Source organism: Cimex lectularius, unplaced genomic scaffold, assembly GCF_000648675.2.
Source record: "Cimex lectularius strain Harlan isolate CLEC.00 unplaced genomic scaffold, Clec_2.1 scaffold248, whole genome shotgun sequence".
NCBI classification, from domain to species: Eukaryota; Metazoa; Arthropoda; class Insecta; order Hemiptera; family Cimicidae; genus Cimex; species Cimex lectularius.
In genome coordinates, this window is record NW_019392778.1 from 544,890 (window position 1) to 685,058 (window position 140,169).

General features: G+C 38.8%; 5 protein-coding genes across 10 annotated transcripts; 4 read left to right on the plus strand and 1 right to left on the minus strand.

Annotated features, from left to right (window-relative positions):
* The first annotated feature begins 2,116 nt into the window (after nt 1-2,116).
* On the plus strand, nt 2,117-81,178 carry LOC106670745 (polypyrimidine tract-binding protein 1). 4 transcript variants are annotated; one of them, XM_024227713.1, is made up of 18 exons: nt 2,122-2,251; nt 16,562-16,815; nt 43,003-43,041; nt 54,933-55,022; nt 60,672-60,818; nt 68,382-68,528; nt 72,446-72,583; nt 74,921-74,972; nt 75,050-75,108; nt 75,171-75,405; nt 75,463-75,549; nt 75,660-75,799; nt 78,079-78,112; nt 79,914-80,006; nt 80,077-80,293; nt 80,357-80,434; nt 80,509-80,572; nt 80,978-81,178. In XM_024227713.1, exons 2-18 carry the CDS (start codon nt 16,717-16,719, stop codon nt 81,059-81,061), a joined length of 1,803 nt encoding a protein of 600 aa, XP_024083481.1. In that variant the 5' UTR covers nt 2,122-2,251; nt 16,562-16,716; the 3' UTR covers nt 81,062-81,178. The 4 variants fall into 4 exon arrangements, with proteins under 4 accessions (XP_024083479.1, XP_024083480.1, XP_024083481.1 ...); XM_024227714.1 differs by having other exon boundaries at nt 2,125-2,251; nt 75,672-75,799; XM_024227711.1 differs by having other exon boundaries at nt 2,117-2,251; nt 75,171-75,549.
* Nucleotides 81,179-89,991: 8,813 nt separating this feature from the next.
* On the plus strand, nt 89,992-107,174 carry LOC106670789 (glutamate receptor-interacting protein 2-like). The gene is made up of 13 exons (XM_014401380.2): nt 89,992-90,194; nt 102,068-102,178; nt 102,403-102,547; nt 102,611-102,907; nt 102,965-103,122; nt 103,353-103,608; nt 103,672-103,877; nt 105,747-105,935; nt 106,002-106,097; nt 106,151-106,210; nt 106,270-106,685; nt 106,749-106,871; nt 106,930-107,174. Exons 1-13 carry the CDS (start codon nt 90,119-90,121, stop codon nt 107,002-107,004), a joined length of 2,208 nt encoding a protein of 735 aa, XP_014256866.1. The 5' UTR covers nt 89,992-90,118; the 3' UTR covers nt 107,005-107,174.
* A 1,624-nt stretch (nt 107,175-108,798) lies between these two features.
* Nucleotides 108,799-114,921, plus strand: LOC106670790 (ATPase family AAA domain-containing protein 3). The gene is made up of 7 exons (XM_014401381.2): nt 108,799-109,306; nt 111,111-111,419; nt 111,494-111,965; nt 112,030-112,132; nt 113,571-113,818; nt 113,881-114,462; nt 114,521-114,921. Exons 1-6 carry the CDS (start codon nt 109,099-109,101, stop codon nt 114,452-114,454), a joined length of 1,914 nt encoding a protein of 637 aa, XP_014256867.1. The 5' UTR covers nt 108,799-109,098; the 3' UTR covers nt 114,455-114,462; nt 114,521-114,921.
* Nucleotides 114,922-116,358: 1,437 nt separating this feature from the next.
* LOC106670881 lies at nt 116,359-121,709 on the plus strand. 2 transcript variants are annotated; one of them, XM_014401542.2, is made up of 11 exons: nt 116,359-116,839; nt 116,979-117,245; nt 117,307-117,510; nt 117,573-117,754; nt 119,295-119,744; nt 119,802-119,900; nt 119,968-120,262; nt 120,312-120,500; nt 120,562-120,686; nt 120,898-120,996; nt 121,062-121,709. In XM_014401542.2, the coding sequence occupies exons 1-11, from the start codon at nt 116,647-116,649 to the stop codon at nt 121,185-121,187; spliced, it is 2,229 nt and encodes a 742-aa protein (XP_014257028.1). In that variant the 5' UTR covers nt 116,359-116,646; the 3' UTR covers nt 121,188-121,709. The 2 variants fall into 2 exon arrangements, with proteins under 2 accessions (XP_014257028.1, XP_014257030.1); XM_014401544.2 differs by having other exon boundaries at nt 116,360-116,839; nt 120,318-120,500.
* Nucleotides 121,710-124,580: 2,871 nt separating this feature from the next.
* Nucleotides 124,581-138,221, minus strand: LOC106670874. 2 transcript variants are annotated; one of them, XM_024227708.1, is made up of 17 exons: nt 137,000-138,221; nt 135,489-135,632; nt 135,347-135,417; nt 134,870-135,121; nt 134,579-134,803; nt 130,225-130,379; nt 129,079-129,183; nt 128,865-129,021; nt 128,657-128,806; nt 128,518-128,595; nt 127,634-128,209; nt 127,014-127,575; nt 126,875-126,942; nt 126,677-126,817; nt 126,482-126,625; nt 126,144-126,425; nt 124,581-126,085 (listed from the first exon to the last, which is right to left on the minus strand). In XM_024227708.1, the coding sequence occupies exons 1-17, from the start codon at nt 137,309-137,311 to the stop codon at nt 125,737-125,739; spliced, it is 3,771 nt and encodes a 1,256-aa protein (XP_024083476.1). In that variant the 5' UTR covers nt 137,312-138,221; the 3' UTR covers nt 124,581-125,736. The 2 variants fall into 2 exon arrangements, with proteins under 2 accessions (XP_024083476.1, XP_024083475.1); XM_024227707.1 differs by having other exon boundaries at nt 126,875-126,945.
* Nucleotides 138,222-140,169: the final 1,948 nt, after the last annotated feature.

Here is a 140,169-nt window from a genome sequence, read left to right on the forward strand (position 1 = left end):
TGGTGTGGGGAGGGTGGAAAACATCCCTTAGATGTTTTAATTTCCTGGCACCCATGGGGTATGTATCTGCAAGGAAGATCAACCCTCTGATACCAACGTCGACCCCCTCCCTCGAAGGGAAAAAATAATTACCAACACCGTACTTTTTCCCTTTTTTATTTTATTTTATTTTTTTGACATGACACTTTGTGTTCAAAAATAAGCCTAATTGGCGTCCTCAACGTGAAAAACAACCCCTGGAAATATAGACGGGAAAAATTCCATATGGATTTTCCCTTCGCCCCTAATCTCTGTTTATAAGGGAGTGGGTTAACAAAAATAACACATCAACATCATTATAAATACATCCTATTATATCCATGTATTTCATAAAAAAGTACCAAACAGTGTTTTTTTCAAAAAAACCACCCCCTGGGTAATTTTTAATTAGCTCACGTTTTTCAGGGAAAAAATCCCATAATGTAATAATAAATAAGGCCGAAAAAAAAGCTTTTCAAACGGTTAAAATCGTACGGTACGTCGGTACGTCAATAACAGCCGATATTAAACGGAAATCCCGAGGGTGGTTTTAATTTCAACAACCCCCTCCTCCTCAAATAGGGAAGTATTTCGGGAAAAACCTTGGAAGATTGAATGAAATTTTTTGAAAAATTGAAAAAACATCTGTCTGGATTTGACAATTATAAACAATTTTTGCAAGCAAATTTCAAAGAAATATCAAGAAAATCCTTGGACTTTCAAGTCCTGAATCAATCGCAAAACGAAAGAAAAACAGTTTATTGCTATATTTTCGTATAACAAGTCGAGCAAACGTCGAGATATTCCAAGAGAAAGAACTTGAAAAAAAAGAAAAAAAAAAGTTGTGCTTAGACTTTTCATATAAACAGGGGATTTCTAATCCTGTACTTTCAGATCAACAACCTATCCCAGAATGAAAGAAGAAGAGTTTATGGCTTTCTTATAAAAATCTCGAGCAAAGTCGAGATATTGCAAGAGAAAAAGCATTAAAAAAACAGTTCTGCTTAGACTTTTGCATATAAACAGCGGGTTTCTAATTGAAATGAAATACTGGGACATTCAGGACCTGAGTCAATCCCAAAATGAAAGAACAGTTTATTGCTATATTTTCTTATAAACATCTCGAGCAAAATCAAGATATTACAAGAGAAAAAGCATTAAAAAAATAGTTGTGCTTAGACTTTTTCATATAAACAGGTGATTTCTAAGAAATATCATGAAATCCTTGGACTTTCAGGTCATCAACGTATCCCAGAATGAAAGAAGAACAGTTTATTGCTATATTTTCTTATGAGCATCTCGAGCAAAGCCGAGATATTACAAGAGAAAAAACATGAAAAAACAGTTCTGCTTAGACTTTTTTATATAAACAGGAGATTTCTAAGCCATGTCATCAAATGCTTGGATTTTTCAGGACCTGAGCCAATCCCAAAATGGAAAGAGTTTATTGCTATATTTTCTTACAAACATCTCGAGCAAAAGTCGAGATATTACAAGAGAAAGAGCTTGGAGAAAAAAAAAGTTGTGCTTAGATTTTTCATTTAAACAGAGGATTTCTAAGAAATGTCAGCAAATACTTTCAGGACCTGAGTCAATCCCAAAATGAAAGAAGAACAGTTTATTGCTATATTTTCGTATGAGCATCTCAAGCAAAGCCGGAGATATTACAAGAGAAAAAACATGAAAAAACAGTTCTGCTTAGTCTTTTTTATATAAACAGGGGATTTCTAAGACATGTCAGCAAATACTTGGACTTCAGGACCTGAGCCAATCCCAAAATGGGAAGAGTTTATTGCTATATTTTCTTATGAACATCTCGAGTAAGGTTGAGATATTACAAGAGACCAGTTGAAAAGTCTTGAGGAAGCCCGCTCGGGTTCGCGGTATGTTCCTGCCAAGTCCGTCAAGTCCCTTAAGTCCGACCCCCAGATGTCTGCCCCAGTGAGCTATTTCCGAACTTCGACCGGCTTAGAAACGTTGGGGTGCCTCGGCAAAAAAAAGGGGGATGCTTCGTGACCGGAGGGTGCCGTCGGAGGGCCTTCGGTAGAACCGGCAACGCCGTGGCCACCGGGCCTGGAAGGTGGGGAAGAAGGCCGCCCGGGAAGGGTGGAGGACCCACGACGATACGGCTCAGTCGACATTTTTACCTTATGTGCGCCGTTGGTTGTACAGGCGAGAAGTTCAAAATACAAAAGACCAAAGGACATTGAGACCCGGAGGAACGGGATACGACGTAAGTACGATTTTGACTTAGGTGGAGGGGATCTTCTTTTCACAACGGCGTGGCGTCGTTCCGTTTCGCTTTGTTCACTCCATCCACACTCCCAAGCGTCCATGAAGCCATGCTTCCATAAACAGACCCGCCATCCCTCCAAACAAACCCAAATAATATTTCATAAAATTAATAACTCTTGCTAAACTAATTCTCCCATGTTCCGTCGGATTTTGCTTCTATCAGACCCATTCAACCGGTTTTATCGATTTTTTTTTTATTACAGATTGTTATATTTAGAGAACAATAAAACCAACGGCATGAACTGACAGTTGTCGATAATAAAATACGTTATCGTCATGGAACATCCTGGAAATTAATACAGGATTTTTTTGTAGGATTACCTCATGATTTTAGCCTTGAAGTGGATGAGCAAACACGAGGAAAAACTCTTCTTTGACTCTGGTGTGTACCAATTTGAAAGTCCCAGGATCTCTTAGATTTTGTTAGAAATCCTCTGCCTAATGGAAAAGTCCAAAAAGTACGATATTTGTTCAGGCTTGTCTCTTGTAATATTTCCACTTTGGCTGAGAAGTTTATAAGAAAATGTAGACAAAAAACCATCTTATTTCATGTGGGATTGTTTCAGTACCTGAAAGCCCAAAGATTTCCTGATCTCTTAGAAATATCAGTAGATTATATGAAAAAGTCTAAGCAGAACTGTTTTTACAGGCTTTTTCTCTTGGAATATCTTGCGATTGCTCGAGTTGTTTGTAAGAAAATACAGCAACAAACTTCTTTTTTCATTTTGGAATTGATCAGGGACCTGAAAGTCCAAGGATTTCCTGGAATTTCTTATAAATCTGCTTTTTATATGAAAAAGTCTAAGCAAAACTTTGTTCAGGATTTTTATCTTGTAACATCTCGACTTTGCTCGAGATGTTTATAAGAAAATCTAGCAATAAAATGTTCTTTCGCTCTGGGATAGGTTGATGACCTGTAAGTCCCGGGATTTCCTGGAATTTCTTAAAAATTCTCTGTTTATATGAATAAGTTTAACCAGAACTGTTTTTTTCAGGTCTTTTTTCTTTGCATATTTCGATTTTGCTCTTGAAGTTAATAAGAAAATGCAAGAAAAAAGTTCTTATTTCATTCTGGGATAGTTTGATGACCTAAAAGTTTCAGAATTACCTGGAATTTGCCAGAAATCCATTATTTATATAGAAAAAATCTGGCAGGACTGTTTTCTCAACCTTCTTCTCTTGAAATATTTCGTCTCTCTCCAAAAGTTTATAAAACAAAGATAGGAAAATATTTCTTCTTGCGTTTTGGCATTGTTTCACCGCCTGAAAATTGAATAATTTCCTGTAATTTCTTAGAAATCTGCTGTTTATATGAAACAGTAGCATAACTTTTTTCAGGCTTTTTCTCATGGAATAATACCTCGACTTTTCTCTCCGAAATCAAAAGTAAATAGAGGAAAAAAATTCTTCTTTCATTCTGGGATAGGTTCATGACCTGAAAGTCCCAGGATTTCCTGGAATTTCTTAGAAATACACTGTTTATATGAAAAAGTCTTAAGTTGAAGTGTTTTTTCGGGCTCTTTTTTGTTGGAATATCTCGACTTTTTCTTGAAGTTTAAAAGAAAATATAGGAAAAAAATTTCTTATTTCATTCTGGGATAGGTTGATGACCTGAAAGTCCCGGGATTCTTTTGAATTTCTTAGAAATCCGCTGTTTATATGAAAAAGTCTAAGCAGAACTGTTTTTTCTCATGGAATATCTCGCCTTTGCTTGAGTTGTTTATAAGAAAATATAGTAATATTTTGTTTAGTAATAAAATATAAACAATAAAAATATAAAGTAATAATATTTTCTTTAGTAAGAAAATATAGTAATATTTTCGAAAGTCTTAGGATTTCATGTAATTTCTTAGAAATCCACTGTTTATACGAAAAGGTCTTCTCGTAGGACGATATATTTTCAGTCCCCCTTCTATTTCCTCTTCATGTTTGATATTTTGTCCATGAAGTTTCTGAGAAATCTTGATCAATATCAGCCCATCTCATCTGAATCCTGCCTGATAAGAACGAAGCCAGACGGGGCGTATTCCATTTGGTACTTGTTCACGTCATATTCAGAGTAAAAAAAAAAATTCACCATTGTCTCTTATTGTTATCGAGTTCCGCAAGCAACAGGGCACCCGCAGGTGTCAAAACGTTAATTGAAAAAAATGTAAATAAATGTAAACTTCCTGGGGGCATATTCATCCGACAAAGGACCACGTTCAAGGTCCGAGAGACGGTGGGGGTCCGGACGGCGTCGCTCTTTCCGGACTGGAATTAAAACGGTACTGGCCAAAGGCAATCCATGTTATTTAACCCCAGGGTCCCAGGTAGAAGTAGGCGTCATAGTGTTAACGGGTCCTTTTAAAATTAACAACCCCCCTTGGGCCGCATAGTCTAGCTCTTTTTGGTATAGATAACAAAATACAAATTGGCAAAATTTATCTTTGGTTTTTTCCTCGGCCTTTTTGACCCGGAGGAGGATAAAGGCCGTTGACTTTTGAAATTCACGCGAGACTGGGCGCGCCATTGTCAAAATAAGCTGTCTGTTTTTCTTTATTTTTTTCTCTCTCTACCGAATGTTTGCAGATATACCTGTTTGTTTTTGCCAATTCTACCACGTTATGGTTTCGCCTTATTTATCTTATCCCTAACGCTAAAAGTAAACAAAATTGGCAAAAGACACCTTATCCACTTGACTTTCAACTGCTACTTTAACAGCTAGACAATTTGATTTTTCGTTTTTTCCCTTTTATTACTTTGTTCTGCTTTTCTTGCTTTCTATGTGCCTCTCTTTTAATTCAGACTTTTGTGATTAGTGTCCAGATTGATCTTGGCTTCATTGCTTATATTTTAATTATATTTTAATGTATGTTCAGTTACAACTTTCCAGCTTGAGCTGTATGGTTCCGTCAGTTTTTGAACATTTACTTTGCTTTAAAGCTTGTGTTTTCTTCGGTATTATCTTAGTTTTTGAATCTTAAGCTTTATCTTATTGTGCTTCTTTCTGCTTGTGTTTCTGACCTTTACAGATTGTATTTGTGGTTTCCCTCACTGGTATAAAATCTTGTGCCTGTGGCTTTTTTGCCCTTTAAAGCTATTATTTGAGGGGTTTTCATGGTTTTTATGGCTTTTTTTCTCTCCCTGACGTTTACACTCCAATTAATGTTTTTTTAGTGGCTGTTAGCATTTTGTTTTGAGGTGTGTAGGAACTCCCCCCCCCACCTTTACACCATGTTGTGTTTTTTCTGGCTTTTACAGCTTGTATTTGTGGGCTTTTCCTGGTCTTTACAGCTAGTGCGGTTTTTTTTTTTTTAAATTTTGCTTTAGAAATTTTATTTGAGCGGTTTCGCCTATTTGCAACCAGCATTTGTGGGCGTTTTCTAGTATCCTTTACGTCTGGTATTTGTGGCTTTTTTTTCTGGCCTTTATAGCTCTTATTTGTGTTTTTCCCCTTGGCTTTACAGTTAGTATTTGCGTCCCCCCGGACCTTTACAGCTATTATTTTGGGATTTTTTAATGGCCTTTGCAGCTTGTTTTTCAAAGCTTTTCTATGGTTTTACAATTTACAGTTAAATCGTCAGAAATGCTTTTTTCCTGGCATTTACAGCTCGTATTTGTGGGGGGGGGTGAATTTTCTTGACTTTACAATTTGCATTTGAGGGGATTTTCTCCTGCCTTTCAGCTATTATTTGTGGGCTTTTTTTCGTGACAACGAATATGCAGCTTCCTGACTTTACAGCAAATCCCCCAATTTTTTTTTTTTTTTTTTTTTTTTTTTTTTTAAGGGTTTACAACTTGTATTTGTCGGGTTTTACCTTCGACTGTACAGCTATTATTTGTGGGCTTTTTTCTCTTTACAACTAGAATTTATTTTTTATTTTCTCACTACTTTACAACATCTATTTGAGGGGATACGCAAATTTACAACTTGCCATTGTGGGTTTTTCCACAAATTATATTTGTGGGTTTCCACATCCTTTACAGCTGTTATTTGTTTGTTTTATTCTGGCCTTTCCTGATTTTACAGTTTGTATTTGTGGGTTTTCCCCTGACCTTTACATTATCTATTTGAGGTCGCTTATCTGTCCTTTACATCTGTCATATGGGGAGTTTTCAGCCGTATCTTGAATTTATAGTTTATATTTTAGGGCATTTAATAACCTTTTTCCCCGTGGGGCTGATTTCTTTTCGTCATTCACGCTCTCTGGGTCCGTCTGTCCTCGCTCGTTTCCCCGTCCGGAGGCAAGATTCCTATCTTTCGCCTTGCGCGCGTTTCGAGCGTCGTTTCTCCTGTGGCTCAAAACCGGACGTCTTATCTGTCCATCTTGAAATCATTTCAAGGAGGTTAATTATTTCTTTTTTTTTGGTATCCTTTTGTTCTTTTGAGTTTGGGGGCGGGGAGGGCTTGTTAAAAGAAGAACCGCCAAAGGACAATACTGTACAACCAACCCTCCACAATATCCATTCCCTGCCCGTTTTCCATTCTCTAATCATTCTCTTCCATCGGACACGCCCGACGGAATTAAATTGGCAATTTGTAAAATTCCACTGATTCGACCCCGCGGACCCACTGCCAACTCTCCATCGTTGACAGATTTATAATTAGTCGGTTTGGCTTCCCCTCAAACGGTCCTAGCGAAGCGAAAATGGACACTTTTGTCATGAACGCCTTCCTCTCTAATTTTAACCATTTTAATAAACACGGCCGCTGAACGTGGACCGGCTGTGACGTTCGGCACGAGTCCTAACTAATCTCACAGCTGCCACCCCCCCACCCTCCAAAAAAAAGGGATTATTCATAGGTACTGGGTTAAACGATCGGAAATGGATGACAGATATGATTTGGCATTGAAATTTAACAGTTTATTTTATTGGTTGGCTTATCAAGTGGTCATGGGACTAACAAATTCACCGTCATACCTTACCAGCTTACACAAGTTGACCGTGAGTCCGATAACTCATAAGTTGGAAGTCGAACCTGTCTTCAAGCCTTATGAACTTGTCAATTAAAGGTTAGACCTGATGAGGTTACAAGTTGACTTGTTGGCCTGACGTACTTTCGAATATATCGTCAGGCCGGATGATTTTTCAAAATGGCAAGCAAAGCTGAAAATCTTTTAAGTGGAGGTCAAACCTGATGAGGTTACATGTTGATTTGTTGGCGTGATATACTTTCGAATATACCGTCAGACCTGATGATTTTTCAAAATGGTAATCAAAACTGAAGATCCCTCAAATGGAGGTCAGACCCACATCAGGTTACAAGTTGACTTGTTAGCCTGGCTACGTTCGAATATACCGTCAGGCCTGATGATTTTTCAACAAGGCCATCAAAACTGAAGACCAAATGGACGTCTGACGTGATGAGTTTACAAGTTGATTTGTTGGCCTGACATTGTTTCGAATATACCGTCAGACCTGATGATTTTTCAAAATGGCCATCAAAACTGAAGACCCCTCAAATGGAGGTCAGTCCTGATGAGGTTGGATGTCAGACCGGATGAGGTTACAAGTTGACTTGTTAGCCTGACGTACTTTCGAATATACCGTCAGGCCTGATGATTTTTCAACAAGGCCATCAAAACTGAAAACCAATTGGACGTCTGACGTGATGAGTTTACAAGTTGATTTGTTGGTCTGACATTGTTTCGAATATACCGTCAGGTGATTATTCGGAGATCGTGAAACACCACACATTTATACCATCAGGCTTGACGATTTTTCAAAAAGACCATCACAACTGGCCTCAATGGACCAGTTCTAATCTCTCAAATGGACGTCAGACCTGACGAGGTTACAAGTTGACTTGTTGATCTGACATACTTTCGAATATACTGTCAGGCCTGATAATTTGTCAAAATGGCCATCAAAACGTCAAGGACGTCAGACATGATGAATTGTTGAACGTAAGACCCAAAGAACTTATTGATGAGCTTAAAACTAGATTTTGAGACTTGATGGACTCTTGAAGCCGACTGTCAGACCTGACGTTTTTACAAAGTGACCTTACAGATATGCGTAACCTATATAAAGATTGATTACTAAGGTGAGGAATTTTATCCGAATATTATTTCATTAAGTTGATCAACATTGGATTTGCCAATGTTCCCCTGACGAAAGGCAAACAGAGTGAAAGTTTCTTTTCTTTTTCTTTTCTTAATTTGCGCATAGTGTACATACTTAAGTCTCAACGTGACATAGATGCGAGGCGCGTTACATCATGTCAAATGAGACTGCGTGTTTTTTGAGCACAAGAGGCCGAAGTAATATCGGCGGTGGGTAAAGCGTTAAGAAAAATATCGTCGAGGCCTTGAATCGGTCGTCATCGCTGACTAATAGAAACGCCGTCTTCTTATTTTTCCATTATGATTTTTGTGCTTATTTCTTCGGTCAAGTCCTGCTTCCGCCAGCCGAGCCGACGGTCAACGACTCGTCAACCGACTCTACGTTTCTGTTGTTGTTGAGTTTTCTTCCTTCCATGAGCTACCGAGTCAAAAATTCATTGGAAAGAAAATGAAGTTTGAGGGGAACCCATCTACAGACTCAATGACAGTTGAACTCGTGTCGTCTGTCAAACGTGAAACTACACTCAAATCTGACTGGCCTGATGGAATTTCGAATTGACAGTCGGGTTTACTGTCAGTCAGGTTACGGCCAATTTGAAAGTACATCACGTTCTGAAAGGCAACTTTTAAACTCATCGGATCTCATTGTCAGTTCATATCCCCCCACATTTGAAATCCCATATTCGAAAGTTCGTCAGGTATAATATGACATCTTGTAAGCCCATCTGACCTGACAGCCAGGTTGAAAGTCGATTTAAATGACCACTAGGTTTGACGGTCATTTTGAAAAACCTGGCCTGACTCAATTTGAAAGACCATCAGGTCAGTCAGATTTGAGTGTAGTTTCACGTTTGACGTCACCTTGAGGTTTCATCAGATGTGACAACCATTTGGAACGACCATCAGGTCTTTTCTGACTGTCAATTCATATGCTCATCAGGTCTGACGGTCAATTCGAAAGCATCAGGTCTGACTGCCAATTTGAATCGCTATCAGGTCAGGTCTGACAGTCGACATGAAGTTTTGTCAGATTTGACAACCATTTGGAACGACCATCAGGTCTTTTCCGACCGTCAATTTGAAAGACCATCAGGTCAGATCTGACAGTCACCTTGAGGTTTCATCAGATGTGACAACCATTTGGGACGACCATCAGGTCTTTTCTGACCGTCCGTTCATATGCTCATCAGGTCTGACGGTTAGTTCGAAAGAGCATCAGGTCTGACTGCCAATTTGAAAGCTATCAGGTCAGGTCTGACAGTCGACATGAAGTTTTGCCAGATTGGACAACCATTTGGAACGACCATCAGGTCTTTTCTGACCGTCAATTTGAAAGTGCATCAAGGTCTGACGGTCAATTTGAAAGGTCATCAGGTCAGGTCTTTTCTGACCGTCAATTCATATGCTCATCAGGTCTGACGGTCAATTCGAAAGAGCATCAGGTCTGACTGCCAATTCGAATCGCTATCAGGTCAGGTCTGACAGTCGACATGAAGTTTTGTCCGATTGGACAACCATTTGGAATGACCATCAGGTCTTTTCTGATTGTCAATTGATTGCTCATCAGGTCTGACGTCAATTCGAAAGAGGATCAGGTCTGACTGCCAATTTGCATCGCTATCAGGTCAGGTCTGACAGTCGACATGAAGTTTTGTCAGATTGGACAACCATTTGGAACGACCATCAGGTCTTTTCTGACCGTTAATTCGAAAGTGCATCAAGGTCTGACGGTCAATTTGAAAGGCCATCAGGTCAGTCTGACAGTCAACTTGAGGTTTCATCAGATTTGACAACCATTTGGAACGACCATCAGGTCTTTTCTGACTGTCAATTTGAAAGGTCAGCAGGTCAGGTCTGACAGTCAACTTGAGGTTTCATCAGATGTGACAACCATTTGGAACGACCACGGGGCCTTTTCTGACTGTCAATTCATATGCTCATCAGGTCTGACGGTCAATTCGAAAGAGCATCAGGGTTGACTCTCAATTTGAAAGACCGTCAGAGCTGAAGTCGACTTGAAGTTTCATCAGATTTTTTGACAACCATTTGGAATGACCATCAGGTTTGTCCGTCAATTCTTCTTAGGTCTGACGGTCAATTCCAAAGATCTTTCAGATCTGACGGTTCAAATCGTAAGTTTTTTCGGGTCTGACGTAAATTCTTACAAGTTTATAAAATCTGATGGTCAGTTCGAAAGACCTTCACACCTGATGTTCAATTCGAAAGGCCTTTCAGACTGATTGTCAATTCGAAGGACCATCAGAACTGACGGTCAACTTACTTTTTATCAGAACTGATAATCAGCATGTAAGCTTGTCAGAGCTGATGAGTTTACAAGTTGACTGTCTCTGACTTGATGAACATTGGTATTTACCCACACATTTGCTGAGCTGATTTTGGTAAGCTTGCGATAGTGCGGATCCTACTGTTGAAATAGTGATAGCGAACCTTCTCTCGGTGGAACTCAACCATATGAATATCGCTGCAATTTATATTATGTACGTCCTTCTGTTGGTAAGATTCCGACGGACATGTTGATTGTCATCTGTGATGATGTCGAGACTTAAAACGTAAGCCGAACAATATGCACGTTTTGACACAATGGGATTTCCGAGAAGCTGCAGACTCGAAATAGGAATCGTCGTATTTCAAAGTCGTGATTTTCAGAATGCGCCGAGCATAAATCGATAGATTTTATGTGCTCGCGCCTCCACCCATCGACACACGCACGCACGACGAGGGACAAAGAGCCGGAGAGTAGTCGGGTTTCACATGCTCCGATACAAGAACAATGGGGGGGGGTTTATTAACTGTCGAGAGTTTTGAAGAATTTCGGGTTGTCTGACTGGCTCGAAGAAAGCCCGGAGTGGCGGGGAAGGGTTGAGAAGAGAAGGACGAGCATGATTGTGATCCCATGATCCATTGATACCACAAAATTGTCCTTGCCTTCTGAGATCCGCCGGCGTTGCCAAATTTGTTTCTCTTTCAAGCCGTACATTGACTTGAAAACAAAAGGAGGAGAATTTCGGAAACGGGACGGAGTCGTAAAAATGCCAGAGGAAACGGCAAACCCGCCGAGTCGGTGGCCTCAATCGTCCTTCGATTCTGAACGCGTCCAGGTGCCCGCTTAAAAAAACAGCCTCAAAGTTTTATTTACCATACACTATCATATCATCCTAATTGCAATATAAGTAACTACATGCAGACCACAAAATACGCACGAACTGTTGTAATTATGACATCAGAGAGACAATTTGAAACTAAATAAAAACTGTTGGCAGTCCACATGTAACCTCGTCAAATCTCAGTCAGTTCTGAAGTCGGTTTGAAAGCTCGTCACGTCTGACGGTCAGTTTGAAAGCACGTCAGGTCTGACGACCGGTTTGAAAGCTCATCAGATCTGACGGCCAGTTTGAAAGCTCGTCAGGTCTGACGGTCAGTTTGAAATCTCGTCAGGTCTGACGGTCAGTTTAAAAGCTCGTCACGTCTGACGGTCAGTTTGAAAGCTCGTCACGTCTGACGTTGAGCTTGAATGTTCATCATATCTGGCGGTAAATTTGAAAGCTCCTCAGATCTGGTACTTCAACTTATAAGCTCGTGACTGCTATTTTGAAATTTTTTGAGGTTTAACAGTTAACTTAGACGTTCAACCATTTCACGTATTTAATAGGAAAGTGCTTCCCGTCGGAGATCGCGACAGCCGATTGACAAATTATTTGACTTTAAAAAATCCCAATAAGTCTCAGGGTCAGTTCGAAAGTCCATAAAGGTTGTAGCAAGGGAAGGTTGGTCATCCATCATTCTGGTCATATTTCTTTTGGTCTTATCTTCAGCAGAAGGTCGTCAACAGTTCCCGTCATACTTTTGTGATTGAAGTAGAATTTACAGTGTTGTCATTCCCAGGAGATGGGAACACGTTAGGAATTTCCATTTCCTTTCTTTTCCGATTTATTTATCGACTATTCGGAGCGTATCATTTCTAAGAGAGACCGTTTCCGGTCACATGCAGTCCCGGTGGGTGTCCTCCTACGCATAATAATCCACGCGACCTCAGCCCGCCCTTCGGTGCGAAGATGAAACGTGCCTCGGCCGAGACCCCGAGGACGACGGAAAGTCGTCGGTTCAGGGCGACTTCGCTCGAGAAGAAGCCGGCCGAGGAAGAGGAGGAGGGGCGAATGGATGCCAAGGTCCGAGATGACGGAATGGAGGAGGAAGAGGGAACAGGAGAGCTGTAAGACGAGAAAGCAAAAAGAGGCAACCGGACGTTGACCCCCCTCGCGGGGGCTAGGTGCAAAACCGCCTGGGACGATAAAACGTTCCGTAGATTTTCCCACCCGGGTCGATAACCAATCGGCTTGCGAGCGCCCCGGTGTATTTGCTGTTGAAAGTATCTGTCCGAGAGATAATCACGACGATGTAACTCGAGCAATCCAGTTATTTCATCCGGCCAAACATTTATTTTTCCCTCTTCCTCCCACGGGAGCGAGAGCGGTAGAGGATTAAGGGGCGGATTAACCTCAACCCCCAACCCCCCAACCCCCTTTTCAGAATCATCATCCAGGCTTGAGCATTAAAATTAAATTCCTACATGGAGACGCGGTTTTCTTAGGCGGAGCTTGTACTTAACTACTTCCGCCCTTGCCTTTGAATTGTAATCGAATTGATCCAGTCGGACTGAAGATGGATCTCTCTGAAATGATATAACGCTGTCCTTTTAAACGTAATTTTTTGCAATGTTTATCGTCATTTATAAAAACACGACACCGTTCGTGTTTAGCATTCAACCCACAGGGGAATTCATGGAATTTGTTTTCAGATCAGACATCCTACAAATGTTATTCATAGGGTTTGTTATCAGATTTGGAGAACCCAGAAAATTATTCATGGCCTTTTGTCGTCAGATCTGATACCAACAAAGGTATTCGTGGGGTTTGTTTATCTGTGTCCCCACAAGGTTGTTTTTGCACTTGTCATATTTGAAGACCCATAAATGTACTTATGGGTTTTGTGGTCTGATTTGGGGACTCCACAAAGGAATTTATGGGCTTTGTTTTCAGATTTGGAGACCCTGCAAGTTATTCATGGCCTTTGTCGTTAGATCTGATGCCAACAAAGGTATTCGTGGGTTTTGTTTATCTGTGCCCCACAAAGTTGTTCTTAGACTTGTCAAATTTGAAGACTCATAATGTACTTATGGGCTTTGTGGTCTGAATTGGGGACTCCACAAAGGAATTCAGGGGCTTTGTTATCAGATTTGGAGAACCCAGAAAATTATTCATGGCCTTTTGTCTTTAAATCTGATACCAACAAAGGTATTCGTGGGTTTTGTTTATCTGTTCCCCACAAAGTTGTTCTTAGACTTAATTGTCAAATTTGAAGACCCATAAATGTACTTATGAGCTTTGTGGTCTGATTTGGGGACTCCACAAAGGAATTCATGGGCTTTGCTTTCAGATTTGGAAACCCACAAAGTTATTGATGGCCTTTTGTCGTTAGATTTGATACCAACAAAGGTATTCATGGATTTAGTTTATCTGTGTCCCCACAAAGTTGTTCTTGGACTTATTTTAGATTTGAAGACCCCTCAATGGTATTCGTGGGCTTTGCTTTCAAATTTGGAAACCCACAAAGTTATTGATGGCCTTTTGTCGTTAGATTTGATACCAACAAAGGTATTCATGGGTTTAGTTTATCTGTGTCCCCACAAAATTGTTCTTGGACTTAATTCATGTGATTTGTCATCAGATTTGAAGACCCCACAAAGATATTCGTGGGAGTTTTTAGTCAGATTTCAGACCCATAAGTTTTTTGCGTGTGTCGCATTTGAAAAACCAACAAATAGATTTATGGGCTTTATTGGTAAATTTGACGACCCAGTACATTAATAAATTTGACGACCACTAAGAGATTTTTTGGATTTGCTGAGATCTAATTCTAACAATGTAGAAAAAGGTTTTTGTTTGATTTAATGACCCACAAATGAATTCTTGGGGCTTATTGTCAGATTCGATGAACAACAAATAAGAAAAGGTCTTTGTTAGCATATGCGACAACCTACAATTTCTTGTCATTGTTGTAAGATTCAATCCTTGCTGTGATTTTTCATTGTTACGTTGTCTGGGTGGTCGCCAGATCTTGTTTATTTTCTTTCACTCAATCACCATCTACTGTTGAACGTCAAACCTGACGTATAAGTAGTACTTTGTTGAACTCATGCGTCTGAGAAGAAGGCGCTTCCTGCACTCCAACCTGTCAGATCGGAAGATCTCAAGAGCGATAATTGTTAATTGTGCTGGGTCCGCCCGTCCTCGCTTCTCCTCCTGCCCGTCCGAAGACCGGTTTCCGTCGGTCACAGAGTCCGTCGACCCGCGAACATTTCGGACATCATGGTGGGGCGGCGGTGCGCGCTCCTGTCCCTCTCTCGCTCAGGGTCTCACGTCGTGAGGCAACGGGTAAAAGTCAAGGCCCGGAAACCGTCTCGTCGTGGACCCGCGCGGCTTCGCTCGTTTTCGAGGCGAAGGTCGAGGAGACCATCGCGGGATGACATCAGCCCCGAGGTGTTCGACCTTGTAATCATTCCTCAGACAGCCGTCGATTTTTATCCGATTTCAGTTGCATAATTCACGTTTCGCCAAATTCGGAGGAGCGCAATCAACTTTTTCTCTCCTCTCCTCCTACCCACTGCGTACTCATTTTGAAAACAAAAAGCCGAAGAATTAACGACTACCTCGAGATTGGGATCGCACTATCACGGCCATCCTTCACAACTCCTCCCGGCTGCAAATATTTACATTCAGGCATTTTCACCTTTTCAAGGCTGGACTCCTTTTCCTTCTTTCATCTCATCTTTTTTTCAAACTGACATCACACATCCTATTCGCCGTGTGGGCAAAAATGACCCAACGTTCAACGTAGTGGCTATTGTCAAACGTTTTATGAAGGCTCGTTTTTTATAAAGCATTATATCTGACAATCTTCCTACTGTAGTTTTTTTTTTTTTTTTTTGTAAAAATGTCAGATCTGACAAAGCCCTAAAAGGCTCCTGTTAACAATCTTCCTGAGAGTTTCTGACGATTTTATTTGACATTGTCAGATCCGACAGCCTCCATGACAACTTCGAACTGTCATACCTGACAACTTTGAACTGTCATATCTGACAACTTTCATGACAATTTCGAACTGTCATATCCGACAACCTTCATGACAACTTCAAACTGTCATATCTGACAACCTTCATGACAACTTCAAACTGTCATATCTGACAACCTTCATGACAACTTCAAACTGTCATATTTGACTAACTTCATGAGATCTTCATAAGGGTTTTTAGTTTGTCACCTCTAACAACCTTTGTGAGGTCCTCGAAGATTGCTCGTAAAATTGTCATATCTGACAACTTTCATGACAATTTCGAACTGTCATACCTGACAACCTTCATGACAATTTCAGTGGCTTGAAAAGCCAGAGAGGACAACGTTCCTAAAGTTTTTAAACTGACAGATCTGACAACCTTTGAGAGTCCTGGAAGATTGCTTGTAAAATTGTCATATCTGACAGCCTCCATGAAACTTCGAACTGTCATACCTGACAACTTCGAACTGTCATATCTGACAACTTTCATAACAATTTCCTACTGTCATATCCGACAACCTTCATGGCAACTTCAAACTGTCATATCTGACAACCTTCATGACAACTTCAAACTGTCATATTTGACTAACTTCATGACATCTTCATAAGGGTTTTTAGTTTGTCACCTCTAACAACCTTTGTGAGGTCCTCGAAGATTGCTCGTAAAATTGTCATATCGGACAGCCTCCATGACAACTTCGAACTGTCATATCTGACAACTTTCATGACAACTTCGAACTGTCATATCTGACAAATTTCATGACAATTTCTGTGGCTTGAAAAGCCAGATAGGACAAACTTCCTAAAGTTTTTAAACTGACAGATATGACAACCTTTGAGAGTCCTGGAAGATTGCTTGTAAAATTGTCAGATCTGACAACCTTTGAGAGATCCTCGAGGATTGCTCGTAAAATTGTCAGATCTGACAACCTTCGTGACATCTTCATGATTTTGATCAATATAAAAACCTTCGTAGCTTCTTTTTTCCCTCAGACCTATTAGTTGTAGAAATGGCTGAAATAGGAATTGTTTTATTAACATTTTCTCCCCTTTTTTTATGTTCACAGGTAAGAGCGATTCGAACACGTTGAGTAGCCGGGGAAAATCTTTGCCAACCTAATTCGCAAACACAAATCCGACCCCGGAAAAAAAATTTAACCCACCCCCTCTTCACGCCACAAAACCGAGTAGTTTGTCGAGAAAGGAGGAATTTTTCGAGAGCATGAAACGACCCCTGGCGCTGATTTTGCCACCCGCCACAGCACCCCAAGCCGTTCTCAACCCTCTCGCCGCCGAAGCGATGTACGATCTCAAATTCGAGGTAAGTCCACTAAAAAAATCTTTCGAAACAAAACCCCAGGGTTTTGTTTGTTTATTTTTACTTTGACCGGTTGTCGCTGCTCCAGGGAGAAGCGCGACCCGGCGGACCGGGTTTAAACATGCCAAGGTCTTTGCAAAACGGGCAAAATTAATAAAACTAAAAAAAAGGATTGTGTAATTTGCATGCGATACGGTGACATCACCCTCGTTGCGACACGACTATTTTAAGTTTCAACGGCCGCCTCGAGGGGACTTAGTGAGGCCTCCGTCCGATAAGCGCAAGTCCAACGAAGTCCCTTCCCCGTCACAATTAGCAATAATAAAAATTGACCGCGTGATGTTCCACAGGCACGTCAGATCCTAGATAGGAACAGGCTTCCGTGACCTAAACCCTTTTGGATAATAACACCCTCATCCCCCCCCAACAAAAAAAAAAAAACCCAATCCACTACCTACTAATTGCTAATTGAACACTCACTACGTTAATACAAAAAAAATGGAAATAATAGTCCACTTTAATAAAGAATTTGCCTGAGCCTGAGAAAATTTAAACAAATTACCCAACCCAAAAAAAACCTTATTTGTTGTTGTTTGTTGTTTGTTGACGATGGGCTCCGAACTCGAGGCGTTCAAACACAAACAAACCGGGGAGGAACAAACAGACCGGCTTACGTCCAGAGGAAAAGGAACAAATTGGACGCTTCTATATTTACAGATTTCTCTCTTTTGACTATCACGAATTTTCCCCCTTGCGTGTGCTCTTATCTGCAAGTATGGATGGACACGGGACTTTCGAGATAGATCGAATGGGCAGGGGTCGGAATGTAGTCTAGACGTGATGTGGGTGGGGGGAGAGAGAGAGAGAGAGAGAGAGAGAGAGAGAGAGATGATTAAAATGTATGTGAAGTACGTATGAGATAGATCGAGAGAAAAAGAGAGATGTAGACAAAGAAGTGGAGATTGTTACTTGAAGAATTGCAAGTTTGTTATTGGTGTTAGATATTGATATGAAGAAAGAGAGATGGGTGATTTGTGGAGATTGATGTAAAGGATTGGGTTAGATTGATATGCAGAAAGCAGGAGAGATTGGGTGATATTTGGAGAGATATTTGAAGATATGCAAGTAGGGGAATAACGTAGGAGATTGATATAAAGACGGGTGAGAGAGTGATTTGTTGAGATTGATATGTGAAATAATAAAAATAGGTGATTGATTGTAGAAATTGTTAAAATGAAGAAAGAAGGCGAGAGAGGGTGATTACTGGAGATTGGTATTTGAAGAAATACTTTCATTGTCTGATGATAGAGGTTGATATGAAGAGAAAACAAATAGTGATGGTGGAGAATGATAAGAAAGAAGGAAGGAGAGAGTGGTTGATTTACGGTGATTAATACAGAAAATCAAAATAGGAGAGATTGATAAGAAGAGGTAGGTAAATGAGATTTATAGTGGCGATTGATACGAAGAAAGATGAAGAGTATGATTTGTAGAGATTGAAATGAAGAGGTGGGTGAGATTCAACGTGAAGATTAATCTGAAGAAAGTGATTTGTAAAGATTGATATGAAGAGATTAGTGAGTGATATTTAAGGTGGTGATTGATATGAAGAAAGAGGAAGAATGTGATTTGTAGAGATTGATATGCAGAGGTTGGTGAGTGAGATTTAAGGTGGTGATTGATATGAAGAAAGAGGAAGAATGTGATTTGTAGAGATTGATATGAAGAGGTGAGTGAGATTTAAGGTGGTGATTGATACGACGAAAGAAGGAGTGAGTGCGATTGTAGAGATTGATATGAAGAGGTTGGTGAGTGAGTTTTAAGGTTGAGTTTGATTTGGAAAAAGAAAAGTGTATATTATTGTGATTGGTGTAAAGAAGTGAATGAGATTGATGGTAGAGATTGATATTTAAAGAAAGTAATGAGAATTGAAGGAAGAAAGGAATCGAGGTTGACTAGAAATTTGTATTTGACATGAAATGTCGCAGTGATTGATGATAGCGATTGATACGAACACGGTGACTAATATGAAAAATTGTTACAAACCAATCTTGACCAATTTACGAACCGATGCAGGACTTTTTCATTTCGCGGCGTAGATCAACAATGACTTGACGGATGATTGATCGATTGATTTCGCGGGTCTGATTTATCAGTCGTGTTTATTCTTTTTTTTTTCTCGTCATTGATGTAAAAGGTCGTCCCACCGGTGGGCCTGTTGCTGCACAAATCAACAGGTCGTATCGATCAGCGACCTGTTGGAAGTTGGTTGGGGGGGGGGGTTGAGAAAAAGGGCAACAAGTCCTGGAGAAGGTCCGCGCGTTCTCGCTTCTTATTTTACCCCGTCGGATCCCCGTGTTTAAAACCGGAAATCGGGTAAACACGATGGAAGATTTAAGAATGTAAACAGATAGATCCCCGACGGGTTCGTTTCTAATTCGGTGGTGCCCCTCCTTTTTCCAGAGGGGGCTTTTTGTAAACAGGCTGCCTTAAGGCGAAAGGGAAAAAAAAGGAAAAATTCAGATTCAGAAGAAAAATCTATCAGGGGTAGAAAAACGACAAAGGGGTGAGAGAGAAAAAAAATATTTTCCTCCTGCCACCATGCGTTTATATTTTACAACGGTAAAAAAAAGAAAATTTAATTATAAAAAAAATAAAACACCCTAGAAAGGCCAGAAATCCTATTTTCCCTATAAAAAAAATTCAGTTTTAATTTCCTCGATCAATTTATCGTAGAAATTTTCCCGGACTTTGTCCTAAGTCCCATTAGGCTTATTGGGTACGTGGGTGGGGTGTTGAGAGTCACGCCAGCCGGAAAACGCAACGCCTTCCCTCTCCAGCGTCGTGCTCCGGTGGGGCGCGCGGTCCGCCCAGTCTCGCACTGTCCGCCGTGCTGTAACACTCGATGCGTCCACTATGATACACAAGGTTGGTGTTCTTTCTTAGATCCATTAGAAAGTTGTTTTAAAGGGGTTGAAAAGCTTTGAATAAATTTTATTCAATAAAAGGGGGGGGGAAGAAGGACAAATAGGATTTAAAAAAAAGAATAAAATAAAATAAAAAAGCGTTGGGACAAAAGATTACAAGGTACAAAGTGTCTCCAGGCCCCATACATATGCAGAGGGTTGTTTTGCCACCCCTTCCGCCACAACGGGGCCAACTTTTGTCAAAAGTTTCATTTCACGTTTCATTTAATGGAGGGGGCGCGCGCGCGGGTGCCGTCGGGGCTCATTTGAAATTGAAATGGCCCGACGGACCCAAACGAGGTTCCAGGGGCGGGAATCGTCGCTCAGGGCCGGGCAATTAAAAGTTTCTGATTTCTGCAAACTCCATCAACCCCCCCGCCATAGGACTGTCGTCAAATCCTTCTTTTTCTTTTCTATGCTTTTTCCCTCCAGAAGAGAAAAGCCCACGGCGATGGTTGCCGAGGTGGAGACCTTCCTGCTGGACGGTAGAAGACAAGAAAGACAATTCAACCCATGCATAAAGATGGAATATCAACAAATTAGCATAAAAGCTTCCATTTTTCTGCCTTGTTTTATTTCTTTCTATGTGCTTTAGTTTGTGCGTAACGCTCGTCGTGTCGAACTTGGAGCAAAGATGAGGTTAGTAGAGTTAAGCTAAGGCAAGTGAGGTAATAGTGATGATACCTCTCGCAACACATTTGTGGAGACAGATTTGAAAAAATAATTTAGACATACATTGATAGTGGTGATTGATATGAATAAAGAATGAGATAGGTGATTTGTGGAGATTGATATTTGAAGAAAAATACGTCGAGATTGATGGGGACACTTATTGAAGAAAGGAGAATGATTTGTGGGTATTGATACTTGAAGAAATAAAAGTAGTGATTGACTGTGGATATTGATATGAGATAAGAAAAAGTAGTGGCTTTGTGGAGATTGATATGAATAAAGCATTAGGCGAGGGGGAGGTTGTGGAGATGGATATTTGAAGAAATACAATTAGTGTTTGTTAGTGGAGATAGATATGAAGAAAGAAGGAGAATTTGTGGAGATTGATATGAATAAAGCATTAGACGAGAGTGGTTTGTCGAGATTAATATTTGAAGAAATACAAGTNCGAGGGTGGTTTGTGGAGATTGATGTTGGAAGAAATAAAAGTAATGATTTTTAGTGGGGATCGATGTGAAGAAAGAATGGCGGAGTGGTTTGTGCATATTTTTATATAAAAATTAATTATGGGACATGGATTTTTGGAGATTAATATGAAGAGGTAGGTGAGTTAGATTGACGATGGACTTTGATATGAAGAAATAGAGAGATTGATTTGTAGGGATTGATATTTATATTTTTTTATATACCGAAGTAGTGATAGCCTGTGGAGATTGATATGAAGAACTAGTTGAGTGAAATTGAAGATGGAGTTTGATATGAAGAAAAAGAGTGATTTGTAGAGAGTGATATTTACATATTTTTATATACCGAAGTAGGGATAGCCTGTGGAGATCGATATGAAGAACGAGGTGAGTGAGATTGAAGATGGAGATTGATTGAAGGAAAAGAGTGATTTGAGTGATTTTCTCACGATATCTGAATAACTATTGATATTTATGTAGTTTTGATATATCAATAGGCTTTGGAGGTTAATATGAAGAATAGGTGAGTGAGATCGAAGATGGAGGAGATTAATATGAAGAAAGAGATTGATATTTATGTATTTTTAGTTATCGAGGTAGTGATAGGCTGTGGAGATTGATATCAATAAATACATACAGATTGACTTTGGAGATTGATCAGAAGAAATGTTAAAGATTGATTGTGGAGATTGATGTGAAGAAAGAAGGGGAAGATCATTGGTGGATATTGGGATGGAAAAATAAACGAGTGAGATTGATGATAGTGATCGATGTGAAGATAGAAGAGATTGGTGGACGAGAAGGATATAGAGAAGTAGGAAAGATTTATGGTGAAAATTCTCACTTTATTTTTTTTTCCAATCCTATAAATCGCTCTCCCGTTCTCATAAAACTCCATCATTGCAATAACCCACTTCTTTGTATCAATCTCCACAAGTCACCCCTCTAATTTTTTTTCTTCACAACCACCTCAGCCTTAATTTTATCTTTCATACTTCTTCATTTCAATGTTAATCAGTCCTACTTAGCAGTTTCATTCCCATCTAACTTCTCTTTCTCAACTGGGAGCTTTTAAATATAAAATGTCAAGTCTTTAGACAAAATGGTCTCCTGTTGATGATGAGGTGCTGCCTAACGACGAATAGAACCTGTATTTTTTTGTCAGGGTGTATTTTGTGGAGTTCCGGGGGTAAAATTGGCCAGAAAACTTTTACCCTTATCGAGCTGACGAGCAGTCAAGATTGGCCGTATCAACGGAAACCTGTGCGCTTTGTCTTACGATTTGGGGAGTTTCCTTGTAGAAGCTGAGTTTCCTGGTTGAGAAAATCCGTTTAAGTCTTTGTAAATATTTTTTTTACATAATCTAATTGAAATCTGGCGTTTGTCGGTTGTCGACTCGTCATCGGGCGTTTCGTGTGGGCGTAGCGCGATAACCGGGGCGATAAAGGGGCCGAATTTCCTGTGTCGCCGAGTCCCCTGGCAAATCCGAGTTCCACCGGCTGGAAAAGATGAAAAATTCAACCCTCTCGACACAAACGGAATCCAGACGACAGAAATCCGTTGAATAAGTGAAGACGACGGGACGACGGGATAAGGACCGCGGACAGGGACGCACGGCCCCTTCATCATTCACGAGGCCCTACAAAGGGCCCCCCTTGTTCCACGGGCCCTCCGGGGCTCAAAGAGCGGAAAAGAGCACACACACACAAACTCACACGCACGGCATAATCTCCCGTTAATTCTCCTCTGCCTCGCTTATTCCAGACATGCATACTTTAAAAGTTTACTTTTTACCTCACTCTTTTCTCTCTTTTTCTATTTATTTTTTAACAAAAAATGTTACAACCAACTTTTCCTCAAAGTGCATAAAAAGCAGATTGACTAAGTAGATTGATAAGAAGAAATAAATAATATAAATTGTTGGTGGAGATTGACTTGAAATGAACTTCCCTCCTCCGATTATTGGGACATGGTAATATTGTGTAGAAAAAATTGACGGTTGACGTTAATTTGATAAAATAAAGAGGGACCTATTTTTGGTGATTGATAGGCAACCATTAAGTGGTGGGAGATATTGATGGTTGAGATTGATAGGAAATCAAATAAATAATAGAGATTGATCGTTGAGATTGGTATGAAACAAAACAGAAAGAGAGAATGATTTGTGGTGATTGATAGGAAGTATGGGAGATTGGTGGTGGTGATTGTTAGGGCAAAAAAATAGTAGAGACTGATCGTTGAGATTGGTAGGGAACAAAAGAGGGAGGGAGGGAGGGAGAGAGAGAGAGATTTGTGGTGATTGATAAGAAGTACGGGAGAGTACCAAGGTGGTTGGTGGTGGAGATTGATAGGGGAAAATGAGAGAGTTATTTGGCATGGCGGTTGAGATTGATAGGCAAACAATTAAATAGGAGAAATTAATATGAAGAAATGCTGTAAAAGTGCTTTGTGGAAACTGATAAGCAGATATTAATTACGAGATTGATAGTGGGAGCTATATTTGGTGATTGATAGGCAACGATTAAGTGGGAAATTTTGATGGTTGAGATTGATAGGCAAACAAATAAATATTAGAGACTGATAGTTGAGATTGGTAGGAAACAAAAAAGAAAGAGAGAATCATTTGTGGTGATTGATAGGAAGTGTGGGACGTTAGTGGTGGAGATTGATTGAGAAAGAAAGAAGAGAGAATTATTTGTGGAGATTGATAGGCAAACACTATCTAAATAGGATAGATTAATATGAAGAAATAAGGCGAACATGTTCTGTGGAAACTGATAAGCAGATATTAATAAAGAGATTGATGGTGGAGATCGATACTGGAAAAAGGTAGGTGACAATGATTTGCGGAGATTGATAGGTAAACATTAATTAGGAGAGATTGATGGTGGTGATTGATGGGCAATCAAATAAATAGGAGGGATTGATCGTTGAGATTGGTATAGGAAAAAAGAAGGAGAGAGTGATTTGTGGAGATTGATAGGCAAACATTAATTAAGAGACTGACGTGGAGAGTTTAAAGAAACAATTTGTGGAGATGGATTTGTAGATAATGAAGTATGTGGGGGGTGATTGATATTGATGTTAGGAGACTGATTAGTTGGTGGAGTTTTATACAATTATATCGATTTGAGATGAGAAACTGGTAGGTGGTCATATTGTAGTTCTTAAACGGTTTTATTTTGGTCGTGCCAGATGCTCGGGTCGGTATCAGATCCTGCGAAACGTTGCGCACCGCTGCGTCAACAGGTGACCGTTTCTTTCCAAACTAGATTTAGATTAACGACCAGTGTTTGGACGAGGACCAGATGGATTCAGACGATGCCCCCCCCCTCCGAGACGTCAGATCAGAAACCAATCTCAACAGACGTCGGAGGAGGAGGGGAATGGAAAAACTGTTTAAGCGCTTTAAATAACCGCGGGATCCGCCGCCCCTCGCCCTTTCTGACACAGTGGGGGCCGTAATGGATTGTGTACATCCACCAAGAGACGGTTATGAAATGGAAATAAAGAGGGACGTCACTCAGGATTAAAGGAAGGGACGGGAATCCTTCCTTATTCTATCGCCGGCTGGATGACGTCTGCCCTTCCGTCCCGCGGGGCATGTCGCGGATACACGGCCGATATTAAAAACGACTGACGTGGATCCGAGTACCGCGGTTACTGACATTTTTCGGCTCACCTAGACCCACGGCTTCGATTGTAAAAAGAAAAAACACAAAACACGTTGTTGAACGTCAAAACATGTTATAATAGTTTTTTTTCTAGGTGGGGAGCTTTTTCGGCCATTTTTCTCCAGTGCTTCTATAAATTTCAAGCTCGGAGAAAGCTCGAATTGACGAAAAAGATTTGCGTTTACAGTAGAATCAATGGTAGCCAATCTAGCGGTCATGGGTGTTGAAGTTTGAAATAGAAAGAACTTTAATTTTAATTATTTTTCTAACGTTTCTCCAATTTTTAAATCCGCACTAACCTCAAGTCGACAAGAAAAGTAAGTGCAAAGGAAAAGGTTCCTGCCTAACGAGCTTTTAACATTCAGGGTTTAAGTCGATACAAATGCCACATTGTCCCTTTTTTAAATGCTTCTTCGAGTGTAAAGCTTGAAAAAAGCTTAGGTTACCAAGAAAGTTTACTTCATAGGATAGAAAGTGCTGTGGCCATTACATAGTTGAAAGCTTTTAGGTTTTTAACATGATGTGAGACCTGCTATGAAACACTGTTTACTTCTTAGTAATGCTTCTTATAATTTTCAGACCAGAGAAAGCTCAACTCGTCAAAACAGCTTTGTAAGTACATAAGAAAATCTCCTAATAGTAGTTCAGGGTTTCAGTTGGTTAAGTACCGAGAGAGAGAGAGAGAGAGAGAGAGAGAGAGAGAGAGAGAGAGAGAGAGAGAGAGAGAGAGAGAGAGAGAGTGTGGGAAAGAGAGAAAGAGAGCTTTTTGATTGTTAGCAATGTTTCTTTAATTTTTAAGCAAGAAAAAGCTCAGATTAGCAAATCTTCTTTATATATGTGCTTTTAGGTTGGTTATACAGTTAAAGCTTTTAGGTTTTTGACGTGCAGTGAGCTTTCTTATCCAACTCTGTTTACTTTATCCTATGCTACTTTCATTTTTAAGCTCGAATAGAGCTCAGATAAGGAAAAAAGCATTTTTTACGATCCAAAGTGCTGTAGACATTCTTTAGTTAGAGCTTTTAGTTTTTGAATTGTTGTGAGCTGTTTTTGTCAAACGGTGCTTACTTTTTTCCTCTGCTTCTTCAATTTTTATGGTCGAATAAACCTCATTTTAGCAGAAAAGCATTCCTCATAGAATAAAAACTGCTGTGGCTACTGTTTAGTTGGAGCTTTTTGCATTTTGAAGTTCTAGGAGCTTTTCTAAGGCAGACTGTTTATTTTTTTCTACTGCGTCTTTAATTTTTAGGATGGTTAGGGATTTTTAAGCTCGAATAAAGCTAAGGTTGGAAAAAAATCTTTCCTCTTACGATAGATTGTCCTGTTGCCATTCTCCAGTTATTTTAGCTTTTTAAACTGCTGAGAGTTTTTCTATGCATTTATCTTTGACTTTTTACAAGCTTCTTCATTTTTGAAGCCCGAAGGAACCTCGGTGCTGAAAAAAGCTTCGAAATCGCACTGTGCACAGCAGCTATACTGTACTTCAAGGTATTCGGTGTTTTTCAAGTTGAAGTTTGTTTTCTCCTTTCAACTTTTAAACCCGAGTAACTTTTAAAACGAACCTGTTGCTTTTTTAATCAAGCATTTAGCGCTTCTGACGGCAATCAGGCTTTGTGTAAGTTTTGCACCACGTGCCCCAGAAACTTTTAAGAAAATTATTTTCCAAGGATTGTCCGTCCTGGTGGGTGGGGGTGGAAGTCTATTATGAAGTTTTAAAAGTCCCCGGCCGTCGGTTTTCAACCGAAAACGGCGTAATGCCGAAAGGACGAAGGATATCTCCGGTTTTCGAAGGGTGCTTCAGGGGGATTTCAAGTCCAAATGCGAGGGGCGATACAAGTAATTAAGTTGTTTTAGGAGTTTGCGACTCCGGGGGTTGTTGCGTTAGGTGGGAGGGGGCGGGAATTAATTAAATTTCCCTAACTATATCCTTGGAACGCGTGGGAAAGGTGGAGTTTGCTGTTCTCCGACGGCGGGGGCGGGAGCTTTTGCTTCGAACCGTCGAGAAAAGGGGTTCCTTCAACCGACCCTCCGACGGAACGTAACGATCCGTTTCTCGAAAATGCGACTGAAGCAAGCAACAGGTAAAAACAGGCGTATGACCGACCTCAATCTGATAGATGATAGATAGATAAACCATGGCGCGTGGATAACTTGGCCTTTAACCCTTTAAAAGTCTTACGTTGAAAAGAAAGAAGCGCCATTGAAAACCAACAGCTCATGGCTAGAAAAGCCAAAAATCATGCGTGACCCTAATCGGACATATGACTTCGGATCTATTTATGTAAAACACCAAACTTTTTCTTCAAGCCCAGCCTACTTTTTTATTTTACAATAAAGAAGCATAACAGACAATCTGCAGGCCATGGCCGGGAAAGCCAAAAATCATATGTGACCCATATCTGACATATGACTTCCGCTCCATTTATGTAAAACACAAACTTTTTCTTCAAGCCCAGCCTACTTTTTTTATTTTAAAATAAAGAAGCCCTATAGAAAAAAAAAACAGGTCATGGCTGGAAAAGCCAAATACCATATGTGGCCCTAACCTGACTTAACTTCTGCTCCATCCATGTAAGATATCCAACTTTTTCTTACATGACTTCTTATGCATCCATATACTTTTTCTTCTAAGCCTCCTTTTGTTATCTGAAATAGAGAAGTAGAAGAATAATTTCATCATTTAGCATATCAGGCCTCGATCTAAAGTGCCAATTGTGCGCTGTATTTTCGTAAATTGCTTAACTTTTTCTTCAATGCCAGTCTACTTTTCTTATTTAAAATGATGAAGCACAGAGTAATTTCAGCAGTTGATTGTTTCGAAATCAGTTAGCATATGTGATGGCCTTGATCTCCACTATGACTATGCTGTATCCATTTAAAGTAGACAATTTTTTCTTTAGGTTTAGCCTACTTCACTGATCTAAATTGAAGAAGAATAGGTTATTATCAGTAGCAAATGTCTTATTCTATTGAGGTCAGTTATTTTTTTATTTATTTATAGAAATCTATAGTATAATCCCAAGGTGTCTATTGTGAATGAATTTGGAAGGGGCTTCACGTATTGAGCCTCCCCCTGAACTTCGTTATAATCGCCGAAGTTCATGAAATAAACATCCTTTTTCAGTCAAAACTGTGCAGTGTGTTTACGAAATGCAGATACAACTCGGCCCGGCCGCCACCCTTTTTAACAAACGGAAGACAAAGGGTCAGGAAACGAATAGAATACTGGATTGTTCAGCCAACCTCCGGCGTTGTCGGCCGGGGGGGGGGCAGCTAATATACCTGTAATAACACGACCCTTTGTATTGTACGGGGGCGGCGCGGCGTTCCTTGTGATAATATTTTCACACCGGGGAGGGGGGCAGGCTTTTGTTTTAACAAATGCTCGGACCGGGTCACAGACGGCTGCCGGAAGAATAACACGCGGCTGAATTTCAAACTCGGCTGAGGGTGGAACGAAAAAAACAGGGGGTGGGATTACTGCTTGACCCGTAGGACTTGATGCTTAAATACATACAAAACTGCTACTGTTAATTTTTTTCCAACGCAGTGTCCAAAATTCTTAAGTAAGTACAGGTAGTCTACATAATACAACTTAAGCCCAGCGCTGCTAACATCACTTCCAACGGTTGGCTGATAGAGTTCTCCGATGCTTCTTTATTTATCAAACATGTACTTAAAAAGAAGCAAAGATAAACTTGGAAACTTCGTAAAATCGTTTGTTAATCCATGCTTCAGATTTGGGGTCATCTCTTATTAGGCCTTCTCCACCAATTTCCCTTTGTAAGTTTTATGTTTTTTTCTTTTCCCATAAGGGGATTAACAAAGACAAAGATAAACATCGATTATCGAGGAAAGTCGTTGGATAAACTGTACTTCAGAATCCTGATCACCTCTGACTATGACTTTTCCATCAGTTTCCGTTGTAAGTTTGGAATGCTTCTTTATTCACTCTATGCGGACTTTGTTTAAGTCGAAAAATTAAATCAGCAATTTTCAAAAGACACTGGATAAGTCAAGTGTCATATTTGGGCCATATATGATTACGGCTTATTCAGTTGTGTTTTGTTGAAGTACTCCGATGCTTGTTTATTCACTCGAGACGAACTTTGTTTAAATCGAAAAATTAAGTCGGGTACCTTCAACAGTCACTTGAAAATCAGAAAGTTAGATTTGGTCCATATGAGATATTTTAGTATGTACCGATTGGATTTTTATTTTTTTCTCATCTCAACAACAAATAAAGATTAACTGGATAATCCCTTGTGATGTGGTAAATCACTATGATGCCGGGCTTTTTTGAGTAAGTTTACTTTCCCATGGTGTGTTTTTGTTAATGATTTTTTTTTCTTGCCTTTTCCTGTTCTTTTTAACTTTAATAATAAAGTTTACAAGATATTAACTTATTCAAGATCTCTCTCTAATCAAGTTTAGCCAGTTGTGGGGAGGGGAGGCGGTTTAGGATGAAAAGGGAGTTTTCATTTCCCCTCCACCTCCCTCCAATCCACCTTTAATTTTCTAATTAAGGAAAGATTATCCGCAATCGATAAACGGCTTTCTACGGCGAACCACCTGCTCTTTATAAGAAACAATATCGCATTATGGCCCTAATACCCTTCCGGGGTGAGCTTTAAGGCCGGCCAATTGGAAAATATTTTTTTCCTATATGAAAGTATGTAAGCTTTTATTTTAAAAAAAATTGGATCTTTATATGGTTCATTTAGTGTTTTCTAATTTGTAAACTGTCAGGGCGCCTCGGAAGCCCGCTGATTACTCTCGTGATATGCGTTTTAATAAGAGACAATAGAAACTGGCTTTGGTTGGGACGGGTGCAATCAGTAAAGTTGGTCGTTTTGTCCTAAAACACTCCTTTTGAGGGATAATTGTCTGGAAGACAACTTGCCGGGGGAAACTTGGTTGTCTTGTCCGACTTTGTAAAATTAACGTAGACCCGTGAAAACTGGTTTCGTTTGGCGGGCTGGCGTGAATAGGCCCTTAACGTTTACCACCGTTGCACTTGAATCGGACTTGATCGTCTTTACATTGTAAATTTAGACTATATGGACTATATGGCCTTGTTTTCCAGCAATCTTGCTTGAAGTTGCAATGGATTTTTTTAGATAAACTACTTGTAAAAGATATTTATTTAAAGAAGCATTGCTCAGAAATGGTAGAAAATCATTGATGGAACTGCTGTCATCCATGTAAATCTCGGCTATACGGCCATGTTATCCCGGAACGTCGAGTTTGATAGTTTCTCATGGACTAATTTTTTTAAAGCTCTTGTCTAAAAGCTTTAAATGAAGAAGCATTGCTCAGAAATAGTATAAAATCAATGATGAAACTGCTGTGAGCCATGCAAATGTAGAGTATGTATCCATTTTGCCTAGGAACGTCGAGTTTGATAGTTTCTCATGGACTCATTTTTTTAAACCTCTTGTCTAAAAGCTTTAAAGAAGAAGCATTGCTCAGAAATAGTAGAAAATCAATGATGATACTGCTGTCAGCCATGCAAATCTAGAATATGTACATTTTGCACAGGAACGTCGAATTTGATAGTTTCTCATGGATTAATTTTTTTAAACCTCTTGTCTAAAAGCTTTAAATGAAGAAGCATTGCTGAGAAATAGTAGAAAATCGTTGATGGAACTGCTGTCAGCCAATAAATCTCGACTATATGGCCATGTTATCGGGGAACGTCGCGGTTATTACTATCTTGTTTTGTTTAATTTTATATGAACTCCTTTCTTAAGGACTTAAATAAGCATTGCTCAGAAATAATGAAAAATCTCCGAACTCCTGGCATCCATGTAAATCTTGATGTGTCCATATAGTCCTGAAACGTCCTTTTTGAATTTACTATATTTTAAACTAAATCCTTTGTTAAAGGTGTTCATTTTAAGAAGCATGTCTCAGAAATAGTATAAAATCCAGAGTGAAACTGCTTGCAATCATGTAAATGGCCCATCGAGTTGATAACATCCAGGAAAAGTCATGTTTCATAGTTTATAATTTATTATTTGTAAACTTTTGCCATTGTACATTTAAAGTTTGAATACTGAACTTGACGTGAAGTTCTTGGTTAAGTCCGTTTCCAAACTTAATCATCCTTCCCCTATCCAAAGGAAAATTAGTAAGTCGAAAACCAATGCGGGCGCGTTTTCTTGAAAGGGCCCTAAGTCCCTCGGAATCGAGGCTGTGCCTAACGAGAATTAAGCCGGGGATAAGTCCCCGTTGAAAGAAGCCCCCCCTCGCACATAGCCCAGAGATGAGAAAAATCCCCGATTTCAATTCGGTTCACAACGAAATACATTATCCAACGGGTTAAAACAGGCGGAAAAGGAGTTGAAACGTCCACATGCCAGTGGTATAAAACGCTGCCGTTGGGATATTTCAAGAGGGTTTATTCACCGGATTAACACCCCTCCCTCAGTGAGAGCTTTATTTAAAGAGCCATTGCTTCTTAAAAGAAATGTTTCGAAAATCCAAAGTGAAATAGATTGCAGCCAAGTCGGGTGGGTCATTTTCAACCTACGTTTATGTTTATCAGTTTGCTATAGAATATTTTTTAAATCCTTCTTGTTCAAAAGCTTTCAAATAAACAAGTATTACTCAAGTATAGCAGAAAGTCCAGGAAAAAACTGCTGACAACATGTAAATGTAGAATATACGGCCAAGAAGTCTAGCGATTTTTTATCTAATGGCTATCAAAAGATGTGTTTTCACAAAACCTTTGTCTAAGATGTTTATTTAAAGAAGCATTGTTCAGATATAGAAAAAAACGTCTCTGCGTGAACTGCTTGCATCGATGTTTTCTAGACTATGTGGCCTGTGTCCAGCAACATCGTGATAGTTTCAAAGTATATTTTTTCTTAAATAAGCTTCTTGCCCAAGAAGTACATTTAAAAAAGCATTTCTCAGAAAAAAAATCCGCCATTAAACTACTTGCGACCTAGTAAGTGTAGGCTTTATGGTCTTATAGTACAGGTACCACAAATTTGAAAGTTTTGAAAAAAAAATATATATATATATAAAATCTTGTCCAAAATTGTTATTTAAAAAAGCATTGCTAAGTAATAGGATAAAATCTCCGATGGAACTGAGTTCATCCTTGCAAACCCAGACTGTATGGCCTTGTTGTGCAGCAACATGTCTGCAAGTTATCAAATGTTTTTTATCTTGTAGACCTCTTATTCAGGATCATTTTTTAAGGAAGCATTGGTCGGATATAGAAAAAACATCTCCGCTGGAACTGCTTGCATCCATGTAATTCTACACTGTGTGGTCTGTTGTCCATCAACATGTGCCCGATAGTTTTCAAAGGATTATTTTCTTCTGTACTTCTTATACAGGATCATTTTTTGATGAAGCATTGCTCAAAAATCGTAAAAAGTTCACGGTAAATCCGCTTGCGACCATGCAAATCTAGATTATAACGTAAGCTTAAACTTATAACTTCGTCCAGTGGTGTCCGGTATCTAATGGATAGTTGTTTTTTTTTGGAAATCCTTGTCAGAGGAGTTTATTTGAAGAATAATTGATCAGAAATTGTAAAATACTCTGCATCCTGCCAGTGAGAAAATATAAACTATATGACCATATAGTACAGGTATCTCGTGACTGAATATTTTGAAAATATTTTTGTTTTTATAAATCTCTTGTCCAAGATGAATACTTAAAGAAGCATTGCTCAGAAATTGCATGAAATCGTTAGTATAACAGCTTTTATGCTTTTAAAATGTGGCATATATAGCACTGTTATGTTGTAGCGCATAGCTTTGTCCCATGACATTTTTACTTATATTTTTTTGTTTCGTCTAGGTTGTATGTAAGAAGTATATAAAAAAAATCAAGCCCTTTACATAATCAAAGGGGTTTCTTAATCCGATTAGCATTGTCTTCCCTGTCTCTGAGGGGGCCCAGGATGAAACCGTCCGTAGTCCGTCTTCCCAGATGCCATCTCGTAAACCCTGAAGAGGCACCTTGTTTTGTAATGAATTATTCAAAATGTTTAATTATTTAGGGTCTCTCTACTTCGAAAACCCACCCCCAACCCCTTTCCTTCTCTGTAAACTTATCGCCTCGTGGGCCGCACTTAAGCCCCTGGGGAACATCAAACTTGACGTTGAGAGCCGGTCGTAAACTGGATCCTGAGCCATATCATCTTCCGCCCGTTGGACTTCGCTTCTTACACGCCGGGACGGTTCGAGAAAGTACCGACAGCTTGGAAAAGTTAGCATAAATTGATTTTTTTTTTTTTTTAATACCAACATAACGACCTTCTCGCGTGTCCTCGTATGTCATTTTTAATCTGCGATCGCACATATTTTCCCAGAAAAATATCGAATGTTGACTGCCGGGACAATGGCAACCCGTTGATGACTCGTTCGATGAATCGACAATGAAGGATAAACGCGATGACCCCGAGGAGCGCCTGGTCTGGTTTATATTTAGCCGACTTAAATCCCTGAAAATGGGATCGATAAGAACACGATTCAGCCGGCCAGGTAGAGGGAAAGAAAATAAACTGCTCGGAAGATGAACGAAACAGGAGACTGAGATGATTCTAATACGGGGTAGGTTAAAGAACGGTTACCCTTCTTAAGGGTAGCTGATATGGGTTATAAGAAAGAAGTCTAACATATCAAGCAATCAACCTAACCTTTCAAAAACAAAACTATTTTTATACACGCCAAGCTGTGATTAATAAACCTTCGGAATGTGCAAAGGCATCAGGTTGTGCAGAATTGTTCTTCCTCGATATGACGGACGGCATACGCTTCTCAATCTGTCCTGCAAATATTCCGTCCTTTAAACCGGAAAAAACTATTAAAAACATACGGTTGGCAAACCTGCAGAAAGGCATTAGGTGCTGCAGAGCTGTTCTCCGAATATTGGCTTCTCAATCTGTCTCAAAGTACCAACCGAATTTCTTTTAAAAGGCCTTTATACCTAGCCTTGCTATCACAACAACAGATGACTGTAGTTTCTGCAGAACTTCATCTAGATTTTCTGCAGGCCCTTGACCTCCGAGGATCTTCCAACCTATTTAATTTCCTCTTCCTATGCACACATTGGCCAAAACTACCTGTAATTTCAGTTTGCTTAGAAAGCACCAAATTGCTAAAGCTTTTGCAAAAACTTCAGCCAAACTTTCTGCAGGTCCAAAGTTCTTCCAGGCAAGATAAAACTTGTTCTTCTAAATACATTGCTCAAAACGACCTGTGTTCTCAGCTTTGCTTTCAAATCCCCAATTAACCTTAGTTTCTGAAAAACCTCTGACCCACTTTCTGCAAACTAACCTCCAATGTTCTATTTTGATAAACCCTTTTTCATGTGTAGGTTTGGTCAAAACGTCCTCCATCCACAACCTTGGATGCGAAATCCTAAATAACCTTATTTTCTGCAGAACGTCAGCTAGACTTTCTGCAGGTTCCAACGTTCTACCCACCACGATAAACCCACTCCTGTACACTTTTGGTCAAAATGACCTGTATCCTCAAACTTGCATCCAAAACTCTACATAACCTGCAGAACGTCAGCCAGACTTTCTGCAGGCATACGACCTCCAAGATCTTTTCAACTGCGATAAACCCTCTTCGTCTGTATACTTAGGGTCAAAACGTCCTCTATCCACAACCTTTGTGGCAAAACCCTAAATGGCTTTAGTTTATGCAGAACTTCAAGCTAGATTCTCTGCAGGTGGCAACGTTCTTCCAACCACTATAAACCCTCTTCTGTATACTTTTGGTCAAGACGTCCTGTATCCACAACTTTGGTGCAAAACCCCGGATCATCTTAGTTTCTGCAGAACCTTTCTGCAGGCACATGACTTCGAAAGTTATTCCAATCTAGATAAACCTTCTTCTGTTTACCTAGGCCAAAACGACCTTAAACCCCCAACCAGGCTTAGAATACCCAAATAACTTTCATTTTCTGCAGAACCTCAGCCACGTTTTGTCAGGGCTCTGAGATTCTTCCGACCGATTTCTCAATCGTACTCAAATTAAACCGGTGATCTTCATCCGTTCAATCAAGCCGCCCCTCGTCCTCCTGGGCGAAAAACGTCCGTACCGAGTGAAACCCCGTCTCACCGTCCGCCCTTCGCTCGGGGTCCGCCCGGCTTCGCACTCCTCCTCACCTTCCTCCACGGGCGCACCCCCTCCACAGGTGATTCCCTCGGCGTTCCCTTCCACTTGTTGTCCTCTCTCGGGCGCAGCCCCGACTGCGCAAATCCACCTCCTCCAGAGCCCGGCCGACGTCCTCCCGTCAGTCCACAGTCAGCGTTTGACTCCGGCTCTCCAAACGCCTCTCTCTTTGACAATCCTTTTTTATTTTTCACACACTTGTATATTTAGAAGGGAAAAAATATATATAACTCTATATAATTATAAGGAAAAAATCTTAATAATAAAACAAACAACTAACTCATTCTTCGACAATCAAAGTCTTTCTCTTAGTCTTTAAGTGAATTATATTTAGGAAAGGATAAAACTATTTCTCGTACTTCTTTATTAAATAAAAAAAATTATATATATTAGAAATAAATAATTTATATCGACAAATGACAGCTTTAAAGTTATAAATGAGAAACAATCTTTCAAATGTCAATTCTCCTGTGATTTCCACTCTCTATCTCGATAGACTAGCACCTTTTAGGCCTGTTAAGTGACTTTTCTTTTCTCTTTTCTCAAAGTGAGCAGTTCGAAAACAAAACAAAACAATTTAAATAAATAAAACAAGGACAGAACAAAAGACAAGACCGGTCTCTCGACTCCAGTTGCCAAAATTGCGTATTATCAGATTTTAGTTTCCGGGGCCGGGCCTTGCTGTTGCCTATTCCCAACGCCGCTCTACACCCAGGCCATGGTAAGTCCAAAAACACCCCCAAAAAAAATCAAAAGCACGAACCCCAAAAGTAAAAAAACCCGCACGCACCCCCAACGCACCAAATTTGCCCTAAGCCACTTTTTTTAAAAACTGCACACTTTAGCTAGTTTTGGCCCAGGTATGGACTTAAGATCTTTAAATTTTAACAGCTTCAGGTTAATTAAAAAAAAAATTTTTTTCTTAGAATCAAGAGCTGCATGGGGCGAGTTTTTAATGTTTTCCCTTCGTTACGCTTTTGTTAGATTCCGGGGGTGGTTTTTTTCCTCTTTAAAGGGCTGGAAATGCCGAAGGACTGGCAGAATCTTGGGTTTTGGCATGGCTTTCTGTTTTCGAAAGGGTTTTTCCGTTGTGGAACTATTTTATTTCAACTGTTTTCTCATGTAGTCGATCGTAAAAGCTTTTTTTAAAAGAGCCGAGTCAAATTTAACGCTAAATTATCCATGAAACCGTGTTAGAAATGTCGAGGAACAGGCTGAAACTTGGGTTTTGGTCGGGCTTTCTGTTTTCAAAAGCGTTTATTCGTTCGGAACTTCATTATTTCAACTTTTTTTTAATGTTCTCAATCGTAAAAGCTTTTTTTAAAAGAGCCAAGTCAAGTTTAACGCTGAATTATCCAAGAAATCGTGGTAGAAATACGTAGGAACTGGCAGAATCTTGGGTTTTGGCATGCCTTTCTGTTTTCGAAAGGGTTTTTCTTTTGTGGAACGTTTTTATTTAAAATGGTTTTTCATGTACTCGATCGTAAAAGCTTTTTTTAAAAGAGCCAAGTCAAATTGAACGCTGGATTATCCAAGAAACCGTGGTAGAAACGCCGAGGAACTGCCAGAATCTTGGGTTTTGGCCAGGCTTACTGTTTTCAAAAGCGTTTATTCGTTCGGAACTTCATTATTTCAACTTTTTTTTAATGTTCTCAATCGTAATAGCTTTTTTTAAAAGAGCCAAGTCAAATTTAACGCTGAATTATCCTTGAAACCATGGGAGAAATGCCCAGGAACTGGCAGAATCTTGGGTTTTGGCATGACTTTCTGTTTTCGAAAGCGTTTTTCTCTTTTGTAACTTTATTTTCTCGACTTTTTTTTAAAGTTCTCGATCTTAAAAGTTTCTTTTGCCAAAGACAAGTTAAATTAAACGCTCTGTCAGTGGTAGAAATGTCGTGGAACTGCCCGTATTTAAGGTTTTTGTGACTTTTCCGCAATTTTCGTGTTTTTTCTCCCGCGGAAATTTATTATATCGCTCATTCTCTAGATATTCTTAGTGGTAAAAGCTTTTATAGCAGAGCCAAGTTGAATTTAACTCTAAATTGTCCAAGGAACAAAGGCAGAAATGTCGAGGAACTTCCATAATAATACGTTTCTGCGCGTTTTCAGTTCTTTGGTGTTTCTTTCCTTCTGAGCATTTTTATTTCACCTTTTTTCTGCATATTCTCAGTCGTAGCTACTCGTGTAAATGTGCTAAGTCCAGTTTAAGGCCAAATCGTTAAAGAAACCCTGACGTAATAGTCGGAAAACAGCCAGAATTGGATAGTTTTGGACGTCTTTCGCAATGTTTCGGTGTTTTTTCTCCTCCGGAATTTTATTATTTTACCAGTTTTCAGCATCATTATCAGTCCTAAACGCTTTTACAATATATGCAAGTTAAATTTAACGTTACACTGTCCCAGAAACCGAGTTTGAAATGGCGAGAAACTCGGAATTGAAGGTTTCTGCTCGTTTTCAGCTGTTCTTTGGGGTTTATTTCCTTCTTTAAACTTTTATTTAATTTGTTTTCTGCATATTATCAGTCGTAAACGCTTGTATAACACATCTGAGTGCAATATAAGGCTGAATTGTTGAAGAAATCCAGTCGAATTGGTCGAAAACAGTCAGAATTGGAATGTTTCGGATGTGTTCTGCGTGTCTTTGGCGTTTTTCTACTTTAGAAGTTTATTATTTCGCCAGATTTCTTCGTTTTCTCATTTAAAACCGCATTTATAACAGAACTGAGCCAAATCTGCTCTAAATTGTCCAAGAAACCAAGGTTGAATTGTTCAAAAACTGCCCGAATTGAAGTTTTTCTGCTCTTCTTTGACCGTTATTCTTACTTTCTGCATATTGTCATTTTGAAACGCCTTTAGAGAGCTAAATCAAATTGAAGGCTAAATTGTTGGAGAAACAGTCAGAAATTACGACAAACCGCCAGAACTGGACGCTTTCTAGAGTTTTCTGATCTTCTTTGGTGCTTTTATTTTTACTATTTTTTTTATGTAAGTTTTGGAACCTTTCTTGCTTCCTGTATGAAAATTGGCATATTTGACCAAATGTTCAATGAAATCTGACACATAATCTCAAAGAAATACACGTTGGAAAAAACTTTTAAACGTTACAAAACGTTGGAAAATGCAAATTTCTCCTACTGTCTGGCCTTTTTCAAGCGTTTTCCCACTTCCAAATTTCTATATTTTACCTAATCCAAAACCCTTATATAAAAACGCTACTGAAATGGCAATTTTGTATGTTGACAAAACAAAGTTGAAAGGAAAACGTTGGAAAAGTTTAAAAAATTGGCGATATTCATAATTTAATTTTGTACGATGGATCTAGGCTATTTTCCTAATTAAAACCTCCATATTTGCCAAGATTCTCCATCCTAAACTATTGTTTAACAGAGCATGGTAAAATTAAAATTGAAATACCCCCCAAAAAAACCTTTTGGAAAAAAATCAAAACGCTAAGAAATTGTATAATTTTAAAATTTTACGCGCTTTCCAGGCGGCTTTCTCCTTCAAAATCTCAACATTTAGCCAGATTCTCCGACCTCTACATTAGATAAATTAACAAGGTTTAAAATGTTCTTTAAATCCGAAAGAAAACGCATTATGAAATGTTAAAAACACCAAGAAAGCTCATGAATTCAGGTTGTTTACAGCTCGTGACCTTTTTACACGATGTCCTCCATCGACATCTTCAAAATTGGCCAAAAACTCCGTGTTTTACGGTTGTTCAATAATGCAGGGATGAAATATCCTTTAAATACTGGGAAGAAACCTAGTAGGAAAAGTTCTGATCGCCACGAAATTGCTTAAATTTAAAGTCAATACGGTTTACCGCCCATTCTAGGCTGTTAGCTCCGTTAAAATCTCATAATTTCAACTTGATTCGCCTCTTTCTATTTTTGTTCGATGGATTCAATTCAACTTGATTTAAAGTACCACTGGAAATCCGGTTTGAAAAGCTCACACTGCCCTGGAATGCAGAGATTCGTGATTTTTACAGTTTATGGTCTTTCTAGGCTGTCCTCTGTAGGAAAATCTTCAAATTATGGAAGATTATCCTTCCTTTTTTTTCCCCAATAGAGCAGGGTTCAATTTGACTTAAAGTACAAAAGAAATGCTGGTTTGAAACGCTGAAAACCGCCCAGAGCTTAGATTTATACATTTGATGGCCTTCCTACCCTGTTTTCCCCGTCAAAGTTACCAAATCTGGTCACATTCTTTATACTCAACAATTGGTCAATAAAGCAGGGTTCAATTTGGCCTAAAATAGCAAAGATAAGCAAGTTGAAAAAGCTAAAACACCAGGAAAACTCCTCGGGGATTGAGGATTTTTATAATTTACGGCTATTTTGGGCTTTTCCTCCAACAATATCTCCAAATTTTCGCCAGATTTACCTTTTTCTTTGATTTCTCAATAAAGCTATATTCAATTTGACTTAAAATACCGATGAAAACCCGATTGGAAAAGCTCAAACGTTTAGAAAGTGTCTAGATTGAGCTCTTTACTGTTTATGGCCTATCTAGACTATTTTTTCCAATAAAACCACCACATTTGGCTGGCTTCTCCATCCCCTAGGATTGTTTAATTAAGCAGGTTTGAAGTTAGCTTAAAATAACAAATAAAACCCAGTTGAAAAAGCTCAAAACCCCAAGAAATCGCATAAATTTAAAATTCATAAGGTTTATCGCCCAGTCTAGCCGGTTTTCGCCGTCGAAATTCCAATATATGACCAGATCCTTCGTCTTCTAAGATAGTTTAGTAAAACAGGGTTAAAATATGTTTTGGGTACAGGAGAAAAATCAGTTAGAAAGCTAAAAACACCAAGAAAGCTCAGGTTTTTTTTTACAGTTTGTGGCCTTGCTGGGCCGTTTCCTTAATCTAAATCTCCAAATTTGGCCAGATTCTCCAGCCTGTCCTTTTGTTCAATGAAGCAGTTCAATTTGGCTTAAAATCCTCGTGAAAGCCGAGGTGGAAAAGCTCAAACCGCCAGAAAGTGGAGAGATTGAAGATTTTTACGGTTTACGCATTTTGTAGGTAGTTTCCTTCATCGAATTCTCAAAATTTGGCCAGATTATCCAGCCTGTTCTTTTGTTCGATGAAGCTGGTTCAATTTGGCTCAAATTCCTCATGAAAACAAAGTTGGAAAAGCTCAAACCGCCCAGAAAGTGGAGAGATTGAAGATTTTTACGGTTTACGCATTTTCTAGGTTGTTTCTTTAATCTAAATCTCAAAATTTGGCCAGATTATGCAGCCTGTTCTTTTGTTCAATGAAGCTGGTTCAATTTGGCTCAAATTCCTCTTGAAAACAAAGTTGGAAAAAGCTCAAACCGCCCAGAAAGTGGAGAGATTGAAGATTTTTTAAAGAATTTTTTAAGGTGTTTTATTCATCAAAATATCCAAATTTGCCTAAATTCTCCATCCTGTACTTTTGTTTAATAAAGCAGGATTCAGTTTGGCTTAAAATATCAAAGAAAACCCTTTGAAAAAAAGGCGAAAAACCTCTTGGAAACTCTGGAAATCTTCCTCCTTATACTCAAAAAATGTCATTTTTGACCCGGACCGCGTTTTTCACCCCTGGATAAGGCCCATATTTTTATTTTTTTGTTAAACTGTATAATCAAATTTTGGATAGCACCTCCTTCATCCCCCTGCGCAGGTGTTATTTCGTTAATTGGTCGTTACCTTCAGATTTATCGCCCCGTCGCACATGTCAATATCGATTACTTTTTTGTATATTTTTATGTTTATTTAATATGTTACTTTTTATATGTATAAAAAAACGAAAATCCTCCCTTGGAGCCAATTAAGAAAGCCACCCCGTTGAGGCGGTTGTTTGCACCCCCTCCAATCCTACCCCGGATTCTGTTTGACATAGCCGTGATCTCCCGGCGTAAATATTGGCCCCGTGGCACCCTGTATATCTCGGTAAACCCAGGATGTTGAAACCACGGCCGGATGGGCCGGAAAATCGCCTCGTTGCTATTGAACCTCTTCTTCCCCCCCTGAGAACAAGCAACCCTTAATAGAAAACGACGAATAAGATTCTGGGTCCTCTTAGTCTCGCCCTTCGGTCACGTTGTTGTTCCCAGCCCGGAGTTGTTGTTTTTCCCCCGTGTCCAGGGCCGGCGCGTGAGAATAGAATCGAAATTACAGGGTACCGCGCGCTTGGTTCTGTACCGGCAATCCCAGGTTCAAGGACTCGCTCTTCCTTTCTCTACGCCGGCCCAAGGATCCAGGAAAGGCAGTGGCCGTACAACTCAGTTTACATCCCAACCCTTTTCTTCTTTAATTGATCCCCAGCAGATGGGAATCGCAACAAACCCATTCCATCTTTAGAAAAAAAAACCTTGGAAACAACTGATAACCAAGTTTTACTCCTTTAATATCAACTCTTTTTCCCTCTGTTTTTCTTTCTTTTAATTTTTCACCCGGACTACTTGAAATTGGTACCGCCGCGGCCTCCCGGACCCCATCCAGAGATCAATTGTAAATAATTAATTAATAAAACCGGTCCGAGTCTTCTTCCTTATTCCCCAGGAGCCGGGACGTGAATTTTTATTCGCCTCTTATTTTTAAAAGAGAGCCCTTGTAAAAGTTTCAAACCGAGGGGTGGTTTAATTTTAATCGGAGGCCCGGACCCCTCCCTTTTCGTGTCTCAGACGCGGTTAACTATTCAACAAAGGGGAATGATCATCCGGACTTGAAGAATGAAATGTGGTTCACGAGAGAGCTGTGCGATAGAAGTGATAACTGTGCATTTAAGAGAGAGGGCGATAAAGAGTGGCGGAGGCGGGGAAGACATATGCCTGGGAAGGTTGGAGTGATATTGGGAAGAAAGGACGGATAAAACTATAAAAAGATAGTTGGGAGGATGGCTAGTAATATGTACAGATAGAATGGTTGGATAATGGATGTATAGTATGATGGATCATGATTGGATTCATGGATGGAAGAAGTTTAGATGAATGTATGAATGATAGTACGAATGGATGGGTAAGATTCATGGAAGGATGAATGAATAGAAGGACAAATAGATAAGAGGAGATGGAATGGATATCTATTCACACCAAATCTTATGTTAGAATGATAGGTGAATAGATGTTGGCTTAATGATTGTTGAATGCATAGAAGAAAGGATATAGGAATGGATTGCACGATTAATCGATGGATGGGTTGGTAGTGTGATGAATGGAAGAAAGGATAGGACAATAGTAGGATGGATGGAGGGACGTACGTTTTGACGTATGTATGGACAAATTATTGAATGGAAGCTGCATCCATGGATTGAGAGATGGATGGATGGAAGGAACGAATGTAGAAAGACGGTTGGAGTAACATGGACGGATGGATGGAGGGGCGTACGTTTGGACGTATGTATGGCCAAATTATTGAACGGAAGGCTTGCTGCGTTCAAGGATTGAGAGATGGATGGATGAAAGGAACGAATGTAGAAAGAAGGTAGGTACTAATATGGAAGGAAGGATGGTTGGCTGGATGGAGGGACGTACGGTTAGATTTGTGGAGGGACATACGTTTGGATTTATTTATGGTCAAATTATTGAACGGAAGGCTTGTTGTGTTGCATCCATGGATTGAGAGATGGATGGGTGAAAGGATGGTTGGTGGTATAATGGATGGATGGATGGTAGGATGAAAGGAGGGACGTAAGTTTGGACGTTATGTATGGACAAATTATTGAATGGAAGCTGCATCCATCGATTGAGAGATGAATGGATGAAAGGAACGAATGTAGAAAGATGGTTGGTAGTAACACGGATGGTTGGATGGATGGAGGGGCGTACGTTTGGACGTATGTATGGACAAATTATTGAATGGAAGGCTTGCTGCATTCATGGATTGAGAGATGGATGGATGAAAGGATGGTTGGTGGCATAATGGATGGATGGATGGATGGTAGGTTGGGAGGAGAGACGTACGTTTGGACGTTATGTATGGACAAATTATTGAAGAAGCTGCATCCATGGATTGAGAGATGGATGGGTGAAAGGAACGAATGTGGAAAGATGGTTGGTAGTAACATGGATGGTTGGATGGTAGGATGGAAGGAAAAATAGTTACCGACATGTCAAATCTTTAAACAGGTTGTTTAATGGAGGGTGGAAAGTTGAGAAAGGTCATACCAGATAACTGGGAAAGAGTGTCTAAGGTGTGCGGGTATTTTTACCGTGTTTCGGTCTTTTTTCATAACTCAACCATTTATCAAATGTTTTTCTATATTATTTTGATTGTAATAATTTTTTTCCTTTTTTGCCAGGTAAGATCTGAAATGGTGGAACCAATTGGAAAACGATGGGTGAGTCTGTGTCAATTGGTCTTTTATGTTTTATTCTTATCTTTGAGATATTAAGTTTTAAGCTGAATTTGTTTCTTATCACCTATACGATTTTTTTAAATATTTTCCCCCTCGGTCATGAGATTGTGTTAAGTTAAAAGTTATGAAAATGTGCGTTCCCTGGGCTGGATCCTTCTTCTGCTCTTTAATTGGCGATTACGCGGCGAGACGAGGCGGAACGCGTATCTGACGCAGGATCTCCACCCGAGGAGGAAGGCCAACGTCCTGGCCGGACGAGAGCCCGAAGAGGATCCGCTTAAAAAAATGCTACGACGATGAACCAAGTTTTAGAGACGATAAAAACAAACCTGTCCACAAAGGCAAACAATATCAGAGATGTAGAAACAAATCAAGCAAACCAACCGATCTCAAATTTGGAGAAATGATCCATAAGCGGAAGTCATAATCTCAGAGATGGAAAGGATTCATAAACAAGGGAACCAAATCTCAGACATTCATAAGCCAAGGATACACATTTTCAGCTAAAGGAAAATATATATCAAGCAATCTCAGAGATATATAAAAATATATTAAGGTAACAAATCAATCTCAAATGGAAAATAAAACTATAAAGTGGATGAAACAATATCAGACATGCAGAGAAACATCCACAAGCCTTTGGACCAATCTCAGGGGTGGAGAAAAAGTTCATAAGCGAAGGAACCGATCTCTGAGAAGTAGAAACAAATCCAAAAGCCATTGAAATATTCTCAGATATGCAGGAAAAAGTTCGTAAGCCAAGGAACCAATCTTTAAGACGCAGAAAAAGTCCACTAGCTTTTGGAACAATCTCAGAGATGGAGGAAAAATTTCATAAGCCAAGGAACCTATCTCTGAGTTGCATAAAAAAAATCCGAAAGCGATTGAAACGATCTCAGAGATGGATAAAAAGTTTATAACCCAAGGAAGTGATCTCTGAGATGCAAAAAATCCAAAAGTTATTGAATCAACCTCTCAGATGGTGAAAAAAGTTCATAAGCCAAGGAACCAATCGGTGAGATGCAAAAAAAATCCGAAAGCTATTGAGACAATCTCAGAGGTGAATAAAAAGTTAGCAAGCCAAGGAACCTATCTCTGAGAGGCAGAAAAAAATCCGAAAGCCATTGAAACAATCTCAAAGGTGGATAAAAAGTTCATAACCCAAGGAAGTAATCTCTGAGGTGCAAATAAAATCCAAAAGTTATTGAAACAATCTCAGAATGGAGAAAAAAATCCCAAGCCTTTGAACCAATCTCAGAGGTGGGTAAAAAGTTCATAACCCAAGGAAGTAATCTCTGAGGTACAAATAAAATCCAAAAGTTATTGAAACAATCTCAGAGATGGAGAAAAAAAATTCACAAGCCTTTGAACCAATCTCTGAGATGCAGAAAAAAATTCAAAAGCCATTGAAACAATCTCAGAGGTGGGTAAAAAGTTCATAACCCAAGGAAGTAAGCTCTGTGATGCAGAAAAACATCCAAAAGCCAATGAAATAATCTCAGAGATGGAGAAAAAATTCACCAGCCTTTGAACAAATCAGAGATGGAGATAAAGTTCAGAAGAAAATATTCCAAACAAAGAAACCAATCTCATGGATGGGGAAATGACTACTCTTGCAGGCGCCGTGGATCAAATATTGATATCTCAGAGGCAAGAGATGTAAATAAAGAATTTGAATTCCAAAACAATAAAGAGTAGGAAAAGTTGGAAAAATCAAACAATGATTACAAAAGACAGTGAGAAATAAAATGGAATTTTTGATTTTTTTATTGTTTGAAAATTGGTCTTCTTTATGGGGTAGTTTGTAGGGTAAAAAAGAAATAAAACAAGAGAGAGGGATGTGGATGTAAATAATCAAACAGGTGAAATCATAAAAAAGAGGGTTGAAAAAGAATCATAAACACTGCCATCGTTCGGGGGATGGGGTGTAAAGACAAAACGAATTATGGCCGGAGGTATCGTGGTGTGGGGAGGTGATCCTAGGAGCCGTGGGTCCGCCGCGTTTCGCTCCGATCCGGCGGACAGGTGGCCGCTGCGGGGGGCGGTCGGAGAATAGGTGGGAGAGCCGGCTTGTTATTGATTGTACCCTGGACCCCCGACGTTAACCCCTCTTCAACAGCGCACCGTGTAACAGGCCGAGGCACCCCCGATCCCGAAATAATGAAGGGAATAATTCCCCAGTATAAACTGGGATTCGGTTTTGAAACGGCCCCAGGGCCCCTATTGACCTTTGCCCCTCCGCCCCCCGACTGCGGTTATTGGCCCATTGGCTCATTTGCATCGCCACCGTCCCAATCCTATAAACGTCCATGTACGTCTATTTTCCTATTTGAACCTTCATAACAGCTCCAATGGACGTCGATTATATTAACTGAACGCATAATCGTGTCAAATCGGAGCTTTTTGGTTAATCCAATAACACTCAACCCTTATAAACTCAATTTTCAATTCAAAACAATTGTCCCATTATCAAACAAATACTGTGATTAAAACCTTACAAAGTATATTTTAAAAACGTTTTACACTTTAAAGTAGGTTTTATTGGGGTTATCCGTAGTAAATCCGTTAAAATAAGTTCTACAGTGACCGTGCTATCTAAAAAGTACAGGTTTAAAAAAAGGTTTTACTGGGGGTATATAGAAATATTAGTACGTTTTTCTATGGTTATCTGGATTTGTATACTTGAAAATAGGTTATACGGTGGTTATCCTGAAAAAGATAGCAGCTTTTTTTTTTTAATTTTTTTTAAGCCAAGAAATAAGTTTCAAACGTGTTATTTGGAGTTTCAAAAAAAGTTTAAATTTAGTCTATAACAAGAAAGGTAATAGGTCAAGGTTATACAACGGTTATCCGCCAAAGAAATTACTTTTACGCAGGACCTGTTTGAAATGGAAAAGCTTTAAACTTTTTATTTGTTCTTTCAAAAAAGTTGTAAATTACTCGAAAAAACACGTGGAGGTTATACAACGGTTATTCTCCAAACAATAAATTTTAATTTGATCCGGTTCAAAACCGAAATTTTAAGGTTTAAACTGTATATCTTAGAGAGGTTGTTCGATTTCAAGTGGGTTTTACTAGGGTTATCAGGATTTCTATAATTTTAAAATAGGTTATACGGTTATCCTCAAAAAGATGGCAGCTTTTCGTTGGATTTGTTAGCCAAGATGGAAGTTTCAAACTGGTTATTTGGAGTTTCAAAAAACGTTGAAATTTAGTGTATGAAAAGAACGATAATTGGGGGAGTTTATACAACGATTATCCGCCAAATAAATTACCTTTACGTAGGACCTGTTTGAATTGGAAACTACAATCTTATGTAGGTTATACGGTGGTCATCTCCAACAAAGTTTCTGGTAGCTTTTTTTGGATTTGTCAGTGAAGAAATAAGTTGCAAACTGGTTATTTGGAGTTTCAAAAAAAGTTGAAATTTAATTTATACCAGCAAAGGTGATAGGTGAAGGTTACACAACGGTTATCCGCCAAATAAGAAGATTCTGTTTAAAACGTAAATCTTAAATTTAAAAAGTACATTTTATATTTAATTCAAAATAGGTCATACTAAGGTAGAAAAGTCATAATTACAAACTAAAGATATTTTATTGATAGCCACCGCAAAACCTCCCTTTTATTTTATTACACAAACCCACATAAATTCTGTGTATAATTCAGTCTCTATAGCCTAGCATACTCTTACAACTACCAAACAATACGACTCCAAATTTAAACGATGTTTTCTTGATTGTAAAACCTCCCTTTAGGTGTATTTTACCTCGTATTCGACTCCGTATACATTTTGGCCTGGATTTTTTTTTTTTTTTTTTTTTTTTAAAGTAAAACCTGCTATTGTTTTTAGAAATAGTCCTGATTAACTAAAGATGATTGAAGCACAACCATTGTGTAACCTCCCACTTTTTTATTACATAAACTCATATAGATTATATTTTTTGTCTTGATGGCCTAGGCAAAGCCTACTCTAAACCTAGCATGGCATGGCTAAACTAAGTGTTCGTGGATAACCATTGTAAAAACTACCTTTTGATTTTTAACCCTAAAAGTACATATATAAATTCTGTATACATTTTTGTCCTTTTGTCAAGATAACCTAATCAAAGCATATTTCGAATTTTATTTTATTTATTTATTTTTTATGTTATTATGTAAAATTAAATGTATTTGATGGTTAACCATTGTAAATCCAGATAAACCTAGACATAACCTACTTTTAAAAATTCTAACCACTTAACGACTAGAGCTTTTAGAAAAGGGCTCAATTAATATACTTGATGTATTTGAAACAATTGTAAAGCCTATATGCCTTTTTTGAAGCTAATTAAACATATTGCATGGGTAACCACTCTGAAACCCGACTTTTAAAATATGTCTATGGGTTTTCTTGCCAGATTAACTTGCTGTGCAATTGACTGTGGGTAATGGATCGTTTAAAATTCTTGTCTTTTATCTCGTCTTTTTTTACATTGACTTAATCGAAGGTTTATATCTTTTTTTAGTTATTGTATATGTATATTTTTAGATATTGAAACTGGTCTTATGGATGTACCTGTTTTCTAGCGGGTTTTTTTAATCCTTTATAGATCTTTTGAAGGCTTTATATATTTTTTTTGTATTTTCTACTGGATCAACCTTGAATGAGTTCACCGTTCACCTTCTCGGCGATGTTTCGGATGGTAGGGATCCTTGGCAGGGTGCACTCACCTCACGTTTTCCCACCCCCTCCTCGAAGCTCAACATTCAACCGTACAATTCCCAGTCCGACCTTCTTCGGCACTGTTTTATGAACAACAGTTTCACACGTCAGCCGTTCGAAAAAGGGTGAAAATATACGTCTGGGTGGGTTGTCGTGACTTAAAAAGCACGGGGGAGGTTTTACGGTTACCCGCCAAGGACTTTACTCGTTACTTGTGTCCTTCTTCGAAAGCAATGGCTGTATTATATTTGGGGAAGGTGGGTTTCGTCTTTAAAAGTAGGCCATGGCTTGGTTTACCTAGTCAGAAAATGAAAAAAAAAAGGAAGGTTTTATAACGGTTATCCACGAAAACCTATTTGAAAGTAGTGCCTTCGCTAAATTTCAAAATAGGCTTTTACAACGGTAGACAAAAATGTGTACAACATTTATACGGAGTTATGACTGTAAAGCCAAAGGAAGGTTTTACTATGGTTGTCTACGTACTTCATGTTGACCAGTTTTAAAACGGCTCTTGGCTTGACCTAACAAAACCGAGTTTAAAGAGTTTATATATTCTAAAACGAAGGAGAGGTTTTACAACGGTTATCCACGAAAACCTATTTGAAAGTTGTGCCTTGGCTAATTTTAAAAATAGGCTTTGCTAACGGTGAAAAAAAAGTGCACAACATTTATACGGGATTATGGCTGTAAAGCCAAAGGAAGGTTTTCCTATGGTTATGGTACGTACTTTTAGGTTAAGCCAAGACAGTACCTTTTAAAAAGTAGTCAGCATTAATAATTTTTAAAAGGCACTGTCTTGGCTTAACCTAAAAACTATTTTTAGGGTTTACACGAGTTTATTCTAAAACGAACGGGAGGATTTACAATTGTTATCCACGAAAACCTATTTGAAAGTTGTCCCTTGCCTAATTTTTAAAATTTTACTAAATGATAGTATATTAGCCCAAGTAAAATTTGTTTTTTAGACTGAAATCGTCTTATAGAAAATACACTTTTTTCCATAATTCAGTCAAAACTTAAGCCGTCTATTTCTGGGATAACCAGTGTATAACCTTCGTCCATTTACTGAATGATAGGCTAGCCATAGTAAATCCTACTTTTCAGCCTAAAACCCTCTTCTAGAAAGTACAGTACACTTGATCGACGAGATCAAGTCAAACCTTAACGTTTATTGGGGGAATAACCATTATATAACCTCAGAGCTTTCTCTCGAACAATACGGCATCCTACATAAAACCTGACATTTCAGCCAGAAAGCTTGTGTAAAAAGTCTACTTTTTTGTCCTGATAATTGAGTCAAAACATAAACAAAGTATTTTTGGAATAGCCGGTGCATAAACCCAACAGAGTTGGTTGGGAGGAAAAAAGGGGGCGGCGGTTAAAACATATCAATTTTATCCCGCCGGCGAGGGTGGCGGGAAATCATCCCCTCGGGAGCGGCCGACTTATCCGGATCCCAATTCCCCGGATTTATGGAAGGAAACAAACCGGAGATTCAATTATCACTGCTGATGGTGAGGAGGTGATAAGGTAAAAAGCGATGCCTTTATGACAAAACACCTTCCCCCGGGGGACGGGGGTGGCTCGAAATCGTTTTAAAGTCGTTGTACTCAACCCAAATAGATCCATTGGCCAAACGGCAGAGAGTATTGCCCGAACCATTAGACGTCATACCTCAGCTAGAACTTTTCTGGCTAACCAGTGTGTAACCTCCATCAATATCCCGAGTTTTCTAATAACCTTAGTTACACCTTTTAGACTGGAAATCTTTCTGGAAACAACTTTTTGACTAGACGAATCAGTTAAATCGTAGTGCATATTTTGCATAAACCTACTTTCATGTTTCTTTTGGGATAACCACAATAAAACCTTTTTTTATAGTGAAACCCTTGTAGAAAGTACACTTTTTTGACAAGATAATTCAGACAAAACCTACAGCGTATTTTGGGATAGCCGGTATATAATCTAAACCTACTTCCATGTTTCTTTTGGGATACCCACAATAAAACCAGTTTTTTATAGTGAAATCCTTGTAGAAAGTACACCTTTTTGACGAGATAATTCTGAACTAAACTTTATTTTTAGAGATAACTAAGGCAAAATCTAACGTATATTAAGGATGACCAGTACATAACCAATGATGGTCCCGTGGCTTATCTTTTTTAACCACTGGTACAGTGTCGTCTGGCATAGTTTCCTTCTACAATATCCATGGGGTCCGTTAGCACCTCTACCTCAAAAATCGATCCCCTTTTTCGTCCCCTTGGTTGTCGGCTACGGTCGAGATGCAAATGAAGATCTCCAGGGGTTGGAAAATTAGCTGCAAACTCTCCTCTGGGGCGGACGCCGCTAACTGAGTTTACACTCTGCTCGAGGGTTCGTCAGTTGTACCATGTTTTTATGAAAAATCACCTGTTGATGCCGTTGCGACCCTTGCAATTTAATAAACAGTCGGTGGTTTTACAACATTTCAACTGATTTACCCGCGGGAGTGATTGACGAGGGACGGAACAATGGAAGTTTCCGGTTGCTTGGTCCGGGGGCGGGAGGGGCGAAAGAGGAGATAGCGGGGTCGAGTTTTGCCAACCCCGACTGGAAAAGCCCGACCAGGAATCCTCTCGGGCATTCGTACCGTGAAGTTTCCACGGCGTCATAACTTTCGACGATTGTCGACGTGGGAGGGGGTTGCTAATTAGACTCTTGATGTTAAGCCGTCCGACTGAAGCCTCGGGGGTCCGCTCGTTCTCGCCGGATCGATAACTCCCACCTGGAGGAGAGAGTAGAAACGGATTCCGCCGGATACTTTTAGCCCTGTTTACATCTGGGACGTTCCTCGATGTGTCAACAAAAGGGAGAGGAAAACCTTTTAACCGCGACCACGGTAGATAAATTCAAAGGATCGATTATATTTGACCTCTTGTACCTTTTTCCCCCTTTTACCTCGAGGTACACAAGGTGTAACAACGGAGACCTATTTATAGACCTAATCTATAATACCTCCACTCACCCCTCCCCCGGCATATGACATCAATTCTTTCCATTTTCCCCATGAGCAATAATGGACGAAATTGATTCGTGTCGTAAACCGTCCATTGTCCACCTTCACCGAGATTTTGTCGTCCCAGTAATTTCACACATGATCCTCTTTCATCACCTTAATCAAAACCTAAATCGTATAAAGGATAACCAGTAAATAACCCTCTTCATTCTTCAAAAAATGAGTTCAGAATCTATAATGGGTTTATATATTTAAACAAAAGAAGGTTTCAGAATAGTTATCCGTCATAAGCTCCATCATTATTTTTAAAATACACTATCCCCACAAAAAAAAAAAATAAGACAGATATTATTGTAAAACTTAAAGCTAGTTTGGAATAACCAGTGCATAACCTTCATTCACTTGCCGGATTTGATGATAGTTCTTGTAATACATATCGTTTAAAAGAAAAACCCCATAAAGAAATCACACTCCTCAACTAGATTGTTAAAATTTTTGGTATAACCAGTACATAACCTGCACTTACTGAATGATAAGGACAATCAAACTCACCTGTTCAACATGAAACTCCGAGTAGGAAGTACACGTTTGTTGACTGGATAATTCAGACATAACCTACCTAGCATTTTGGGTTAACCATTACATAACATTCACGTACCACTTAACTGGTATATTGTTACCTAGTACCTATTAAGATCTATTTTTCATCTTGACATCCGGAGTAGAACTACACTTTTTTGACGAGAGAATTGAGCCAAAACTAAAAGTTTACTGATAGCCAGTGCCTAGCCTTCACCCACGCTTTGAACGGCAGGTTAGACCTGGTTAAATCTGTCATTTCAGCATGAACCCCTCCTACAAGGTTAAACTTATTCACAGATTATAGCTATAACACATATCAAGTATGTTCGGATAACCAGTGCATAGCCTTCGCCCATGTTTTGAACGGCAGGTTACATTTAGTAAAATCTGTCATTTTAGCATGAACCCCTCATACAAGGTTAAACTTTTTTCCCAGATAATAGCTATAACTGAAACCAAGAATTTTCGGATAACCAATGGATAGCCTTCGCCAACTTTTTGAATAGCAGGTTAGGCCTGTTATTTCAGCCACTTGTCGAACTTGTTGTCCCGGAAATGCAGACATCACCCACACCATTGTTGAAGGTTAGGTAATCTGTCATTTCATATCGCACCCGTCGAGGAAATGTCACTTTTTTGTCAAGATAATGATGTCATAACGTAAAAACAATATTTTTGGGATAGCCAATGCATAACCTTCTGCCAGAAAACTCATATACAAACTATAATTTTTGATTGGAATACTCTAGCTTATTGTGGGGGGGGGTTACCTTTTAATAGGAATTCGTTTAGTTATAGATGTTTGAACAACCCGTTTTTGGTTGTACTGTTACAATTGTGTTTGTCAATAGTCACGAGTAGTGAGAACTCCTCTCTCGTCGCCGGTATCATCTATCAGTCGTTGGGGTTGGTGGGTATCGCTTAGAAACGCCTTTACAATTACAAGTGGATTAATGGGCGTGAGTGGTGTAACGGTAAGGGTTGTAAGGAGAGTGAGACGAAGGGGCCCGTAATGGATCGTGGATGGGGGTGCATTACGGGCTACCCTTCGAGCGCCTTGCCTTACCTTTTCCCTAATTGATAGGTGTCAGGCTTCCTCGTGAATATGCATCTGGGAAACGGCCCCGGGCGGATTTGCACATCTGAGGGAAAACGTGCGTGGATGGGGTCCGCGCGGTCCCCCGGCGTCCTCCTAACGCCTACTTGTTGCTTTATTCATGCCGTTTCCCGTTTCACCCTTTCCCCCGCCCCCGTCGGTCCCCGGGAATGCAGGACCGTACCGACGTTCCTGAGGATCGATATGCGCCCAGGGCTCGGGGGCGGAGGCGAGGCGATCATTTATTCAAGGATGGGAAAAGGGGGTTTATTCATGACTACCTGAGCCCCGAGGACGAGGCGGAGGGGACGGGGATCCGGCGAGATCACGGGAACATATGTCGACGCAAATGACACCATCAAAAAAACATTAACCAAATCCAACCCCCGTCCGACCGACCGATATTCCGTTTCCGATTCTCAAACGGCTTAAAACTCGACGTCTTCCATCGCGGTACTTGTTTTATGCTAAGCCGCCCCCGCCGAAGAGATGGATACACGGACATGCTCTTATCCCCGGCCCCCTTCCACAACCCCATCGCACGAATTTAACTAAAACAACCCTCTGGCGATGCGGTTTGGTCTACGGAACTGGGCAAATGTGAAGGCCTTTTATCGTAAACCTCTGTCAAAAAGCACTCCCTCTGCCTTTTATTACGGCGTATTGTTGTCTTTATCCCTCTTGTTGTTATCTCGTAAAACAATTTCAAAACGGTACACACACTCGTTTTTAGTCATTTGACGTAAGTAAACATTTCACGGCCCAGTTCTACCTTTTATTGTTCTTTGTAACTTTATATGGTTAAGGGAGGGGTTTGTATAACCAGTCCATAATCTCCATCCACTTCCCGAATTTCATAGTAGCCAAGCTAAAACCTATTTTTCAGCCTGCCAACCCGAGTAGAAAGTACAAGTTTTTGACATAAGCGTATTGCACGTAACCTAACCAGAGCCTAACAACATTAAAGTGTAATGTAGCTCAAAACCTTACTGAAAACCCCTCCTAGAAATAACAGTTTATTACAAGATAACTTAATCACTATATAAATCATATTTAAGGATAACCACCGTATAACCTCCAACTACACCTTGAATTGGGTAGCCAAAGTAAAACCTGTCTTTCAAGTTGAAACGCCGAATAGGAAGTGCACTTTTTAAGAGATAATTCAATAAAACTGTTAAACAACTACAATTTTTTACGTGAAAATTCAGTCATATCGAAGTGTTTTTGGAATAACCAGTACATAACCTTCATTTAGGTAATGGTACCTTACGATACTTGTAGTAAAACCCTCTCTTTCAAGTTGAAACACCGTGTACATGTATATTTTTGACAAAATAATCCAGTCTTAACATAAAGCGTATTGAATATAACCAGTACATAACCTTCATTTAAGTAATGGTACCCTACGAAGCCTGGAGTAAAATCTTCTCTTTCAAGTTGAAACACCGAGTCGAAAGTAGACTTTTTGACAAGATAATTCAGTCTTAACATAAAACGTATTGAATATAACCAGAGTATAACCTTCATTTAGGTAATGGTACCCTACGATACCTGAGGTAAACTCTATCACGTTGAAACACCGATTAGAAAGTAGACTTTTTGACAAAATAATCCAGTCTTAACATACAGCGTGTTAACATAAAAGTAAAACAAGTGCATAACCTTCACCTATTTCCTCAATGGTAGATTGGACCTAGTAAAACCGCTATTTCTACCCGAACCTCCTTGTTAGAAAAATTCCCTTCTTCCAGATAATTCAGTCATGATCAACACCATGTTCAATCCTTGTAACAAGTTCACATTTCTTTGTCCATATAATTCAGTCAATACTAAAACCAAGAAGCATTTTGGGGATAACCAGAGTATAGACATCCACGTCCCGAAGTTTAGGTTGGCCAAAATAAAACCTTTTTTTCATACTGAAACCCCACCCTAAAATCATTTCTTCTTAGGCATATAATAGAATCAGAACCTCAATCTTATTTGGAGGCAACCAGAGTATAACCTCCTCTCTTTTCCTAAATCAGATGATACGCCTATTAAAACTGTCTTTCACCCCCCCTAGGTGGAAAGTACAGTTATTGAAGAAATTATTCAATCTTAACCAGAATCAATTTGGGGTATAACCAGCCTATAACCTTAATTTACATCTTGTATTGTAGAAGAAAATTTCACTTTAAAAAGATTAACGTTTCGTGCCCTTTTACGTTGGGTCTTCGATTGTAGACAGCGAGGAGTGGCGGACCTTCGCTTTATTCCACCCCCCAGCTAATCCCCGCGGGCATATCACGTAAAAGAGATTCTCCCCGGGCGGATAGAATTCAGTCATGAGTATTCAGAGGGGAAAAGCTTGTAAAAAAGCCGGGGAGGAAAACGCCCAAGACGCCTGTAGTTTTATCTGTCACTTTTTTATGTTTGTTTATATATTGTCTTTTTTCAATATTGTTTTTACATGATTGTTTTTCTTTTGTTTCTTTGTGTCTACACAGCGGGGAAGCGAGGTGCTTGGTGTTCCTGGAAACGGCGAGGCGATGTCGCCGCAGAACAACCATTCTGAGAACAACAACGATGCCAAAAAAGTGAGTTTATCAAATTTTCTTTCTTGCATGAATTTTTTTATTTTATTTTTAACAGGTGATAGCTTTAGCGAGAATCATAGCGACCTGACACACGATTAGCGTGGCTTAGAAGGGCTGAATGGCCCCAGTTTCCGGAGAAATGGGAATCAGTGTTGCCGACAGTGTTGCCCAAAGAAGAGGCGAAGGGGAAACAACCATTGCCAACATTTACACGAACTAGTGAAATTTCTCTCTCTCTCTCTCTCTCTCTCTCTCTCTCTCTCTCTCTCTCTCTCTCTCTCCGTGCGGTCTCGCCTTGTACCCCGTCCCTTGTGGTGAATTACGTCCGGAGATTAATACGGACAGGGGAATACAATTAGGCAGCCCCTGCATATTTGAAAAGCAGATTTGGCGGAACGACCCTGGGTTATGAATCAAAATTCCGGCCCAAAACCAAAAATTTGATAAGAGATTGGCAAAATTGAGTGAAGGAAATTATGAGGGAGGAAAGCCACATATCGAAACTTTCCCTCTGGAAATTGCCAACGGTTTAATAGTGGCCTGTGTGCGAGTGAAAGGGTCGAAAGGGTAAAAGGGGATAATCCAAAGGGTTTCTTCCCCCTCTCCTTATTCTTTTTCCCTCCCATCCCCATACTCTTCAGTGGTGTATTTCCACCGGGCTAATAACCCGGGCGCGTAATCCCCCCTCTTTTCCTTCAGACCCTGGTCACAAAGGGCATCGAAAAGAGGGATTATTTTTGTTACTTAAAGCCTTTTGCCGATTGTCCGAAGAGTAATCGAAACCCGAATGGGGTGACTTTCTCTTTAAAAAAAATAAAAAAAATAAATACAAAAATTCGCGCTACCCTGGAAGAGAAAACGCTAAGGGGTGGGTTTTTTCTAAAATTGAATACGGCTGAAAATGAAAATATTCCGCTACCGAAAAAAGCCCTCGGGTTAATAACTCTCTGACCTGGCGGCCGTGGGTTTTGGAACAATGCGTCTGGTAAACCACCCCCGGGTGTAATATCGGGGTAGAAACCGCCCCCGCCCCGCCGGCCCTATGCCCTGCTTTGTTAACCTGTTGAACAATTAATTGGCATAACCTGGCCAAATAGGCTGTGATAATTTCAAAACTTGATGTTCATCTGGGTTCCAAACCGATCCGGCCGGATGGGGGTAGAGTAATCGTATGGAAAGAAATAGACAAAGGAAATGGAGATTGATTTAAATATTGATACATCATAGAGACTAAAATGAAGAAAAATTATAATAGAATAGTGATAAGTGACGTTAGTCTATGATTATTCGGAAATCGTGAGATGCGGTTTGGTGTGACGTAGGTTTCAGAAAAACATTTTCTTTGTCGTGCAACGTTTCGATCTTGAGGGGCACTCTCAACACGACACGCAAGAATGGCACAATTAAGCAGAAAACAAACACTATGAGCCCTGAAGATGATCTCAATAAAGATCGAAACGTTGGCCCGATAAAGAAAATTTTTTTCTGAAACCTACGTCACACCATACCGCATCTCACGATTTCCGAATAATTTAAAATAGAATTAATGGTGAATGATGTGAAGAAAATTTCGAGATAGATTATATAATATTGATGTGATTCGTTATGGGGATCGGTATGAAAAATACATTCGATATAGATTTGAACAGTGACACAAAGAAAAAAGGGAAAAGTAAAGATGGAGATTGATGTGCAAAATGTAGAGGGGGATTAGGTATAGTATCCACTATTATCAATCTGGAGAAAGATATGCAAAATGAGAGAAGAGGATGATGTATAATAGAGGAGATTGATATGAAGTCAATCTGGAGATTGATAAATGAGGGAGGAGGATGCTGTCTAATAAGGGAGATTGATATGAAGTCAATCTGGAGATTGAAGTGCAAAATGAGAGAAGAGGATGATGTATAATAGAGGAGATTGATATGAAGTCAATCTGGAGATTGATATGCAAATGAGGGAGGAGGATGCTGTCTAATAAGGGAGATTGATATGAAGTCAATCTGGAGATTGAAGTGCAAAATGAGAGAAGAGGTTGATGTATAATAGCGGAGATTGATACGAAATCAATTTGGAGATTGAAGTGCAAAATGAGATAAGAGGATGATGTATATTGATATGAAGTCAATCTGGAGATTGATGTGCAAAATGAGAGAAGAGGATGATGTATAGTAGAGGAGATTGATATGAAGTCATTTTGGAGATTGTTGTGCAAATGAGAGAGGAGTATGCTGTATAATAAGAGAGATTGATATGTAAAATGAGAGAAGGAGGATTATGATAGACGCACAATAGTGGAGAGATTGATGTGAAGTCAATGTCGAGATAGATGCTATGGAGATCGATGTTCAAAATGAGAGAAGAGGATGATGTTTAATAGTGGAGATTGATGTGAAGTCAATGCCGAGATAGATGCTATGGAGATTGATGTCAAACTGAGAGAAGAGGATGATGTATAATAGTGGAGATTGATGTGAAGTCAATGCCGGGATAGATGCTATGGAGATCGATGTGCAAACTGAGAGAAGAGGATGAAGCATAATAGTGGAGATTGATGTGAAGTCAATGTCGAGATAGATGCTATGGAGATTGATGGGCAAAATGAGAGAAGACGATATATAATAGTGGAGATTGATGTGAAGTCAATGTCCAGATAGATGCTATGGAGATTGTGTGAAAAATGAGAGTGGGGGAGGATTATGAATAATCCATTAAAGGTCGTGCTCCGATTGACCAAATAACTTCTTACAATTAATTATTCTTTATGTAAGGCATTGATTGAGATAAAAATTATGTATAATAGTGTAGATTGATATGAAGTCAATCTGGAGGTCAAAATGAGAGATAAGGAGGAATACGTAAAATAGTGGAGATTGGTAAGAAGTCACTGGCGAGTTTTATAAGATTGATTTTACAAAAGTCGGAAAAGTAAAGGAGGAAATTAATAGGGTAGTACCATTACGAATGATGTGAATATTGAAAGTTATTTGATAAAGATTGATGTAAACACTGAAAAATATTTCGTGTTGATTGGTGTGAAGAAAATGAATTTGGAATATGGAGAGTGATGTCAATTTTGAAAAGTACTCGATGGAGGTTGATATGAACAAAAATGGGGTTTTGAGTGAGTCATGAAGGACGTATGACGGTGATTGATTTTTAAAAAAAGTGAGAATGTGAAATAAAGAAAGAAGGAGATTGATGTGATAATAATAAACCAGAAGATGGATGTGGATATAGAAATATAAGATGGAAATTGATGTGAATGTTGAGAAATTCTTACAAAAAAAATTTAATATGGTTATAGAGATTGATGTGCTTACTAAGGGACGTATGATGGAGACTAATGCGAATGTTGCAAAATATTTTATGGATATTGATGTGAAGGAAATGTTAAAATAGAGGTCATGGTGATTGATGTGGATGTTGATAGGTATGATGAAGGTTGATATGAAATATTGGTGTCAATTTTTAGAAATACTTCATGGAGTGCGATTGATATTGGTGATTGTTGTGTAGAGAGTGAAAAGAAGTGATTAAGAAAAGGAAATGGAAATTGATGAAATTAATAATAGATGTGCAGAAGGAGAGAAAGGTGAAAATGATGGAGATTGAAGTAAACATTAAAGTTGGACAAATGATGGAGATAAATTTTCAGAAGGAGAGAAAGCTCGAGATTGATAGGAAACAATTAAGATTAAGGGATATCGATGTCAATATTAGAACAGATATTATGGAAACTGGTGAGAAAAAATTAATAGAGAGTGATTGTTGAAATTAGTGATAGATCGATGATTGAGATTCATATGTACAAGGGGAGAGAGAGACAGGTTTAGGAATGGTGAAATTGATTTTTAAAAATTAAGAGAGGTGATTGATGATCGAGGGATATATGATCGGGATTGATTTCGGAGATTAGTGTAAATAATGGAAATATGTGATGGAGATTGATACACGAGGAAAGAAAGGAGATTGATATTAAAGAATTAAGATAGAGGTAGATTGATGTGAATATTGAGATATGTAGGATGGAGATGTAGATTATGCAGATAAATAAATGATGGAGATTGATAAGAAATAATTATGATATAATGATTGATCACAGAAATTGATGTGCAGAACATAAGAAAGGTTAATAAATCATGGAGATTGATGGGAAAAATTAAGATATAGAAAGATTCTTGTGTATAGTGGGGGATATATGATGGAGATTGGTACGAGATGTCGATCATGGAGATTGATCTGAATACTAAGGGAGATATATGATAGAGACAGATGTGGAAAGTATTTATTGAGATTGATGAAATTATTGGTAGACGATGGCGATTGATGTGCAGAAAGATAAAGACGTGATTCAGGGGTATGTCGTTATGTAAATATTAAATTGTATATATGATGGAGATAGTCGTGCAGGAGAGAAAGCTGGAGATTGATAGGAAGCAAATTAACAGAGCAGATTGATGTGTATTGAGGGTTGTACGGTGGAGATTGATAGATTGATTCAAATTAACAGGTAGATAGGAATATTGAAGGATAAATGATGGAGAGTAGTGCAAAAATTTCGATTATGGAAATTGATGAAAATATTATGAAAGATAAGATGGAGAGAACTTTAAGAGAGTGAGTTAATTGATGGGACTAGTCATAGATAGTTCATGGTGATTGATGGGAAGAAGGGATGAGAGACAGAGAGAGCGACGGGTTAAGAAATCGTGGAGATTGATTGTTAAAAACTAAGAAAGAGCGATTGGTGGGAATAATGATAGATTGATGCGCACGAGACAAGGTGAAAATAATAGAGATAGATATGAGAGAATTAGGAAAGACAGAGATTGATGGGGATAATGTTAGTTAATTAATGGAGATGGATTGGAAGACGGGTTAAGAAGAAGAAGAGAGAGAGAGAGAGAGAGAGAGAGAGAGAGAGAGAGAGAGAGAGAGAGAGAGAAAGAAACACGGGTTAAGAAATCGTGGAGATTGATTTGAATAGTGATTGAGAGGATAATGATAGATTAATGATGAAGATTGATGTGCACAACGAGATAAGGTGAAAATTGTGGTGCCAGATATGAAAGAATTAAGACAGACAGAGATTGATGGGAATAGTGATAGATAGTTGATGGAGATTGATGGGAAGAAGTGGTGAGAGATAGACGGGTTAAGAAATCGTGGAGATTGATTGTTAAAAACTAAGAAATAGTGATAGATTGATGATGGAGATTGATGTGCACAACGAGAAAAGGTGAGAATTGTGGTGACAGATTTGAAAGAATTAAGACAGACAGAGATTGATGGGAATAGTGATAGATAGTTGATGGAGATTGATGGGAAGAAGTGGTGAGAGATATACGGGTTAAGACATCGTGGAGATTGATTGTTAAATACTAAGAAAGAGTGATTGATACAATAGCGATAGATTGATGATGGTGTTGATGTGCACAACGAGAAAAAGTGAGAATTGTGGTGACAGATATGAAAGAATTAAAACAGACAGAGATTGATGGGGATAGTGATAGAGAGTTGGTGGAGATTGATGTGTAGAGAGAAAGGTAGCATGGTGTTGAGCAGAGATAAATAATGGATATATTCTTTTTGATGATGATTGATGTATTCTTAGCTAATCATTTTTATTGTGTTGTCTTCTTTCAGGCCAAATTGGATAAAACGCCGAACAAACCCTCCCGGGTCATCCACATCCGGAACGTGCCGAACGAGGTGACCGAAGCCGAGATCATCCACCTCGGGATACCGTTCGGACGTGTGACCAATGTGCTCGTCCTCAAGGGGAAGAATCAGGTAAAAGAATTTCACCTATAAAAAAGCTGGGAAAGATCGATGAAGAGGGGTGTTCCTTGAGGCCGGGGGTGGGCTTTTTAACGAGGGAGTGTAACCGGTGCCTCGTTAGGGCCACCTTTTATTTATCCTTTCGGCCCTTTCAATTACATGAAAAGAGGTGTCTTTTCAATTAATTATTGCCCCCTTTTTACTTGGTTGGGATCGATTTTTTCAGAAAGGGGGTGGAAGAGAAAACTTGGCAGGAGTAACCTTTTTTCCCAGATGGATCCGCAGGGTTTCGCAGGTATTCCAGACGGCCGAGGAAGGCCCGTCCCTCTAGGAAACTCAAATAAGGGCCATTAATCCAAATCCGAGGGATCATCTGCCCTCCAGGTCACGTCCGCCCTCCTGGGCCCTTTCCCGCCGCGCGCCCGCAATTTTCAATAGTTAATCCTCATCCCTGTAATGGATTAGTCTCTTAGATTGACGGATCGATTACCCCCCCCCACCGGCAGACATCCATCCGCGGTACTGGCATCGGTATGTCCTGTAATGTGGGAAGGTTGATTTAAAAGCGGTCTTTTCCAATTTAAACACCCTCCCCAATCACCCCTCCATTTCTTCAGGGGTGAAATATTTGGAACGCATCGTGTCTGAATTATGGACGAGGGGGGAGACGAGAAAACTCGACAACTGCGAGGACAGAGAGACCAGAGGTCATCACACAGTGTAATTCACCATAATCTTTAGAAAAATCTCTTTTGTTTCGCTCTTTTCAGTCTGAATCTTCCTCTATTCACCTTATTCGATCAACAGGAGTATTTTCTAGCAGATTTTTCCCCACTGGACTGGTTAAAAAATTAATTAGACGTACAATCAGACAAAAAATGCCTTGATGTAGCGAAATAACCTCGGAAATGACCATTCTGGTCCGCTTTATCTCGCTCTTTTCAGTCTGAACCATCCCTCTATTCTCCCTAATTGGTCAACAAGAGTATTTGCTGCAATATCCTTATTTAAAAAGTAATTTTGACCGTGCAATCTGACAAAAACAGTCTGGAAGTAATCTAACCTTGGAAAACCCTTCTGGTCCGCTTTGTCTCGCTGTTTTCACTCTAAAGACTGATTAATCCTTAATTATCCTTTCGTCTTGAACCCCAAATGAACATTTACCGACCGCATTCGTCCCTCGTCAATGCCGCCGGTTCCAATCACCCGAATGGGCTTGAATTATTCAAACTTCTCTTGGGCAGAGGAAATCGACTCGGGATCATTGATGAAGACGGGCTAAGGGCGAGTGAACCCGTGTAGAGTTATAAAAGGGCCCTTTTTTCCCTACCTTTTCAAAAGGATCCGGTCGGCCCTAATGGCCGTTCGTCTGTCTCGGATCGATCCGACCTTCCTTATTTTTGCTCAAAGGTCCGCTCTGCCTCGCTGGTTTCAGTTCGTGTCACCGGCTCGCTAATGGACGCTAATCGACGGAGCGAAACGCCACCGGCACCAACTTTGCTGATTTATCTCAGTCAATTAGGAAACTGGAGGCGGACGAGGATCCGCTGACGAGAATCCCGGGGCTCAAAACGGAGGCCGGATTGATTTTCCCGATGGTAATTAGCCAAGCTTAACCAGCCGAATATAATCGACCTGGTGATAACTTGGGGGTATCATTATGATCTGATCATAATTGGAAGCCATGGTGCAAGAGGACATCAGTATACGAAACACCACACGATTATTATCTGCCAATACGATTCACCAAATTTGGACAAAAAGAAAAATCCTGGTACGCAATAGTTCAAAAAATTAATCGATAACGAAGGAATCCACCAAAAATGGTCATAATTTAGAAACATTGTTCAACAGGTTTCAGTGGATTCATCGTCAAATTTTTAATTATTTTGGACATAAGGGAAAATTGTAAGACGCGATAGCTTCAAAGTTCGTTGGGCCTTTTTCAACTTCATATGCTCCATTGATTATTTACTGAAGCAATCCATCATATCTGCCAAACTTTATAAAATTGTCCAACAGTTTTTGCTAGATTCACCGTGTAATTTTTATGCATTTCGTACAAAAGGGAAAATCGTGAGACGCCATTGTTTCGAGGGCATAATCTTTCCTCCTTTTCCAGAAGTCTCGATCCTCTACCGAATGAATCCACCAAATCTGGCCACGATGGACATATTTGTCCGACTGGTTTTGGTGGGTTCACCACGTTACTTTCATCGATTATGGGTAAACTAGAAAATTTTGGGACGCAGTAGTTTCAACAGTATAATCGTTGGTATTTTATCAGATATACAAACTTCCTTGATTATTTGGCGAAGAATCCACCAAATCTGGTCAAGTTTAATGCATTTGTCCAACAGGTTTTGGTGGATTCATCATGTAATTTGTGATTGTTTTGGACAAAAGGGAAAATTTTGGGGCGCCATAGTTTTAAAGGTACAATCGTTGTGATTTTCCTAGGACGCATCCTTGATTGTCAACCGAAGGAATCCACCAAATCTGGTCAAACTTGACATATTTTTTCAATAGTTTTTCGTCAATTCATAACGTACATTTCAATTATTTTGGACAAAAGGGAAGATCGTGGGACGCGATGATTTAAAAATTTTAATCGCTGCGTTTTTTTCCAAATATGCTTCCTCGTTCCTCTACCGAAGGAATCCACCAAATCTGGCCAAGTATGACATATTTGCCAAACTGTTTTTCCTGGGTTCACCACGTTATTTTCATTGATTTGGGACAAACTAGAAAATCGTGGGACGCAGTTGTTTCAAGAGTATAATCGTTGGTATTTTATCAGATATACAAACTTACTTGATTATTTGGCGAAGAATCCACCAAATCTGGTCAATTTTAATGCATTTGTCCAACAGGATTTTGTGGATTCATTATGTAATTAGTATTTATTTTGGACAAAAGGGAAAATTTTTGGGACGCCACAGTTTTAAAGGTACAATCGTTCTGATTTTCCTAAGACGCATCCTTGATTGTCAACCGAAGGAATCCACCAAATCTGGTCCAATTGGACATATTTGTTCAATAGTTTTTCGTCAATTCATAACGTACATTTCAATTATTTTGGACAAAAGGGAAGACGAGGGACGAAATAGTTTCAAGCATATATTTGTAAAACCTTTTCCAAATATACTTCCACGTTCCTTTATCGAATGAATCCACAAAATCTGGTCAAGTTTGACATATTCGTCCAACTGTTTTTGGTAGGTTCACCACGTTACTTTCATCGATTTTGGGTAAGCTAGAAAATCGTGGAACGCAGTTGTTTCAAGAGTATAATCGTCGATATTTTATCAGATATACAAACTTCGTTGATTATTTGGCGAAGAATCTACCAAATCTGGTCAACTTCAACGCATTTGTCCAACAGGTTTTTGTGGATTCATCATGTAATCTGTATTCATTTTGGAAGAAAGGGAAAATTTTGGGACGATTTTGATTCAATGGTATAATCGTTGTGATTTTCCTAGCACACATCCTTGATTGTCAACCGAAGGAATCCACCAAATCTGGTCCAATTGGACATATTTGTTCAATAGTTTTTCGTCAATTCATAACGTACATTTCAATTATTTTGGACAAAAGGGAAGATCGTGGGGCGCGATGATTGAAAAATTTTAATCCCTGCGGTTTTTTCAAATATGCTTGCTCGTTCCTCTACCAAAGGAATCCACCAAATCTGACCAAGTATGGCATATTTACCAAACTGTTTTTGCTGGGTTCACCACGTTATTTTCATCGATTTTGGGCAAACTAGACAAACGTGGGACGCTGTAGTTTCAATAGTATAATCGTTGTTGGTCCTTTTACAAATATACTTCTTCGATTATTTACCGAAGGAATTACCAAATCTGGCCAAGTTTGACATATTCGTCCAACTGTTTTTGGTGGGTTCACCACGTTATTTTCATTGATTTTGGACAAACTAGAAAAACGTGGGACACAGTAGTTTAAATAGTATAATCGTTGATGTTCTTTCAGATACACAAACTGCGTTGATTATTTATTGAAGAATGCACCAAATCTGGTCAACTTTAACGCATTTGTCCAACAGGTTTTGGTGAAGTCACCATGTAATTTGTAATTATTTTGGACAAAGGGGAAATTTTTGGACGCCATAGTTTCAAAGGTAAATGGTTGTGATTTTCCTAGGACACATCTTGATTGTCAACCGACGGAATCCACCAAATCTGGTCAAGTTTGACCAACTTGTTCAACTATTTTCATTGATTTTGACAAGAGGAAAACTGGTGGGACGCAATAGTTTCTAGACTTTTTCCAAGTTGGAAGGCTGATTGCCTCTGCATTTTCCCAAGTCTCAACTCGTGTTTTTCCTTGCCTTTTTCCTCTTTTTTTTCTGAAAATAAAGCCCGACCCTCCAGGTCCTTTTTATTGAGCCGGCTCACTCTCTCTCTCTCTCTTACAAAAGGTCCGGGCTTTCGAAGGATCCGAGCTGGATTTCGGGGGCTGGCCCGGGACAAATGGCATCCCCCAGGGAATGCGTTATCGGCCGCGCACATCCCTCTCCGCCGCCCCCGGGGGGTCGAAAAAGACGGCGGGACTTTCCACACGATAAGCCCCGGGCCCAATTTCCCCGCGGTGATAATAGGCGAACGGATGATCGAAAATTGCCCTCCTGCGGTCCGCAACGTCTCGCCCTTGGCGTTGCAATCAAGCGGGCGCGATGAAGGATGGGAATCCAGAGTCGAGGAATGTTTATATTTAAAATTAATTAAGGTTTTTAGTTGAGATAAAAAAGTCAATGGCCCGAGCGGGATTCGAACCCACGATCTTCGGCTAGATACGCCGCTGCTCTACCACTTGAGCTATCGTGACCTCAATCCACTCGGACACTAACTTCCCATCTCAACCCCACATTTTGAATTTTCCCTCCTTTTTGCTATTTTTCAATGCAATTCGAATCCCGCTAGTGCCATTGACTTTTTTATCTCAACTAAAAACCTTAATTAATTGTATGGTATTAATTGGTCAAGCGGACCACGAAATAAGTGAGTTTATATTTAAGATATTTCAGCCCCCTTCGAAAAAATAATTACGACCAAATGTCCGTCCAAAAGTATTCAACAATTTTGTCAAGTTAGGATTGGAAGAGAGATTTGAAACTTTATGATCTAAACAAATTAAAATTTTTGAAGCTGGGTTCTCTAACCATTTACCTTCTTTTTCCAAAGTAAATAAAAATTAAATGGTACATCCACCAAAAGCATCGGGAAAACCTACCAATTTGGTCCAGATTTTGTGGGCTGATATCCTTGAAATTATTGCGTCCTACGATTCTGACCAAAATAAATACAAATTACATAATAACCCACAAAAACCTGTTGGACAAATGCGTCTAAGTTGACCAGATTTGGTGGATTCTTCGCCAAATAATGAACGAAGTATGTATATATGATAAAAGGAAAATCACTAGGATTATACCATTGAATTTAAAGCGTCACAAAATTTTCCCTTTTGTTCAAAATAAATACAGATTACATGGTGGATCCACAAAAACCTGTTGGGCGAATGTGTCAAATTTGACCAGATTTGGTGGATTCCTTCGGTTGACAATCAAGGATGCGTCCTAGGAAAATCAAAACGATTATACCTTTAAAACTATGGCGTCCCAAAATTTTCCCTTTTGTCCAAAATAAATACAGATTACATGATGAATCCACCAAAACCTGTTGGACAAATGCTTTAAAGTTGACCAGATTTGGTGGATTCTTCGCCAAATAATGAACGAAGTATGTATACATGATAAAAGATCAATGATTATACTGTTGAAACTACTGCGTCCCACGATTTTCAGTTTTTCCAAAATCAATTTAAATAACGTGGTGAACCCAGGAAAAACAGTTTGGCAAATATGTCATACTTGACCAGATTTGGTGGATTTCGTCGGTAGATGATCGAGGATGTATATTTGGAACACCCCAGCGATTAAACGTTTTTAAATAATCGCGCCCACGATTTTTCCTTTTATCTAAACTAATTGAAATTTACGTTATGAATTCACAGTATGTCAAATTTGACCAGATTTGATGGATTCCTTCGGTTGAAAATCAAGGATGTGTCCTAGGAAAATCACAACGGTTATACCATTGAATCTAAAGGGTCCCAAAATTTTCCTTTTTGCCCAAAATAATTACAAATAACGTGGTGAACCCACCAAAAACAGTTCGACAAATATGTCCAACTTGGCCAGATTTGGTGGTTTCATTCGATAGAGGAACGGGGAAGGATATCTGGAAAAAGCTTAACTTTTCCAACGCTTGAAACTATTTCGTCCCACGATCTTCCCATTTGTACAAAATAATTGAAATTTACGATATGAATTCTCAAAACCATATGAACCAATATGTCAAATTTGATAAGATTTGATGGATTCCTTCGGTTGACAATCAAGGATGCGTCTTAGGAAAATCAGAACGATTGTACCTTTAAAACTATGGCGTCCCAAAATTTTCCCTTTTGTCCAAAATAAATACTAATTACATAATGAATCCACAAACTCCTGTTGGAAAAATGCGTTAAAATTGACCAGATTTGGTGGATTCTTCGCCACATAATCAACGCAGTTTGTATATCTGATAAAATACCAAGATTATACTCTAGAAACAACTGCGTCCTACGATTTTCTAGTTTGTCCCAAATCAATGAAAATAACGTGGTGAACCCATCAAAAACAGTTGGACAAATATGTCAAACTTTACCAGATTTTGTGGATTCATTCGATAGAGGAACGAGGAAGTATATTTGGAAAAGGCTTTACAAATATACGCTTGAAACTATTTCGTCCCACGTCTTTCCATTTGTACGAAATAATTGAAATTTACAATACGACTTCTCAAAAAACTGTTGAACAAATATGTCAAATTTGACCAGATTTGGTGGATTCCTTCGGTTGACAATCAAGGATGTGTCCTAGGAAAATCACAACGATTATACCATTGAATCTAAAGTGTCTCAAAATTTTCCTTTTTGCCCAAAATAATTACATATAACGTGGTGAACCCACCAAAAACAGTTCGACAAATATGTCCAACTTGGCTAGATTTGGTGGATTCATTTCAAAAATTTCCCTTTTGTCCAAAATAAATACAGATTACATGGTGGATCCACAAAAACCTGTTGGGCAAATGCGTTAAAGTTGACCAGTTCGGTGGATTGGTCGATAATCAAAGTCATAAGGTCAACCTTCCTCACGTCCCAGTTTCCGAATCAATACACACCATTATTCCGCCTATGATCAAATCATGATCATTGTTTACTATTTGAACCGACCGACAAAACCCTGTCTATCCCTCTCGGCCACGTAAAAGGCGTGAAATCAAGCGCGCCTTTGAACGGTTCGCAGTCAGCAACCTAATTGGATTATCTCAACAGTGGGGGAGGGAGTGGAAGACTTGTTGCTCTGAGGACTTGTTGATCCCAACCCGAGCGGATTAATTACCGGCTAATCCGACATTCTTGTCAATCGAAGCGGTTTTTGTCTCAAATTTTTAACGCTTTGTTCTCTTTTTGTCACTTTGGTTTATTGAATTTTTTTTCCAGGCGTTCCTTGAGATGGGCGATGAGATTTCTGCATGTTCGATGGTCCAGTACTACGCAAACTGCTTCGCACAGCTGCGCGCCCGCGCTGTCTACGTCCAGTTTTCAAACCACAAGGAGCTGAAGACGGACCAGAGCCACAGCAACGCGGTAAGCTTTCCGTTAATCCCTCCATCAAGGGTTGGGTTTGTCTAGAGGGGGTGAGGGGGATAATCCCAAACCCTCCCCCTCCACGGTGAATAAATCAAGAGAAAACAGGGAGCCGTTTTAATGGACCTTTCGAGTAGCGCGGGCATGTCAACCGGAAACGGTTTAAATCTGCCCCCGACGAGGGGGATGGGTCGGCCCGTTTCGCTGTTTAGCCGTCAGCGGGCTTGTCTTTTTTCCCTCCCCCCGCAATCCCAAGGATTACAGACCGAATCCTTTTCCCTGGGCTTATAAATTATCTTATTCGTCTTGAGAGACGGCTTTATTTTACTTCCATCCTGTTTTTATTTAAGCCCCTAACTTTAAACGCAACGAAAAATAAAGTCAAGATGTTCCAAGGAAGAAACAATTTCAAAAGTATTCTTTATATGCATAATGTTTTCTATCAACAAAACTCAAATTAAACAGTCATCGTCAGGATTTTTTTAGGGGTTGAATTTTTAAGGGTTGTTCTTTCTTATAATGAGGTTTTCTTTGGAAAAAAACCATTTTCGGTACACGAAACACCCTGTATATAGTATTGGCATATGGTCATGGTGGTATATTTTCGCCCTGATTGTCTATACCTTGGCATTTTTCAGTATATTAGGTTATTTTTTAACTAAATAGGATGAATTAAATAGGCAATAATATTTGGTTTATATAACAGGGTGCACCAAAGAGTGTGAAATTTATTTTACACCCTGCCCAGAAGGGGGTTCTTCTAAGGGTTGAATTTTTAAGATTTGCTCTTTCTTATAAAGAGGTTTCCTTTGAAAAAACCTATTTTGGGCACACAAAACACCCTGTATATACGATTGGCATATGGCCATGGTGACAGATTGTCATCCTGATATTGATTCACAACCCACAGTTTTATTTATTTATTTTTTATTATAATAAATAGGGTGAATTATATAGCTGGTAATATTTGATTTATATACAGGGTGCGTCAGACAGTGTGAAGTCCTTTTTACACCCTCCCCAAGAGTTTTTTAAATTCTAGGGATGAATTGTTAAGGGTTGTTCTTTCTTATAAAAAGGTTTTCTTTTGAAAAAACACTTTTTGGGGTCATGCAACACCCTATATATATGGTTGGTATATGGTCATGGTGGCATATTTTCGTCCTGATTGAAAACACCGTTGAATTTTTCTTGTTTGTAGGTGTTATTTGTAAAAAAATGTGAAAAATAAAATAAAAAACAATAACATTTGATTTATATACAGTTTGTATCAGTCAGTGTGTATTCTATTGTACACCTTACCCAAGGGGTTATCTCTTCTCCAGAGGTTGAATACTTAGGGGTTGTTCTTTCTTATAAAAAGGTTTTCTTTTGAAAAAACAATTTATGGGATCATGCAACAACCTATATATAAGGTTGGCATATGGTCATGGTTGCATATTTTTGCCCAGATTGACTAAACCTTGTAATTTCTCAGGTTGTTAGGTTATTTTTTAACCTAATAAGATGAATTATAATAGACAATAATGTTTAGTCTAACAGGGTGCATCAAACAGTATTAAGTCTATTTTGCACCCTGACCAAAAGGGGGTTCTACTAGGGATTGAATTTTTAATGGTTGTTCTTCTTATAAAGAGGTTTTATTTGGAAAAAACCCCTTTTTCCGAACACGAAATACCTGTATTTGTGGCATAAAAGATACTAATAGGTGAATTGGATACAGGGTATTTCAGACCCATTTTGCACCCTTACCAAGCTGGTTTTTTTCTTGAGCCACGGGATTAATGTGAATGGATGTTCTTTTTGGTAGGATGGTTTTCTTTTAAATAATGCTAAAAGGAATCGTGGACAACCCTTTATATAGGAGTGGCATATAAGCAGAGTGAGAATTCTTGATGTGGGTGTCCTGATGGACATGGTTTGGTGTAATTAGGATATTTTCTTCTTTTATACTTGGTGGTTTGTATCTTTTTTTTCAGTTTTGTAATTGTTTTGGTTGTCTTTTTTCATTACATTAACAAGTAGAAAGGAGACAGGGTTATTAACGCGCTCTTCAGACAATGAGCTTGCCGGGAGACAAATCGCGCGGCCGGTCTCATTTGCACGTCGTTTGGGGGTTAGAAAAATGGAAAAAACCCGGGGGTGGAAAAATTGCCGTTGTGAAATTCTACGAGGCGGAACAACCGGAAACACAATGGCTCATTGTTCGCGGGGGCCGGGGCCGTCTGAATTATGTAACAGGGGTTGGGGGCTTGGGGGCGGCCGCCGCTTTTCGAAGTTTGTTCCATGAAAACAGCTTCAAGGGTGGCGGAGGGGGTGGTTTTTTTACGTGCCGAACTCACAAAACCAGACGGGCTACTTTTGTTTCCATCCGAAACAACGGGGTGTAAATGTGTTCAACCCCCGATCCTCGTATATATTTTTCCGTTTTAAGGTCCGGTCTAGCAAACCTGGCAATAACTGGAAAAGGAAAATAATAAACCGTAGGAAAACTACCCTTATTGACTTAAGTTACACAGATCAAAAACACCCCGTTTTATTTCACCTTCATTTTAAACTACCCCCGGACGAACGAGGATAATGATCAGCCATGGGAAATCCGCATGCCCACCTGGGCCCCGCCCTATGAAATACGCCTCCGGGGGTGGCCAGTGGGGCGGCCGGGTTAGATGAATGTGCCGACCCCCGGACCCTAACGACCTCCCTGGGGCAGGGCTGATTTACACGACCGGCTGCGGCCGTTGATCAGCGGGAAAAGACGCCGATTTACAGATTTCAAACTCTCCCCCGACCCTTTTCCCCGAGGGTTGTTAAACCCCTGGTGGATACATTGAAATCCACCCGCGCATGTACAGCACTTGTAACAGACATGAGAACACATAAAAAACATGAACACTAGGTGTTAAACTGTCCTGTGCACCCTGTAGATCAATTCAGATATATTAGTGTCTGTAATAGTTACATTCCCCTTTGGTTTAAAAACATGAAAATATGAGAAATCTCAAGGTATTATTAATCAGGGCGAAAATATGCCACCATGACCATATGCCAATCCTATATTCTGGGTGTTTCGTGTACCGAAAATGGGGTTTTTCCAAACAAAATCAATTTACAACAAAGAACGACCCTTAAAAATTCAACCTTTAGAAGAACCCTTTCTTCGTCTTAGGTGCAAAATAAACCTAATACTGTTTTATGCACCCTGTATATAAATCAAATGTTATTGTTTTTTTTATTATTTTTCATATTTCTTTACAAATAAAACCCACAAAACAGAAAAATTCAAAGGTATTGTTAATTAGAGCGAAAATATACCACCATGGCCATATGCCAATCCTATATAGAGGGTGTTTGTGATCCCCAAAAGGTATTTTTTTAAAAGGAAACCTCTTTATCAGAAAGAACAATATTTAAAATTTTGTCTTAGACACGGTACTTAACGCATGTAATGAATTGAAATGATTACATGGCAGGAAGGTATCTTCTAAGATTTTACGAAAATTAAAATATAAAAGTCTCCGATGGGGTATTTATCATCGGTGGTCCGGGGGGTGGCAGAGCATTCAGCATATTCAGCATTTTGATTTCCTGCCGAGATTAGCCAGCTGGGCTGAAAAAAGGGCATAAGCGCACAAAAAAAAAGGTTTTTTTGATGGGGACAAAAACTGTTTGGCTTTAATTAATAAACGCCCCTCTTCTCTTTTCACTCCGGGGGGACTTGGAAGTTAGTCGGAAGAGGGACTTGAAAGGGAAAGTTTCTGAAAAGCTCGCACCCCCCAACGAACGAACGTCGGCGGATTGAAACTTGAGTTTGTTTTTTAAACAACCGGGGATGTCTTGATTTGTTACCTCTCGGGTTTGAATTAAAATTGTAAGCCGGAGAAAAGTTTCTTTCAAGTTTTGTTTTTCTTTTTCAGAACGCTTCTGCACAGGCGGCTTTGCAGGCAGCCCAGGCCCTCGTCGGCAGCCAGGAGACCCAAGGAGGACCAAGCACGGTGCTCAGGGCTGTCATCGAGCACATGATCCACCCAGTCACTCTCGACATCCTCTATCAGGTATTGGCACGTTTGTAATAGAACTCGACGGAGCTGTAGGGACCCCTTATTGATTGATGCGAGTCGGTTTGTACCACGGATGAGCGATCGCACACCCGGGACAGAACTTGAAACGCGGGGCTTGATAATTGACGAAGTACCCACATGGGGGCCAAGGTTTGATGGAAAACTTTCTTCTTAATAACTGTTGTAAACCGTTTTTACTTTATGGATCGTCAATACTGGGATGACATACGCTCCCTATAACGAGCCTTCATCCTCGACCCAATTTTCACCCAGGCGAAACAAAGGGCGTTAAGTATTAAAGGGCCGAAGAGGGCCCAAAGTCGTAAATAAGGGCGAAAGGGGGAATAAATCTGCCGTCGCGCTAAACGAGCCGGGGGCCGAGACGACCCGCACCCCGGGGGACCTTAAACTTTTATCCGGCATCAGTATCAATAAGGGCTGCTTAGAGGGCCGGGGCCCGATTTACGATTTGCGACCTCTTCACGGATAAATTCACCTCGAAAAGGCGGCATATCGCCGTTTTAAACCGCCCGTCCGACCCGTCGTGTGATTATGCCATAAAAGGTCATAGGGACATAAGTGAAGCCCACAATAAGCCGTCAACTGTCTTCCATGAGTCTTGGCTAAAGGGACATTCGATAGATTCAAAACATCCCTTTAGAATTTTGAGATTTCCGCTCTTACTTTACATAGCAACACTTTTCGAACTATTCATCTTGGAAATTTAATGAAAACGTCACTTTAAGATTGGGAGATTGTATTGATTTTGCCACTCGAACTCCGGTTTTTTGAAAGAAAAAAAAAACTTTATACTTTACATCATCTTTACACCTAGTTTTTCTTTACTTTACAGCAACTTTACGTTCAATTAATAATACACCTCTTTCCACATGCTTTACAACTTTACACTCAGTTTGGCTATTTTACAGCTATTTTTACACGTAGTTTGCATTTATTTCACAATATCTTTACACCTAGTTTGCCTTAATTTTATGACAACTTTATACTAAATTGACCGACACCACTTTGCCTTACTTATACGTAGTTTGCTTTTACTTTACGGTAACTGTACATTAAACGGTCATATAATAATCGTTAGTTCTTAATTTACAGTAATTATAAACCTTGTTTGCATTTACTTTACAGTAATTTTACATTAAAGTAATAGTACAACTCTTAACACTTACTTTACAGGTAGTTTGGTTTACTTTACAGTAATTTTTACGCGTAGTTTTCCGTTACTTTAGAGCAACTTTACATTAAATTAATATTGCACCTCTAGCCATTTACTTTACACGTAGTTTGGGTTTACTTTACAGCTATTTTTACACCTAATTTGCCTTATTTTACAGTAAGTAATTTTACATTAAAGTAATATTACACCTCTTTCCACTTACGTTACAACAACTTTACACGTAGTTTGGTTTACTTTACAGCTATTTTTACACCTACTTTGCCTTTACTTTATATTAAATTAATATTACACCTTTTTCCACATACTTTCCAACGACTTTCACGTAATTTGGGGTTATTTTGCCAAATAATTTGCCTTCACTTTACATTAAATTAATATTGCACCTCTACCCATTTACTTCACGAAAACTTTACATGTAGTTTGGGTTTACTTTACAGCTATTTTTAAACTTTGTTTGCCTTTACTTCACAAATATTTTTACGCATAGTTGCCTTTACTTTACTGCAACTTTACATTAAATTAATATTGCACCTCTATCAACTTACTTTACAACAACTTTACACGTAGTTTAGGTTTACGTTACAACAACTTTACATGTAGTTTGGGTTTACTTCACAACATTTTTGCACATGTAGTTTGCCTTTACTCTCCAGCAACTTTACATTAAATTAATTTTACATCACTTTCCAACGACTTTACACATTGTTTGGGGTTATTTTTACACATAATTTGCCTTTACTTTACATTAAATTAATATTGCAACTCTATCTACTTTACACGTAGTACCTTCTGTACAATAACTTTACACATAGTTTGGGTTTACTTTACAGCTATTTTTACATTTTTTTGCCTTTACTTTACAGCAACTTTACACTGAATTAACATTACACTTCTTTCTTCTTCATACATTCTTTGCATTTACTGTACACATAGTTTGGGTTTACTTTTCTGCTATTTTTACACCTACTTTGCCATTACTTTACAGCAGCATCTGTCAACTGACTTTACACCTCAGTAGCACCTTTTACATCATTGTACCTCTTAACAGTTACTTTTACAGTTGCCACATTAGCCTCAACTTTCTACCAGCATTTTCATCGGCAGTATTTTTCATTTTTGTTTTTCAATGTGTTTAGATCTTCTCAATGTACGGAAAGGTCCTGAAGATCGTCACTTTCACAAAGAACAGTGAGTATTTCCTCATTTGTCTGTTTTTTGTTGGGTCTCAGTTTTACACAGTATATTCAGTCTGTGTGTTTTTTCAGATGCGTTCCAAGTTTTGGTGCAGTACCAGGACGTGCTCGCGGCTCAGGCAGCCAAACTGGTAAGTGTTTTTGCGGTTTGAATGTTTTCGAGTTGTGTGCTGACTGTGGATTATTCTTGCAGAAACTTGACGGCCAACACATCTACAACTCCGGCTGTACACTCCGCATCGAATATTCGAAGCTAGCCTCCCTCAACGTCAAGTACAACAACGACAAGTCGCGCGACTACACAAACCCGTCACTACCCAACGGCGAAGGCGGTGTGGAACAGCCGGTCGTGAGCGACCAGCTCCTCCCTCAGATCCTCCTCGGAGCAACAAACCCGATTGCGAGGAGGTTCGACGCGAGGATGACAGGTGACGAGAAGGATAATTTCATGCCGTTCTTGAATCACGATCTTGTCCGATTTCCAGGCGTGATACCGCCGAATCCTTTCGGACCACTTCACGGCCTCACGTCACCCTTGGGCGCTGCGTTCACATCTGGGTCGCCGGTCGCAGGTGAGATGTCTTCTTAACTTCTACCATCACCTTTTCGCCCTTTCCTTTGTGTTCGTTTAACCTTTATTTTGTTTTTCTCCTCTTTTCTCCCGGCACCTGTCTCTATTCAGATCTGTGTACAGGACTCCCGTTGACCGCTGGGTTCACTCTTCCACCCAACGCGGCCACCCTCGTCCAGAACTCAATGCGCCTCCCGGGCCAGCTGCCTTCGACCACATGCGTCCTTCTCGTCAGTAACCTCAATGAAGAGGTAAGTTTCGGACTTAAAAGCCCAATTTTCCTTCGTAGACTTTAAACTTCACCCAACACCCTCAATATTCTCTCGCCACCTCTCAAGCAACCTGTGCTTCTGCCATCTTGTCCATCCTTTTAACAAAATTTCAAATAATCTTCTGCCATCTCTTGAAAGCTCACGAGGTACTTTAAAAAGACTAAAACGCATTGGTCCCAGACCTTTGAACCGTTCCTTCTCCTACTATTATTCACATTTGACCCATTATCCGCGGTGTTTATGCAATAAGTTAGCTCGAGTAGTCTGGAAATGAAAGGTGCACTTGGTACTTCTCGGATCCATACGCACACTCAAGGCTCCAGTGTACTGCAAAACACGAGACGAACTTAGCCTGGAAAATAACCAAGGTTGAACCGCCGTGTCTTCTTCTTAAACTTACAACCACCCTCAAGGCTCCAGTAAACTGCAGGAGATCCCATAGATGAGACAAACCGACTGGGCATCAGCCTGGAATAAACCAAGCATTGCTATGCTTTATATTCTGTGACCAGAATTCAGGCTCTATTGTAGTGCAGATGAGACATATCAACTGGGCATCAGCCTGTCTGGACAGTCTTCTACTTTAAACCCCTTGAATCCGATGTTAGCCTAAAATCGAGAGAACTCCAAGCAAGTCAAATTTAAACAGATGGCAGCAATGCAGGTTGCTTCAGAGGCATCCTGTGGTGTTTTAAGACAATTTTGGCCTATAATGGTTGAGAAATGATAGAATTTTCGTTCATCCAATTCTGGCCAGTTGGAAAAAGTCCAAGAAAAAAAGGGAAAACTTTACGATAAAAAAGTTGGACGAAAATTCTAAAATTTCCCATTTTTTTATTATTTTGTTAGTGTGGGCCTCATTTTTTTTCCAATATTTATATATGTATACATTTTTTAAATTTTATCTGGCCTTTTTCCTGTAAAGAAAAAAGAAGTTACAAAACAAAAAATCCAACGTCAAAGAATATTTTTTTGATTTCATGAGGTAAAATAAAGACAAGTTACAAAGCAAACAATCCATCCGTAAAAAAATCCAACTTTTTTTCATTAATTTTTCATGGGGTCTGCATAAAGTGAAAAAAAATAAACAAAAGGGACAAATTACAAACAGAAAAAAACCATTCATCAAAAAAGATTGTGCTTTCTTTTCTTTTTTTATGGGGCCTGGTTAAAGTGAAAAAAGGTGTAAAGAAAAGGAGTTACAAAGAAAAAATCCAACCATCCAAAAAAGTTTTTTATCCCCCCTTTTTTGGTTCTTTGATATGGTAAATAATAAAGTAAATAATAAAAGAAAAGAGAAGTTATAAAGAAAAAAAATTCCATCCTCCAAACAAAAAAAATGTCCACCTTTGTTTTTTTCTTCAATCGGGCCTGTCTAAAGTAAAAATAAATAAATGAAGTATAAAAAAAAGAGGTTACAAAGAAAAAAAACCAGCTCTGTCCAACAAAAAAACAATTTCACAATTTTTTTCATGAGGCCTGGATAAAATTTATTAACAGAAATATGTATATGTATATTATCTTTCTTTTTTTTTTAATTCCCACCGTGCATATTTTTATCCATTATTATATTAAATGATTTTTAAAAAATTCACTGCTCCAAATAATTATTGCTTACAAAAAATTATTTAATTATTATAATAAAAAATTTTGAAAGCCGTATTTGTAATATATAATGAATATTTGGGGCAGTCCAATTTGAACCCAAACAACCCCCATCCCAAAACAGCCAAAGTTCCAAGTTCTTCCAAAAAAAACTAAATAAAATAAATTTTGAAAGAAAAAAACCGTTTTGTTCTACATATTTTATTATTTTATTTATTTTCATGGAAAAGGTTGGAATTTTTTTAATGATAGGTTTAAAAAAAAAATTGGCACATGTTAATTATCAAGATATGTCCCTGTTATTCTTTGTTTTATTATTATTATTGATTTTTTCCAACTTTTTATTTTATCATTATTATTTTTGTTTTCCCTATTAATCTGTACACTATTTTTTAAATTAATTTATAATTTAAAACAATTTAATTTGGTTTATTTTTTTCTAATCTTGTTGTTTTTTGTGTTCTGTTTTTCCACTATCTCTCTCCGACCCTATCTTGTCGTATTTTCACCTACTCCTCTCATCTTCTCAACTGTACTACTACTACTACACTACACTTCGTACTACTGGCCCTGTCGTATTTTCAAAATGGAAAAAAAAACTTTTTTTTTAATACAAAAATTACCTCTTACTTCTTCTTCTTCTCCTGGATTAGACGATAACAACCGATGCGCTGTTCACGCTATTTGGTATGTCCTATTTTTTGTCTACTATTTTTTCTCTTTTTTTAATTTTTTCTATTATATTTTATATAATATGTATATATATTTCTAATTTAAAAAAAGAACAAACAACCTTTTCTCAATTTTTTTGCATATTGTAATAATTTTGTGTTGTTCTTTTTTTACTCTTGATATATGTATATATATTTTATTTATTTATTTTTTTTACTTAAGCATCCTATTTGTGTAATTTGCATTTTGGGCGCTTCTTTTAATTAATTTTTTATTATTATATTTTATATTTCATTGTTTCATTCTTTTTTGTTTTTAATTAAAACATGATTCATGCCTAATGTTTTTCCAGTAATAGTTTGTTTTTTTATTTTAACTTGTTTTTTATGTATATAATTTTTTTAAACAAATAACTGCTCAATTAACCCTTGTTTCACACTTGATCTGCTTATTTTTTAATATTATTATTATTTTAATTTATTTTTCCATTAATTTTAATTTTACTATTATTATTTCTATTATATATATATTTAATTTTGTTTTAATTTCTTTTATGCACGATTGTTGTCATTTTTGATGTGTAAAAGATTTGCACCTTTGGGTTTTCTTAAAATAATCGTCACTTTATTTATTTATTTTGGTACATAATTACAAAACATGAACACTTCTTGATAATTTTTCAGTATTTTGTATATTTTTATTTTTTTAACCCAAGGGTGCAATGGAATTTTTAGGTTTAGTTTTTTGTTTTTCTAATTTATTTATTATTGTGCTATACGTATTAGCGTTGGTTTGAGAAGTAAAGTGAAATACGTCTGAAAAGTATTAAAGTTCAAGTTAAAAAATTTCATACTCAGAAACAAAAAAAAAATCGCATTTTTTTAATATTGAAATGATGTATAATGGGAGAAAATATTGATGTCAATATTTGAATATGTGATAAATTAGAGCTTTAAAAGGTTATTAAATAGACTCAATTCGTTTTAGACGATGTAAAGTAGTTCTGAATTATTTTTGTTTTTATTTTATTCATTTTACTTATTTATTTATTTTTGAGAGAGAGAAAAAGATAAAACCCATGTTTTCTCTTTAAATTTATCGTTAACCATGACTGGCTGCTCAATGGCGCTTTTTGGCCCGACTGTGCGGGCTCTCCCATTGTCGGCTGCGCAATGGCGCTTTTTGGGCAGACCGCGCATGTATTTCGCATTGACGGAAGCGCAATGGCGCTTTATGGCCGAGTGCGCATGCTCTTTCCCATTGTCGGCTGCGCAATGGCGCTTTTCGCATTGTCGGCTATCTCGCATTGACGGAAGCGCAATGGCGCTTTATGGCCGAGTGCGCATGCTCTTTCCCATTGTCGGCTGNCTTTTTGTGCAGACTGCGCGGGCTCTCTCCCATTGACGGCTGCGAAATGGCGCTTTTTGTGCAGACTGCGTGGGCTCTCTCCCATTGACGGCTGCGCAATGGCGTTTGTTGGGCCGACTACACGTGCTTTCTCCCATTGATGGCTGTTCGTTCACTGAGGCTTTTTGCGCCGAATACTCATTTCACCTGCCTATTTTTTAAATCCTTCTTTTTCCCAAAATTTGACGCGATTTTTTAATTTTAAAAGGTTAAAAAATTACGGATTCTTTTTTTAAAGTAGGAAATGGTTAAAGCAAAGATAATTCTTGCAATAGAAATTTGTTCAAACGAGAATTTTCAGTTTTTTTTATTTTATTGGTTGATTTTAGATTGTACATTAGATTTTTTGTTTTTATTTTTATATTTGTTTGTTTTTGTCTAATAAAACAATTTATAATGAACCGTCCAGGTGTATATGGAGACGTTCAGCGTGTCAAGATACTCTACAACAAGAAGGACACGGCGTTGATCCAGATGGCTGAGCCACACCAGGCTAATTTAGGTACGTCTTCTGCCTGTCTTTTATTTACTGTTATATTTATTTTTAAAATTGAATTTTCTCATCATAACAGCTATGATGCACCTTGACAAGGTGAAACTCCACAACAAGCTGATGCGGGTCATGAGCTCTAAGCACCAGACTGTCCAGCTGCCCAAGGATGGCCAGCCTGACGCCGGCCTCACAAAGGACTACACATCGAGCAACCTGCACAGGTTCAAGAAGCCGGGGTCAAAGAACTACCAGAACATTTATCCGCCCTCGTACACACTCCACTTATCCAACATACCGTAAGATTGATGAAAATTCAAAACTTAGTATTTTTTTAACGATATATTACTTTTTCCATACAGCCCTAACATGGAGGAGGAAGATATCAAGAACATATTCACAAACAACGGCTTCACTGTCCAAGGGTTCAGATTCTTCCCGTAAGTCATGCAGATTTTTTTTCTCTTATAAACAATAAACAGTTGAATTAATTTTTTCTTTGATGGCATGTCAGGAAAGACAGGAAAATGGCCCTCCTTGAGCTCCCATCCATTGAAGTCGCCATCGAAGCGCTGATCGTAAGTTTTATCTATTTATGTACCATTTAACAGTCCTGAAAACCTATTTTCCTGTCAGCTGATCTAAATCTGACGTCGTATCAGCTATTCTAAATGGACTGAGCCCTCTCAGCTGATTTGTCCTAACCTCAACTATCCTCTCAGCTGAACTAAATCCAACAGTCCTACCAGTGGTTCAAAATTAAAACAATTCTCTCCGCCGATTTGTCCTAGCCTTAACTGCCTTCCTAGGTGATTTAAATCCGACAGTCCTTTCGGCTGATTTGTCCCTAACCATAACTGTCCCTTCAGCTGATCTAAATCCAACAGTCCAAACTTAATTCTCAGCCTACTTGCCCTTGATTTGAATATCATTAGCTTGTATATTATATATATATGTGTATTTATTTTTTCTATTCAAAACAGAAAATGCACAACCACCAGCTGAGCGAGCAGAACCACCTCAGGGTCTCATTTTCCAAGTCGAATATCCAGTCTCCAGTCCGCTAGATCAACAGTGAATCGGGGGAGGGGGGAAAATGTCTACCTCAACAGATAGAAACTGACAAGAAACACAGACGGCGAGAGACAACAAAGAATCTTGAAAAAAAAAAATATGATCACAGATGAAGAAAAAGGAAAAAAGAAAACAATGTTTGGGGGGGATAAAAGATAAAACTGGCATGAATGGGAGGAAAAGATTTTACCTATGAAAAAAATAAACTGTTTTCTTTTTTTCTTGTTCTTTTTATAAGATGATTTTTCTTTTTTAATATAATAACTTCTTGTTTTTTATTTTTTACTTTTTAAATTGTATACAATTTTTCTTTTATTCTCATTTTTTCTATGTTCTTATTGTGTCTAGTTAATTAAGCCAACGAAGTTTTTTTAATTATTATTATCAATTAATTATTTAGCACATTCTTTATGTTTGGTCATAAGGGAAAAATTAAGTGTAGTAAATAATAGACTTAATACAATGAAATATGCAGGCCTAGGAGTTATAGAGACAAAAAATTATAATAATATAATAAGTTTATAAAAAAAAGATTATGATAAGTGAAAAACAAAATAGTTTATAGATACGGCCTATAATCTTAAAAGTTTATTAAAAAATGTCTTCGTGCGAGGCCTCTTTTTTTTAATTATGAACAAAACAAAATAAACGAAAGGGGATTATTTTGAAAAGAAAAAAAAAACAGACAAAATTATTTTTGTTCTTTTTGTTTGTTTGTTTTTTTAGTATTATTAGATTATAGGTTTTTCTATATATGAGTAATTTTTTTTTTTTTTTGTCTCGTGTAATTAGACGATTTTAAGGATGAAAAAACAGCATAAGATGAACAAAAAACCTGCATGCTCCTTTGTTAATTTATTGTCGCTGTTATTATTTTTTCTCATTATTTTTTAATTTTTGTTCACTCTTTAAGAATCTCTTTTCTCCCCCTTTCTTTTGTGTATTGCTTTTTTCACTCTAGTTTTTATTTTATTAGTTTTAAGAATTTTATTTTCTAGGTTCTCTTTTAGTATTATATTTCTCTCCCTTTTTTTCTCTTTTTTTGTAATTTAAATACAATTAATTATTACTTATAAATAATTAATTATCAAAGTATTATTGTAAATGATTATGCATTAAAAAAAAAGTTCTTCCATTTTTACTGAATTTAAAAAAAAAAAATCAATTTTTTTAAATTGTTTGATCACTTTCAGTATTTTACGAGAGCTTTAAAATTTTTGATTTTTTTGATCTTATTGTTTAATTTTTTTATATTATATTTGACAAAACAACTCATGCTGGGAAGAACTTGATTGATAAAAAATAAATAAAAGTAAAGTTTTTTATTTATTTAATTATTTTTATTTGTTTCATTCTATTCTATATTATTTGTTATTCTGTTTCTTTTCTTATATCATTTGCATTCCTATCAGCTGTTCTAACCTCAACTGTCCGAACAGCTGATCTAAACTCGAGTTCTCCCGGGTGTTCAAATATAGACAGCCCTCTCAGCTGATCTAAATAAGTAGAAAGGCTTATCAGCTGTTCTAACCTCAGCTGTGTTCGAACAGCTGAACTAAACTCAACAGTCCTCTCAGCTGATTGGGGCCAAACCTTAAACTGTCATCTATCATAATTCCCACTTGATTTGTCCTAACCCGGCCAGTCTTGTGTTTTTCTCTTCTTCAATTTTTTCCAATACTACAAGAATTATCTTTGCAGTTTTTTCCTCCTTCCTCTTCGTCTTAGCGTCGTATGAAGCTTTTTTTCTTTTCTCTTTTTTCTTTTTTTGTAAAAAACTTGTCTTGCCTCAAGACAGAATATAATAAATATATTTGTAAAATATATAATATACATATATGAAAAAAATCACATATTGGGAACAAGAATAATTTAAGGCAGTAAAAAACAAGATATATCAATATAATTAAATAATTATTATATATAAATATTTAAAAAAGAGCAGAGAATAAGTGAAGGAAAAATAAACAAATGCTTTTTAATTGAAAAGAAAGGGAAACTTTACAATAAAAATATATATATACAAAAAAATATAAAAACAAAAAAAATAGAAGAAGAGATACGAGGGGACTTATTTATATATGTGTATACATAAAGAAAAAATAATAATCGGAAAAATATATAATATTAGACTTAATATTAATTAAATATATATCAAAACAAATCAAGAACTTTACGACCTGAGGGAGTAAAAATATATAGGAATTAAAAAAAGCTCTTCTATTTTAGGGAAAAAAAGAAGAAAGAAAGAAATGTATTGTATATTTTTCGTCTAAACCGTAGAGCTGCACCGGGTCACACTTTTATCAACTATGACAATCAGCAAAGACCTTCCTTACGCCTTTTTAATCCTTGCGGTTTTTTATTTATTTATTATTTTTTTTAGCCAGATAAAATTCTTTTATTGGTGTAATAAAGTAAAAATAATGATATACCTAATAAAAAGGAGCATATGACAAAAAAAAACCAAAGAGCAATGTGAGGATAAAAACGCTCTGTATGTTTCTTATATTCTTACATGTTGTATAAAAAGAAAATATTTGATTATAGAATAATAATATATCGGAAAATATAAAAAAAGAAAGGAACAAAAAAAAATTAAATAATAATGGAATGTGTAAAAATACTCTTATCTTTAATCTGTTACTTCTCTCTCTCTCTCTCTCTCTCTCTCTCTCTCTCTCTCTCTCTCTCTCTCTCTCTCTCTCTCACTTTCTCTTTCTGCTTCATGGTACAAGAATAACTGAAGAAAAAGCCAAAAAACCTTAGAATTTTCATCAGGGGGTGGGGGTAATTTTTTCATATTTGACACCCCCACCCTTGCCCGAGTGGTTAAAATCAACTTTTGGGGTGGTTTACGTTCAATGACATATCAATTTTATTCTTTTTTAAATTTACATAAATTTATTTTATTTTTTTAAATATGCTGTTTGATCAATTGATTTTTAGACTATGAATTTATTTTAATTTGTTATATATTATATATGGGGAAAAATATATCAATCGGTGGATTATAAAAATTATAGTATTTAAATTATTTTAAAAAATTGAAAAAAACAAAAAAAACAAGGGGAAAACAAATTTTTGTGCCAATGTGTGTGCTGTGGATTTATAATGTAATAAAAATATAATAATATATTAAGAATTTTCAGAAACAAAAATATATTAAAAAATAAATAATTAGCGAGGCCCTATTGAATATTTATTAAAAATAGAGAAAAAATTCCAAGCCCAAAAATAAAAAAAGCACTGTTTATTTTTTGACTTTTCCTTTGGATTAGAATTTTTTGTATTTTTGCTTCTGTATAAAGAAAACAGCGCAAATGCAGGGTATTTAAAATATATATATATAAAAGCCATGGATCACTGTCCGAAAAAAAAATGGAGAAAAAATTATGGCGCGTGCATGTCATTTTTTTTAAATACATTTTTTTTAACTTTATGCTATTTTTTATTTTTTTTATATTTTATAAATTTTACTCTTGCGTAAGCCAAAACCGTAGCAAGGGGAAGAGAGGTTCGACCCCCACAAATATCAGCCAGTCTTTCATTGTTAGAACAAAAACGTGGAGAAAAAAGTTATAAAAATATAAACTAAAAAATAATAATTTAGAGAGAAAAAATTAAATATATTATATATTATATGGTGTATGTGTTTTAAAAGAATATATGTTAAGACTTTTTTCATAAAGAGGGGAAAAGCAATGGAATTTTATTATGTCAGTGGGGAGGGGAGAATTTTTTTAGCTGATTTCTTTTTCTTGGCATAAATTGTTTAATTAAAACGTATTAATTTTTTGTAAGGGAGAAAAATATTTATTTGTCCTGTCTTAAACTCTCTTCTCAGCTGAAATATATCCGAGTCCTACCAGCTGTTCTAAATTGTCCTCTCAGCTGATTTGTCCTAAACCTAACTGCCCTCACAGGTGATCTAAATTCGAGAGTCCTATCAGCTGATCTGTCCTTACCTTAACTGCCCTCTCAGCTGATCTAAATCCAACAGTTCTTCCAGCTGATTTGTCCTAACCTTAACCTACCCTCCCAGCTGATCTACATCCAACAGGCCTGCCAGCTGATCTAAATTGCCCTACCAGCTGATTTGTGCTAAACCTAACTGCCCTCACAGGTGATCTAAATTCGACAGTCCTATCAGCTGTTCTAAATCCAACAGTCCGATCAGTCCTAACTTAATGCCCTCACAGCGGATTGTCCTAACCTTAACAGTATTTTTTGATAAATAAAAAAGTCTGTACTTATTTTTTATTTTCATAGCCTTTTTAGAAAATTTTAAAGGTCAAAATCGCTTTTCTGTTTTTCTTCCCCCTCCTTCAAATTTACAAAAAGCAGGAAAAATAGTTCTTAACGCTTTCCCACCTCAACTTTTTTTTTAAATCATTCGAATCGAGGGAACAAATAAACAAACAGGAGAAAATATAATAATAAGTAAAAAATAAAAAGGAGACGAATTTTTTAAAACTTAATTTTGCCAAAAAAAAGTTTCACAAATATTTACTTAAAAATTTATGAGGTAAAGCTGAGCAAAAATCCATTTTAGTCTAACCATCAATTTATATGATAACCCCCCTAAAACAAATCATCATCATTAGCTTTAGCTGTTCGTAGGGATGTTAAAAAAGAAGCTTCTTTGAAACAAACGAAAAAAATCTAAATATTGTAGGCTTTAATGGATGTTTATATTAAAAAAAGTTATAAATAATAAAAAAAATAATATAGCACTAGTGTACTTTGTAAGCCAGGAGTGAATGGAGGGATTCAATTGGATTTATTATTATTAACTAAAAAATGGATAAAACGCACAGTCAATTTAAAATATATATATATTGTATAATAAATTGATAGGTTGATCAATTCTGGTGGGTTTTGATTTGAATTATTAATATATATATATAATTTTTTTTATAGAATGAGCACGATTTGTCTTTTTATATGTTGTTCATATTTAGGGAGGATAAAGGATTAGAAAGTTTTATAAAGTTATTAATTTAATAAATGTTAATTGGAAGAAGAAAAAAGGGCTTGCTCGCTTTTCACCGATTTTTCACGGGGATTGGAAAATTATTGTAAGCCTAACTTTTTTTTAAAAATATTTTTGCTTTTGCCTTAAAACTGTCTTCCTTGTATTCTCTTGTTTGCTCGTTTAGTCTTTTGTTAAATTTGATCACAATTTTTTTGTAGTTTTTCTGTCTGAAAGTTACAAAAAAAATGTGTGTGTGTCTGAAGTTTTATCAATTTAAGCAAAAGCAAAAGAAGAACAAAAAAACTATTAACAAGTGTAGCACAGTTTTAAATGTAATTTGTGGATTTTTTCAAAACAAAAAAGAAAGAATCTGTCACAATTTTTTTGTCTTAATACAAAAATTAAAAAATAACAAAAAACGTGGGATCTTTATTCTTTTCTGTTTCTTCTCCCTGTTTTTCTCTCTTTTTATATATTTTTTTTTCGTTTTCCTCCTCTTCTGCCGACTCGTTTTCTCTTTTCTGTGCCAAAAAAACAAACAAAGGTTTCTTTCTTTTTTTCACTTTTGTTTAATTATTATTAACATTATAATAATGACAATGTTTTTATCGTATTTCCGTCTAATAATAGTGCCAATTTAACAATAAATTTAAAAACCATGTAAAAGGTAGAAAGGAGAAAAGAGCGCCGCCACCCGTCCAAAAACGAAAAAAAGTGGCTGTCAATTTATTAATATGTTTTATAATTAAATTTTATTAACCTTTTTTATTTAATTTTTAAAAAAATAGAATTAATACAGGGACCTCAGATGATTCCGTTCAACAAGGAGGCGAGTTTTGTGTTTTTAAAATCAAGAAGAAGAAAAAGTTTGTATATTGTAGCACGTTTTATAATATTACACATATATATAAATAAATTTAACAAAAAAAGAGCTTATATATTATATTTAAAAAATATATTAGTCGAGAGATTATTTAAAATCAGAACATATCAGTGAAAAGTTGAAAGTGTTTTCATTTTATTCCATGTTGATTTGAACAAATATTATATGAGATGATTATAAAATAAAAGACAAATATATGTACATAATATATACTGATTGGTTGAGCTGTTTCATTTGAGAGGAATGGGGATTAGATCAATATTGAATTGACTGAACCGGCCATGAAGAAGGGGTTGAATATTTTGGATGTGTAGTATGTGTACGTTGGAGAGTTAAATCGCCCGGTTTGGTAAGTAAGGTAAATATGTCCCTAGGCGTAGATGAATCTGGAAGGTTTTAATTCCCGGTTTGGTAAGTAAGGTCAATATTTACCAAATGACCTGGATGTGACTAGATTTGTGAAAAACGCTCATGTAACAATAGATATCGAAAGAAGTCTCTCAGAGGGATTTGATGCCAAGTTTAGCAAGTGGATTGTTAGGTCAGTAACTGATGGACCTGGAGAACAGTACAATTTGAAGGTAAAAAATGGCATCTGAGATATAAGATGGGATGGAGTCACAGGAGTTTTAGACAACCGGTTTGGTTAGCGAGGTCAATATTGACCTGGAAAGAGCTTTAACCCACGGGAAGACTCGAGTGTCTTGTGATATGGCGGTTGATGAAAGCGAGATGGCCAGAGATAGTTGTTAGTATTTGGTCAATATTGACTTAATCATTTGGAAAGAGCTTTCCCCCACGGAAAAACTCCGAGTGCTTTATGATATTAGATAACGGTTCATGAATGTGTTTGACCAGAGACGTAGTTGCTATTGCATTGTGAATATTGACTTATTTTCTCGGAAAGAGCTTTTCTCGTTAACTCCCCGGAAAAACTTCAGGTGTTTTGTGGTATTAATTAGATGGCGGTTGATGAAAGCGAGTTTTATTAGGGAGATAGTTGTTAGTATATGGTCAATATTGACTTGGAAAACCCTTTCACCTTTGTGACCCATGGAAAAATCTCCAATTTATGATATTATATGGCGGTTGATGAAAGTGAGTTTGGCCAAGAAAATAGTTGTTAGTATATGGTCAATATTGACTTGGAAAAACTTTTCACCTTTGTGACCCAAGGAAAAATCTCCATTTTATGAAATTATATGGCGGTTGATGAAAGTGAGTTTGGCCAAGGAGATAGCTGTTAGTATATGGTCAATATTGACTTGGAAAAACCTTTCACCTTTGTGACCCATGGAAAAATCTCCATTTTATGAAATTATATGGCGGTTGATGAAAGTGAGTTTGGCCAAGGAGATAGTTGTTAGTATATGGTCAATATTGACTTGGAAAAACCTTTCACCTTTGTGACCCATGGAAAAATCTCCAATTTATGAAATTATATGGCGGTTGATGAAAGTGAGTTTGGCCAAGAAAATAGTTGTTAGTATATGGTCAATATTGACTTGGAAAAACCTTTCACCTTTGTGACCCATGGAAAAATCTCCATTTTATGATATTATATGGCGGTTGATGAAAGTGAGTTTGGCCAAGAAGATAGTTGTTAGTATATGGTCAGTATTGACTTGTAAAGACCCTTAAACCACGGAAAAACTCCATTTTATGATATTAGATGGTGGTTTAGGAAAGTGTGTTTGACCAGGGAGATAGTTGGTATTATATAATCAATATTGACTTGGAAAAACCTTTCTCCTTTGTGCCAATGGAAAAATCTCCATTTTATGATATTATATGGCGGTTGATGAAAGTGAGTTTGGCCAAGAAGATAGTTGTTGGTATATGGTCAATATTGACTTAGAAAGAGCTTTCACCTTTCATCCATGGAAAATCTACATTTTATGATATATGGCGGTTGATGAAAGTGAGTTTGGCCAAGAAGATAGTTGGTATTATATGGTCAATATTGACCCCGAAAGGCTGGTGTGTATAAGTGTATAAGAAGTGGTAGTTGGCGAAAGTGCGTCTGATTGAGTAAAGTTGGAGATGGTCAGTATTGACTACTGTCCTGGAAATGCCATCGTTAATACCAGACTCGCCCAAAATGAAATTTTAAGATCTAAGATAGATCGAATCAGTTCTGAAAAGGGAAAAGCGAGGACAGTCGGACCCAGTATTTGTCGCCTTCAGTCCTCGTCCCTTTTCTTCTTCCTTTACGCCAGGTGGGCCGCCCCCGGTGACGGAAGGGCGTTTATCTCCAGATACGGGGGGATGGATGGAAGGGCGCCTGGCACCCGGCAGTTGACAAGGGGGCTGAATGGGTCTTTATAAATAGAGACGACTCCCTATGAGACAGAAATATATTCAAATATATCTCACGGTGACGACTGCCAACAAAAATACGTGAAAGGCCCTCATCAGGGAGGGGTGGGGGCCGGAAAAGAGGAATAACAAATGAAATAAAAATATATTGAGACGAGGGAGACAGTGGGCCAACTAGGGGTGGACATTAAATGAAAAATTAATACAAGACCCTTTTGGTTGGTCTTATGGTCCATGTGATCTCGCTTTTTCCTACTTTCAAAATTGACTCAATGTTAGGTCAATCATAGAACTCAAGTTTAACACGGTTGGTTATGTAAGACTGTTATGTATTATCTGCCAAAAGTTGAATTATGAAGGATGGAGTAGGTGGTACTGACTTATGGTCCGTTTGGTCTCGCTTTTTCCCTTAAGTACCGACTAATTATTAAGTTGTTCCTTAATCTTAATCTGTTTTAAGGCAGCAGGCATGATTAGATTGAGAGGATCATTTTGGCATTATATCATACTTGCACTAGATGGCATCAGTCACCGTCTTCGGTCCGTCGGTTCTTGCTTGTTCCCCTTGGATTGGGGTTTTTGCGACAGCAGCTTCTGACAGGACGGGTTTTATCTCAGAACAGTCGCAGTTTGGGAAAAAAGGCGAGACTCCGCGGACCCCCATTCCACGCCCCACCACATAGGGGGATGATAGTCGAACCGCGGTCGTGTGCCTTCGGAGCGGGGGCCCTCCTTTCTAAATATACCGGCGGTTCAGTCTACTCCGACACCGCGGATCCGACGTTTCACCCCCACCCACGTTCCGTCGTCATCATCCCGACGGCTCGTCAATTTTTGTCATCATTGATCATTGATCCGTTATGAAGTGATATGTTCACCGGGTTCAAAGTGCTACGGTCCAGGTCTGAGGATAGGAAGAAAGACAACAAAAAGTCCTCGAGCAAATGTAAGTCGTTAACATAGACAAACGAGTCAATTATGGTCAATAATTGTACGGCCCAACTCGGTTCTTCAAGGAACAAATTAAACCAAAATTCCTCAGGCAGATTTTTTGAAATTTTGTTCTTGCATCAAGGCAAATGTCAATAATTGACTTAAGTTTGATCAAATTTCCTCAGCCATAACAAGGGATATAAAAATAAGTTAGTTCAAGGTAAGAAAATCATCTCAGTTAACATACTTCTAAAAATAATTTAAAATAAATTCCCCTGAACAGATTTTTTATTTATTTTGTCCATAGGTCGATGTTTTTGCGGACAATACTTTGAACATGTTTGGTCCAATTTGATCGACCAAAATGCGAGATATAAAAAAAATATTGGTTCAAGATAAGAAAATCATCTGAGGGAACATACTTCTAGGCAGGAATACTAACCTTATTTACCTGGGCCTTTTAAATTGTAGATCGAGGCTTTTGTGGTCAATAATTTAGTCAAATTCGGTCCAATCCAAAATGCCGGTTCCGTTTTGGATTGGATAAGACAACTAAACAATACTAACCCGGATCCCTGGTCTCTCACCTCTCTGATCTGGGCAGGATCGTAGGAATTTTTCATTAAACATCGTAAGTCAATAGGTCAATAATTGTCGAAATTGTAAAATTCGGTTGGTCAAATAGCAAGTTATTGATGAAAGTTTGCTTTGGTTGGGCTCCCTAACGAAACTGCGCTTTTCTCTTTCCTGGCCTCTTGAATGAGATTTCCTCACTTTACAAATTTGAACCAAATTTAAGCTATAGGTCATAGGTCAATAATTCTTCCATTTTGTATAGAACAATGTAAATCATTTTGCGATATATCGAAGAATATAAGTTTTGGATGGCTTCAGACAATGCTACTTTCAGGCCTCCTTGACTCTTTCTTCTTGAAAGTTTTAAACCATTCTCGTTACTTTGAAGATCAATAGGTCAATAATTGTATAAAGTGTCATTGAATTAGATTGACCAATCATCTAGATAATCAAGGAAGTTTTGAGTAAGCTCAGACACAATAATTATTTTTTTGGCCAACTAAGCTTCTTTCTTATGACCGATTTTAACCAAATTTTGACCTCGGATAATACGTCAGTAGGTCAATAATTGTATAAAGTGTCATTGAATTTGATTGATCAATCATCTAGATAATCCAGGAATTTTTGGATAAGTTCAGACACAGAATAATTACTTTTTTGGGCCTACTAAGCTTATTTCTCATGACCGATTTTAACCAAATTTTGACCTCGGATCATATGTCAATAGGTCAATAATTGTGTAAAGTATCAACGAATTTGGTTCACCAATTATCTAGTTAATCAAGAAAGTTTTGGGTAATCTCAGGCATAGAAGAATTAATTTTTTTGGCTTCTTTCTCTTGACTGATTTTAACCAAATTTTGACCACAGATCATAGGTCAATAATTCTGCCGTTTTGTATTGAACAATATAAAACAGTTAGCCATATATCAAAAAAATAGGTGTTGGATGGTTTCAGATGAAATAGCATGCTTTCGGGTCTCCTTGACTCTTTCCACTGGACAGTTTTGAACCATTTTCAGGCCATACATTGAAGATCAATAGGTCAATAATTGAGTAAATTGTCATTGAATTTGATTGAACAATTATCTAGATAATCAAGGAAGTTTTGGGTAATCTCAGGCATAGAAGAATTAATTTTTTTGGCTTCTTTCTCTTGACTGATTTTAACCAAATTTTGACCACAGATCGTAGGTCAATAATTCTGCCGTTTTGTATTGAACGATATAAAACAGTTAGCCATATATCAAGAAAATAGGTGTTGGATGGTTTCAGATGAAACAGCATGCTTTCGGGTCTCCTTGACTCTTTCCACTGGACAGTTTTGAACCATTTTCAGGCCATACATTGAAGATCAATAGGTCAACAATTGAGTAAATTGTCATTGAATTTGATTGAACGATTATCTAGATAATTAAGGAAGTTTTGGGTAAGCTCAGACACAGAATAATTAATTGTTTATTAATTGTTTGTTTTGCCTACTACTACTTCTTTCTCTTGACCGATTACAGCCAAATTTTGACCACAGATTGGTCAATAGGGCAATAAAGTTAAAAAAATTTCATTAAATTCGATGTCATAATTGAGTACATATTTACGAAAAAAGGGCTTGAACTCCTTCGGTCTCTGTACTTTGGACTTTCCAAAATAAACAAATCCCTTGTTTATCACTTTATTCTGATATCTTGTTTGAAAATGACTTGTAAATTCTTAAAGCGGTTTATTTTCCTACGCGCGCGCCCATACGCACGGAAACACCCCACCGTTGTATACAGAACCTTGTATTGTGAATGTTACTAACCCGGCCGAGCGCGAACTTCTCGGCTTAAATTAATAAAAATTGATCCAATTATTGACCCATTTACTCATAGCTCAGATCTGTCAATGAGTAAAGAAGAAAATCATGTTTTATGACTGGCCAGTACAAAACACAATTTCCTCCATATCACGCTAAATATTCTGCATTATTTAATAAAAATAAGATCAACTATTGATCAATTGATCTATTATCTGTGAAAAAATGTCGATCAAAATCTCTCCTGAGAAAATTGCCCAAGAAGCCAAAAAGTGAAATGTGTTACAAATCAACTTCAATTCAAGCAAAACTTAATTTCATGGATATCTCTCTAATTGGCCAATTGATTTTAAGCAAAGTTGCCACAATTATTGACCTATTGACTTGTGATGCTGAAAAAAAAATTAGTTTAATTCTGTCAAAATTTAAAGAGCCCAAGAAGCCTACGAGCAAACTGTTTTGTGTCTGAAGCCATCCAAAACCAATTTCTTCAATATCCCGCCCTGATCGACCAAAATTGGCTAAGATGTTCAGTAATGTACGCTTTGATCTGCCGTTTAAATTGGATTAAATTGGGCCCGAAAATATTTTTTAATTAGGGACGACAATTACAATATTGCGAGGTTTCCTTTCATATAAAAACAATTTCGTCAATAACTCCCAAATTTATAGGAATACGTTGATAATAATTGAGACAGCTATTGACCTATGGATGTTGTATCTATAGCCCTTGACAGGAAAGAAGCCAAAGACTCGTGACAAATTAGCTTCTTGAACTTATCCTACATAGCATTTATTTTGTTAAATATCTTGCTAACATATGTGCCAAATTTAATGCTATTTAACATTGTTATTCACTGTTTAGACCTCTACATAACGAATAAAGTTTGTTATATCTGTTTTTATGAAATTGACTTATTGGGACATAAGTCGGAGTATTTTTTGGCAAAATTGACCTCCTCTCATTTGACCGTGTTCCCTCCTCAACTGAGCAGCACATGTCAATAAAAATTGACACGTTTGTTGGTCATTCCATCTTTCATGGTATGGTATGGTGGAAAGGATGCTGGGAAGCGGCGCTTGTATTCCCCAGGCACTGCAGCCTTCTGGCTTATTGTACCTTCCCAGTTCCCTAGCTTAGTCAATAGACTCAATCCTTCTACTCAGAAGTATCTGGTCATTGACTGTTATTGCTGCAATTTGGTTCCCTGAGTCTTTTTCGTACGTTAGGTTAAACCTCCATTGAGCTGTTGCTTCGCATTCGAAGATGATATGAGTGGCTGTTTCCTCCTCCTCATTACATAATCTGCAAATGGGATCATCATTGACCCATGTTGTGTAGATGTTTTCTCAGACAGGTTAGTAGTCCCACCACTCCTCTGAGTTTTGCCCTCTCCAATTGTAGCAGTGTTTTTGCCAATTTTGGTGAGGGTTGTTTCATCATAAGTTTACTATGTCTAGCACCGCTAGAGTTTATCCACTTCTCTCTTTGTTTTGTTTGGAAACATTCTGCGATGGAGGATTCTATGTTTGTTTTTGTCATCCCAAGGATAGGTTCAGGGCCTATGTATGGTCTTGCAGATCCTCCTCTGGCCAGTTTGTCTGCTTCTTCGTTACCCAGAATTCCCCTGTGCCGTGGCACCCAAGATATCATTAAGTTGTTGTGTTTCCCCAGGTGTTAGAGATTTTGGATACATTCACTGACTAGTTTTGATGTAATTCTTTTACATGCCAATGCTTTAATAGCTGCTTGGCTGTCTTCTGATCTTATGAGGATTTTTTTGTCAGTGTAACCTCTTGTAAGATTTTCCAGGACACAAGCGAATAAAATAAAAATTGACTCGTTTGTCGACCATTCCATCTTTCATACAATGTTCCAATTTTGGTTCAAATCGGTTCAAAAAAAGTTGACTTGTTGGGGCATAAATCAGAGTATATTTTGGCAAAATTGACCCCCTCTCATTTGAAAATGTTCTCTCATCAACTGAGCGCACATGTCAATAAAAATGACACGTTTGTTGATCATTCCATCCTTCTTATAATGGCTTTATTTTGGTTCAAATCGGTTTCTAAAAAGTTGATTTATTGGGGCATAAATCAGAGTATATTTTGGCAAGATTGACATCCTCTCATTTGAAAATGTTCTCTCATCAACTGTGCAGCGCAAGTCAATAAAAATTGACAAGTTTGTTGGCCATCCCATCATTCATACAATGTTCCAATTTTGGTTCAAATCGATTTCTAAAAAGTTGATTTATTGGGGCATAAATCAGAGTATATTTTGGCAAGATTGACCTCCTCTCATTTGAAAATATTCTCTCATCAACTGAGCAGCACAAGTCAATAAAAATTGACTCGTTTGTTGACCATTCCATCCTTCTTATAATGGCTTTATTTTGGTTTAAATCGATTTCTAAAAAGTTGACTTATTGGGGCATAAATCAGAGTATATTTTGGCAAAATTGACCCGCTCTCATTTAACTTTGTTCTCTCCTCAACTGAGCAGCACACGTCAATAAAAATTGACACATTTATTCGCCATTCCATCCGTCATACAATGTTCCAATTTTGGTTCAAATCGGTTTTTAAAAGGTTGACTTATTGGGGCATAAATCAGAGTATATTTTGGCAAAATTGACCCGCTCTCGCTTAACTTTGTTCTCTCCTCAACTGAGCAGCACACGTCAATAAAAATTGACACGTTTATTCACCATTCCATCCGTCATACAATGTTCCAATTTTGGTTCAAATCGGTTTTTAAAAGGTTGACTTATTGGGGCATAAATCAGAGTATTTTTTGACAAGATTGACCCCTTTACACTTGACTGTGTTCCCTGCTTAACTGACCATCACAAGCCAATAAAAATTGACACGTTTATTGACCATTCAATACTTCATACAATGGCTCAATTTTGTTTCAAATCGCTTTTTAACAACTTGCCTCATTGAGGCATAAATCTGTCTTTCTTGGCAAGGTTGACTCTCTCATGTGAAAGTACCTCCTGGACATAAGTCAAGAACAATTGACATTTTGCCCTAGGTTGATATTACAGACAAAACTGACAACCTGAGCTGGAATGGCTTTTGTCGCCAATATTTTGCTCGTCTGAAAAGCTCTATTTCCGTGTGGCCCAACCGCCAAATCGATCGATTTAAGTGATCATTTTTTTTTACTATTATCTCTTCCTTTTAACCCTTTCTTATCACCCTTCTGGACGGTCGGGAGGAGGCAGGAAATCAAAGCCGACCCCTATCAATCTCCCTCCTCCCGGACACATTAAAAAAACTTAATTTTCCCGTTTATTTTGAAAAAAAATCTCAATCCTTTGCTTTTCTTGAATCCGGACGATTATAAATAATGGGCTCTACCGACCCAGATGTTGATAATCCGTGAGCCCTGGAATTGTGGGTTGGGGAGAAACATTTATAATCATGACTAATGCTCATCTGGATCATATTTTTTTAAATATATATATAAATTCTTTCTCTCATTCCTCTGTACAATGTAGTAATCAGCTTGGACTGAAAAGGGAAGGACTTAATTTTTCATTAAAGTTTGTGGCAGGAAGTCCACGGGCTTAAATCATGAAATACACTCCCTTCATTTTTTTTAAATAAATCCTTCTGCTTTTTTTTAATCAATAAAGCTATCTTTTAGGGGAAATAAGACAAAACTTCAAGATTAATTTGTTACAAGCCTAAACTGAAATGATTATCAGGCAAAAAGGCAACCATTTCTTGACAAAATTCTGCTCAAAAATGAAGTTTTGTTCTTCTTTTCGTCTGCGTAGAATCGTCTGCTAGAAGAAACAGCACCTCTTGCCCGTTTCTGTTTACAAAAAAAGCCCTTTTCCTCTGGCCAAAATTTAGAATGGACAAAAAATCGCGAGTTCTAGGGAAGGACAAATTAATACTTTTTTAAACCCTTCGGAGGCGAGAAGATTGATAGGGGGGCCGGTTTTAATTTCCTGCCCTTTCTTTCCAAAAGGAGCGATTTGATAAGAAAACCCCCAATCTCTAGAGATAAAGGGCCAAAGGGAAAGTTTAATCGTTTGAAAATGGTGAGCGCGTGGGGCCACGGAAATATCGCCTTTGAGACAGGCGAAACCGTCCGCTTTCCCATCTACCCAGATTGACGTGTTTATTTGTATAACTTTGCCCTATAAACAACTGGTCAATAATTGGGTCAATTTGTATTAACTTATTTCCAGGACATGCACAATAAAATGGAAAGGGGACAACAGAGCCGAGGCAAACTCTGTTTTATGCCCAAATAAGCCTACTTCTAAAAAAACCGATTTGAACCAAATTTGTGCCATTATATGAAGACCGAATGGTCAATAATCTTGTTAATTTAGATTGACTTGTGTACGTCAATTGAACTGACAATCAAAAAGTTGACAACATAGCCAAGTCAAACTTCGTTGGCCAATAAGTCAAATTTTTAAAAACAGATTTGACCCAGATTTGTACCATTATATGGATGGTACAAGAATGGGCAATAATTTTGTTAATTATTATTGTTTTACACCGATGAATCAAACAGATACATAATAAAATAAGAAAGGATCAACCTTGCCAAGAAAAGCTCTGTTTTATGGTCCGATAAATCTATTTCCTCCCAACCAATAAGAACCAGATTTGTGCCATTATATGAAGTACTGAATGGTTAATAATCGTATCTATTTTCATTGACTTTTGCTTGGCAATTTACGAGAAAATAATAAAATGAGAAGGGACCAACCTTTGCAAGACAAACTCTGTTTTATAGTCCAATAAATCGATTTCTTCCCATCCGATTTGAAATAGATTTGTGCCAGTATATGAACTACTGAATTGTCAATAATCGTGTCAATTTTTATTTGAGTTGTACTTGTCAATTAAGGAGTTACACAATTAAGTGTGAACATGCCAATTTAGCCAATTCAAACTCCGATTTATGCCCAAAAAAGTCGATTTCTTCAAAACATATTTGAACCCGATTTGCGCCATTACATGGATAGTCAATAATTTGCTCAATTTTGATTAACTTGTGCTATTCAATTATGAATTTTAACAATCAAGTTTAAAATTGTCAAATTAACCAAGTCAAACTCGGATTTTACGTCCAAAAAAGTCGATTTCTTAACAACCGATTTGAACCAGATTTGTGCCATTATATGAACTACTGAATGGTCAATAATCTTATCAATTTTCATTGACTTTTGCTAGTCAATTAACGAGATACACAATAATATGAGAAAGGACCAACCTTGGAATACAAATCTGTTTTATAGTCCAATAAATCGATTTTTTGCCATCCGATTTGAACCAGATTTGTGCCATTATATGAACTACTGAATGGTCAATAATCTTATCAATTTTCATTTACTTTTGCAGGTCAATCAACGAGATACTCAATAATATGAAAAAGGACCAACCTTGCAAAACAAATCTGTTTTATAGTCCAATAAATCGATTTTTTGCCATCCGATTTGCACCAGATTTGCGCCATTATATGAAGTACTGACTGGTCAATAATAGTATCAATTTTCATTGACTTTTGCTAGTCAATTAACGAGATACTCAATAATATGAGAAAGGACCAACCTTGCAAAACAAATCTGTTTTATAGTCCAATAAATCGATTTCTTGCCATCCGATTTCCACCAGATGTGCGCCATTATATGAACTACTGAATGGTCAATAATAGTACCAATTTTCATTGACTTTTGCCTGTCAATTATCGAGATACACAATCAAATGGGAAGGGACCAACCTTTGTTAGACAAATCTGTTTTATAGTCCAATAAATCGATTTCTTGCCATCCGATTTGCACCAGATTTGCGCCATTATATAAGCCCTGAATGGTCAATAATAGTATCAATTTTCATTTACTTTTGCTTATCAATTATCGAGATACAAAATCAAATGGGAAGGAACCAACCTTTGTTAGACAAATCTGTTTTATAGTCTAATAAATCGATTTCTTACCATCCGCTTTTAAATAGATTTGTGTCAGTATATAAACTAATGACTGCTCAATAATAGTATCAATTTTCATTGACTTTTACATGTCAATTATCGAGATACAAAATCAAATGGGAAGGAACCAACCTTTGTTAGACAAATCTGTTTTATAGTCCAATAAATCGATTTTTTGCCATCCGATTTGAACCAGATTTGTGCCATAATATGAACTACTGAATGGTCAATAATCTTATCAATTTTCATTGACTTTTGCTGGTCAATTAACGAGATACTCAATAATATGAGAAAGGACCAACCTTGCAAAACAAATCTGTTTTATAGTCCAATAAATCGATTTCTTGCCATCCGATTTGCACCAGATTTGCGCCATTATATGAAGCCCTGAATGGTCAATAATAGTATCAATTTTCATTGACTTTTGCCTGTAAATTATCGAGATACACAATCAAATGGGAAGGAACCAACCTTTGTTAGACAAATCTGTTTTATAGTCTAATAAATCGATTTCTTACCATCCGATTTTAAATAGCTTTGTGTCAATATATGAACTAATGAATGCTTAATAATAGAATCAATTTTCATTGACTTTTGCCTGTCAATTATCGAGATACACAATCAAATGGGAAGGGACCAACCTTTGGAAGACAAACTCTGTTTGATGGCCCAACAAGTCGATTTCTTCCCAACAGATTTGAACCAGATTTGTGCTATTATATGAAGTCCCGAATGGTCGATAATGTGTCAGTTTTTATTGACTGGTGTACGTCTGTTGAGGAGATACAATCAAGTGTAAAGTTGACAATATAGCCGTCAAACTCGGATTTATGCTCAAATAAGTCTAGTTCTTTAAAAACTATTTGAACCATATTTGTACCATTACATGAATGGTCAATAATTGTGTCAATTTTGATTGACTTGTGCCAGTCAATTAAGGAGACACGATGAAGTGTAATGTTGGCAACTTAGCCTAGGAAAACTCTGTTTGATTCCCAAATACGTCGAGTTCTTCCCAGTAAATTTGAACCAGATTTGTGCCATCGTATGAAGTACTCAATGGTCAATAACTGTCATTTTTAATTGACTTGTGCTCGTCAATGAAGGAGATATATACAATTAAGTGTGAACGTGCCAACTTAGCCAAGACAAAATCCGATTTTTGCCCAAATATGTCTAGTTCTTAAAAACCTATTTGACAGATTTATGCCAATAGATGAATGGTACATGAGTGGTCAATGATTTTGTTAATTTTTATTGTCTTGCACGATGAATCAATGAGATCCATAAAAAAATGAGTAGGAGCCAACCTTTGCAAGACAAACTTTGTGTTATGCTCCTAGAAGTCTAGTTCTTTAAATTCGATTTGAATAAAATTTGGCCAGTATGTAGAGAAGCCATAAAACTTAAGAATCTCAGACCTCCTAGCCTCTTTAGACCCTGACAGATTTGAACCAAATTTAAACCACAGATCAATGGGTCAATAATTGCGTCAATCTTTATTGATTTATGCTAATAAGTTGATATGCACTGGATTGACCCAAATTCTTTGCCCTTTTTTCGACCTTCGTCTCTTTTGGAGGAAACGAGTGAAAAAAGCCCTCCTTACCACAAAAATAACACTTCAAGCCCTGTTTATTTTTATACTCTGTGTCCCCCTGCTTTTTTAAAATGAGTGGGCGTCAATTAGACCTCCCTTCGATATTTTTCAACCGGAACAAATTAAACGAAACGTGACTTTATAGGGAGGTAGATCCGTGGGTGTTTGATTGACGAAAGGCACCGAGAACCGATAGGTTGTGAGTTATAAAAGGGAAAAAGAGCGAGACGGAACGGACCTAACATTGTACCTTCGAGCCGAAGTGTTGTTCAGAGGCTAGGTGGATTTTCGCCTCTGCCCTGGCCGGGGTCCAACTCGTCGTATCCCTTTAACCCTAAAACGATGTGAACTCCGTTGAACCTTTGGAAATAGAAAAAAAAAACAGCGTCCTAACCGCTAATAAAAACAAAACAAACGAGACCAGACATCGAAACACAAATTAAAAAGAGAAAAAATTTCGAGACATTCGAGTACACGTGTTGAACACCCTTCAGACAGTTTCACCTCTACGTTTTAGTTTTTTGGTTGGCAGGGTGAACTGGAAAACGCCGTGACGTTTTGCATATCTATTAATAGTCGAATTAGAGCAGTCTGATCCAACGGGCGTTACGTGAGTCGGTCAACAATCCAGGCACCATAACAAAGAGTTCTCAGATTCCGAGAACTGACTACCCAGGCACCATATGATAAAACAGTTCGAAGATTCTATGAAACAATTGTGGGACATTACGTTCTGGCGCCATTAAAAACCGTCACAGATCAAATGAAAAAATTCCGGGAAATAACTGTCCAGGCGCGATAAGAAAGTTTCTCAGATTCTGAGAACTGGCTTTCCAGGCGCCATAACAAACATTTCTCAAATTCCGAAAACTCGCTATCCAGACGCCATAAAAAACGTTTTTCACATTCCGAGAACTCGCTGGCCAGACGCCATAACAGACGTTTCTCAGATTCCGAGAACTCGCTGTCCACACGCCATAACAAACATTTCTCAAATTCCGGGAAATAACTGTCCAGGCGCCATAACAAACGTATCTCAAATTCCGGGAAATAACTGTCCAATTGCCATAAGAAACGTTTTTTAATCTCCGAGAACTGGCTCTCCAGGCGCCATAACAAACATATCTCAAATTCCGGGAAATAACTCTCCAATTGCCATAAGAAACGTTTTTCAATCTCCGAGAACTGGCTGTCCAGACGCCATAAGAAAGTTTCTCAGATGCCGAGAAATGACTACCCACGCGCCATTAAAAAACTGTCTCAGATAACATGAAAAACTTCCGGGAAATAACTGACCAGGCGCCTTAACAAACGTTTCTCAGATTCCGAGAACTGACTTCCCAGGCGGGATACGAAAGTTTCTCAAATTACGAGAAGTGGCTGTCCAAACGCCATAACAAACGTTTCTCAGATGCCGAGAAATGACTACCCATGCACCATTAAAAAACTGTCTCAGATCCATGAAAAACTTCCGGGAAATAACTACAGGCGCCGTAAGAAATGTTTCTCAGATTCCTAGAACTGGCTGTCAAGACGCCATAACAAACGTTTCTCAGATTCCGAGAACTGTCTGTCCAGGCGCCATAAGAAAAAACAGTTCAGTTATCCTGCGAAACAATTCCGAGACATTGCCATATGCCGCCATTAAAAAAACTCTCAGATCAAATGAACAATTTCCGGGAAATGACTGTCCAGGTGCCATAAGAAACGCTCAGATTCCGAGAACTGGCTGTCCAGGCGCCATAAGAAAAACAGTTCAATTATCCTATGAGACAATTCCAGGACATTGCCATTTGGCATTAAAAAAACCAACTAAAATCTTCTGAAAACCTTGAAAGGGATATCCAACTGCTATATACAATCCTCAGACTTCTGGGCAGTTCAATGAAGTCTAATCGTTATCCTTTAATTTTAGGAACTTTGTTAAAGTTTGCTTCGTTTCTGTTTCAGGGAGCTTGGACAAAGCCCTGTGCCAGGGCAACTCGGATAGGGTGAAAGAGTCAACACCGGAGCCTCAACAGCCCAAACTTGACCTCAGTTGGGACGAGTTCTCCAGCTATGGTAACTGAACCAAATCAACAATCAGTCCATAAATTAAAAAAAAATGTGGCCCCAATTCGCAAAATACTTTAATTTTAGAACGCTCACGTTTATTGGAAACAGTCCAGGGAAACCACGCACTGTTTTAAGGCCCGGTCTGGACCGGTTGTTTTTTTCTATTTAAGTCCCAGTGGTTGGTTTTCTCTTTGAAATGATTGTTTCAAGAATTTGATTTTGTTGATCAGCCGGGAGCGATGTGACTACGACGAGGGTAGTCGGTGTTCCTTTGGAGAGGGACCCGCACATCGGACTGGGCATCAACCTCCGGCCGGCGGCCAACTACGCCTCCCTTGTCGTGACACACATCAAGCCCTATGGACCTGCTGACAGGTAGTCAAGCCACTTGTTAATTTGTTATATCCTAAGTTTTTGTGTTTTGTTTTCGATTCTTAGGGAAGGGACGATCAAAGTGGGTGACAGAGTTCTCGCCGTGGATGGAAAACGGCTCGGCGGGCTCAGCCTGGCCGAGGCCCAGAGCCTTCTGACGCAGAGGAATGGCTCAGGACAGTGTACCTGGCTTGTCATAGAGTACGACGTCTCCGTCATGAGCAACCTCCGTTCGACAGGGCCGCTCCTCATCGAGATCGAATCCTCCGGGGAGCTGATGAAGAACCAGATAGGCCTGAGCCTCATCGACTCATCCAGCGGGGTCATCGTCTCGAAGCTCAAGACGGCCAGCATCGCGGAACGGTACATACTCTCTTTCCACTCTGTTATTTAAAAAAATTGACCTATGGAACATTCCAGGTGCGGCGCATTCCTCCCGGGAGATCAGATCCTCGCCGTGAATGACGTCAGGGTCGAAAACTCGAAGCTGACTTCGACGAATGTCGCCAAAATCCTAGAAGATTCCAAGTGTCCGGTCCTTCAGATTGAAATTTTACCTGTTGCGACCACTGAGACTGGTGAGTTAGTTTAACCCCAAAGGTTAACCTTGGTCAGATCATCTGACGTGAACTACAATGACCTTTTGGTCCTTTGGTACCTAATGATATCTTCTTCCTTAGTTCCTGTCCGTTGAGCAGTCATTATAAAGAATATCTCTATCCTTCAATTCTCAAGATTACCATTTAGCCTAAAAAGTCGAGATCAACTTTGGTTAGATCAACTGGTAATTGATTTATGTTGTTTTCAGGAATGCAGAGCCAGTACTCGGGAAGCCAGAGCCCCCAGTACACACGCCAAAACTACCAGGACATCAATGACAACCAGTACCACCAGTACCAGAACTTTGGGAAAGACGACTACCTCCAGACAGACATCAAGATCGAATCCGGTCTGGTGAGCCTCCAGGCCCGACAAGGCGAGATGTACGGTATCATATTCCGTTCCGCGCCTTCTAAGAAAGGCGTTATTGTTTGTTACATCGAGCCAAATAGCATTGCCGATAGGTAAAATGACATCGGTCGCGTTTCAACGAGCATGTGTTCTTCTTGTCTGTCTCTTGTTTCCAGGTCTGGAGTGCTCCAGGTCGGCGACAGAATACTGATGGCCAACGGAAGGCCAGTCGAGAGGCTGAACCGGCTCGAAGACCTCGGCACCACACTTCACCTCTCTGTACAGTTCGACGTCGAGGTATGGAGGAGTCAGCCGAAGGAGAACATCAAAAGGGTGAGACTGACTCGCTCCCTCGCCTCAGGCTTTGGCGTCACCATCACAGGTCAATATCACAAAGTACTAGTTGAGTACCATCATAGTGTGGTACTTTATCCTAGGGGAGATAGGGATGAAAGAGGCGGCCCCAAGGCCTTCCGCACCTTGACCTGAGTAGGTCTACTGTGCTCCTTTAGTATTTACAACTCACTGGCATATATCAAAGTTGTTGATCAATGTCCAAAGCCAGGCCAACAGCTCCTTAGTGAAGAAATGCTTGCAGCTTTTCCCTCTCCTATTTTCAAAATTCTGCACCTATATAGACCATCATGAAAATATAAAATGATTCTGAGGCCTTCTCATCTTCCTGGAAGTATCTGTAGTGTTTCTTCTGTCTGTGCATGTGCTTTCTTAAGTGCAGTGCCCTGTCCAAATCCTGGTTCGGTTGTAGTTGCCTTCCAATATTTCCTTTGTAAGTTTTGTGGATGGCCCTTCTATGAATTTATTCACATGCCTCAAGCCTACAGTATTATTTCACCAAACTTTGGACTCATTGAGGATCTATTTTAGAATGTCTCAAGATGCTAGGCCACAGTAAGTCCATGTTGGCTAACATATCAACCTTTTCATTGCCTCTATGCCCCTGAACACCCAGGGACCCATGCCAGTGTCACTGACTTCCAGTCAGGACCTCCATGCAGTTCCAAATGGTATTTGCCTTCACCTTACATGAAGCTAGGGCCTTTAGTGACTGTCAGAGAAGATGGCTATCTTCCAGAAATGTATTCCTGCCTGCTTCCTTCCATGGCTTCATCGTTGGGATAGTCTCCCTTAGCCAGTAAGCTCACAGGTTATGGCCATGTAGATTGACCTGTGAGTGCAATTGTTGAACTTCACTTCCGAAATGATATCCTTCCCTATGAACAAGTTGAGCTCAATTCTGAAACTCCAACCTACAGATGTTCTACCCTCTCAACAAGTAGAGTTCCATCGTGGCACTCCATCCTGTAGATATTTTCTTTTAACAAATTGAGTTCTTAGGTGGTACTGATATGGATGCCCTTCCCATTCGACAAGTTGAGCTCTATCATGGGACTCCTTACATATGTTCTACCCTTTAAAAAGTACAGTTCCATTGTGGTACTCCATTCTGCAGATGCCCTTCCATTTCAAAAGAGAATTTCCATCATGGTATTCCATCATAAGGTTGTCCTTCCCTTTCAAAAGTGGATTTCCATCATGAAACTCCATTATATGGATATCCTTCCATTTCAAAAGTTGAGTTCCATCATGGTACTCCATCCTGCATATGTTGTTTTCTCTTTCAATAAGTGAAGTTCCATCATGGTACTTTATCTTATGTATGTCCTTAATTTACAACTAATAATTTGTTTTTTTTTTGTTTTTTTTTGCGTTATGATCTAGCATATTAGCCATCGTGACAATTCTTATATGTGTGTTCAAATTGGGGGGGTTATTGTGAAAAAAGGGCCAGAGGCGACGGTGGGAATCGAACCCACGACCGCGGCGTGAGAGTCTCTCATGCTAACCACTCAGCTACCGCGGACCCCCTACTCCAACTAATTGGGTTACATCGTGGTACTCCATTCTGCAGTTACCTTTTTCTTTCTAAAGTGGATTTCCATTGCGGTGCATCTTACGGTTGTCCTTCTCTTTTACCAAGTGGAGTTCCTTCGTGGTAGACCATCATATAGATGTCGTCCACTTTCAAACATAAATTTACTCTATTGTATGTATATCCTACTCTTTAGTAAGTGTAGGATAACCACTAAAAAGTGGATTTTCTATTGTGGTCCTCCATCATACTGGTGTTCTTCTTTTTAAACTAGCTAAGCTCCATCGTACAGTTGTTCTTCCCTTTAAAAAGTCGAGTTCCTTTGTGGTATTCTATCTTATGGATGTTCTTTCCTTTCAGATTCTCCAGAAACTGGGATTATTGTATCAGAAGTGAAGTGGGGCTCCGTGGCACACAGGTGTGGCAGGATTTTCATTGGTGACCGTCTCGTCAGGATAGATCAGACCAGGGTTACCGACATATCTGTAGCAATGAGAGTTTTTAAGAGCTGCAATGAAGAGGTCACTTTCTACCTATGCCCTGGAGATGGTAACAATTTCTGTTTTACAAATATAAGGTTTTTTGCTTTTTATTAATTTGATCTTTGACATTTAGGCAATGTCGATCTCGGTTATTCAAGCCCGGGTTTGCCTTCTGTCGATTCAGCCGTGGAATCCTGGGACTCTAGCATTGAGCCTAATCTATATAATGGTATGTTTTAATGTATGGTATGTATATAAATTTTTTTATTGTAATATTCTTAGGATATGGCAACTCGGACTGGCGGATGGATAACAGGCAGAGCCTGACGACCCAGCAGTCGGGTGAGTTGATACTTTTGATATGTATTGATGCTGATTAACAAATTTGACCGGTTGGTTAGATGATGATGAGACCTGCTCGTCCATTCGTCTCTCAGAGGGTGATTTAGAACAGAGAAGGATGAAAATACCGCCTCCTCCGCCTTCGCCTCCCTGCCCTCTCCGGACCAACTACAACATGAGGAAGATCAAGCTTCCCGCCCATTGGAGGGGGTCGAGCATGAACGACACTGGCCTGGACGTCGAGAGCCACCACGTTGACAAGAGCCAGAGCGTGTCGTTCTCGACCTTCCGCAGGCCGGAGGCAGAAACAAAAAACATCTTCCAGGTCACACTTTACAAGAGTTTGGTCTTTGACGATTTCGGCTTCTCCGTTTCAGACGGCCTGTATGAAAAGGGGGTCTTCATTAATACAATAAAGCCTGGAAGCCCAGCTGACCTTGCCAACTCTCTTAAACCGTACGACAAGATCATCAAGGTAAAACTTTTCTCAATAATAAAATAATAAAAACAATAAATACAATAATTATTGTTCTTAAAGGTGAACGACATACCGACTCATGATTTGGACTGCTGCATGACTGTCCCGCTGATGGCTTCAGCGGGTAAGAAGCTGACTCTGACTGTGGCGAGACACCAAGGACCCAGGCCAAACCTTCCCAAGGTAAGAAAAACCAAAAACAATCATCAAATCCACCCACTTATCATCAATGTTCCAACAGGAATCGACATGGGTCGATGAGGTCGGCTTGGAAGCTCAGCCCGACCAGGACTTCAAGAAGACAGAAACACTATGAAACTATTTTCTACTTTAAAACTTTTTTCATCTTTCCTTATTATTTTTTGTTTTATAAGATAATAAAACTAAATGGAAAGTGACTAGGCTAAAGAACCTACTTTTCTTTATTTTCCTTTTTAGTTTGTACTTGATTTTGGTTTAAATAAACATTAAGAAACAAATAAAACAATTTTTTTTCTATTTAATTTATTGCATCCGTTCCGACCGACCTCAAAATGCAGGATAAACAACCTTTAAACTACCAAGCATATTTAAAACAGACTAAGAAAAGGAAATAAAAAAATCAGACTTTGTATAATGTTTTGGTTAAGGGGAAAGAGTGAACTTCAAAAATAATTTTCACTTTTGACCATGGTAATTGTAAAATTTCACTATTTTGCCTTATTGGATTGTGTCAATTCATAGATCATTAATGTTTTTCTTACAAGATATGAGACATAATAAAAATGATTTGTTTATTTCATTGAATTTTAATTATTAAAACATTTTATATACTGTAAAATTGAAGAATTATTAATAAGGAAGTTTCAATATTCGACCATATTGGGTTCTGCTGACTGTGCCGATTTATTGATATTTCAGAATAATTTGAATTTTTTCTCCATTACATAGATGATTTGTTTATTTTGCATATTTTTAATTACATATTTAGATATTTCATTTGGGCAAAATTTGTAGAATTATTGAGAAAGAAAAAAAGGAATATCCATCGTTCAGCCATCTTGGGTTGTGTCGAATCCTATCAATTCATTGATATCTGAGAATAATTTACTAATTTTCCTCCATAATGTTAGAAATTAAAAGAGGATTTGTTTATTTTGTACAATTTTAATTATTTGGACATTTCATTTGGGCAAAAATTGTTTTATTATTGAGAAGAAGAAAAAAAGAAGGAATATCCATCATTCAGCCATCTTGGATTGTGGCAAATCCTACCAATTCATGGATATTAATTCTATTGAATAATTTACTAATTTTTTCCATGATGTTAGAAATCAAAAGAGGATTTCTTTATTTTAATTAAAGTAAAATTGTAGAATTATTAAGAAAAAAGAAGGAATAGCCATCATACAGCCATCTTGGATTGTGGCGAATCCTACCAATCCTTAAATATCAGAGAATCATTTACTAATTTTCCTTCATGATGTTATTAGTTTAAAGAAAATTAAAAGTGGATTTGTTTATTTTGTTGATTTATTATTATATAGACTTTTAATTTGCAGTAATATTAGAGAATTAAAAAAAAAGAAGGGATATCCATCATTCAGCCATCTTGGATTGTGTCGAATCCTACCAATTCATGGATATATAAGAATAATTTACTACTTTTCCTTCATGATCTTAGAAATTAAAATACGATTTCTTTATTTCGCTGCTTTTTAATTATTTAGACATTTGATTTGGATAAATTTGTTGAATTATACATTTGATTGTCTAACCAATGAAAAGTAATGCTAGGATAATTGTTTCTTTATATAATTGCAGACCATTAGATTTTTGTTTAATTTTCTTTGTTTATTAATTAATTAGATTAATTGTTCTTACTTTGAAACGTTTATTGTTTGGCATGTTGGATTCTGACTTACCGTTCCGAGTACGTTCAGGGGGTTCAAATTTTGTCATTTTTGTGTGGAATTTATTTTTTGTTAAATTATTGTATAAAAATTGGGTGAAAAATGTTGTTTGAGTGAGCGGGTCTGTCCTTCTGTATTGACGTCAATCGAGGTCCATAGAGCGATGGGAAATAAAAATAAAAAAAATAAAACACATGTTCTTACCATTTCGACACTCTCGCAATATTTAGATTTCTAGGAAAAAAACCAAACCCGCTTTTGGAAAAACGTGGAAAATTTCAAAGCTGAAAAGTACGAGGGGAGTTTTTCATCGTAGAATTTTTTATCCCAAGGACGGGTGAAAAAACAAAAAAGAAAACACGGTGAACGAAGTGCGGCGATGAAGGACTTCCATCTCGTGGGCCGTGACGCCGGTTGGAAAGGCGCAATCACTGTTTCCCAGCTCGTGCTCTAGACACCGCCGCTCGCAGGCCTTTTCCGGCGATTTATTTTCTTTTCCCGTCTGATCTTCCCCGACCATGTCCTGGCTGTTCGGGATCAAACGGGCGGACCAGGTCGGACCCGAGCTCCCTGAGGCGCCGCCCGCTGACGGAGGGGCCGGGGACACCGGCAAGGTCGACTTGTCCAAGATTGACGACAAGACGAAGAAGTCGATGGAGGCGTACAGATTTGATTCTTCAGCGCTCGAGCGGGCAGCTAAAGCCGCTAAGGAGCTAGAGAAATCACGTAAGTTCGATCAATCATCAATCTTATCCGACGGTGATATGCTCTATCGGTCTTGGGAGGTTGCTGAAAACCAGGTTAATCTAGGCCTTGATTATCATTTCTAAAAAGTATCAGTCAGGATAAATCTTTTAACGTAAGATAAGATTGATAATATAACTTGAGTAGGTTATGTAACGGTTGTTTAACATATTTCTCATATATTTAAAAAAAATTAGTCAAAATGTAGGTCTGTCTTTCTGGGTTTGGAAAGGCTGCAGAACTCCAGATTGATCTACGCCGTGATTATCATTTCTGCAAAGCATAATCACGATAAATCTTAAACTTTATATACGATATAATATAATAACTTACGTAATATAATAGTTATGTAATGGTTGCTTAATATATCGCTCGTATATTTAAAAAAAATCAAAATAGGCCTTTCTGAGTTTGGAAAGTTTGCAAAACTCAAGGTTGATATAAGCCATCATGACTCAATTCTGTCTCGATGTCGATACGGCGCTTGATAGGCATATAATTATATCTGCGTTGAGGGAGGTTTCAAAATACAGATTGAATGACGACTCAATTCTGTCTCGATGACGATAAACGCAATTGATAAGCGTAAAATTCAAATTTATCCGCGTTGAGTGAGGTTTCAAAATACCAGGTTGAATGACGCAATTCCGTATCGATGACGATGAACGCGATTGATAAGCGTAAAATATAAATTTATTCGCGTTGAGGGAGGTTTCAAAATACCAGGTTGGATGGCATGACGCAATTTCGTCTCGATGACGATAAACGCGATTGATAAGCGTAAAATAGATATTTATCTACGTTGAGGGAGGTTTCAAAATACCAGGTTGAATGACATGACGCAATTCCGTATCGATGACGATGAACGCGATTGATAAGCGTAAAATAGATATTTATTCGCGTTGAGGGAGGTTTTAATATACCAGGTTGAATGGCATGACTCAATTCTGTCTCACCGATGATAAACGCGATTGATAAGAGTATAATTGATACCAGGTTGATGTACGCCATGATTTTTTAAAAATATTTTTTTTAAATTATCAATCAGGATAAATCTTTAACGTTATATACGATTGATATATCATAACGAACATAAATTTCTGTAGGTTATGCTACGGTTTAACATATTGCTCATTTATTTAAAAAAATCAAAATATAGGCCTTTCTGGGTTTGCAAAGCATCAATCAGGATAAATCTTCAATGTGATTTATGATTGACAATATAATAAGTTGGGTAGGTTATGTAACGGGTTTTTAACATAGCGCTCGTTTATTTTTTTTTTTAATCTGTCAATACAGAATAGACCTTTCTGAGTTTGGAAAGATTGCAGATCTACAAGTTGGTGTACACCATCATGACACAATTCTGTCTCGATGATGATTCACGCGATTGATAAACGTACAATTGATATTTATCCGCATTGAGGGAAGTTTCAGAACAGCAAGTTGATTTATATCATGAATGTTTGACTTAATTTTGGGAGATTACAAATCTCCAGGTTGATGTATGCCATGAAGACTTAGAAACTATCCATCGTAATTGTTGATTGCTCTATATGCAGTTGATAAGCATGTAGTTGACAATGTGATCTCACCTGGGGTAGTCTATGAGACAATAGGTTAGTATATAATTTTTATATGAAGGTTCAGTGTTTTCTGCCTTGTGGCACTATATGATATTGATAATCGTATAGTTGTTTTTAGGTGAGGCTGGTTGATTGATGGAATTCAAACTTGGTTTGCCCCAGATTTTGATGATTGATTTTTTTTTTTTTTCCACCCGCAGGGCACTCAAAAGAAGCCCTAGAGTTGTCGAAGCTCCAAGAAGTGACAAAGCAGCAAGAGATGATTTCTAAAATCAAGGAGTACGAGATGATGATGGAAAAGGCGAAAGTTGAGCAGAAAAGGGTTGATGCCGAGGAGAGGAGGAAGACGCTTGCCGAGGAGACGAAGCACCATCAATCACGCGCAAATTACCAAGACCAGCTGGCCCGAAAGAGGTATGAGGACCAGCTGCTTCAACAGCAGAAGATGAATGACGAGAACCTGCGCCGTCAGGAGGAGTCGGTCGCGAAGCAGGAAGCGATGCGCCGAGGTATCAGGATCTTTAATCCAAAAACCCAGCTTAAAAGTCTGATTTCAGTTTTAAAAATAGGTGTTTGTTATTAGCGACGATCGAGCACGAGATGGAGATGAGATCGAAGGTGGACGCAAAGAAGCTCGAGGCTGAGATGATGGCCAAGGCGAAGGCAGACCGGGAGAACCAGGATCTCTACCTCGAAAGGCTGAGGCTGAAGGCATCCGAGAACAGGACGACGGTGCTCGAGTCCATCAAGACGGCCGGGAACCTCATCGGGACGGGTGTGCACACGCTTCTGACCGACTGGGAGAAGACGCTGACAGCTGTAGGTGGCTTGTCACTCCTCGCCCTGGGCGTGTACACAGCTAAAAACACAACATCCCTTACGGCGCGGTTCCTCGAGGCCCGCCTAGGCAAGCCGACCCTTGTCAGGGAGACGTCCCGTTTCTCCATAATCGAGTCTCTAAAGCACCCCGTTAAGACACTCCAACAGTTCAAGACACAACCGTCGGATGCTCTTGCAGGAGTGATCCTCGAGCCCAAACTCGAAGAAAGACTGAGGTACATCCTGATTTACATTTCAACTCTTTAACCAACCCCATTTAACAACCTTTCTTTTTTACAGGGACGTCGCCATCGCGACTAAAAACACAAAACAGAACAGAGGGATGTACAGGAACATTTTGATGTATGGACCTCCTGGAACAGGGAAGACGCTTTTTGCTAAGGTATATATTTCATGTACACATACATATCCAATTTAACATTTAAGTAAGCTGGATGTAATAAACAAGTTAATGAGTGAAAGTTGTTAATGAGAAAGGTACTGACATCATTAGTCATTGGGACTTTAATCTCCTCCCACTCCTAATGATTCATCCCCACCCTTTAAATGAGTCACATCTTACCCTCTCTCCTGACACTAGTCAAATCTTACCCGCACTCCTCATGATATAACTCTCACTCAGATTACTCCTACTTCTGATAAAATAACTTCTACTCAGAATTATTCATACCCACCATTTACATAATGTGTCAACTCTTACCCCCACTCCTGATGACGTCCACTCAAAATTACGCATCCCCACCCTTTACATAATGAGTCACATCTTACCCCCACTCCTCATGACAACTCCCACTCAGACTTATTCATCCTCACCCTTTACATAACGAGTCAAATTTTACTCCCACCCCTGACAACATAACTCCCACTCAGAAAGATTAATCCTCTCTCTTGACCCTGATTCAAACCCCCTCTCTTAATGATACATCTCCCTTCTAGACGCTTGTCAAACCTTAGCCACTCTCTTAACGATACGTCCCCCCTCTAGACACTTGGAGTCATTACCTTACCCCCTCCCCTATGACATAACTTCTACTCAGACTTATTCATCCCCCTCTTTACATAACAAGTCAAATATTAACCCCATTCCTGACGACGTAACCCCCACTCAGAATGATAAATCCCCTCTCTTGGAAATGAGTCAAATCTTACCCATCTCCTTATGATTCATCCCCACCCTTAACCTCCGAATGTTGCATTGCCACCACTTGGCCGTTAAATCTTTCATGCCCACTTTACCCCATATCAATAACTCATAAACCTCCACTTTTGTGATGCTGTGTTAAATATCCCAACTCATGATAAAATAAATCTACACTCTTTATATACTAAGTCAAAATTAATCCCACATCTAGCATGTTGTATAATTTTATCCCGACTCTTGAGATACTTCATAATATTACCATTACAACCTGATTGGCAAGAATATTCAGCCACTTGTCTAAATATTTTTCATCTATCCCTTTGAGTTACTGTGTGGAAGAAAAAAGTCATTGAGCACGAATTTACTCGTGTCAACTAATAACCAGTAAACTTGATGTTGAGGGAGTATTAGAACACTTAAAAAGCCCTACGAGACTTTCAAAAGCAGGATTGCCTATCACAAAGTGGAAACCCATTACTGGAGCATTACCACCACTGAGTGAATTCTCATGCAATCCTCGTTCCAGGTGGATTGCATGAGAATTCACTCAATAGTGGTAATGCTCCAGTAATGGGTTTCCACGCTGTGATAGACAATCCTGCTTTTGAAAGTCTGGTGAAAGAAAAATGTCATTGTGCACGAATTTACTTGTGTCAACTAAAAAAAAAATTTCTTCTAGAAATTAGCAATGCACTCAGGATTAGACTATGCGATACTGACAGGAGGAGATGTCTCTCCACTCGGTAGTGATGCGGTAACGGCAATGCACAAGGTATTCGACTGGGCACAGACGTCACGCAAAGGCCTTCTGCTCTTCATCGACGAAGCCGATGCGTTTCTTAGGAAGCGTTCTTCAGAGACAATATCTGAGACGCTTAGAGCGACTCTCAATGCATTCCTTTATCGTACGGGGGAACAGAGCAATAAGTAATTTTTTGTTTTTTTCTTTTTTGTTTGTTATGTATTTAATTAATTTATTTTGTTGCTAGATTTATGCTAGTCTTGGCATCAAACACGCCGGAACAGTTCGACTGGGCTGTGAACGACAGGCTGGACGAGATGGTAGAATTCACTCTGCCCGGTTTTGAAGAGCGCGAGCGCCTCCTTCGCCTCTACTTCGACAAGTTTGTACTTGAGCCAGCATCCAAAGGTCACAAACGGCTCAAGGTCGAGCATTTCGACTTCGGCACATTCTGCTCCGAGATGGCAACTCTGACTGAGGGGATGAGCGGCCGTGAGATTGCCAAACTCGGTGTTGCCTGGCAGGCGGCTGCCTACTCATCGGCCGACGGCGTCCTAACACGACAGATGGCCGAGGAGCGTGTGAGGCAGGCGCTCTTGCAACACTCGCAGAAGGTCGAGTGGCAATCTGAGGCGGAGAAGAGAGAGGCGAAAAGTCTGACTTACTCAAGCAAAGAGTCGAGCTACGCTCTGCTCAAACAGGCTCAGGGAGGGCAGCCTCTACTCGAATCGAACACAGCGAAATCGGCAGGTGCTATGGCAGCTCCGTCAAGCCAACCGAGTAAACGAAATTATCAAAAGCCTCCTGTAAAGACTAGATAGCATAAAAAGTAATAAAAATAATATTTTACAACTTAACAAAAACAATAACTTTTTTTTTATTACCAGGGGCAAACCTGTACCTGCAAAAGTTTAGTCCGACAACCTAGGGAAGAAAGCGGGCTTTGATAGTCGACCAATGGTTTAATGTTAAACAAATTATAATTAATCAATTTCCAAAAACTAAAATATAAAAACAAAAAAAAATTTTTTGAAAAGAAGAGGGTGCTCGAAAATGCTCGTTTACCCTGAGAAAAAAACCAAACACAAAAAGATCGTCGAGACTGATCGAAATTCTTCAACTATGACCAAAAAATGTTTATTCGAGATAAAATAAAATAAATATGAAAAAACCTTCCTCCATCCCTCCTTTGTTTTATTTTCTTCTTTTCACTTTTTATTTAACAAAAAAAATGTTACTTTTCCCCGCGTTCCTGAAGAAGATGGAGCATCAGCTGTAAAAAAAAAAAGAATGTTTGGTACATTGTAATGTAGTTGTGTATAGTTGGTAGATACCAGAATTCTGTTGTTTTGTATAATTGTTTAATGGATATTTTGTCCGTTTGTTTTTTAAAACTTAATTATACATGATTTTTTGATAGTTTGACTGAAGTTATTTATTTCATAAATACCCTCTCTTTACGCCTTGTCAGCATAACATAACACGATTTTCCAGATCTTATCCCCATTCTAGATGCTTGTAGTCAAACCATACCCCCTCTCCTAACGATACATCCCCACTCTAGATGCTTGGAGTCAAACCATACCCCTCTCCTAANCTCTCTCTCTCTCTCTCTCTCTCTCTCTCTCTCTCTCTCTCTCTCTCTCGTCACATAGGCTCATATAAGCCCACAAATCCGAATTACTACTTTTTTTGTGGGTAAATAATAAAAAAACTGTCAAACGTTAAAACATTACACCCTCTCTCTTTCTTAAGGAAATCAGCAGGCCATTTTTTCAAATCTTACCCCCACTCCTTAGGAAACATCCCCATTCTAGACTCTTGAAGTAAAACCTTACCCCTTCTCCAAATGATATATCCCCCACAAGACGCTTGGAGTCAAACTTAACCCCTCTCCTAACAATACATGCCCGTTCCAGCCGCTGGAGGTCAAACCCTACCACTTCTCCTAACGATACATTCCCATTCTAGACGCTTGGGGGTCAAACCTTACGAAACTCTAACTCTCCTTTTCTCTATGAAACTATCTTTGGTTCACTCTTTCTCTTTAACTTACCCTACCTCTTATAATCATTCTTACTCTTTCTCTCTCTCTCCGTTTCTCTCTGACACTTTCTTTCTCTGACTCTGTCTCTTTGGTTCACTCTTTCTCTAGGACTTTCTATTTTTGATTGACTCTCTCTTCTCACATAGGTTCATATAAGATTTACTCCCACTAAATCCAAATTACTAGATTTTTTTGTGGGCGAATAATAAAAAAATTTGTCAAACGTTAAAACATTACACCCTCTCTTTCTTAAGGAAATCAGCAGTCCAGTCCATTTTTTCAATCAAATCTTACTCCCACTCCTTAGGAAATATCCCCACTTTAGTCTCTTGAAGTAAAACCTTACCCCTTCTCCTAATGATACAACCTCTCCATTTCTACAGGAATTTCTATTTTTAATTCTGATTCTTTCTCTTCCGTTTCTCCCTGACTCTTTCTTTCTCTGACTCTCACTTAATCACACTAAATCCAAATCACCACATATTTTTATGGGCGAATAATAGCAACTATCACACATTCAAACATTTTGCCTGTGTTCTTTTGCTTAAGGAAATCAGCAGTGCATTATTTCAGTCAAATCTTATCCCCACTCCTCGCTCATTTTACCCCCTCCCTAATCAATTGACATATGATGACAGCTGAGTCAAATCTTACCCCCTCCAATCGGTACTTTTCTCTTTTGGCCGCCGGCAGAGTCAAAAGAACGGCGATGTTTATAGCTCAACAGGTTTTATTTTGTTTTTTTAATATTTTTTATTTTTAAGTTGAAAATAAAGCGGGGACGGCCTGTGACTTGTCGGACCGTTTCGGGGCGCCCTCAAGCGAGCCCACGGCCGGGAGGTAACGCGCGATATATGCTGTTTGCGTCCGCTTTCGTTTGTTTACAAAACAATTCACCAGGAATCGAAAGGTGCGAAGGGAGAGACGTCCTGTCGGGGGGGCCGGTCGCTGAGATGAGATCGGATAATGGACCTCAACTGTCCGGGTTCGAGCGACTCGTTGAAGAATGAAGACGCTCAGGGGCACCAGCAACAACAGCAACATCAACAGCAGCAGGAGAAGGTCGGATGCGGGATACAGCTCAGGACGAGCGCCAGGGTCTCGAAAAAGCTCCGTCTCGACCAGGAGGCACTCGCCGCGGCCAACGACTGCAAAAAAGGTAAGAGGAGGGAAAGGAATCAAATCAGAAAGTCTCGCACGTGGGTCAGGTCAAATTCTGCTGACTGGGGCTTTTTTTTTTTATACTTGATTAAGTAATCCCTAAGAACCTATTCGTCTAATAAATGTGTTTTGTTCAGATGACAAACGTGAAGAAGAGATCAAAGAGGATGTCGCAGAAGAGAAGCCGAGGGCGAGGAGAGCGCCCGTACTCTGGTCACCTGATGACAAGGCTGCATTCTTTGAAGCGTTGAACGAGCACGGGAAGAACTTCGACGCCATCGAGAAATATATGCTGAGCCGAGCGAAAAAGCGCGGTGACCATTCGGCGAAGAACCGAGACCGCGCACGCCACTTCTACTACCGCACTTGGCACAAGATCAGCAAGCATGTACACTTCCCTGAAAGTAAGCCAGGAAAAAAACCCAGAATGATTTAGTTTTCTCAACATTTTTCTGTCTGAAACAGGCGTTAAAAAGGTGACGCAGGAGCTGTACGCATTGATCAACTTCGGCGAGCTGCGCAAGAAGGTCGGCTACGTTACGGAAAAGAATGCCCAGAAGTTCAATGAGCTCATATACTCTGGCTGTACGCAAGTCCGGGTACGAGGAAAGGCCTGGAGGGTGAAAACGCCTGTATGCCGAGCTCTGCGCAAATTGAACCAATTCGAAGGTTTGAAAGAAAAAAAAGAAAGAAAGAAATCCAATTAACAACTTTTTTTAAACATTTTAAAGATGATTGCGAGGAGGTCCGCCTGCCGTCAAGAGTTGAGGTTTTGATAACACCGCGTTCGAACCGCGACTCGGCTCATGTCCAGGCATTGGCACACAACCCGAGGGTCAGAACGACGCTTTCACTTGATACGACTGTCGATTCTCTGAGGGAGTTCCTGCAGTCACGCTGGTGGTCGGGAAAGGTGAGCATCTCTCGCACGATGCGGTCTCACAAATGCAGCAAAATCTAAATAGTTAGCTCTATATATGTGGTGGGGTGAACTGACCGATCTTTCTTAGCTTGAAATAAGTGATCTGTCCTGAAACCTATATTGCACTATTATAAAATCTGGCTAAGATATAACTGAACTATTCGTAAACTGAATATGAAATAATCAAGCTATTTTAAAGTCTTGAGTATGAACTATCTGAACTATTGGTAGACTGAATATAAAATAATCGAACAGCTAAAAACTTGAAATTTGAAATAAGATCAGCTGTCATAGTCTGAATATGAAATAATTGAACTTTTATGAAGTCTGAAACAATTCTCAATGAAATAATATATATATTTTACTTTTTTAAAGGACATAAGAATTTTTCATATTAGCCTAGGAGACGTTTAAGTTATATATGCATAATTTTGTTTAAATTTATTTATTTTATTTTTTTAATTTTAAATTAATTTTTTAAAAAAGAGCCATGGGCAACATTGGGAGTTTATCACACTAACTACTCAGCTACAGCGGTCCTGTAATTGACAATATTATTCTATCATGAACTGCTCAATTATTTCTCATTCCAACTTTTTAGCCCATCGATTGTTTCATATTCCAATTTTATAGCAGCACAGTTATTTTATGTTCAAATGTCAGAACAGTTCAGTTATTTCATATTCAGTTTTATAACAGATGATTTTATTTCAAATTAACACTTTATAACAGCTGATCTATTTCATAATCAAACTTTATGACAGCTGATCTTATGCCAAAAATCAACTTTATAACAACTGGTTTATCCAATAATCAAACTTTATAACAGCTGATCTTTATTTCAAATTTCAACTTTATGATAGCTGATTTATTTCATAATCAAACTTTATAACAGCTGATCTTATGCCAAAAATCAACTTTATAACAGTTGGTTTATCCAATATTCAAACTTTATGACAGCTGACTTATTTCAAATTTCAACTTTATGATAGCTGATTTATTTCATAATCAAACTTTATAACAGCTGATCTTATGCCAAAAATCAACTTTATAACAGTTTATCCAATATTCAAACTTTATGACAGCTGACTTATTTCAAATTTCAACTTTATAACTGCTGATTTATTTCATAATCAATCTATATCAGAATAACGACTATTTTAGATTGTATTTCTCCCCGAATTGAAATGTTAATGTAATTAATTGTCATTTTAACGTTATCCCCTAGGACACTTAATTTTGTTAAAAAGTTGGAATGTGAAATAATTGAGCTTTTGTAAAATCTCAATATGAAATCACAGACTAGTTCAGTTATTTTATATTCAGATTGTATAACAGGTCAATTATTTCAACTTTTTAACTGCTCAATTATTTCATAAACAAACTTTATAACAGCTCTTTTATTTCACGTTCCCACTTCTTGACGGATTGATTATTTTATATCCTGATTTTATAACAACTCATTTATTTCATATTCCAATAATGTGAAATTTTGTAAGGACTGTTTATAATATTTGAAAATATTGAACAGGAGGTTTTGAAGATCGGTCCAAAGAAGGAAGCCTTGCCGGTCCAGGCGAGCTACAAGTGTGGCCAGGTCGTGACAAGCAGTTCGGTATCATTGCTAGCCCACGAGCAGCGCCTGGGCGGGAACGATGCGTACGAGCACCTCAAGGCACTCCTCTCTCAGCTCCAGATCGGCAAGACGAAGAGCATGCTCAAGTGGCAGCGAGACGGGCCACACACAGATCCGAGGCTCAACTCAGACGTCGTAGACCCCAATGGGCTCGATGAGCAGCCGGTCGCCTCTGAGGGTAGTGTTACTAGGACAAGGATAGGCCAGCTTTATATAACGTATGGGAGCAAGGGAGTCTTGGAGCTTGAGTACTGGTGGGAGCAGGCGGGCGACGAGGAGTCTGAATTTGCCAAGGCACTCCAGAAACTCGTCTCTATCGCAAAACTTTACCACCTTAAAATTAAAGTAAATCAGAGGAAAAAGTTCCTTTAAGAATTGTTTAAACAAAATTTGTTCTTTTAGGTCGAGTGTCCTTGTGGACATATTTGTAAAAATAACGTAAAGCCGACCACAAATATACAGGCAAAAGCGTCAAAGCAGATCAGGGCTGCCAAATCTGCTGTAAGTTAATCAATAAATTTTCAAGTTTCCGCTTGGGTGTGTAACTTTTTATTTTATTTCATAAAAGAAACCGGAGCAGCGAGAGAACAAGGTGCTTTGCTTTAAGCAACCTTTGCTTCCTGCTCCTTCGAACAGCACCCAGAATGTGAGCAAGGGTGCACCGGACGGTTTTGCAGCACTTCAGTTCTTCAGGTCCAAGTATTGCAACAGAAGAGGCCGTTCGAGACAGCGTTCTGTCGTTGTACAACGCATGCTGCCTCTCCTGCCCAAGACGACACTTCCGCTTGTAGTTACGTTGCAGACCATGCAGCCCAATCCGACAAAAACGTACACCCCGCCTATCGTCATCAACCCGAATCCAGGTAAACTTTGACCATTTGTGTTTATAATTTTTATTCTGATAAATATCAGTTGTAGGGGAAGAGCCAGGCCAGTTTCAAATGGTCCAGCAGTCTGTGGCGCCTGGACTGATTGGATCGACGCAGCCCTTCCAGCCGGTCGCCGAAGTCACGCCTCCAGTACAAAAGGATACAGACGTTTCACCTGTTTCAGAAGCACCCGCTGACATTAATACCCCAGGGACTTCGAATACATTTAAAGGTACAGAGTTCACACCCTTCTACCCATCTTGAAAAAAAAATCTGTTTAATTACGTTTATAGGCATACTAAGCGGTGGAGATCAAAATGAGGCGATATTGGACAACGTGGAAATGTTTGATGTCTCTGCACCAACGAGCCCGTCTCTCCTTTTAAAAGACGAAGAAGGACAATGGCTTAATTCCGAGGTATTTTATAATCGAATGTTATAACATCTGATCCTATTTCATAATCAAAATTTATAACAGCTTATTTATTTCATAATCAAACATTATAACAGCTTGTTTATCTTGTATATAATCAGGCTTTATAGCATCTATTTTTAAATTGATTTTTTTTTATTTCTCCAAGAATGGAATCGTTAATGTAACTAATTGATGGTTTAATGTTCTCTGCTAGGTTGCTGATTTTTCATTAAGCAGTTTCTTAGGCCACCTTGAGTCGCCTTTGAAGTCGAACGGACTTGCTGGAACCGAGGACACGCACATGTCGACTGATGTAATTATTATTATATCTTTTTTACTTCGCTGTTTTCCATTTCTAATGTTTTTTTTTTTCCCCAGGTTGATTCCCACTTCCAGAGCCTCATGGCTGAGTCAAGCCTTGACTACACGGCCAAGTTTGCTGACCTTGCTGCAAAAATAGTCGGCAACTCGGCCGTACAGAACTTGCCCTCCGACCCGCCTTAGCTGACGACATATATTCTCCCCCTCCCAATAGTCTTTTCTTTTAATTTTTAATATATTTATTATATTTATATCATGGGATTCATTGTAGGAGGAATAATAAAGCAGTGAAATAATCAAAGGAAGATTGGAGGTACTTGTACTTCTGGAACCGCTAGCTGTTGGTAAAAGCGAAAAAGCATGTGAATTCACACTTGTCCACTGTCAGCCATCATAAATAACAAAATTAATCCTCATCCTACCGTTATAAAATCATCCAACTTTAACTTAGTTTTTTTTGTAATTTATTTTTTAATGTTGCCCATCAATTTTGTTTATATATTTGTTAATCAACTTATCATTCTGTTGTTATTCTTGACTTACAATTTTGTTCCTGACAACTCATGCAATTCGATTCAGTCATGAGTACTTACACACATTTACATATGTATACATTCACACTACAATATACATATGAGAACAAAAATATATAATAAATTGTATATTATTAGATGTTGTTTATAGTTTGTAAATTTTTATATTAAAAAAAAAGAGATTCCGAAACAAAAAGTTGTAAAAAATATATTTTTTGGTATCTAAATAGCACATTATTTTATTTTATCCTTCTCACCTTTATTATATTCCCCGCCGTTTCATCTTGTTTTTTAAGGCCAACTCAACTCATTCACTTGTAATAAGGATGGTTAAAGAGGGGTTAGCGTCAGTGAGAAGAAAGAGTGGGGATTAGAGAAGGTAGTGAGAAGAAAGAGTGGGGGTTAGGAAGGTTAGCGATAAGAAGGTGTGGGGATTACAGAAGGTTAGTGAGATGGGAATTAAGGAAGGTTAGTGATAAAAGAGTGTGATTATGGAAGGTACATGACAAGGAGTAGGGATTTCAGAAGGTTAGTGAGAAGAAAGAGTGGAGGTTAGAGAAGGTAGAAGAAAAAGTGGGGGTTAGAGAGGGTAGAAGAAAAAGTGGGGGTTAGAGAAGGTAGTGAGAAGAAAGAGTGGGGGTTAGGAAGGTTAGCGATAAGAAGGTGTGGGGATTACAGAAGGTTAGTGAGATGGGGGTTAAGGAAGGTTAGTGATAAAAAGGAGTGTGATTATGGAAGGTTCATGACAAGGAGTAGGGATTTCAGAAGGTTAGTGAGAAGAAAGAGTGGGGATTAGAGAGGTTAGTGAGAAGAAAGAGTGGGGATTAGAGAAGGTTAGTGAAAAGAAAGAGTGGGGATTATGGAAGGTTAGTGGTAAGAAGGAGTGCGATTATGGAAGGTTGTTGGCTTGAAGTAGGGAGGGGGGATAATTTAAATCTATCTTAGATTCTGCGTCCTGTAAGAAAGAAAGGTGGATAACAAATACACATTCATTTTTTTTTAAATCAGGTTTTCTTTCTTCTTTTAACCAACAACAATTTTGTTTTGTCATAATTTTTTTGTTTCAATAAATTATGAGACATACAACAATTTTTTGTTCATTTAGATATAACTTTTTCTTGTAATATTTGTTATTTTTAATCAATTAATTTTCATTTCATCTAGACCTATGTACAATAAATATTTGCTATACAATATGTACATAACAATATTTTTTAAAAGTTTTTCTTAGTTTTTAGTTGTAGAAACAATCAACGTTTCGAGAGAAGAAAAATGGCACGATTGACTAAAAGAAGAGGCAAAGTGTATGTGTGATAATGTCCACCCAAAGGAAACTTCTTTTTCCCATAAAAAAAATGTGGCTATGTTAAAATGTAAAGTTGACTAAGAGGTAAAGGCCAAGAAAAATCATTAAGGCTGGTTTCGGATGGTTTAAGGCGGTCAAGAGGGTGTCAGGGATGGATAGGGAGAACTATGAATGAAGGTAAAGGACGCTTAGGGCTGGCATGGAGTGGGAGATAAAGAAGGTTAACGACGACTATGAGTGGAGATATGGATGGTTAGTGGTGGCTAGAGAAAGTTAGGGAAAACCATTAGTGTGGATTAAAGAAGGTTTGGCTTGGAGTGGGAATTATGGACTGTTAGAGAGAACTAGGAATGGAGGTAAAGGAAGATTGGGGTGGGGGTTAAGGATCGTTAGCGATAACAAGGATATAATGGTGATAACAAGGGGATAATGGAAGGTTAACTAGTACTAGGAGTGAGGATGACGAGGTTAGCGGGATTTATTATGGGGGTCATGGACGGTTAGCGAGAACTAGGAGTGGGGATAGGGAAGGTTAGAAGGAGTTAGAGTGGGGCTAATGAAGGTTAACAGTCGACTCATATATAACTGAAAAAGTAACACAATGGGTGGTTTTTAAAAATTACAAAATATATATATATATATATATATATATAAAACAAAATAAATTTACAGAGTAAAATTTAAACTATGTATTTATGAAGTATATTTTTTGCATTTGGCACGTGCACAGTGGCTTTTTTTTTAAATATTGGATTTCGACGCTTTCGCCGGGGATCCCTCCAATTCACTCGTTCTCAAAATATCTCAAAATGTTCAATTCCTGTGAGGTGTTTTTTTCTTTCTTTCTTTATTTTTTTTTAAATTAGTTTGAGCAAATTGCAGGGGTTTATTTTTTCAACAACAAACCATAAAATTTGGCGTTCTACGTTTTTAATTATACGTACTTTTTTAGAAAGATTAGAGGCACATGTTCTAACCACTGCGCACTTATATAAGTTCTAAGGATAGACTAACATTGAATACCTTAACAGCTATATTTAATTAATTTTTTGATAAATATTATTAAATAAATTAATTTTTCATTTATCGGGTGTACATGAGGATGGAAAGATCACAATTTTCTTTTTTTCATGTGTACATAATAAGTTTAAAAACAATTTTTTTGAAAAGACTCATAAATCTACTTTTTTCTTTATTCATGTTTATCTTGTTTTTTTTTTTTTTTAATTTTGTCACTAATGTAACCTATAAGGCAAATACAAAGAAGTTCCTCTTTTTTGTCAATATACATAATATGTTTTATATAGTTTTTCTCTTTTAATTTTCTTTTCATTTATTTATTTTTATTTTTAATTTGTAACCCTAATTTTTGTGTGTGTCGTGTGTGTCTTCATTGTTCTTTCCCCCACCATTCGGTGGCGAGATGAAAAGACGAGGCGGTGCCTCCTAGATCGCTATTGCCTTTCAACTAATGACATCACTACTTCCAGGTCGGTGTAGGAGAGGGGTGAGAAAATTTGAAAAAATATAAGAAAAACCAGAATATGAACACACACACACAAAAAAAGAATAATTTACCAGAAAGAAATAAGGAAAAATTAAACAAACGATTAAACTTCTAAAATCTATCACACAGTCGTCCTGCGACTCATAATATTATTTTAAATTTTACAAATATAATCGTTATATATATATTTATAATATAATATATGGAAAGTCAACAGGTTTTTCAAAATTCATTTAAAAAAATGAACATTTTGAAAAGAATAAGAAGAAAGAAGGCATAATTTTCTTCTGTCTGTACACAATTCGCAAATATGCTTTTGCCTACTATAAAAGGACCGTTCACTACTATAGTTTCTCCTCTAAAATTCCCTCTTTTAATTTTACATATATATTTATATTTTCCCCTTCTTAAATAATAATAATTTATAATTTTTTTTTTTTCAATATCACTTGATAAATAGACTAACAAGACCAGTTCTATTATTTATACTTCCAGGCTTGGCCGGGACGTCGGGCTGGCAAGGCATTTTCCCCCCAAAAGATTTTCTTTCTTAAGTTATGGCGAGTTGAAGGAGGTTACGCGCGGTTACGAAAGTTCGGGGTGGTTAGGTTAGAAATAGGTGTTGGCGGTTGGGAAGGTTTGAGAAGGTTACAAAAGTAACCATTAACCTATGTTTGTATGCAAAACATAACTTTTCCTTATTGTAACCATCAAACTTCTTTAAACGTACAATTTACTACCTATACAAACATAGGTTAATAGTTACAATGAGGAAATTTTATGGATTAGACAGTTATGTTTAAACAAGTTTGATGGGTTACAATAAGGAAAAGTGATATATACGAACATAGGTTAATGGTTACAATAAGGACAAACATAGGTTAATAATAGTTGCAAAGAGGAAAAGTTATGTTTTTTATACAGAGGTTAATGTTTACAATGAGGATTGGTTACGGCTGGTCAAAGGGGGTAGGACACGTTTTAACAGAGGTGAATACATAATTCAGCCACTTTTTAACATTAAGGCGTAAAAAATTTCATCTTCCACCCGGCCATGCCGTATATATATAGATATTTTACAAAACAGTATCTACTAAAACCCGTTTTATTTTTATTTGACCAGCTAGACATCTAAGTTCTTCTTCGACAGTTCTAGATACATTTAAAGAGAGTAGTTTTAAATAATTTACCTATATTTATGTTTATATTTTTTATTAGAATGGCAGGGGTTTTTCTTATATTATATTGTTTTTGTTTTGTTTTTAATCTGAAAAATTGTTATGTGTAAAATTTGGTATATACCTATCTTTTTTAAATAATTTATGAATTGTTTTATGTAATACATAATTATGGTACATAGTAAAAAAATCGTTGTATCGAATGTTTTCACGAGGCGGCTTTGTCCTTCAACGCCTGTATAACACGCCTCTTCAGCTCGTTCTCCGGTATGTGCGAGAGCTGGATGAGCTCCTGCCTGCTGAGACGGTCTAGGGTGGCCGTCGAACCGGGTACGACGTACGTCTGCCCAGATGAGGATGGCTCCTCTACCGAGAGGGAGGGCGTGTCTGCCGAGATTGTCCTCCTCGACCTCTTTGGCACATAAGAGACGATCTTCGGCTTCACCGGGAACTGGTCTTGCATCGTGTTGATCTGTTCCAGGAGACTTGGGGCGTTCCGTTTTCTCTCTTCCACAGTCGTCGCTTCGTCCGAGCTCCTCGACTTCTCCTCGGCAAACCTAAACGACACTTTTTATTTAAAACACACACACACACACACACAAACACTCAAATTACCTGGATATCCTTTCTCTGAAGCTAGGACTTGTTGTGTCGACATAGCTGAACCTCTTAGCTAAAGGTTGGTGCCGAGGTGTCGCAGGGTGAGGCGGTGGAAGGTCCGGCTTCTTCGGGCTTACCGGAGGATGGACCGCGATCTCGGGAGGTTGGAGGTACGCCGACTTAGAACCGTCGTCTAGTGTCTCATTGCTCGCGATGCTCAGCTCAGGTGTGAGTACCAGATGGCTCGCCCTCCTCGAATTGATATCCGGTGGGCTTAGATTCGTATCCCTGCTCAACCTACCGAGAAATTTAGATGGTTACAATTTGTTTAAAATGGGCAGAAATAAAACTACCTTCTTCCGATGGCCTGGGAGCTATGCGCCTCGAGGAAACGACTCGCCGCGAAATTGATGTCGGACGATAACCTTCTGCTATCCAGGTTGCCCGAGCTTTTGGACCGGAACACGTCCTTGCTGAACCTCCTTGCAAGCTCCAGCCTGTAACAAGACAATGGTAACTATGTTTACCTTTGGTAGCATTTGACATACCGTGTCGGCAGCCTTGACATCCTCCTCTGCTGGTCTGGAGGGCTGAGGAGTTGAGGGCTCCTAGATTTCCTCAACCTAGGTGATTGCAAGGAACCCCCATCTGAGAGTATAAGGCTGTTTTGTTTCTCTTCCTGCTGCACCCTTTAATTATAGTTAATTAGTTGATTGTTTTATTGAGGTTTTGGGGTTTTGTTTTACCTCCTTATCTCCTGGATCATTTCGAAAAATTGTGCCTTGCTCTTCCTCCTTCGCCTCTGCTCATGTTCCTTCTGGAACAAATTCAAGTCAAATTCGTTCCGATTTAAATGTGTGTGTTTTTTATTAGAAGGTGGTGTACCCTTTTGACGCTCTTTTGAAACAGGCTTGTGATCTGCCCTTGGCGGATGGTATGGACGAGCTCCCTTGCCGCGTGGTGCGGGCTCACAAGTTCGACGCAGTTTATGAACCTGTAAAGCTTCTGGCTGAAGAACATTATGTTCCTGCTCCTCCAGATGGTGCCTTTGGGCTTGTGCCTCAGTATCGGAAGGGTGTACCTATAGAAGAGGTGTTCCACGAGCAGAATGAGAAGGCCCATGACGACTCCGAGCCCGAGGAGTAGGAAGACTCCCGCGACGGCCGTCACTCCGAGCGGTTTCGGCTGAGACATGTCCGTGTCCATGGAGAAACACGCCAGCCCGCCGTACCACTTCTCCTGGAGTATGTCCATGTAACCGTTTGACGTGAACTTGGATATAACCGCCGATATGCTGTCTTTCAAAGGGAACCCTTTCGTCATGCCGACTGCGTATGTGTCCTCGTTAATCGCGTCTCCTATCTTCTGCAACTTGCAGCCTTGATCCGTCGCCCTGTAGTAGTCCAAAATCGGAGTGTCCGCTATCAGTATATCCAAAGTTCCGTTCCTAAATAGACAAAAATTCAGTATCAAGGTGGAAAAAAACTTAAGGAGTGTGTACTGACTTGAGATATTGAACCCCGGTGGCGACATCAGGGACGGAAAATCGTTGCATATGCTCCCAGAGGAGTTGGTTCGCCCTGTGGACGTAATACTCCGAAGCCGAACCCTTGGGCGAGCCGACCCTCTGCCAGAGTAGGCTGTCGTCGTGGTACGTCGCAGTCGCAGAATGAAAAAACAATCCGGCGATCAAAGCGGCGATATTGGCAGTGTAAGACGCGACGAATATGACCGAGAAACCGCCCCAGACGTTGATTAGAAACTTATTCGGCCATGATTTAGGCGCTTTAAAAGCGACGAGGTGGCCGCACAGGAGGCCCCAACAGACCCAAAGGGCTGAAGACATGCTGAAGTTCTTCGTCCTCTGTCGTCCCCACGGGTTGAGACCGAACGGCGACAGCCACTCGTATATAGCCACGGCCACAGCTGTCACGTTCAAAGAGCTGAATATCGCGATCCAAAGCTCGGGCGAGAACGGAAGCAGGAACGCGAGGAGGGGGATGTCCGTCCTCTGAGAGGGTGCCGCCAGGAACGACACACCCGAAAAGTAGTAAGGGGTCGAAAAGTCGATAACTTCGATCCTGTTGGACAACGAAAACATTAGGCAGAAATTGGACGTGGGGTGATTTTCGTGAATTGATATTTCGAGGAAAGGGGCGGAGGTCGGTGGTAATTCGGTTGTGGTCTGGGGGCGGCAAAGGGGTCTCTCGTCCTATCTAAACCCATGAACACAACCCTACAATATTATACACTTTCCTCTGAACTTATTTGAACCAACCAAAGATCATTAGTCAATAGGTCAATAATTACGTCAATTATTATTTAATATTGACCTATTCACTTATGAAGGGTTTTTTCTTTCTTTCATGTAATTTGATCCATTATTTACCTCGGCCTGGAGACGCTGAGCGCGGTGAATGCCATGTGCGCGTTCCCTGACACTAGATCACCGACGACGCCAGTCCATCTGAAAACATTCGAGTGATTTGGTCTTTTGGTTTTGGTTTTGGTTTTTGGATCCTTTGTACCTGACGGTCCCGGCGTCCGGGTCAACCACCCTCGAGCCGAACATCGAATCTGGCACCATGTACAGTTGGAAGTCGAAGTCCAGCTCTTGAGACACGGCTTCCAGCAGGTCCATGGAGAGGCCGTAGCAACATGACACTTTGTACGTGTACCTTAAGGTGAAAATGATCAACGGTCTGAGTTCAAACATGGTACCTTGATACCTCGTACCTCGTCCCGTTATAATCAGAGACTATCTGGCAGGGTAAGCCCCTGAGGCATCCGCCCGTCTGACCTCCTCCCCTCGCAGCGTCCGACGTCATGACGAACGGGGCCGCAACCGCCGTCACCACTTTGATCTTCGTCCTCGCACCGCCGCAAGGCCCACCTGGACAAAAGGACAAGATTCAGGGGTAATCCGGAGAATTGGATAAGACGACACTACCTATGTTTCCACCGGGCCAGATGATCCTTTCGAGGCGGACATCGCAGCAGCCGATGATCTCGCCGACCTGCTTCCAGTTGTCCGACTCCTGGACCCTCTTCGGCACTGGAAAAGACGTTAGTTATAATCGCAAATCATCATATTGACAGCCGAACCATGAAGCTGATGCCCAGCTAAGGTCACATCTTGGTAAATCCATGGAATCACAGGATAAGGGTTAAAAGAGCTGAAACTTTAGAAATTCTTACAACTTTTCCATGACATCGGTGGATCCTATCAGTTTCTGACATTTTCTGACACGTTTCTAGGTAATCATCAAACTGTGACTATAGGTTAAAACAGCTGAAAATTTAGAAAATCGAAAAACTTTTCGGTGACATCAGTGGATTTTCTCATCTATTTACCTTTCCTGACTGGTTTCTGGGTCATCACCATAATCATCGAATCTGTGACGATTGCCCAGCAAAGGTGGCTATCTTGGTCAACCCATGGAACCTCAGTATACGTCCTAATTTGGTAAAAAGTGAAAAGCATGGCTATTTTGAAAAACCTCTTTTGTGCCTAGAATTCCTCGGTGGATTTCCGACGAATCATCATAATCATCGAAGCTGTGATGATGCCCAGCTAAGGCGACCGTGTTGGTAAATCCATGGAACATCAGGATATGGGTTAAAACAGCTGAAACTTTATAAATTCTAAAAAACCTTTCCATGGCATCAGTGGATCCAATCAAGTTTTGACTTTTCCTGACATATTAATAGGTAATCATCAAAGCTGTGATGATTACCAAGTTAAGGTAGCCATGTTGGTAAATCCATGGCACCTCAGGATACGTCCTTATTTGATAAAAAGTGAAAAGCATGGCTAATTTTAAAGAATCTCTTTTGTGCCTAGTATACCTCGATGTATTTTCGATGAACCTTCATGATGATCTAAACTGTGATGATGACTGAGTTAAATTGGGGATCTTGGCCAACCCATGGAACCTCAGGAAATGAGTTCAAACAGGCTGAAACTTTAGAAAACTCTAATGTCTATCGATGATATCAGTGAGGTATCGACTAATGGCTCGGCGTTGAATGAAAATGGGGAAAGGTTATGAAAACAAGCTGCCACTTTGTTCTGCACCACTGCCAGTGTACTTACTCGACAGAAGCTGCTGCTGGGTAAACTGTTCCGGCTGTTCCGGGACCAGGTTGAGTATCTGGAACCTTGCGCTGAGGCTCCTCTGTCCAGACGTCTCGTTCGTCGCCGGTGCACCCTTCCCCGATAGGCTGTACTCGGCTCCTCGTTTCAGCTCCCTGCGCGGATTAACGGATTAACGATAAATCCCTTCTTTTTAAGACAGTTTATCAATGAATAGCAGGATGTGGCGAAAATTAGAACTGGTGGCGAGGAGGGAGGGGTCCAACACCCTTCTTACTTCCCACGGGACAGTTTTAATTGACCCGAGACATCTCAACCCCTTTGTCTTACCCTTCATTCCGAACATTCCACGAAACTTTTCACTCCCCCCCCCCTTAACAACCCCAACTTCACACAATATTTCACCCCACCCCGATCCATCGTAAACAATAAAAACAATAAAACATTCCAAACAACGTCAATTGTGCAAATCCGCGCTGATTTCCCACCCCTCCTTTTTTTAATCATTGGTTTTATTCCAATTCTACCTGGTTCCGGCTAGATTGGTTTCATTGACCTGGTTTGTTTGTCTTTTTACTTCCTCCCTTTCAATCTGCACTGATTGACTGATCAATATGACAAAATGGTCGCCCATTGACGCGGTTGAAGGAAGCTTCCGAGATCAAAGGTACCTCTATTGCAATGTGACAGTGATTGGTATTGACCATAAGTCAATTAGACGTTATATTGATCTAGATTCAGAGAGAGAGTGAGAGTGTGATAGAGAGGAAAATAATCATTAGACCAGTTATCTTAGGCTATACTATTAGCTAGTTATTGACTAAAAGTCAATGTTTTACCTTAAAATGAACAAATGATTAATTAGTCAATGCAGAAAAAACAAGCCGAACACATACTGAAAAAGTATTACTGTCTAAAATTAATTAGATTGCCTAAAAATGTACTATTGACCTGATCCAACTTTGGTCAATGGGTAAAAAACAGAGCAAGAAACAAGTTGGTTTTAACCGTAGGATAGATTTTCATTACCATCCAAAAGATTGACTTATACTATTGACCTAAATTCAGCTTTGGTCAATTGGCCAATGGGAAAAAAATCGTGCATCTGATTGGATTAAACGGCACTATTGACCCGATTCGTCTGAGGCGGTTTTTTGACTGAATATTTTGTTTTAAAATGGTAATTTTTTTAGGACAATTGATCAATGATCTGTGAAGTATTTTCTCTTTTCTATCTGTAAATTAACCTACAGACTATCAATGTCTCAAATATAACCTGTTCAGTGTGAGAAATGTTTTTATTTAGTAATCTGGTTGAAGATTGAACTTGTTCACCCTAACGAATTTTTACTTTTCAACATTATAAAAATATTGACTTATTGACCTAAACTATCCTGTACATACCGACTAATAAAGAGAAGTAAGCCCTAAAACTGTTTTCTAACTACTAATGTATATTTGAAATTTAAAAAATTGATTTATTGACTTCTATTGACTTACTGACTTCAAAGGTAATCTGTTTATTGTGGGAAGATTTTTTAGAGAACTGGTTCTACATTGAACTTATTCACGCTAACGAAATTTACATATCAACATTACCAAAATGTTCATTTATTGACCTAAACTATCTCTTGCATACCAACAAATGAAGAGAAGTACTAAAACTGTTTACTAACGACTACTGTACTTTATAATTATTGTTTGAATGTTTAAAAAATAATATTGACCTATTGACTTATTGACCTCAAAGTTCAACTGTTCATTATAGGACGGTTTTTTTAGTGAACTGGTTTAAGATTAAACTTGTTCACGCTAATGAATTTTTACATTTCAACATTACACAAATATTGATTTATTGACCTAAACTATCCTGAACATAACGTATATAGAAGAGTGCAGATAACTGCTAAGTATTAACCGTACTGTATACTTGTTTGAATGTTTAAAAAATAATATTGACCTATTGAATTATTGACCTCAAAGGTCATTGTGGGATGACTTTCTTAGTAAATTGGTTGAAAACTGAGCATGTTATACTAATGAATTTTTATTGATTGACCATTAAGTTTATTTGTATTAGTACTGGCAATCGTCTCGCACGCGAAAATGTGGAAATACTTGACTGGTCGTTAAAGTTTTTCCACAATTGTGTCTATTGACGTCAATTGAACCTGTTCTAACAGTGTCAAATTGTCAAAATGGGCGTTTTCCAATGAGATTTTTTGTTAAAAATAATTGGGTTAGGAGTTTTTTTGTACTTGATTGAATCTTCCGTCTTATGCAAACGGCATTCTAGATTTGAATTGATAATTTCTTAATTGACTAGAAGGCCAATTCTCAAAACGCGTCTGAAGGGGGGGGGGGTTGAGGTGGGATCCCATAATAACTTTTCCCCCGACACGACTTGCCTATTGACTTGAAAATTAGTGAAACGTTTTATTGACTAACCGCCCTGGGGGGGTAATTTTACGGCGTAACAAGTTATCTTTGATCTGAATGATGGACGACCTCCTATTCGCCGACCTCGCCTACCGCGAAGGATATTCACGCCATCCCGTCCGATGAGGGGTTGGAGGCAGGGGGTTGTTTTTAATTAAAATTAAGTCAGTTTGCAATAAAGGAAGTACTAATAAGTCGCAGGGGGTGGAAAAGGTTAAGAACAGTAGAAAGGGGTTGAAAGAAAAAAAAGGGGAGGGTGATAAATTGGGCGTTCGGGCCGGCCCAGATGGCGGGTGACTCGTTAACAGTCGTTATCATGTCTCCTGGAAAATGATTTATTCAATTTTCAGCCCTGTACGTCTTTCTGTACGGCCCGGTGGTTTAAAACGAGAGGAAAACAAAGACTCCGGCTGGTTCGGTCCGAAAGTGAGAACGTGGGGTCGGTCGTGTCTGGCCTATCACACATTGTTTATGAAGGTTAGCACGTATAACACAATTAAGATGAGGTGATATGACTGGAAATCCGAGAAAAGTACAAACTTTCAACGAACCAATGACTTCTTACAAAAGGACTTTCTTAGCTTTTAGGATTGACCTAACATAACTTGGTGAAAATGATGTTAAATGTTACGCATGATGAGCTTAAATGAATCCTAAACATAAACTGGGGTAAAGTCGAAATCGTTAAACTGTTGAAACGTTTCAACTATCAATGACGTCAAAAATAGGACAAAAGAAACGGCCAAATGAAAATTTTAGAACGTTTCACCTGTTAATGATGGTTAAGATGAAACAAACTAAAACGTCAATTTAGAACAGTTGGAACTTTTCATGGGTTGATTACGTGAAGGGGGAATTTATGCCAGACGAAACATTGAAAAATGTTGGGCAGTTTCAGTTGATGAAGTCAAATGTGGAATGGCGTCAAGGGAAAACCTGAAACTGTTGAAATGTTTCAATGGTTGATGAAGTCATAGATGAAATGGTATCAAGCGAAAACTTAAAACGTTTCAAAGGTTGTTGACGTCAACCAAAACCTGAACCTTTGAAACTTTTAATCTTCCAGTGACGTCGAAGGTAAAATGGAGTTAAACAAAAACTAACTATTGGAACGTGTCACCGGCTAATAACGTCATAAGTGAAATGGCGTCGAACGATAGCCTGAAACAGTAGGAACGTTTCACAGGCTAATGTCGCCTAACAATGATCTGAAACTTCTGGAATGTTCCAAGGTTTGATGACGTCAAGCGAAAATTTGAAACGGTTAGAATGTTTCACCACTTGATGACGTCAAACGAAGCCTGAACCTTTTGAAGCTTTTAATCTTCCAGTGACGTCAAAGGTAAAATGCAGTCAAAGCTGGGTGAATAAACCATCTGGATCAGTTGGAACGATTCTAAGTTTGTCGACGTCAAATGTGAACCGGTGTTAAACAAAAACCTGAACCTTTTGGAACGTTTTTTCTTTCAATGACGTCAAAGGTAAAATGGAGTCAAACGAAAACTTGAAACTATTGGAACGTGTCTACGGCTAATGACGTCAAAAGTGAAATGGCGTCGAACGATAACCTGAACATTTTGGAACGCCTCAAGGTTTGGTGAAGTGAAGCGAACACTTGAAATATTTAGAACAGTTTCACCGGTTGATGATGTAAATGGCTTCAAACGCAAACCTGACGATGACGTCATAGGAAATCATGAAACAGTTGAACAATAGGAAATTCGTGAAATGGTAGAGGTTAGATGTCAGATATTAGATGCGAGATGTTGTTAGATATGAGGTATTATGATCGGTTGATCAATCCATGGTCATAACTGTAGGAAATCTTTTAAAATGCCGTGATAATGTGGATTTAAAGATAAAATAGACACCCTGACAACTCTCTCATGTATGCTTTAAGGACATAAATACTTACTTGACAAGCTCCTTTGTGAATTCTCCCATTTCGAGTGGCTGCCTGGCCCAGCAGGTGGTCGCCACCTTCCATTGACTCCTCGTGATCGTCGGCACCCCTAGCCTGGAGCAGACGCGGTTCGCCGCCTTCTTCATCGAGTCTACCATGAGCCTGACGCTCGCTCGTATGACGTGTCTATCCGGCGGGGGGACGGCGGCCCTCAGGGCGAGCAGGCCGACGGGCAGCCTGGAAAAACGGACGAAAAGCCAAAAGGATAAGAAAGTCCTCAGTTCGGCAGGGTCCATCACTCACTTCGAGATCCCCTTGGGCCGGTCGTAAAGGGCGCCCCTCTGCCTCCGCCTTTTGTACGTCGACCTCGTCCTCCTCAGGCTAGTCAGGCTGGTCTCAAGGGTGGCGCTTGCTCCGGTGTCCACCCAGATCCAGACGAAGTTGCCGTCCGTCATGCCGAGGGACGTGGCCGTACGAAGGATCCCGGCCACGCTATGTTGGTCCGCGCAGACGACTATTACACCCCTGCTCGAATGGGACAGCCGGTGAAGGATCCTGAAAATCCGAGGTATCGCCAATCAAAAAACAAACAAAAAAATACTCTAGTGATGTTTGATCCCGAGTTCTGGTAGAAAAGGGGTTGTCTTGCTAGTTGACAAGGCCGGATTTGCTTGAACCTCCAGGCTACAAAAATTTACATAATCCCCATTTCCTTCATCTTAAAAAGGAACCACGTCAACCCCTTAAAAGAAGAAATATCAACTTTTTTATTTATTTTACCTCTTGTTGACGGACGTCGGTGACATCCTGTATATGGTAGGGTTGAGGGGCGGCGCCCTAAGCCACTTCACCTGTGGACAGGTCAATTATACGTGTCAATTGCAGGCGTCCGACCGATTTGAGGCGTTTTGTTTTCTCTCACCTTCTGCGGGTCGAGCCCTTCCGTCGGCCCGGCGTAGAGCAGGCTATAGGAATGCCAGTGGGACGTCACCAGTAGAGAGCGGAGGGCCTGGGCCAGTTCTTTTTCCGTTGGTCCGACTCGTATCACATGTGCGCCTAAAGGTTCCTAAAAAAAAGTTTGCCTTAAAACTTGCTTTTTATCGAAGATAAGTGCGCTACATCTGATGATAAGCGCGCGAACAAGCCTCATCATACTCAAGAATCTATATAAACATTGCAAAGACCTAATCGGCACATAAACGAAAATTGAAAAATGATCGATCTGGAACAAACCGTTGTGATCAAAGGTGAACAGGAATAGAGCGACAACTTGAAAAGTTTTGAGAGTAAAGAAATGTTACACCGTTTAGTAAAAATAGAAACAATAAATGAAAATAAGATAGGAACAATTGAAACGGTAATTTGACACTTTCGGTGTGACATCAGAGATGAAACAAACAGAACCAATTATGTGGAACAGTTGAAAAGTAACAATTTTCACTGACGCAGAGATGACTAGGGCTGAAATGGTCTTTTGAAATATTTGGTACATTTCATCTTTCTATTAAATATGAAAGAAATTGAATCAACTAGTTGGAACAGCTGGAACGATCTACTTTTCACTGACGTAAGAGATTTTACGGCTGAAACGTCTATTTGAATGAAATAGATGGAAATCATCACGAGTTGATGACGTTAACTTGTTACTGACGACAGAAATGAAAGGAAATTGACCTATTGTAACTTTTGGAACGTTTCATAAGGTGATGACGTCAAAGGCGATGACAATCTACTATTTGTTAATTTTGGAACGTTTCATTTGGTAATGACGTCAGAGATGAAAGAAAATTAACCTATCGTCTTTTGGAACGTTTCAACTTTTAGTGATGTTAAAGATGAAAGAATCAGAATCACTTAAGTGGAACAGTTGAAACCATCCAATTTTTAGTTACACCGGAAATGACTAGGGCGGAAATGGCCATTTGAAAGAGTTACATTTCAACGTTCAACGTCGAACCAAATTGAAACGTCTATTTGGAACAGTTGGAACGTTTCACCCTTTAGGGATGTTAAAAGAGGAAAGAAACTGAATCGACTATTTGAAACAGTTGGAACCTTTCACTTGTTAATGACGTCAGAGATGAAAGGAAATTAACCTATTATAACTTTTGGAACGTTTCAACTTTTAATGATGATAAAGATGAAAGAAACAGAATCAACTAAGTGGAACAGTCGAAACGTTCCAATTTTTACTGACGCCGGAGATGACTACGTTTGAAATAGTTGGTACATTTCAACGTTCTGTGATGCCAAAGTCGAACCAAACTGAAACGTCTATTTGGAACAATTGGAACGTTTCACTTGTTAATGACGTCAAAGATGGAAAGAAATTAATCTACTGGTACAACGTTTGGAACGTTTCATCGATTAGCATCGGCCAGGTTTACATTTTACACTAGTTTTCCCTATTTTTGTCTTTTTTCCTCGGCTTACCTGTACAAACGGCGCTTGTCCGACCCAGAGCATGGGTACGGCCGCAATCCTGGCGGCCAGGGCCGGCCCGACGGCAGCAAGGCCTCCGCTGCCGGCGAGGACCAGGGCCGCCACGACGGTTCTACCTTCCCACTGGGCGCAGAGTGACTCGAGTCCTGCCGGCGAGCCGTCCAGGGCGGTGTAGAGAGGGGTGAGGGGGAAAGGCGGCGACTGGGTCCCGAGTAGGGTCCTGTTCACCGACCTCTGCACCCCCGACTCCGACTCCGGGTAGATCACAGCCAAATACAGTCTGTAAAAATAGAGATCGATCATCGGCCGTCTTTCAACTGATACAATTAGGGATGGTTATCGTCCCGTCCCGTTCCCACGGTCAAAATTAAACGACCTAAGATGAAAAGTTGTATTTCATGAATTTATGCATTTCCTCCCTTCGCTCACCCTCGGAGGGGGCCGTGATAAGATCCTAATTGAATATTAATAACGGTACTGCCGTCTTATTTATCTGGTGGTGCGGGGGTCGACCTTCCGATAAACAATAAACCATTATCACAAGTTCTAAACAATCCTGCAGATGGGTAGGTTTTGTTGATTTTAAGTCACTGCCGTGTCGTTCGTTCCAGCTTCATTACCCTCGCCTGAGGAGGAGAGTCAAGGACGAATGAAGACTGTAAGAGCTGATTGGATCATCGTACAAAGGGGGTTGAAAAAGGGTTGAAAACGTGAAAAGCCACTGTCTTCCGAAGGGGCTCGTTAATCCCAGGGATTAAGAGCGTCATCGCGACCCTGTTTCCTGAAGAACCCATTAACGCCAGGTTGAAAACGCCTTCCTCAATGAATAAATTAAATTCGAATTTCGTATAGGTAACAGTTCGTGAAGTCTCGTTGAATGTTGAAACATGGCAGGGAAGACGGACGCGAAAACCTTAAAACCCTCCACCCACAAAAAAAAAAAAATTCACGTTCGCTTACGACGGTAGAATCACGGTGTACAAAACCGGCCCCATTGTGTACAGTAGAAGTGTTCATAATTTATGCCCTCACCGCCACCCCCAACCCTGTGCAAGCCCTCACGGATCATTATTTACAGAGTAAACTCCAGGAGTAATATTGCATGCCGGTGAGTTTCCCCTTTGCAAAGCGGGAAAGACTGGGGCCGGTTTTCAGAAATGCCGGATCTACACTATCACAGATTAGATTTGTAAACTTGATACAAGTGCGATAAAGAAACGTCCGGGTTACGAACCGGGGTCAGACTGGGCGGGCGATAAAACGTGAAATTGTAGTAGTTAGTTAAGTCAGAGTTGGGAACGAAAACCTGAAACAGTTGTAACGTTCCGAAGTTTGATCACGTCAGATGTGAAATGGCGTCTAGCGAAAACTTGAAACAGTTGGCACGTTCTGGCGGTTGATGACGTCAAAGTGTAATGACGTCTAACCATAACCTGAAACTTTTAGGTTTCAACTGTAAGTGACGCCAAAGACAAAACATATTGAAACACTTGGAACGTTCCAGCTTTCAGAAAAAACGTGAAATTTATCAAGCGAGAAATTGAAACTTTTGGTGCGTATCATCAGTTTATATCGACAAGAACTAAATGGTAGTAAACGATAACGTCATAGATAAAATGTCGTCTAAAGATAACCTGAACTTTTTGGACCGTTTCATGGTTTGATGACGTCATAGATAAAATGGAACCAATAGAAAAACTGGAACTCTTGGAACTTTTCAACTGTTAGTGACGTCAAAGACGAATCTCGATTGAAGCAACCATTAGGAACAGTTGAAACGTTCCAATTCCAACTGTTACTTTCGGCGGGAACTAACTATTGTTGAAAAACAAAACCTCAAGCTGTTGGAAATTTTCAAAGATTGATGAAGTCAAAGGTGACAGGCGTCAAGCGAAAACTTGAAACAATAGTTTCTAATAAAAACGTTTCATGTTGTAATGTCGCCAAAGGTAAAATGGAGTCAAACATCAATTTGAAACTTTAGGAACGTTTAAATGGTTGACGACGTCAAATGATACCCTGAAACTATTGGAACGTTTTATCTATCAATAACGTCGAAGATAAAAAGGTATCAAGCAAAATCCGCATCATTCGGAATGTTCAAATGGTAGCTGTCCGTGAAATGGGTTCAAATGTAAACGTTTCATTGGATAATTTCGAATAGAACAAAGCAGCGTCGAACGAAAAGCTGAAAATGTTGGAACGTTTCACCTTTGGTGATTTCAAACGAAAACCGTTGGACCGTCCCAATTGTTGATGGAGTTTAAAGATGATGTACTCCAGAGGAATATAATCACCGGAGTTCCTCAACACTTTTTTTACTGTTATGGAACAGGTCATAAAGAAGAGAACACTACACTCGGAGGAGTTGTAATTCTTTTAATTTCCAGACAACGAGAGGATGGCTACCGCCCCGAATCGACCCATTTTTTTAACGGTCACCATCAAACGGAGATTTGGGGCGGATTAAAATTTTGGGGTTTTTAATTATTTTTAATACACGTTTCTGGAGCAGTAAAAAAAGGCGAATGAAGCTGAAAGAGCATTATTCCGGGTTGACGCCGGCATAGCTGGGGATATACGTTGCCCCCCCGCCTTCACAAGCCATAATTGGAAACTAATGCAACCCGGATCGGAGGACGTCTCACACGAAATGAAATTAAGGGCTGAAAGCCTTCTTTCCGCCTCCGGGGACGGATTGAAGCACGACGGCCTCCCGCCCGACCCCGCTAATGCATTCTCCGCCCCTTCAGAAGTTGGCCTGCGGACCGGGTTTTTTTACCCCCTCACTTTCTCGCTCACCCTTTCCGGCCACTTTGGACCGTGCCAAGAGAAAATAAAGAGTTTCGACGGGTTTTTGTTGTCGAAAAACGATCAAACTAGAGGATTTTTTTAATATTCCGTAGATGATGCCACTGACGATTCACTGGTCCAAGTAATCAAAGTTGATATGGCATCAACGGAAAACTCGAAACTTTTGGAACGTTTCATCCTTTAATGACGTCAACGATGAAACGGTGTCAAATGAATTCCTGAAACTGTTGGAACGTTCAAAGGTTAATGAGGTCAAAGGTGATTCGGGGTCAAACGGAAACCTGTAACTATTCGAACGTTTCATGAGTAGATATAAAATGCGGGTTCTGGAACAGTTGAGGTGGGGG

Excerpts from the sequence above, each read along its gene's own strand:
- LOC106670745 (XM_024227711.1), top strand. The coding sequence starts at position 16,717 with ATGAAACGACCCCTGGCGCTGATTTTGCCACCCGCCACAGCACCCCAA. Across the intron at positions 78,113-79,913 it reads TGCGCTGTTCACGCTATTTG|GTGTATATGGAGACGTTCAG; the intron begins GTATGTCCTATT and ends TGAACCGTCCAG. Across the intron at positions 80,573-80,977 it reads TCGCCATCGAAGCGCTGATC|AAAATGCACAACCACCAGCT; the intron begins GTAAGTTTTATC and ends TATTCAAAACAG.
- LOC106670789 (XM_014401380.2), top strand. The coding sequence starts at position 90,119 with ATGTTCACCGGGTTCAAAGTGCTACGGTCCAGGTCTGAGGATAGGAAG. Across the intron at positions 105,936-106,001 it reads CTACCTATGCCCTGGAGATG|GCAATGTCGATCTCGGTTAT; the intron begins GTAACAATTTCT and ends TTTGACATTTAG. Across the intron at positions 106,872-106,929 it reads CCAGGCCAAACCTTCCCAAG|GAATCGACATGGGTCGATGA; the intron begins GTAAGAAAAACC and ends ATGTTCCAACAG.
- LOC106670790 (XM_014401381.2), top strand. The coding sequence starts at position 109,099 with ATGTCCTGGCTGTTCGGGATCAAACGGGCGGACCAGGTCGGACCCGAG. Across the intron at positions 111,966-112,029 it reads AAACTCGAAGAAAGACTGAG|GGACGTCGCCATCGCGACTA; the intron begins GTACATCCTGAT and ends TCTTTTTTACAG. Across the intron at positions 113,819-113,880 it reads ACGGGGGAACAGAGCAATAA|ATTTATGCTAGTCTTGGCAT; the intron begins GTAATTTTTTGT and ends TTTTGTTGCTAG.
- LOC106670881 (XM_014401542.2), top strand. The coding sequence starts at position 116,647 with ATGGACCTCAACTGTCCGGGTTCGAGCGACTCGTTGAAGAATGAAGAC. Across the intron at positions 120,263-120,311 it reads CGTCATCAACCCGAATCCAG|TTGTAGGGGAAGAGCCAGGC; the intron begins GTAAACTTTGAC and ends GATAAATATCAG. Across the intron at positions 120,501-120,561 it reads GACTTCGAATACATTTAAAG|GCATACTAAGCGGTGGAGAT; the intron begins GTACAGAGTTCA and ends TTACGTTTATAG.
- LOC106670874 (XM_024227707.1), bottom strand. The coding sequence starts at position 137,311 with ATGATCGATCTCTATTTTTACAGACTGTATTTGGCTGTGATCTACCCG. Across the intron at positions 135,122-135,346 it reads CCGACGTCCGTCAACAAGAG|GATCCTTCACCGGCTGTCCC; the intron begins GTAAAATAAATA and ends TCGGATTTTCAG. Across the intron at positions 129,184-130,224 it reads CCAGCAGCAGCTTCTGTCGA|TGCCGAAGAGGGTCCAGGAG; the intron begins GTAAGTACACTG and ends CGTCTTTTCCAG.